The 144,179-nt window shown below is 38.0% G+C and overlaps 8 protein-coding genes across 17 annotated transcripts in view; 4 read left to right on the forward strand and 4 right to left on the reverse strand.

The window, feature by feature from the left end:
* Positions 1–31,538: 31,538 nt before the first annotated feature.
* chrm2a (cholinergic receptor, muscarinic 2a) lies at positions 31,539–33,059 on the forward strand. Its single transcript, XM_020926716.2, has one exon. It carries the CDS (start codon positions 31,548–31,550, stop codon positions 33,057–33,059), a length of 1,512 nt encoding a protein of 503 aa, XP_020782375.1. The 5' UTR covers positions 31,539–31,547.
* Positions 33,060–38,214: 5,155 nt separating this feature from the next.
* On the reverse strand, positions 38,215–91,859 carry ptn (pleiotrophin). 2 transcript variants are annotated; one of them, XM_055153858.1, is made up of 5 exons: positions 91,776–91,859; positions 48,901–48,995; positions 48,069–48,242; positions 45,501–45,662; positions 38,215–38,751 (listed from the first exon to the last, which is right to left on the reverse strand). In XM_055153858.1, exons 2-5 carry the CDS (start codon positions 48,992–48,994, stop codon positions 38,696–38,698), a joined length of 486 nt encoding a protein of 161 aa, XP_055009833.1. In that variant the 5' UTR covers position 48,995; positions 91,776–91,859; the 3' UTR covers positions 38,215–38,695. The 2 variants fall into 2 exon arrangements, with proteins under 2 accessions (XP_055009833.1, XP_020782310.1); XM_020926651.2 differs by lacking the exon at positions 91,776–91,859 and adding an exon at positions 73,531–73,631.
* Positions 91,860–92,805: 946 nt separating this feature from the next.
* LOC110161641 (zinc-binding protein A33-like) lies at positions 92,806–96,045 on the forward strand. 4 transcript variants are annotated; one of them, XM_020926428.2, is made up of 6 exons: positions 92,806–92,862; positions 93,027–93,470; positions 94,086–94,472; positions 94,550–94,572; positions 94,978–95,096; positions 95,296–96,045. In XM_020926428.2, exons 2-6 carry the CDS (start codon positions 93,054–93,056, stop codon positions 95,844–95,846), a joined length of 1,497 nt encoding a protein of 498 aa, XP_020782087.1. In that variant the 5' UTR covers positions 92,806–92,862; positions 93,027–93,053; the 3' UTR covers positions 95,847–96,045. The 4 variants fall into 4 exon arrangements, with proteins under 4 accessions (XP_020782087.1, XP_020782088.1, XP_020782089.1 ...); XM_020926429.2 differs by having other exon boundaries at positions 92,816–93,470; positions 94,086–94,181; positions 94,242–94,472; XM_020926430.2 differs by having other exon boundaries at positions 92,816–93,470; positions 94,086–94,181; positions 94,248–94,472.
* Positions 96,046–98,516: 2,471 nt separating this feature from the next.
* On the reverse strand, positions 98,517–106,544 carry tulp3 (TUB like protein 3). 4 transcript variants are annotated; one of them, XM_020926480.2, is made up of 13 exons: positions 106,446–106,515; positions 104,384–104,477; positions 103,363–103,404; positions 102,544–102,595; positions 101,826–101,988; positions 101,408–101,614; positions 100,708–100,841; positions 100,440–100,631; positions 100,251–100,363; positions 100,037–100,154; positions 99,869–99,967; positions 99,605–99,776; positions 98,517–99,509 (listed from the first exon to the last, which is right to left on the reverse strand). In XM_020926480.2, exons 2-13 carry the CDS (start codon positions 104,437–104,439, stop codon positions 99,376–99,378), a joined length of 1,482 nt encoding a protein of 493 aa, XP_020782139.1. In that variant the 5' UTR covers positions 104,440–104,477; positions 106,446–106,515; the 3' UTR covers positions 98,517–99,375. The 4 variants fall into 4 exon arrangements, with proteins under 4 accessions (XP_020782139.1, XP_055010082.1, XP_020782140.1 ...); XM_055154107.1 differs by having other exon boundaries at positions 104,384–104,638; positions 106,446–106,487; XM_020926481.2 differs by lacking the exon at positions 104,384–104,477 and having other exon boundaries at positions 106,446–106,544.
* A 216-nt stretch (positions 106,545–106,760) lies between these two features.
* On the reverse strand, positions 106,761–108,265 carry rhno1 (RAD9-HUS1-RAD1 interacting nuclear orphan 1). Its single transcript, XM_055154072.1, has 3 exons — positions 108,073–108,265; positions 107,758–107,946; positions 106,761–107,686 (listed from the first exon to the last, which is right to left on the reverse strand). The coding sequence occupies exons 2-3, from the start codon at positions 107,920–107,922 to the stop codon at positions 107,021–107,023; spliced, it is 831 nt and encodes a 276-aa protein (XP_055010047.1). The 5' UTR covers positions 107,923–107,946; positions 108,073–108,265; the 3' UTR covers positions 106,761–107,020.
* Positions 108,266–108,315: 50 nt separating this feature from the next.
* foxm1 (forkhead box M1) lies at positions 108,316–112,140 on the forward strand. 3 transcript variants are annotated; one of them, XM_020926660.2, is made up of 9 exons: positions 108,316–108,977; positions 109,139–109,590; positions 109,663–109,805; positions 109,885–110,079; positions 110,163–110,291; positions 110,402–110,461; positions 110,738–110,789; positions 110,861–111,018; positions 111,087–112,140. In XM_020926660.2, the coding sequence occupies exons 2-9, from the start codon at positions 109,170–109,172 to the stop codon at positions 111,855–111,857; spliced, it is 1,929 nt and encodes a 642-aa protein (XP_020782319.1). In that variant the 5' UTR covers positions 108,316–108,977; positions 109,139–109,169; the 3' UTR covers positions 111,858–112,140. The 3 variants fall into 3 exon arrangements, with proteins under 3 accessions (XP_020782319.1, XP_055010046.1, XP_055010045.1); XM_055154070.1 differs by having other exon boundaries at positions 108,318–108,458; XM_055154071.1 differs by lacking the exon at positions 110,402–110,461.
* A 672-nt stretch (positions 112,141–112,812) lies between these two features.
* On the reverse strand, positions 112,813–116,759 carry si:ch73-352p4.8 (cystine/glutamate transporter). Its single transcript, XM_055154086.1, has 12 exons — positions 116,537–116,759; positions 116,091–116,217; positions 115,206–115,321; positions 114,992–115,117; positions 114,731–114,830; positions 114,615–114,659; positions 114,421–114,544; positions 114,237–114,340; positions 113,564–113,660; positions 113,259–113,408; positions 113,009–113,186; positions 112,813–112,877 (listed from the first exon to the last, which is right to left on the reverse strand). Exons 1-12 carry the CDS (start codon positions 116,757–116,759, stop codon positions 112,813–112,815), a joined length of 1,455 nt encoding a protein of 484 aa, XP_055010061.1.
* An 18,753-nt stretch (positions 116,760–135,512) lies between these two features.
* ppfia2 (PTPRF interacting protein alpha 2) overlaps positions 135,513–144,179 on the forward strand; it is a 64,556-nt gene continuing 55,889 nt past the window's right edge. Inside the window, exon 1 of the mRNA XM_055153522.1 lies at positions 135,513–135,761. Coding sequence (XP_055009497.1) covers positions 135,513–135,761 — 249 coding nt within the window. The remainder of the gene's footprint in view (positions 135,762–144,179) is intronic.

Below are 144,179 nucleotides of genomic sequence, written 5' to 3' on the forward strand. Positions count from 1 at the left end.
GAAATACTAAAGGTTGTTGCTTGTGTTATTGATGGATTGTCCAAAGAATTTAACATTCACCAAATTTACCATGAAACAATTTATAATGTATAGGCCAAACTAATGTATATGCAGCATATAGATAATAATAGAATCCCTGTTGAAGACGGGACATGTTATAGAATCCAATTGCAATGTTTAAGCTGTAAGATCAATGTGTTTAGTTTACTGAATAGGCCTATAATACATTTTTTTTCTCTTGTAGCATACATTTGACCTCATCATTAGATAAGTATTCATAAACCAACAATTACAAAAATCCCACAAACAAGGAAACCTTTAAGTCCAGCCTACACTTGATGATTAACTGTAGTCTTACAAACTGAAACATCAGCGCAGACGTCAGGCTTCGGAGCATATGACCAATGTTATGAGTCAATGCCACGTCATGATGAATGCCAGTGGTTGTCCGTGCATGTTCATTGCCTTATTATCAAACCCTCTTAATCAATCAGCGCATAGGGAAAACATTTACCGGCCCTCGCGCATAAAGATCTATCATGAGCATTGAAAAGCATTGAAAGCTGAGGCCCCATACACAGAAAAGAAATGCTGCGTCGGTGTAAGATTGATGCGTTGGCATGTACAGTAAATAGGCTGACGGGCATCCGCTCAGACAGTTACATAATCAGGGCTTTTTATCCAGACGTGTGCCCCCTCCCTCCACTCCCCAACCCCACCCCACCCACCGGGCCGGGCCGCAGCATCCGAGCACATAATGAAGAGCTTGTGGAGATGTCCATCGAGATCTATGACCAGGATCACACACCGCACAGGCAACCCCTCCCACCCGCAGTCACAATGCTGATAAAGCAATCCCAGCATCCCACTCTTTAAGGACAGCCCCTGCAGTTGCATTCAGAGAACACCAAGTACTAGGAAATTGCATTACAGACTATTTAAAAATGGAAACACTGGAGGATGGTGTTATTGAAAAAGGTCTATCTGAAGCACTTCTGTTCATAGTGCGTGAAATGTTTTTGTTATAAGACAGTTGAAACCACTCTCACACAGACATAAAACAGCTATTTCACCATATTCATATTAACAAGGAACGCAAGTCAGGCAGGCTCTAATGGGCTGCACTTTTAGCCTGTGTGCAGTTTCTATGGCAGCCACAATTACCTGGCTTCTTGGCCTTTAATTTAATGTTGTGACACTTTATTTGACAATTTGTAAATATGTTTTGTGGTGCGATGATGGAAGTTATGATGGGCGATAATTGCATGTTTTATATTAATGGTGAAATATCCAGTGGCAGTTTGGCCTGTTTCCTAAGGGTTGAATACATGGTTTTCAGCTCCCTGTTATATGCCACATTTTTTCATTTAAAAAAGATTTAGAATTTTGTATTAAGTTGATAATTGCTATGGAAATGGTCCTAATTTTTCATCATTCAGAAACCCATGTGCAGGAGGTCTGCAAGTCCTTCATTACAGATTACAGATAGATATAAGTAACTGTGACATAATTGACCCTATATGTTCGTAAAGGTATATGTGCGTGTGTAGCGTACACTACTTTCCCCTTACTTTTCCAATGGCCCCCCAGTCACCTGCATCACAGAAGCTAGACAAATATAAATATAAATTAGTTTTCCACACATATTACATGTTAGAATAGATTTCCCATGATAGAGTGATTGGTGAAAAAAACGAGCAGCTAGATCATTTGAACTGATGGATAACAAACACCAGGAGAGAGTACTAACAGAAATAGGAAAAAATAAACCATAAAAGATAGATGATGGTGAATCATTCCCCTGAGGCTCAGTTTGAGAATACTTTGATGGAGTTTGGATAAGACTGGTTCTAGGACTGCACTGCTCTAATGCACTCCTAAACACTAACTCCAGTTTAAACGCACACAGAAACTTATGTGTGGTCTCTTCATCAGCTCACAGCCAATCAGAGCATGCACTCCCAGGGGAATTAACTGGCCATCAGCAAGAGAAGATTGCCATCAATGTCCAGGGACTGCAAGATATGTTCAAGCCTCATCATCAAGACAATCTCATGAATAATTTCCATTAACTTAAAACAGGACAGCTGGAAGATATTTGAATTCTCTGTCTAGAAAATAAGGGACCAGGCGACATGTTTATGATGGACCTTAAAAACCCTTAATATAATACAATACCTAAATTAAACCATTAAGACAAAAGTAGATCGTTAAATAAAATATAACATTTTGTTATTGCACAACACAACAATCATAAGAGAGGCACTTCATTGTAAAGATATCATCTGTATGCCCAAAATGTATGTATCTTCTAATTCTGAATACATTTACTTTAAATCATTGACAACCTTTCCTGAGATTTTATAACAAAAATAAAATGGTGAAGTTTTGTTTGAGACAGTGCTAAATAGTGGTTGTTATCTCGACAGTGCATCTTCTAAACAGACTTGTGTGTACCAAACAGTACCACCGCAGGGCTTAGACTTTTATCTGCTCTCCTGTCACCTCCTCAACTTTACAACTCAACTCTGCGCTTTCACTTCAAAACCCACTATGGCATTGTGCTTTTTGTGCTTGTAATACTGTAATACATGGAGTCACATATAAAACATTTTATAAGAGTACTTAGGGGAACAATAGTTTAAACATGCATTAAACATGAGGTAGACGTGAGACTTATAATTTGGTCTCTCAAGACTGTGGTTCTCCGACTTCAATGATATAGTTAGTTTATAAGTCATTTACATTGAGAGCAGCTGTTTTTGAATTTCATATAATATTTTACCCAGAGGCTTACATGTCCTTAGAGCTAAAACCCAGGACAATTTGTATGAATATTGGTCCTTAGTGAACTTTAAGATTCCCTTGATAATGTCATATGTGTGGCCCAATAGTGTCAATCTATAGCTTTATTATTATAATGTAAATAATAATTTCACATTACAAAATAGATTCATTTTAGGAATATACAGGCAAACGTCACAAATATAGAGCAAGTTTCTAACTATAGGGAAAAACTAGAAATTCAAGTAATTCAAGTAACAAAAATGATAAATTACTGAATCCCAAGAACTACTCCTTAATAACACACCAGTATAGTCATTTTTTGAAAGACTTAATATACAGATTCCACAATCCATGTTTATTCACTGTTCTGTATTTGTTCTGTTCTGTATTTTTTAGCAGACATGGCAATGGTGCATGAAACTGGAGCCAGACACCGATCTCTCCTCAGTCCAGAGAGCCTCGCTGGTGCTACAGTAAACACACACTCCCAGAATATGTCAAACCTTTGCATCCACAACGCTTGAGAACTTCTCCACTGTTTCTGTAAGTACTAACACACTTTTAGTATGTCGTAATGGAACATTTAATGACAACGTAATTCAAAAAGTTTAATGATGCTGTCTTTTTCTGTGTCAATACTACATTACTTGAGTCAAATATGTTTTTTTTTTGCATTTAATAAATTGGTACTAAATCTTGAGTGCCTTTGGCAATGGTAAAGTAGCATGTATTGAATCCAAACCAAACCCAGATTTTGATCACTAGTTATCAAAAAGTGTTGCCCGTGACTGATAGGGTTAACCGGCCCCACACAAGGTAAGTTCTTGTCATGGTATGCAGACTTTATGGCAACAAAGATAAGCATCCTGTGCAGCCATACCACATGCAATTTGCAAAGTCAAACGCTAACAGTCCAGTGTATATTCTGCAGCTAAGTGCCACTTGAATGTTTAGTTTACTCTGTTTCAGCCCAACAGTCCTCTGCTCTTGGTGTTGTGGCCAGTCTGTAAAGTTTACAGTAGCTGTCCGCTCTCGGGCACAGCCTCTATTGCACTGTCAGTTCTGTATATATTTGTTTTGATGAAGCATGATCGGGTAAAGCGCCTCATCTGACTTTTATATTTGACAAGAACATGTTCCAGAGACTGCTTCCAAAAGCTATCATATCAGGTGTTACACAGGCATGGCACCAAATAGAGACATGAGTGACGACGTGTAGCTCTGTGTACAAGCACTTTAAATCAACAGGCACAGTACTCACACTGGGAACGCAAGCACACTCTATCAGCTGCTATGGCACCTACACACACCACTGTCTGATGATGGTCTATGAGTTCAAAAGTCCTCCTCTTCATCACAGCCCCGCTGCCCACAGGCATATCCCAGATGGAGAGGTAACAAGAATCACTGCTGTTGTAGATGTGTGACTCAGTGTGTAAGGATGTTTCTCTATGGACAATAAAGGTCTCATCATAACTTAAATAAACAAACATATGTGCCCCATCTTTGTACTACTGATGCAGTCACCACCACTACGTTATATCACAAATATACAATTTTAATTTCATCTACTAGTGCCACAAATGTAAAATACTCATAAATAATTACATTCCAATTAACTAAACATTTTACACAATTTTTATGTGTATTCAATTTATAAAGTTAATCCAATGGTAGGAAATATCATAACATCAGCTTACCCTTACCCTACACATTCACTACCATAGTGTCAAAAAGCCAACTCCAGTTTTTGGAAGAAGGAAGACATCTTCCCAATTAGGAAGCTACGGCTTGACCGCACGGCCCCACGTTTACCCCAGCCGTTTATCAGGGCCAGACAAGCTTACACTGATAGGCACTCACAGGAGTGCTCCTACCCACATACCCTCTCATAAGTTAGCAGCTAATACATATGCATTGCAGGGCCAAACACTATCCATTAACTGCAATGGGAGCCTGCGAGTGGTGCTTGGAAGTGTCAAATATGCATGAGGGAATGGAGGTCTATGTCTGATAATCCTCCAGGCAATTAACGCTATCGCTTCCTGCTTGGGCCAAGCACCTCGATGCATGTATCAAGCTGCTATCCAGGGCTGTTTAATTTTTAAGCAGACTAAAGCTAAATTTACAACTGCATTGGCTAGAGGCTGATTTTTATTCAAAATAGATCGAAGGCATTTGCAAGCTAGTGGTAGGCCAAACATTGTCCCACAATGATGTTTCTGAGAAAAAAACAAGCAAACAAACAAAAACACAGTGCATATGTGATAACATGCGATAGGTCGACACATGTACAGCCAGTGGATGAGTACTAAATTGCATGGAAAGTCATCTGAAAAATTATCTATTATACATCAAATTGCAGAACCCAATCACTGTGGCAAAATTAGCAAAGATAAGCCTAAAGAAATGAAGTGGATAAGAAGTGGATAACACTAACACAAATGGCAATATTACATTATGAAGGAACAAAAAATCTTCAAATTTACCAAGTACATTAAATGCTCCTGCTGTGTGTGCTTTTAGTTTTCTCTATTGTGAGCATTTCATTTTCCCTATGAGTTTTGCTCATCTCTGCTGATATTTGGAGCCTGTAGTGGGTTATTGATGAAATTGTTGTGGCTCGTGTGCTAGAGGGCTGTGGCGCGGCTGATATTCAGAGGTGTGTGCCATTGTTGAGGAAGCAAATATTGATTGCACTTAAAGTGACAAGATTGAAGAGACCTATTTTGACACGTTGTCCCTACTGCAGCCAATAGACGAAGTATTGGCCTGCCAAGTGGTGTGCATTGATTTCTACATGAATCATATGTACAGCTTAAAAAATATGTCCACCATTTTTATGGCACTGTCATAATGTATAGATGGACACTTTTGTTGACATAAGACGACAAGTTAATGCTACAGAAATTCATATAAACGCTGCATGTAAACTTGATAGAAAGGCTGTGCTCTTCTAAGGCAGGTTGACTGGCACTTGAGAAATCAGGTGCTACATGGAGGATTTCTTTGTGCATAATTCAGCAGTCAGGCATGAAACCGATATAGCCTCTCAGGGCGTTATGATCATCCATCAGGCGAAATTGCTTTCTTCTAATGTTTGGTTGTCAACGTGAAATAACAAATGTAGCAGCACACAACAATACATGATTACAGGGTAATAATGGCCCAGGGTCAGGGGAATGTGACCTCATTGAGAGAACCTTGTTGAAGGGAGCAAGTGAAAGACTGCTGGCTTTTCTGTAGGGTCAATGGGGACATAAGTATGGTACCGCCAAATGACCAACATTGTGTCTGTGGTGACAGCCACTGTTTACAACTGTAATCCTGTAGGTGTTGTTATAGAATTATATTTATAAATTTTTGTGAATGATCAGAGTATTAAGGCAAAAGTAGGTGACCGCTGACCTCATTTTAATCTATCCAGATCACAGTTTAGGTGCAGTTGGTGTTTCATACAGTAAATTGATTTTTTCGAGTATTCCATTGTAATAGTTTTGCTTGCTAAAAAGCAAATAAGCAATTTAGCTGTTTCTCCAGTGTAAGATATAAAAGACTGTGATTGTGATTGTTGTATGTTTTTGCACTTTTTTTTCAGAGCACTGTTTTCTGATTACCTGTGTTTTTATGTTCTATAAGAAATCATGCTCACCATGGAGGAATTGCTGTAACAAAACATGCTTCACTCTTATCTCTCCCTTTGACCATGGAGACACAAAAACACAGTGTGGCAATTGTGGAACGGCCATTTCAAGCCCCCGCATTTGCTCTGATTGATATTGCATAAATCCATCACTATAATCTTCCAGGAAATTGCACGGGTGTTTCAGGAGGGCTAATCGAGATATGGGGCACTCTTAGAGGCTGCACAGTAGGAACAATGAGACCAAAAATTGTGTCAGGCAAAGGCATCACACTCAACAAAGAAGTAGCCACATAATAACAAATAATGCAGTAATTGGATTAAGGGAAAACAATACATGTGCTTTGCTTCAGTGTTTTTTCATCGACTTTGTGGTTCCACCATGTTACCTACAGGTGGAATGAAAGGTAATTAACATTGCACTGGACAATGGTCATATTCTATACTATACTATTCTTCTATAAAATATGGTGCAAAACTATCAATTGTGTTTGTCCTGAAGAAAAATGTGTTTTTGAAATTTATACATCTTAGTACTGAGAAGATATAAACAGAAAACAACTGCAAAGCTGAGAGAAGAACCAGCATATCTTTCAATAACTTTCCCATCTTCTGTTGCATCAAACACTTCTGAATCATGGATGGAGTTTGGATTTTTCTCTTTTTCTTGACGTGTCAAAACATGTTTCTGTATGTGTCTGAAAGGGAATCAAGTGTAAAATGTGATGTTTTTGTCCCATGTCGTAAAAGATTTAGAGGACATTTGAATATATGCTCTCTGGGAGGATTGAACACTTGATGTGTTTTTCATATAGTTTAAATTTTTGATAGGATAGTCAACTGATAATCTCATCCTTGTTCACAATAACAGCCATTCAGAGATAATTCTAATTTTGGGAATGTATTTTATATCCAAACGGAATTTGTTCCTTCTATACATGGGCTTTGAGCTGGTGAGCTGCAACATGGCTGAGAGGCGTATTCTTAATTGATTAGTTAGATGTGACAGGCGAATGCACGTAGCCTAGGGTAACTGTAAATGCACTGGAAACTACAAGCATAGTGCACATTAACAAGCAAATATATTCCAGCATGAACCTCTTACACTGTTCAACCTTCAATGTGTTAAATTTATTAACTAAATGTTCCTCAGATTGAAAGCTGTACTACATACAGTTGAAATTATCCATGGTGGTGTTATATCTTTATAACATACTAATACTTTCTAATTCTTGTAACTGCTCATTGATTCAGTTGCTAGTAAAATGGGATTATGTGCTAATATGCCGTATGCTACTTGCACAGGTGCAGCATATGTTCTGCACCTGCCTGTAATGAAGATCTGACCCTACAGCAGAGCCCTTCTTGATTGGTTGTATTTAATTAGCTTTTAAATGTCAACATATGAAGCGTGCCTTTCCACCATTAAGTATTTTCTCTTGTCACACAGAGACTCAGACAATTAGTGATACTGAATAAGCCAAAAAGACAGGGGTCAAGAACAACAGCTTGGGGTCTTCCACTTCCTGACCTCCATTTTATTACCCAACATGCATTATAACAGTAGCACTGGATACATGCAACCTGGCAACCACCAATTAAAGCCACATATCCTTCAAACAAGAGGCTTATTGCTTAATCAAAGCTTGGAGAATAATGAGCCAAAGTAAACAGTAATTACTCGAAACAGGTCATTGATTACAGTTCTGTCTTCTGACTAGTCCTGTGGGAATTCGCTGGGGACATTTCCAAATATCAGTTTGATAGCCACATGTGATTCTGAGAATAAAATCTTTATATGGCTGAGCATGTATTAATGGTTATTTACGACCAAATGTTCATAGAGCTATGTCATGCCCTCATTATTTAACCAGTATCCAAATACATTGCCTGTCTGCTTATACATTAATGGGCTGCCCTAAAGATTGAATTATGCATGACTTAAAGATCTATACAGTGGAATTGTGACTGCCAAGCATGCTGGCAACACATCAAAAGATCAGTCTGGAGAAAAGAAATGATTAGTTAGTCACATGTCATTTATATATAGAAAGATTTGAAGTGTAGCATTAGGGAGGGAATCCATCACAGCACTGTGTTTAGCTGATGGTTGGAAATTAGGTCATCATAATTTAATGCTATTCTTTACCTGAAATATTGTACTGTCTGTGATGGGAGGAATACTTTGAAAATGTATTTAGTTATAGAATACTGAATATCTGCAGTAAAATATATTTTGAAATATATTCTGATACATGGACCAATCAGAGTACTGTATTCTGAATTAGGGGTGTAACGATATCCAAGTCTCACGATATGATAACGTCACGGTATGAACCTCACGGTACGATATTTATTGCGATATTGTGGGAAAGCTCACGATATGGTGGGGAGGCTCCCAATAAGGGTTGTAACAATATTCAAATCTCTCGATATGATATTTTCATGATATACATCTCATGGTACGATATTTATTGGACAAGACGTAATACAAATACAAAGAACTAAGAAATAAAAGTGCTTATAACTTATTTTTTCATGTAGTCTACACTGAAATGGAGCAAAGGATCATGGTTTATGTAGTTCCCTTTGTCTTTTTTTAAGCTATTGCTGCACCATAACTCTTAATTTAAGCAAAGAGACTTGTAATTCAATGATGGTCCATGATATTATTGTGAGAACTTTGTTGATACAATATCACAATATTTTGGTTATTGTTACATCCCTGTTCTGAATACTTTGAATACTTTCTCACAGAGGGGGATTTAAATTATAGTATTAAAACACAACATAGGATTAAATTGTAATTGTTGTTTGTTCTTTGTTTGTTTGTTTGTTATGCATTTATTTACTGCTGATCAGAGAAGGAAAAATTACACAACTACAAGAGTAGTTATGAGCAGTCACTAATTCTTTGCAATTTGAAGCCTAAATAGGGTGATCATGTACCGCCATATGTTCCTTTGAATTTAGAAAAGTAACTGTTTTCCTTAAGCCGCCAAATGAAAAGTACTACCAGAATACAGTTACTGAAAATGTGTATTTACATTACAGATTCTCAGTACATGTATGTATTCATGCATGTATTCAACAGTGCCAACTGTGTGGGCCTGGCTGTGAAATACTCAAAAATACACAGAATGAAACAATATTGTAATATTTCACTAATTACAAAAATAAGTGATTTATTGTGATTTATCATACTGTTTTCATGTATGGGCCTTTTTTATGCACAGCTACTAGCTTGTGTGTTAAGTCAAGAAAACAATCAACTAAGGGTCAGGCTGATCAAAAAATTAACCTTGCCTGGTCACTATAACCTAATGCTTATAGCGTAATTTAGTTCATATGATGTTGTTACAAAGCTGGCAATGGCTACATGCAATGGCTTGTACCAGACAATTCTCAGGTCCTGCCTTGAGCGCTGTGTCATAATGTGGAGCTTAGTCCTCAAACGGTTGCCTCCTACCTCATGAACAGATGCTTTTCAGTAATGCAAAATATTTTCATGTATGTAGTTCCTCCCTTCTTTTGTGGTGTACAGCAGGTCAGGTTTGTCAGTATTTTTCCCTGACTTAAAAAGCGCTGTACCAGATTTTTACTGTTTTATAAATTTGCAAAATAGAGCTAGATCATTTTAAACAATTTGCGGTGATCCAATGGTCATGCATTCCAAGTCCAAGTGCTTTTCACAACTCTCATAAACTAGAGTGGAGTTTTGCTCCTTACGATAGGCTAACAACTAACATGCTTCCACACAGTTCCTGATTCTCGGGACAATTAAACACTGTATAATTAGATTTCAACAGTCCACAGGTGACTTATTTTGACCTTAAGAGACACTCATACACTATATATGTATTGGGGCAATTTGTACTGGAAAATGAATCAGGTACAAACCCTCTTGTTGTAGTTCTTGTTATTTATTTTCAAGGCTATCCATTCCAGGCCTTGCCCCAGAATCTACCAGTATTACCTCCTGTTTCTTTACTGCGTTTACATTTTTTTGCCCAAAGTGTCACAGCACACGTCACAGAATTGCAGGCTACAACAAAACTTTTAACTTTTAAATCTGAGTTAAACACAATTTTATTCAGACTGGCCTTCGACACCAACTTAGTTTTGCATTTTATGATTTTGTAGTTTTTTTTTTTCGTTTGTGTTTTTTTTTTTTTTCTTCAGTTTTTAATGCCCCACATAAAACACCCTACATTATGGATTAGACTGTTATCAATAATTCCTAAAACCCAAACACAAAAAATGGTCTGGCAAATCTGGATCAATGCATGTATAGTAAGTTATATTTTAAATATGCCTTTCCTTACTTCAGGAACCAGCTATCTCACTCTAAATGTTGTGTGTATCTCTCCCCATGTCTGAAAGAATGAACTGTCTTCTGTGATCGAGATAATAAACCTAATTTAAGAGATAACTAAACTAATTAACCCATTGTCAGGAGAATACCCAGTTTGCTATCTATTGAGATTAAGTTGTGATCTTAAAACTATGGTGGTTTATCCGTCTTAAACCTGTTTACATGTCTCCTATTGCAGATAGCGCTAAATAAACAGCCATAATTCAGAGTTGAATATACTTTAGTGGCAGTAGGAGAGTGTGAAGGGTAGCACAAGTGTTTACAAGCGACAGGTTTACAACAGTAATGCAGGAAGAAATATTAGTTGGGTTATATAGGACATGGGATCACATGTATTACAGGGTCAACTGTATTTTAATGACACTCCAATGGACTGCATAATTCAGCAGCTGCTACAACATTGTTTGTTAACAACCTGTAAGGGAAAGCAATGTTTAATGTTTTAATGTGCATTTTTCTAGTAGTATTTTGAAGTAGTATTTTGTTGTGTTTCTGTGTGTAGTATTAGGGCTAGTGTCTGCATGGATCACAATAATCTTGCTTTTGATCATTTATGCATACTTGGTAAATTCATAAAATAACAGAGGAAACATTATATCAATAATATTATAATGTACCACTTACAGGCATTCCCTCCAAAAGCAACATGTTATGATCAGTCAGTGAAAGCCAAATGCACTTTTCTGAGTGACTTCCTACTCCTTATGATGACAGCTGCTCTAGACAGAGATGGGGAGCAGGAGTGCACCGAATGTAACTAGTGCTACTAACATTTCTCATGGTGTTGATGATTGGAGTCAAAAAGATTCACAGGCTTTGTTATAGAGCAATGTTGAAAGGAAATATTTTTGCAAGATGTGTCTGGATTGTAGGACTTAATGCAGGTTTTTGGAGTGTGTTTTGTGGTTCAGAGGTGAAGCACCAACTCTTTGCATTATGTTACACAAGTGGAATAAGTTTGAAAGAAGCGTGAAAAAGTTATTCTAGAGTGCTGAAAGGTGTCTCTGCTTCAAATGTAAACTGAATAGAGTTGAGCTGAAAGCACTGCTCTCTATGACTGCTACTGAATTAACAAAGGGACGTGTGCCAAGGTCCCATCTGGCCCTTAATGTTTCTTTATCCAGCTTTTCATGCACCTAAGTAAACAAAGTTCAGAGAAGTGGTTTATTATCAACCACAAGTACTTTTTGTAGCATGACTGAATATGTCATATTATACTCACATGGCTAGCAGTTTATCACATTTACGCCAGTGTTTCGACCAGGGAAATCTCCCAGTGGACGAAGAGATGTTCAACCTTTCTGCCGCACGGCTCTTCACTCAGTACATCAATAGTACTCAGTAAAAAACACAGAACTAAGTGGTCATTGGGGAGTCTGAGAGAGGAGACACAGTGTAGCCTTCTCTTCTGTACTACTGCGCTTTTAATAACAGTATTGACTATTTTACTGCCTTAAACCATTGACGCCACTACACTAAAGTTAGCGATCAATAATAACAAACCATACCAAACATGACAAACTAGGCAAGCAGTAGTACACCAATTTATCAGAAAGTTGGTGGTTTAATCTCCACTCTCTGATGAGCATATTGGTATTGTGTCCTTGAGCAAGACAATTCCGCTGGAGTAAAATGTGGTTTGTATTCCTTCTCACACTCCCTGGGCAGGACAGTGACCGGATATGGGCAGCTCCAAAGGCCACATGTCTCTTTGTGAATGTGAGGTGTCAGCATTTGATTAATGCCCGACATCATTGTGCGCTCGGACTCGGGCAGGCTGATAAACTGGGAGAAATTGCTGATGGATGGCCACTTTCTTTCAGAGATAAGGCTCATTTCTCTCCTCAGAATATATATAGGCAATAGCAGAAGCACTGGTTTCTATTACAACATTAAAGACCTTGTATCACATTGTGACGCTGTAAACTGTTGGTTCGATAATACAGCCTCGACTCACAGGGAACTCAAAAGGACCATTCTCAGCTCCATCGCATGTTTAGTTGGTGTGTAACATCACTGCATTCTTTAAGTGTATCTTTGTGGTGATGATAAAGCAGCTATTGGAGAGTGAGAAAACTTTCTTTTTCACTTCAGGTGATACATTTTACTGTGGTTGCAAACAAGAAAGAACAAATAATAATAAAGTTTGGATTACTTTAGTTTGCATTTTGCATATGACACACTTCATTATGTCTGTGAAAAGTATTGTATAACTTACAATATCACTTACTTACATTGTTTAAAGTACAGTATCACACTCATATCTTTCATTAAAATACTTGTTTTTAGAGTAGGAGGAAGGTCCAAAGAAGGAGCCAAGACCGTAGCTCAGCTGATAGATTGTTTGTCCACTCATCCGAAGTTTGGCATTTTGAATCCCACTCTCAATATAAACAGCACTGGTTGAGTGGTCAGATCCACCAACCCACAGGTTGGCAATGCAATTTCAACTCTTACAGATGAAAACTAACGTTGTGTCCATGGGCAAGACTTTTAACCCACCTTGCCCCCAGTGTTTGTGTACACTGGTGTTTGGATTTGTGTGTGAATGGGTGAGTGATTCAAGGTGGAAAACCACAATAGACAACTGTGATTTTCTATCTTGTGGTGTATGTGACAGTTGGATGATTTTGTGGGAGGAATTGAGAAGAAACCTGGAGGAGACCATGCTACTGAAAAGAAAGACAGTGCAGCAGATTATTCTCATCTTCTCCATAAAGTACAACTTCAATCTGTCCTATGCATTTAAAACTTACAGCAAAAACACAATGCGAAACATATTGTGGATTATTTGTATACTATATTCCATAATGTATGTGAACTCCAGCTGTGAATGCAGATGTTTCTTTGCTTCCAATGTAACACCCTTGACTTATACTCATTCCATTCACCTATTGCAGCTACATAAGTTTTCAGCACCAGACAAGTGGCAGAATCCAGAGCCCTTACCAGCAACATGGAGGAATGCCAGCACAGAACAGGTGATAGCTCATTTAGGTGCCAGGTCCGTGTGCAGAGCCAGTCCTTCAGGTGCCATATGGGCCCATCAAAGATTCATAGCCCTGTTTAAATCGGTGTCTTGGTCATAATCTAAAACACATGGAAGTTTCTAATTTGCACTGTTTTTTTCTCGACATGGGCACGCCACATATCACAGCTGTCAATTCAAAGTAAAAGCAAATCAATACTTGAGATGGATGATGATTAAGACATGCTGGGAAAACTGACTGATAATCAATTACTAATGGTGATCGGGGTGGGGACTTACATTGCTTCGAGTAAATAAATACATCAAATGCTAGCACTTTGACTTGCTTTTGCTGAGATAACAAATAATTCTGCACTAGTAAAACATTGTCATTAATCACAATATAGTGGCAAAAATGTGAAAGAAAATCACTGCTCTGTCATCATAATTGGAGTCATTGTGTTACTAGCTCTGTATTAGAGGTTTTGTATAGTTGGGCCTGGGATGAAGAGCAATCATTTGAGACATTAACACAAACAGAACTAAGATTAGACTGAAGGTGCACTGTTAACCTTTCTGCCTGCTGTTTGTCTGCATGGAAATGTTATTGCTTGTTCCTAGAATGTTCCACAGTATAATAACTGATCTATCTTCATGGAGACAAGCAGATGTCTTCACTAGGTCAAGTTACAGGTCAGATCTGTGATAAGGTCACTTGGCACACTGTAGAAGAGAGAATTTTTGAGCTGTAAAAACACTTCTAATGAAATAAATGTGAGAAAGATTATTGTAGTGTAAACATATTTCCAGAGGATGCAGCATTTCGTTGATTTAGCCTGTGGGCAGCCACTTAGGAAGATTTACCAGGTCGTTCAGGTGCCTGCCATTGATTCAGGGTAATTCTCGGGGGAGTGGGGCAAATGAAATGTCAACTTGTATGTGACATGTGATGAAAATGAATGGAGGCCCACATGGGGAAAAAGACAGCTATAGGGCGTTAAAGTAACTGTGAGGGCCGGGACACTTGTCATTTTTAGAGAGACAGGAGCTCAGTCATTTTAGTCAAACTGGCACCTCCGCACCAGATGTATGGCTGTAGGATCTTCTCACAAACACTGCAAACATTTAGTCCTATATTTCATCAAAATCCAGGGTCCATGTTCTCTCACCGTCTCATGGTGCTCCAATATCTTAGTTGGACAATAGAACTTGAAATCTTTACAAGTTTACACATTTTTACAAGAAAAAACAAAAAAAATTGAAATATTTGAATAAAAGATGGTAATCAGCAAAAGTGGAAAATTACTCTCTTAGGAAACAAGGAGTCCATGTTTTTGTTTTAGTAGCATTTAGCATTGGAAGACAAAGTAGCAAATGAGCAATATTAGCTGATGGAGTTTTTTTATGAGTCTTCTTTAGATGATTAACAATATCTGCGCAAATTGATGCCGCCTCTTCTCATCCTATTGTGTTTGAGTGACAGATCTGGTTAGGCTTACAAAGTTTACACTTGTTAATCTCTGCGTAATACAGCTTGCACATTCTCTTACTGTAATTAAGGCTCATGTTTACATAGTTAATTTTGCCACCCCAATAATGACATTAAGTCATCCCACAACATCCTTTAGCTCACAAGTATGCACTGTCAAAGTACACGATGCACTTCAATTTGTTGTTCAAGTTCATGCACAGTTCAGAACTTCTGACCAGTTTACGATCTTATCAAGTGAATGTTAAAATGCAAGTTCAATAGAATTGATTGATTGCTTAGTGATTGCTGTCCCAGTGTAAGCTGTACAGAATTAATTACTTCTTAAGTTTGCCCCAATTTACATGGGAAATGATTTCAACCTTCTCTTTAAATGTAAGAAAAAAGAAGAGCTCCCAAGTGAGTGCTCTGGATAGGGGGAAACTGTCACTCCTTTGGATCACTGAACGACAATATGACATGTTTTAATATCTGTTAGGTTGTTACATTGGTATCAGAGGCTGTATGTGCCAAGCTCAAACTGGAGATTATGTGCTGTGCATCATAATTGAATGTCAACATCTTGAGATGTGCACTGTTCTGTGATTGACCACTGCAAGATAAAGCCCATAGTGAACAAGCTCCTGTCACCTGTACATTTTCTGTTTTCACACTATTTGTCAATACACACCTTAAGAAAAAGGGTGTCTTGAATATTGAATATTAATTTAATTTATGGTTTTCATTTTAATTAGTATGGACGTCTGACGTGCTGTAACTCTCCAACCTCTTCCTTGTTAGAGGGTCATCAAAAAGAGAGCTGACCACTTGGTTGATTTTTGGCAGGTGTGCATGCACAATAAAACTAGATTATATGACCATGCTCTTGAATGTGATGTCATTTACATTCATCTATTTGCACAACTGACAGTCCAAACAGCTGCTAATCTTGCACTATAAATCAGAATGGCCATGCTTGCACAGTTCTTCAGTCACAAAGGCGGAGTACTTAGCCTTGATCCAGCCTCTGGAGTCCTCTGGAGTTCTCTGGAGTCCTCTGGAGTCCAGCAGCGCCGCTCCAGCTGGACACTGGCCTGGTGCTGCTGTACTTCCTGCCGTCACAGGCGCACGGCGCTTAGCAGTGTTTTATCATGCCCAGTGTGCAGTGGAAGAGAGACAGCGTGAGGCCAGCAGATTAAAACCACTCAGGACTCTGCCACAAAGAACTCTCTCTGACAATATCTCGGACAAAACATAGTCAATTCATATGCTGGATCAGTTACCTTTTCTGTGGAAAAAATAAGAAATAGTATTTACTGATTTATTTTCCCAATATAATTGATTCATGTACAAATCACTGCATTTGTACTGAAATATATGTATTTTCAGTTTCACTTCTTGAATGACTGGACCTTTAAATAATCTTCTTTTTTACTGACTTTCATTTGTGTCCACTTACATCACATTCTCTGTGTCCCACCCTACACATCCAATACTTTACATTGACCCAGACAAATCTATCTGTACTTAGTGCCAGGTGAGTTCCTAAGACACATAAAGTGGTAATTCTTCCCTGTGGAGTGAAGATGTTACTCAACAGCCTTTAGAATAAGACCTGAGCGTTAGCTTTTAGCTCCTAACTCTTAAATCCTGCTCATGAGGGAGTAAACAGATCGATGCTCTCACCTGAGAGATGGACGCGCCTCAGCCCCTGAGCTCCAGTGATCAGACACATTTCACAAAGCTCCTCTTTCAGCTGCACTAATGACTGTAATGGGCTGCAGTGCTCTCCGAGACCCTTTATTACACTGATTAGGCCAACAACCTCAAATATAATCTGATTAGGAGATGGACACAGCTGAGTGGGAGACATGCAAAGTGCGAGGAGAGGAAGGGAATGCCTGATTTTGGAGCATCCGACAGCTATATTACAAAGCAGTGGTCTGGTACGTCTTAAAACACAAGACAGTGGTAAATATTAGCTGGCTCAAAGGGAAATTGACTCAACATCCCACTACATTGGGTTTTATACTCCTGTAAATGAACTGTTAATTGAAATGGGGGCACACAAAATTGTAAATGCTTATAATTTGGTGCAGTGGTTGGACAAATATAACATGCTGAAGGAACATATCACTAATGGAAATGTTTAGAATAAACATTGTGAATTTTTGTGTTGTGATGTTTGATTAAACAGGCATAAAGGAATACAGTCTTTTTAAATATATTAATTATTGAATGTTCATAGTATAATATGTATTCATGCATCTATTTGTTATGACTTTATAAGAATATCTGTACAACATATAGTCAGACTGGTTTGTACATCCTCTTTAACACATACTTTATACCAGTGATTCATGTTTCTAATGCTTTGCTCAGCGCTCCATTGTTCACATACACCCATGCAATTCTATCCATTTTCCTATACGAAAAAGTCTCACTCAAGATGAAGACATAATCACACCCTTTATGTGTGAAATTCAAAATGTAATTTGGGATAAAATGAATCAATTATTTTTTGTGGGGTAGTTTCCGTAGGGACTGAACCAACCCCCACCTTGCGTTTTGAGTGTGCATTTTGTAGTCCACACTTCATTTAGCACAACACAGCAGGGAAGGCTCAAGGAATCACACACAGAGAATAAACAAACCAATCAACGCCTTAAACTAAGAAAACACGGCATAGGAAGCTGTTTTAAGGACCGTTAAACCTCTCCATTTAAATTAAATGCCTTCTTTGGTCTGGTTGCTTTTTTGGTAGAACCCTTTCATTCTCAAGGGAGGTATAAGCATGGTGAGGCTGAGCTAAGAGAATAAACACATTGTCTGCCAATATCTGTGGATAATGACAAGTGGATATTACATCTAATCATAGCAGAATGTTTTAAATCCTCTTTTCAAATTAGGATTAAGCTAACAAAATATAATAACTAACCACTCTCTAGATATTTTATGGACAGTGTTTAAAATGTCAGTGTTTGGTTTCTTTTAAAACTGGTCAAGGTTCAACTGTGGTGAACCAGCAACAAATGAGGCACCTGTTATTTTCACTGAAGTCCCTCATTTAAATGGCAGTGAATTTGACACTTCACTGAAACCTAATGAATGTAACCTATTATTTTCTTTATTATATTATTTTGTATTGTGAATGTCTTTGTGAGCAGTCTTTGAGTAGAGATGATGGACAATATTCCAGGTTGACATTTGGATTGAATAGGTAAAACTGGCTATAGAAATGGTAAAGGTTAGGTTAGGTTATCTAAAAATAGACAAAAATAGACAAATCTTCTAAGCATTCTTTATCAGGTTGTAGAATCAGAAGACTTGATGGTGATTTCTGATACACACACTAGTACAATTACACTTTGCATATAGTGGTCAGTATAAGGACATCTCTTTTTGAGGGAGTATCTAGACCATTTAATGGTGGAAAAGATTTCAAAGCTAGTCAAAGACAGTCTGGTTAATCTAATGAGAACATATATATATATATATATATATATATATATATATATATATATATATATATATATATATATATATATATATATAATTACAATCTATAAACTGGACATTTTGTTGAAGTAAATTGTACGGCACAGGCAGTTTGGTCTATATGATTCTCCATCTCTCTGCATCATAATGGACTCTCTTTGTGCGAACTGTCATTTCTATATGTGGAACCTTTATTACCGGATAATGATGAGTTGAGCAGATGAGACTATATTCTCAAGGGCCTTACCCTTTAACCCTGGTCAATCATTCTCCTCTGTACAACTGCTAGTCATCTGAATCATTTTACGACAAAGAGACTAAAATTGCTTGCAGTAAATTATAGACCATGCCAAAGTTAGACAAGACGAGTTGAAATACTGAAATCATCTGGCTCTTCACTGTCACTTTTGACACTTTGTTCAGTCCCAGTGGTCCCCAAATGGTGGATCATGATCTCAGAGTGGTTTGAATAGTTTCAGTGTTCAACTCTTTAGAAGAAGGGCATTAAACAGTGATGTGCAATAAAGTTTAGGAAAGAAATACACACTTCTATAAAAAAGTTTTCAAAGTATCTTCAGTGGTATTGATTGTTGAAGCAGGTCAATGCTGGGTCAGGGGGTCTAAATTAGGGTGTATTTTGTGTCTCTCCTAAAGCAAGATAAATGGACAATAGTTTTCAGGAAGGACATCTGCCATAAAATATACCATTTCAGTACAATTGCCTCTAACATTGGGTTTTGCTCCCATTTTGTTACAGCATGCCATGATTCATTAACTTAATGTTTTCATTTTTAAAAAGATTCCTCTCACAACCATGAAGAATAGCTTTTTAATTTTGTGCAGAACAGCGTGTTATTCCTTGTTGTTACATAATTTATTGGCGTTAAACCATTTTTGTGGTAGTAAAGCAGAATTAGAGTTAAAGAGAGGCTTGGTTGTAGACCAGATGCTATAGTGTTTCTGATGTCTTTCAGGATCAATTGGAGGCTCTCTCTCAGTCTTTGTTCATATCCTGATCTATCTTCTATTCAGTTACATGTAACTTTTATTTTAAGTAGGAAACAGAAATTTCAATGGAAAATACACATAAATAAAGGATTACAAAGAGCATTTTGGGCAGATCCATTATCAGAGTAACATAGCTCAACATTTGTGAACTGAGTTTGTAATTCTGGACTGCTCTTATCTTGAAAATTACAACAGATTTTTTCTCAAAAAAAACAACAACAAACCCCCCCCCACAAAAAAAAAAATCAAAACAAAAACACACATTTAATTTGAATATTTTGTGAACTGTGAAAACAGGTAAGGCACTGGACCTCATTTACTGTCTTAAAACATGAAAAGCAGAACTAGTTGTTCCTCATTTATGCATTCTGAACATCCCATTTATTCACTACGATTAGTTTATCGGTGCTTTTCACAACAGAGACCAAAGCAGAGTATTGCTGTCACAGTAAAGCTCACAACAACTCAATAATATGAGTCAATAATATGGTGTAAAATTAGATGCAAAAAGTATATAGTGTGCTTATTTAGACCTCAAGAGCTGCTCATGCAATATATCCTTTCTGTATTGTGGCCAAATTTTTCTCAGATAAAGTGGGAGAAAATGGGGTACAGGGCCTTTAAAGCATAAATTTCCATAGTTGTGAGATGTGGTTTAGTTGTTAAATTATAGGACATCCATCATCAGATTGAGGATATCGTTGTGTAAGCTAGCAGATTTCTTTGTGCGTAGCATGTTGCAGCCTGACAGTTAATCAAGATGAGTGACGTGCAGAGAACGTGAGGCCAGACCAAAACACAGGGGGTGTAGTAGATGGGGCTAACCAATCTTCACTGCTGACATAAACTTACAAGTGCTACACTAGCTCTAATGTCACTCCTTTGTAACTGTGGCAATAATTGCAATAAGTCTCCGGACACCCGTGGGTTATGATGTATACCTGGTGTGGTTGCCAGGGTCAGAGATGGGGCTAATGAAAACTGTCTTTTGTCAGTCTCATGCAATCAAACTGATGTAGTGGGATGTTCTCATTCTATTACAAAAAGTGTTTTCATGGGTTGTACTTCAATATTAAAGTTTTTTTGCGAGTCTTTTCCCTTCTGGATTCGCCACATGGGTTGGGTATTTTTGACTCTTTTCTTTTCTCTTTTTTCTTTTTTTTTTTTTACTAATCTAAACTTTTTGCAGGTCGGGGTATGCAGCTTTATTCTCATAAATCAGTACATTATTCCATCCCTCCCATTGAGTATGTTGTAGTGGCAGCACGAAAAGCAGTACTAATGCCAAGTACATGATAAAAAATCCATGCATGTGCATACAAGCTACTGTATATGCGAAAGGGTATTTGAAAACGTTTGCAGTTGGAGTATTGTGTTATGCAACTTTAAACATTAAAGGTGCATTGTGTAACTTTTCTGTTGGAGGGTCTGTCACCTGCTTGTTTCTATGGATATGTTATTGCTGTGTCTTGAATGTTCCACAGTATGGCATTAAGCAGATCTACCTCATATTACAGGTGGTTTTATAGCACAAACATATCTAGAAAACAGGCAATCTGACTGTGAGCAGGGTTGCCTCTCCACAGATCTGAACTGTAACTTGGTCTGGTTTGGTCTCCATAATGATAGAAAGGCGGTTTAATGCCATACTGTGAAACATTCCAGACAAAACAGACAACAGAAAAGCATCGCAAGCTCCTCTCTCTCTCTCTCTCTTTCTCTCTCTCTCTCTCTCTCTCTCTCTCTCTCTCTTTCTCCTCTCTCTCTCTCTCTCTCTCTCTCTCTCTTTCTCTCTTTTCCCCCCTCTCTCTCTCCCTCTCTTTCACTCTGTGTCTCTCAGTTAACCATGTTAACCATGTTAACCCATTCATAGTGCTGTTTAGAAATCCATTAGTATCATCAGCCAGCTACTGCAGTGTTGTGGGACAAATGACATGTTTCATATGATGTGTTAAACATCATAATAATGAGAGAAAAGCAAATGACCAAATGCATACATCTTACATAATCAGATCAAACATAAAAAACACCATTTCTGCATGAGATATAACTGCCAAAGGGCACTCACCACACTAGTGTTTTAAATACACAGTTCGCACTTGAAGGAAAAGGTCAGCAAAGGATTTTGTCAATGGTGGAAGTGGGTCAAAGACTGGCCTTTTCATAATGTTTGCCTATGGGAAGAACAGCATCAAAATTCTCCAATTAACAGAATCAGAGTTGACAGATCATATCCTCTGGCTCCATTTCTTTGCATGCTCGACAAAATATCTGTCATCTGTCAGGTCCACTAATGAATGTGTAGTCCGAGCAATGTGACAGCTTTAGGCGCTATGTTGTGTGCTGGAATGTGAGGCACTATTGTAGCTTCAGATATAATGAAAAATGGCAATTAGCACAATTTTTAATGGCAAGGTTTTGGGTGTAAAAGACCAGTGGTGTGCCTCCAAAAAGTATTATGAAGCTGTCACTCAGACACATGAGATACAGGGACTTTATTACGCAAAGGACACACTTGATACAATAGCACAGAGAATGTATTTGACTTCTGAGAGCTCCGAGACAGTGGAGAGAGTGGAGAGAGGTCTGCAGAGGAGTTCAGGGTGAAGGTGGGACTGAATGAAGACTGTTTTGAGCCCCTCCTGTTTGCTCTGGTGATGGACAGGCTGACAGATGAGGTCAGACAGGAGTCACCTTAGACTATGGTGTTTGCATATGAGACAGTGGTGCCGATAAAAAGACACAAAGCTGTGGAGGTTGCTTTATGTGATTTGGCATGAGAACTTCAAAGCTACTGCTCACATTAAATGTTTTACAAATATAGTCGAGTATGGTGTAACTGTGATTCCTGACGCATTCAGGAGCAGCAGAAGTCTTATGGTGTTTAAAGCACCCCACAGCTGTTTCTTTGCCATTTTTATTCAATAAAATAAACACAGATAATATTATTTAGTGTTTTATCTTTGCAAATATCATTTACCTAAAGATGAGGCATTATGGATAGTTATTCCAGATAGGGACAGGCTCTTGAGGCGATGCAAATAGGAAGAGGGGAGATAGCAAATTACACAACATCTATAATTGATGATCACAGTTAAGAAATATATAGGACAGACCTGGGGATTGCACAGCTCCTGGGCCACATACGACTTTTTGGATGACTCTGACTGGCCCATTTAAGCTCATTTGGAATTACAAAATAAACATATTTTATCATTTTACCTCATGCATGGACTAAAGCTGCATTGCTTTTATTTATTATTATTTATTTTTAATGACATTTTTTGTAAGGCAACCTCACTTTTTCATTGCTTAGTCATAACATATATTCTTACCAGTCTTACCAGCTTGTCAAAAGAATGCTATTTGCTGTGTTTTATAAAAAAGTACAATTAATATTATGCAGAACTGAGTTAAGCAGTTTGGCCCAGCTCTCCATAATATTTTCTGTTTCTCATGTGGCATATGGAAAAAAAGAATGGCCCACCCCTGATATAGGAGGTTCAGAGATCCTTCTGATGCCGAGAACCTTCTCCAAAACATTTTTTTTATGAGTTGTCAGGCTTTATAGGGTAATTCCAACTCAACACCAAAAAATGCAATTTGAACCCTCATACTGTCTAATTGCAAAGAAAATTGGTGTATGGGTAAGTCATAGCCAAGAAAGCCAAAATCTCACATTTTAGCATGATCAGAATAACAGTTTCCAAGATTTCATTTTTTTACTTTTTTGTGTGGTCACCAAATTTCAGATTACATTTACTTAGCAACTACTGGTCTGATATCAAAAGCCAGGGTAACTCTGAAAAGGAGAAATAAGGAATCCAAATGGGGCATTTATATTTGCATTTGAGTACTTTTGAGATGAATTACCTTTTGACCTATATTTTGACCTTGAAATTGACAATAAGGGACATGCCCATCCTCAATGACAAAATGTAGCACTATATGTCTACTACAACATCTAAAATATCTGGAGAGTTTTTCTTTTACCTAGAAGTTGACTTACCCCCATCTTAAGATATGCCAAATATCTGTTCAGTGTATACGGCTGACAATCAAAGGAACATTATGGTACCATTGTTTTGTCTCCCTGACACAGATACATGTTTACAAACGCAGTGAACAGGCAAACTGCTGCAGTTCATAAAGGACATGTGAATTATGAAGACGAACAGGAAGACCCTGCCGATATCCCTCTTGTTGTTAGACCTCAGAACTGATGTATGCTACAGCTATGTTAACCTCCCATGGATTGGTCAGGTGGAGGAGGTCTCAGAAGAATTCGGTGACTATAAGATAAAGTTCATGCACCCTCATGGACCAGCCAAGACCCTTCTACTGGCCAAAGATGATTCTTGTTGGATACCTGATTCAGACATACACTCTGTACTACATACATACACATACACTCCTTTCTTCAAATCATCTTCAACAAGAAACTATAGCATTTCGCATAATATGTCCAGAACCACTGTTTGAATGGGCCTGCAGATAAGGAGTAAATATCCAAATTTCATAAAACAAAGACAGTTGTGAAATTTTCAGTGGCTTTTGGTACTGGGTGATTGACAATTTTTCTTAATATCATATCACCTTGGACTGCGTGTATACTGTAAATGTATAGCCGTATACACTGAATGGATATTTGGCACATCTTAAGATGGGGGTAAGTCAACTTCTAGGTACATTTGTGTGAAAATAAAGAAGAAATCCCTCCAGATTTTGTATATGTTGTAGTAGATGTATAGGGCTACATTTTGTCTATTGGTGTCATTAAGGTCGGGCATGTCCCTCATTGTCAGTTTCAAGGTCAAAATACAGGTCAAAAGGTAATTAATCTCAAAAGTTCTCAAAAAAGTTAAAAAAATTAAATTGCAATATCTCTTGACGAAACAAAAATTTGAAATTTTGGCTTTTCTGGCTATGATTTACCTACATACCAAGTTTCATCATTTGACAAAGTAGGGTTTAACTCATTGGGTGAATTGAGGTGGACTGACCCTATACCTATATTTAGAGCTGGATAATCATGAAACCCTGAGCTGGCCCCAGGCAAATTGTGATATAATTTTTTTGTCATATCGCCCAGCCCTACATTTATAGAAAAAATACACTATACCATCCTTTTGTTAAGGCCAGCCATCAAATGTTACTTTGAGCTTTAATGTTCTAAAGATCATGTCAACACATGATTAGCAAGTGTGCATTTTATGTTAATAACCATAAAGGGTAATTTAAACGCATATCCATGCCATATGGTGTAAACTGCAAAATGATTTGTTATTATAATTAAAGTACGCCCTTGTAATAGAAACAAGAGCAGTTGTGGTGGCATTAGAAAAAATGTAGGAATGGATACTCTTTGTATTGATCAAGTATTTTATTTTTAATGTAGCTCACTTATAGTTTAAAAGTAGATATTCTACCTTTTTTTTGTGTGCCTGTAATTAACTAATGTTAACATTCTTCTCATCTTGCATCCAATGTGAAATTACAGTATGTGCTGTAAATAGAACTACTTGTCCAAGGGCACCATAATTCTGCTGCTTTTTATCACTAAACTCCAAATCTCAGAAGGAATCGTGCAGGGGGCTGGGCGCACAAATCTAGAAACAATGAAGTGGAACAAATCCAAGCACCACATGCTTTATCTCAGTCCCTCTGCCTTCCTCACCTTTTTTCCATTTTTGCTATCTGTCTATCTTAATGAGCCCCACAGCTTTGTATAGAGGGACAGTGCCAGCACGATACATCACAGGAGGACACATACAGGCGCATGAGGACAGGACAGTCAAGGGGTGATGATGATGTTGGCACAGCTATTACAAGAGCTTAGAAAGGTATGCTGATTCACAGAGTGGAAGCCAAAGAGAGCTATTATGTCCTGGAATGTGGCAGTCTCTTATGCCCGCCCTCACTCCACATAACACACGATAGTGTAGCCTTCCTATCACTATTAACACTCTCAGAGCTCGGGCAAGTCTTCTTTACAGTTTCTCCCAGTCATTGAATGCAGATTGAATGCTTGAATGATCATGTAAGTCTTGAGTTAAATACAAACACACCATAGTGGATCCGGTATATGTTTTCGTTATTGATAATGAAGTACCTTGAAAAAATCCACTTATATAGGAACATAATTGTAACATAATAATTCAATCCTGCAGTTAAAGGCCCCATACTGGCTGAAAATCAGTGATGATATGAGCATGGATGCACATTTATGGAGTCATTCGTGATCCACAACACTGAAGGAAAAAAAGCCAGATTACATAACAAATCTAACATCCCGTAAAATTGGTCTTTTTCAGGAGAGCAAGTATGGTCTTTGCACAGTGACTGGTAAGAGCAGGGTTTAATTGAACAAAGCCAGTGAGAACAGGCCCAGAGCAGCACTGTGGGGCTCTCCTTCACCTGCGTGAGGTGATTACTGAGCTTCCACATGAACGGAGAGGATTGGAGAGTGCATCCATGGCCCCGCTTCATGTGAAAACTGTAATGAGCCAGCAGCACACACAGACACTACAGGCCAGCTCATTGCCATGCATAGTATGGGGACGCACGAACAGCAGGGGGGTCCCACAGGCAAAGTGGAAAAAGAAACAGGGTATAGCGTCAATCTCACTGGAGTTACATTAGGAGAATGCTCTTATGATACAACAATAGACTGGAGCTACTTATCTTGTAGTACTATAAGGGCTGCATAATAGGGCAAACAATGTCTGTTTATTGTTTAAGAGTATATCATCCCCAGTAATTGTAATACATGGCATGTACATAGCCTGACAATAGAGACTTAAGGGGAAAAGTTCACCTTGTGATGTCACGTGGTAATAGAAGAAATACTCCACTGTGTTTTTAAACTCTATACACCTTCACTAGAATCATCTGGATAATTCCAGCACAGGAATTGTCAATCTCTACTGAACAAAAGTTAAACACTACTTGATAACATGAAAACTATTGCTTCATGACATCGCAAAGTGGAAAAGAACATTTTGAGCTTTGGAGATGTAAACAATATAAAGTATAATAATAAAGGGTTACTCAAACTTGTGTGAATGACACAAAACACAACTCCAGGTAGAGGCGGAGGAGGTAACAAAATTATACCAGAGCTAAAAATCCATTTTGCGTAATATAGGGCCTTAACCACCAAACAAACACCAATCCTTATAATCTTTGAGTGAAGCACTAAATGCTGTAGTATGAAAGTGGTGTGTGCGTGAGTGTTAGTAGTGGTCGGAGGGACCGATGGCGCTGATTGGCAGCCACACTTCTGTTGTTCTGCCCCAGGCCAGCTGTGGCTACAGTAGTAGCTTACCAACATCGGGTATGGAATTAATGAATAATGCATCTACAAGAATGAATGAATAAGCATCTTTGTGACATATGTTTGTGAAAAGTTCTATATAAATAAAAATCTTACTGTTCATCTGAGGTGAGAGAAGTTTGACTTTGTTCCAAATGATAGGAACTGGATGGCTCTTTCTGAGTTTGGCTTGAGATGCAGAGGAGGTGGTGACCAGAAAGAGAGATCTTCTTTATAGAATCCCAGGCAACCAGACCATGGCCTGTTGCATGAATTTCATTGAGAATTCATTTCATGTGATGTGTGATATTTTCTTGAGCGTTCCTGTCAAGTGTCTGTCTATTGACGTCTGTTGAGAATATGTTGAATAGACTTCTGCATTTATAAAAATAAACATACGCCATGAATTTTATCTTACACAATCTACACTTATGGCCTACAGTTTTGTGTTATGTATATTGGTTTTGAACACACAACAGCAGAAGCCCTGTGTGACATTGCCATTTTTCACGCATGAGGAGGAGGTTGTACTGTAAGAATAGGAAGAATATCAATAGGCTTATCTGAGTCTGCTGTGAGAGACAGTGACGAGGGGGGGGGAGGGGCCACACAATAGAGGACATCTTACACTGACATTCATGTTGTAGAGATAATTTGTGTGAAATCACAAATAAAGTTATTTATATAAAGACACATTTAAAGGTCACTGAGGAACTGATAGCCTGCTGATGCAATTATGAAAAGAAGGCAATATTTCACATTATTGGTTGTTATTATATTATCAGTTGCTACTCACCTAAGCAGGCTTCATCTGCCTGAAATAAAAGCTGAAAAGTCATATCTTTTTTAAATGTGCAGGTTCAAATCTCCTGTTTACTATTCTCACTCCACTCATATTACAGTGATTTAGGAGCACCTGCATCTCTGGAGGTCTTGGTACTTGGTTGTTTGCATGCTGTGATGACATCTTTTTCACTGCTTAACTGAGTTTTTTTTTATTTGGTTGTATGCATATCAATTACCTTATTCTATTCACAAGCACAGTTTTTGCCTTTTCTTATTACAATGATGAGAGGTCTCTGATGCACTTGCATGATGGAGTTTGACATTAAACTGTGATCAGTGAATCCTCCTGCTAAGAATGTCAAAGTTTAGGATTCCCTCAAGGTTTATTTTCAGGGGACCTTTGTGTAGCTTTACACTGAATGACAGGTATGCACACACTGTGATGATTGATCTGTGGATTTGATTGACTGAATAAATACTTACTCCAGAGAAAATTTAAATTGCCAATTCATTTTTTGAGATTTCAGTCCGTTGTGATATGGGCATGTTTCATATACAGCCAGTGTTTCTTTGATAGACATCAGGGTAGATCTCATTTCCTCCTCAGAAATGTGTAATGTTTTATAAACTGAAGACTCACTCAACCATTTTCTACATGACATTATGACAAAATGTAAAAACTGTTAGATAGAACTATCGTTTATTGTTGCTGTCACTATGTGGTATTTGTTCTCAAATAAAGTGGATCATATTGGACCTTATGAAATATACTAGATCTTTTTTTCATACCCATAAGTGTAATGTGGAGTGCTGAAAAGATGTGCACCCCCGGTGGCAGAGCTGTGTGGCTGCAGGTCAGTTTGCATTCAGTTCATGCCCTGGTGCAAATAGCAGTAAACGGAGGTCTAACCCTCACGCTCCTGTGGAGAGGCCAGTGAAGAAATGCATGTAATCATTGAAAGCAGGGGGCCAAGTGCCAGGGGCTTTACCTCAGATCAATGCTCAAAGAGAAGAAGAGTGAGCTGGACACATAGAGGCAGTCAAACGCAAGACCTGAAGTGACCCAGCATGTGACTAAAACTGCATTCACATGGCCTGGACAAGACCAGGACTGCATCAGGACTAAAACAAGAGCAATTAGGACTTAGTTAGGATCAAACCAACTCACTAACCCTTACATGTGTACTTGTATTGAAGCTTTAAATGTAATACTTTTATTATAAATAGGAGCTAAGCTGAGTTGATTTATTATAAAAAAAATCTTCCAAAATTCTTTTGCCTATATATAGTCAGATACCTGACCAAGCAAAGAATTATTTTGATGTAGAGTTTCTAAGGTCAAATTTTTGCCAAACGTTTTACATCATTAATGCTATTTGATGAGCTACTTGTGCAAAATGTCCGTAATAAGCAGCAGAACACAGGCCCATTCTACCACATATGACTACAGTTTTAATGAGCCACACTCGACCTCTATATCCTATATCATCCTTTTTATAAAAAAATATAAATTCCTCTCATAAGAAAGCCACTGCCCTGTGTAGGCATGAATAAAAAGAAACCCATTAAGCAGCTTAAGGATATTTCCTTGTCGCTTGTTTTTGTAAATTTGTATTCTCATGTAATCTTGTTCGGTGGAGGAAACATATGGGATCGGATAAGGGCAAAGTTTGGGGAAAAAGTGATTTTGGCCCCTTTTACTTCCCAAATGGCACAAGCAATTTTCAGCTTGAGTGAGTCAGCTGGTAGAATACATAAGTACAAGTTTAATTTATCCCCGTCTCCTCAGAATCTACTGTCCTATAGCTACACTTCAGAATAAGCACAAGGGTTAATGCACAATTGCCCCTCTCATCTCAGAACAACAGTACAGCTATGGACCGAGCCAAACATGTATATGGAAGTCAGGGGTGTACAGCAGTGTTAATCCTTCTTCATACAAGGTTATCCTCAAAAATCTTTGTTTACCTGGTACTGCTCTTATTCTAATATTGTATCGATGCAGGTGAAAATTGCATGCTTTTTTGTGAGGAAAATATGGTTGTATTAGTTAGCTTTCCCAATTGCAGTTTAAACTACTAAATTATTATTTTATTCGTTAATAAGTGATATTCTTCACTTATTTGCTCAAGGTTTTTCCAGTACTAATTTTGCTTGGCCAGCCAAGACTGCATGCTTTTGCACTAACCACTGTTAATATGAGGTGAGAGCAGTTTGATTTTATTCTAAACCTACCTCCTCTGCTCCTGTTTCCACATGTCTCTGAAACAAGCTAATCTGATTGCACAGCTTTGTCTAACTTTGGCCTGAGACTCAAGGGGTTGGTGACCAGACTGAGAGATCTGAGGAAACAGAGAGAACGTCCAGATCCCAGTCAATCGCCAATAGTGTAATATAACACATTTAGGAAATATTGCTCCTTAGAGATTTAGCTCATTGTAACTTGAATGATTTCATTGCAGTGGATTTTCTATCTTAAAAAAAGCTCAACTCATCCTCAAAAATTTCAGATGTGGATGAAATTTATACATTGGAACAGGGGCAGTGAAGAGACTTAATAGTGTCCATTGACCATCCAATAATCCACTGTACTTTCCGCTGGTCTCAAGTGAGCCACTAGAGTGTCCCATTAGTGATTTTGAACATGAATCGGTCAACTTAGACATTTTATGGGGATTAGCTCAGCTTAGCTCCATGCCTAATGCAATGATTAGGGATTTCTGCACCAGCAGATAAGTCAATATTCACTGGTTACTCAGCAGCACTTGTTCTTTGCAAGCATGAATAAGTGAAACTGCTCAATAAACCACCTCACCTCAACTGACAGGATTGTACTTGACTAATGAACTGATGTCAAGATTATTTTTCTGTTGAGTAGTTGTGTCTGAGCTTTTAATACACATTTGGGCCATGGTGAAAATACAGTGAAATACAATGACAAATTAAGTGTATTGGAAGAATAGTGACCTATCTTAAAAAACAAAGCTATTGTTGTAGTTTATGTCTCAAAATGATTAAGACCCGGATGCAGCAGTGTATTGATCAAAGCTGGTTTTAAGGTTAAAAGTGGTAGGAGGAGAGTCACTGGAGGATGAAACAAACTTATAAAAGCTCCATGAAGAGAATTTTTAAGTACAACTTGGAAATGGACCTTTGAAGATAATATATGTTGGTTTTAGTTTTCAGTAATTCCTTTAATGTTTTCATTGAACTTTGAAGCCACTGTATAATTATAGCATTTCCCACTCTTTTAAGAACAGCAGATACAGATATGACTGTTAAATCTCCTGCCTTGCAAAGCACTTGATATGATATTTTTTTCACCAAGTGCTGTTTTGTGTTTGTAACAGGCCATTTTATTTTGTTTGCATAATGATGAGGTCCAATGGGGTGATTAATTATCTAGGCTTGCATATCTGCCACATACTTTGTCCATGTCTCTAATTAGCTAATTAATTAAAATAGCCATGATTATCAGGTATTATTCCTGCAACAGTAAATGTTTGTATGTGTTGAAAATGAAATGTGTGCTGCACCACCATGTTGAATGCTAAATATTTATCATATGGCTGTTTCTTCACTGACAATAGGACTCAATATAAACTACACTGTATTCTGTTTAAACATGCTTCTTATCTGTTTTTTTTTCTCTTTGCAGGCTGGATCTGTATAGGAGGTGGCATCAAAAGACCAAATGCCATGGATGCACTCAACTTCACTTACTGGAATGCCTCTGAAGGCAATGACACTGAGGTTGTGGAGGAGAATGAGAGCCCATACAAGACCGTGGAGGTGGTATTCATTGTGTTGGTGGCCGGATCTCTTAGTTTGGTGACAATTATTGGGAATATCCTGGTTATGCTCTCCATCAAAGTGAACAGGAATCTACAGACTGTCAACAACTATTTTTTATTCAGTCTTGCATGTGCAGACCTCATCATTGGACTGTGCTCCATGAACTTGTATACAGTCTATATAGTGATAGGATACTGGCCGCTGGGACCAGTAGTGTGTGATCTCTGGCTAGCCTTGGACTATGTGGTCAGCAATGCGTCTGTTATGAATCTCCTCATTATAAGTTTTGATAGATACTTCTGTGTCACGAAGCCCCTGAGCTACCCTGTCAAAAGGACCACTAAGATGGCGGGCATGATGATCGCAGCAGCTTGGGTCCTCTCCTTCATCCTGTGGGCTCCAGCCATTCTCTTCTGGCAGTTTATTGTTGGTGGGCGAACAGTTCCCGAGAAGGAGTGCTACATCCAGTTCTTCTCTAATGCTGCTGTCACGTTTGGTACGGCCATTGCAGCCTTTTACCTGCCTGTCATTATCATGATTCAGCTTTACTGGCAGATTTCCAGAGCCAGCAAAAGCCGTGTAAAAAAAGAGAACCGCAAAACAGCAGGAGCAACCCCTGAGCCCTTGTCACCGGGTCAAAGCAGAAACAATGCCCCCAAACCCACAAATAACAACGTTCCAGGGGAGGACACAGGCCACTGTCAGAGTCAGACCACAGATGATGGGGGCCATCAGCAGGATGGGAAACTGCAGAATGGCAAAGGGCCCTCCAGCACCGCTGAGGGGGAGCAGGCGGAGGGGGACGACTCTGCCCGGGAGAACTGCGCTCCAGGAGAGGAGAAAGAGAGCTCCAATGACTCTACCTCTGGCAGTGCAGCCATGTCCAACCAGAAAGATGAGGAGGTGGCACCCTGTGCGGCTAACTCGTCTGCTGAAGCCACCCAGGCACCCCCACGTCAGCGCGCCAAGGCAGGGGGATCCAAGCTGACATGCATCAAGATCAAAACAAAATCACCTAAGGGTGACTTCTATACTCCAACATCCAACGCCACTGTAGAGATTGTCCCAGCCGCAGAGCGCCAAAACCATGTGGCCCGAAAGATTGTAAAGATGACAAAGCAGCCACCAATCAAGAAGAAAAAAGCAGCACCATCACGGGAGAAGAAAGTGACCCGTACTATCATGGCCATCCTAGTGGCATTTGTAGCCACCTGGACTCCTTACAACGTCATGGTGCTCATCAACACCTTCTGCTCCAGCTGCATCCCCAGCACCGTGTGGACCATCGGTTACTGGCTCTGCTATATCAACAGCACCATCAACCCGGCCTGCTACGCCCTCTGCAATGTCACCTTCAAAAAGACTTTCAAGCATCTTCTGCTCTGCCAATATAAAAACATTCGGTCGGCTAGATAGATATAGGACAATGAGTGGATGGTTTAACTATGGGCCTACGTGTGTCAGCCATGTGTGAGTGCGGAGTGTAAGAAAGAGTGTAAATTCATAATTGTTCCATCATCCTTAGTTTAATATTTCTCAGTTTCTCTCTCAATAACTGGTTGTAGCACTTTACATATATTTAATGATCATGATAATGAAGAGTGTGGTGTTATTTAATGGTCTAGGATCCAACATGCGAGTGAGGACAGAAAGAGGAATGTGCGGGAGACGAGGGTGTAAGGATTAAGAAAAACACACAAAATCTTCAACATGGGAAAATAGGGCTGACTGAATTTTACAAACCTCCTGCGTTTGAAGTTCAGTAAAGATACCTGTATATACTTGTACATATCATATTTGTGTATAATCTATGGGTGCATCCTTACCAATCTGGGCCTATCTTCTTTTCTGTTAGTTTCATTGAACATCAAACCAGCAACATGTAGACTATTTTCACTGAGAGCAGCAGCACTCCAGTACTAGCTGCCAGCAATACATCAAAACAATATGTTGAAATTGTATTACTCCACTCAAGATAACACGACATTGTACTTCACTTACAATAGTTATACACTTGTGTCTCCATCCTAAACCTCAATATAAAAGTACATAATGATAACAACAGAATTGCCAGCATCCTTAAAGTTTGGTCCAAGTCTCACAAAAGATGCACATGAAACAAAAAAAGTTACAGTTGTGTTAATGGAGTCTAATCAACAAATTCACTGAAACAGTCAAATGAGTTTTGATGTATTTTCATCAGCGGTCATGATGATGTTGTAAAAGACATGATTTGAAGACCATTGCCAGTGTACCTTAGAATTTACTATACTTCTCATCAGTCATTGTGTCATAGGCCTGGGAGCTCAGAGCTAAGATCGTGATGATGCTGTGTGGTCAGCCATACCCCTCTCTATACTGTTGCTGTGGACCTGGCACTTGTGCGTTAATGGATGTGTGGAATGCATTTGAGTGACTGGGTTTGTCTGTGCACTCCTGGATTGGAGTTAACTTCAGATCACAGGTTATGGCCTTGTGATTTAAATAAGGGCTATTTATGCACTGTTATGTATTGTCTCTTTAAAGCTGAATTATCTGACTTTTTTCTTAAAAGTTAGTAAATTTAGTTTCCCCCATTGTAAAAGCATAAGTCTTTGCCAAAAATCAGACCACTGCATTCTATCACCATCGTGAAGTTTTTTATAGTCATTAGATCTGCTTCTCCATCTGAAAAAGTTGTGCTAGTGGCCAAAAAAGAAAAACATACATGTGAATACTAGCAATGTGCCAAAGGGTTGGTGAGAGGTGAGAGGAACAGACAGACAGATATAGATTATAGTTTCTTCCTTCATGGTTTGAAAATCAGGTACCGCAGCTTTAACAAATGCTGCCTGATGAAATTTAGTATTTATCTTTATTGTTTGAAACATATGAATTTGTGATGTTGCTATACTTTCCAGGACATCCAGATAATTTTATTCTGTTGTCACCTGCTAGTTCATTATTTGTATGATAAATATATAAGAAAATATTGTGTTGTTTTTGGTGTTCAGTGTTCAAGTAAATTAAAAGTAAAGTAAATTCTGTTACAGTCAACACCCAAAACAACACAATTCACATCAAACATGTATGTAATATAAATGTAATGTAACTTAAAAATCATAAATAATTGCATCAACATACATTGACCTATTTGCAAAATAACCGATACATGTTCAGTGATTTTCAAATCCTTGCTCTAATGTCCCACACTTCAGGTGCACACATTGACATCATAATAATGTAGCTGTTTCTTTGCAGAGATGATTTGTGAGACGTCAGTAACAGAGGGAGATCACACCCCCTTGTCATCAGACATAACCCTGGTTTAGCCTCATTAATAAATACTTGAAAGTGATGAATATGTATCAGAGAGGCAGCGGGAGGTTGCTTTGTACAGAATAATGCTCCTGAAGGCTGTCTACTTAAAGACAGATGTGGGACAGATCGTATAATGAAAACTCACCATGAAGCGGATCAGATTATGGGACACCTACATTCGAGATTAAAGAACACCCAATTACATGCTCATCTCGTGCTAGTGTCTATGTGTGCCCAGCCTCCACCACAGTATTCAGAACCTGCGGCCATCTTTGCCTCATGAAGTCTGGAATCTAAGTCTCACATAGATAGACTTTACTTCAAACATTATCCATTTCATTGTAAGAAGTGAATATTTACATTCAGTCTTAATGAATCACACTTTGGACATTCTTGTGTTTCAAAGTGGTCAAGAATGTTATGGCATTTCTATTTTAGGCAACTCTGAAAGTGGAGAACTTATCAATAGAGGACACTTTTGCATGTGCAGTGAAGTACAGTATGCTCACAGATTGGCCCATGTTTATCTATGGCAGCAGCTTCAGCAGGAACAGAGGCAAGCATCCAAGTTGAACATCCAAGCATCCGTCACAGTGATAAGTGGAGCCATGCCTGTCTGACATCTGTCACACATCTCAGTAGTGGGTAGAGAGCCTTCCTCCAGATCTGATTAATCTTTGCTAAGCTGCTGCCTGACTGATACCAGCAGGGAGTAAGTGGCCTGCTGGTACAGGGGTGGTCCCAGTCAGAGCTGCACATGCATGGGTGTCAGCTGATGGGAGGTGCTGGAAGTTTATCTTCTCAAAGGCCAAGATGTAGCTCACACATTGACATGTTTGTATGTGTTTCTCAACCATTCACAATATGTAGCAAACAAAAAGCAACTGTTGAAAGAAATGCAGTATGCATCCGGTATGCCCACAGTCTTGAGCCTACTGTGAGCATAAATCCAAAACAATCCAAAGTAAGTGAGGCACCTTAAAGTGTAGGGTTCAGACTAGATAAGAATCCCTTTTTAGATGTTGTTGCTGTTGGACAACTGCAGACAAATAGGACAGTTGCCATTGACATAGTCCACAGACAGGGGCCTTGGTGAATGTAGACCATGTTTGGAGAAGTCACTGTGGTTCAGAGCAGGTCAGCCAAAGGTTTGGCTTCTGGAATCAGGATCCCAGATGAAAGCTACATTGTGCTGTAAATATGGTGTATTAAGACTGTTTAGCCTCCCCTGTGAGCTTTTATTACTTCTCATTCTGGCTGTAAAACCATCACCTCCCTTTGCTCTCCATATGGATGTAATAATAACCATCACTTTTATGAGGCTGCTCATCATCACGTTCATCCCCACAGTGTCTCCTCTCATATACATCTGTGTAGTACAGCCACAGTAAACATTGTCAGTGTTGTGATCAACAGATCATAATGTGCCGTCAGAGCTAACGGGCTCGTCTTCATACGGCTAATGTCAAAGGGCTTCACTCCTTCTATGGAGAAGATACACACAGACACTGATCAGAGAGGACTTCCATTCTAAGACTTTTGTGGCTTCACTCTGGAGCCTTTGCAGGAATAATTTCTGTTTAGTTGGAACATGTCACACAGAGGTGAAACAGTGGAATGTTCTCACTATCAGTGTTTTATCTCTCACTAGAACTATATCGCCGGATTGTACAAAGACATTCAAGTGCCTTACTCAGGGTGACATAAACAAATGGCTCTTTTATGTTGGATCCCTGTTGTGTGGGATGAGAGGTGCACTTCCTGTTACATTGTGAGGTCTATTAAGAAGCTTGTCATTCTGCCTTTCTTTCTGTGTGACTGTATGGTGTGCGTGCGTGTGTGTGGATGTGTGTGCACGTGTGGTGTGTGCGTGTCTACACGTGTGTTCAGCTCTGAGCTCCCCTGCCTGTAGCTTTCATTTCACATTCCTCAACTGATTTTGAAGGCAATAAAATGTTGTACATTGAACAATAATTTTCTTTTATTCAACACAAAAATAGAACAAAAATGTCTGCAGTGACAGATTTTTGGACATATATGGAATTAGAGAATCATTTGACCTTATTTCCATCTTATTTAATTCCATGTGTAAATGCATTGAGTAACATTATGGAGGTCACCTGTGCATGTGTGTATGTGTGTATGTGTGTGGTGTGCGTATGCATATGCGTGAGTGTGTGTGTGTGCGCATGTGCGTGTGTGTGTGCTGTCTGCTCTTAGATGACGTCTGAGCATGACATAGCATTAGACTAACATGGCGTACATCAGGGATGACACCATCATGTGGATAGTCTATCACCACTCCTTTAACAGTTTTAGTAACAGGCTTCCAAAGACTTACATGGACAAAATAAAGACACTGTTTATATCACCTTTTATAAAATGTGTTTGATTTATCACTGTACAGTTATAAATGTAATGTTACAAAATATGTGCCATGTACATACAGATGGGTTAAACTTTATCTGAATTTTAGACATCAAAAAGGTTTGAGGAGGTAGTGTTTAACACAAAAGACAAATGAGCATTTTTCAAACATAAAGGCTCTGTTTTTGCTTCATCTCATCTGAAACATCTGAGTTTTGCCATAGACAGAAGTTAGATGACCTAAATGGGCACTTATTAGTATCATATAACATTTAAAACATAACTAAACCTAATTGACTATTAATTTGAGTTAAATGAGATTGTTCATACATGAAGCAGACTGAATCGGCAGTTTGCTGTCGGTGATGTACATACTGACAAGAGATATTTAATTTGCTTTGCTGTATGTAGATGTCTATGTTGTATTCACTTACTGTGGCTTATTGTGGCTTCTCTGGCAATAGCAAAATGAATTTAAAATAACTATTTTGTTTGCATTGTATATATCTATATGAGATAACTTATATGTAATGGAGATGCAAGCCCTTTGTACATACATGTGTTAGATAGCTATATGAATGTGCTCCCTGATTTCCCCCAATGATCCTGCTCCCTCACTCCACTAACTTCTGTACAGAAATTATGATATTGATTTCCCTTACGAGGCATTGATTGATTATCTGTTCTGGACAATAAACCTGAGTGTTAATATCACCACTACACCTACAGCATCATAAAGGAGCTGCATCAAGTGGTTACATGTGCCATAATATCTCCAATAAAATATATCAAGTGTGTTTGAAATAAGATGTGTGTACTATTAAAACAAGAATGACAAGGCTCTGTCTATACCATTTTATTAGATTTAATAGGTATCAGGAACAACAGGTAATGATGAGGGCCACAGTGAAAACAGATCTTAATATTTTACACCCGAGTGTGAGGACTGGGTCAGTACAAATAAACTGAGGTACAAAAATGCAGAGGCAGCAATTATTTAAGACAAGTTATTCCATGCAGACAAATTATTAAACTCCACATAAAATAATTCATTATTATGTGTTTACATATAAAATGTAAGCAGTGAGAGTTTTTTCAGTTTGAACAAACTGCTTAATTAAGTTGTGCTATAGAACAAAGAATTTGTGGACTTAAAGTCAGGCAGTGGTAATACCAGTCTCTTAAGAAAGGGAAAGAAGCACAATTATCAGTGGTTCATGTTCTCTCATGTGCACACTATTGGTATTAAGGATTATATATCTACATAACAAAAGAGCTGCTTTCTGAATATACACACACTACTGACAAATGACTATAAAATTCTACAGTCACTACAGAATATACAAAGATGAGTTGAACATGTTTAACAGGGCTTATCAGAGGCGTTAATCCATTTGAGCACGGTCTCGCTTCTTTCCCTCCTTCTTTTGCTTCTTGGCATCTGTAAAGCAAAACAAAATGTCAAATGTTTCACATCAAATCATATCTCTAACCTGACTAACTATGTTCTGTCACATGTGGTACAATCCAACACTAAAGTTAAGAGATAATAGTAGAAGCCAGGAGTGTGCATTGTGGATGTAGAGAGATGGATCAGATATATTGTTTGGGGAGTTGCCAGCGTCGGGTTACATATTTTGATATATTATATTTTAAACTGTCTTGTTCCAGCTCTCATTTAGCATTAATACCATTGTTTATATCACTTGCAAAGCAATACCTGTGTGATGATAGCTAGACAATACATAACACATTTATTGTTACCACAGAATCAACAATAGCAATATCCACACCCCCAATTGCATCCACTGCAATAACATTATGGTAATCGACTTCCCAGACAATAACACTTTACAAAGATGGACAGTCAGTCTCAGATCCAATTGTTGTGCCACCAAATCTGACAGTAAAGGCAGCTGTGTCCCCAGTGAAAGTGCCAGACATTACACATATTGGAATTTCACCTTTTATAACTTAAAATAAATGTTTTTAAGAACAACTGATTCGCCCCTGAGAGCAAAGCAGCCCCCAAGTGCACGGGGGAAAAAAATATAGCTCAGCAGTAGCTCAGTTGGTAAAGCGTAGTTCGAATCCTGCTCTCAACATAAGAAACATCTTTGATAGAGTGGTCAGATCCACTGACCCACAGGTTGGCGGTGTGATTACACCTACCACAGATGAATGCTGTTGTGTTGTATACTTGGGCAAGACACTCCTCGCCCCCAGTGTCTGTGTACACTGGTGTATAAATGTGTGTGTGAGTTGGTGAGTGGTTTGAAAGTGGAAAAGTGCTATATAAAAATGTGACCATTTGCCATAACTGATTTGTGTGAAACACATCTGTAACATCTACAGTTCAAATATGACAGAATACAAATGTGCTCTGATGACACAAACATGTCATATTCAAATACAATGAAAACACGAGTAAAACACGTAGTTCAAATGGAGCTTAAAAAAAACAAAAAAACTTTTAAGTTGAGATACAGTGTGAAAACTGAGATCTTCAGAATAAGGGGTACTGATGAAGGGGTACTGACATGGAGGGCCACTTCTTGGGTTACTACCTATTTAAATAATTATTTAGAATTATAATAATTATTTAAAAACTTATGAATGAAACCAAAGTGCCATGTAAAGTAGCATAACTAAAGACTCAAAAGATTTAGTAGAACTTATAAAGATTTAGATGTAGCACTTATAAAGTTGACATTTTTGCAGAAAGAGATAAACCACTGAGGTAGAACATATTTTCTAGTGCAGTGCAGCCTTATTTTAAGTTTGTGTATCTTTCAAGAAGCCACTTGGACTTTCCTTTGTCCATGTCTTTCATCTTTCACATCAAATGTTATATTCCCACAATCTCCCTCTCTCTGATGACTAAGCCCAACCTGTGTGAAGAAAACTGATAAAAAACAAACCAAAAATAAATCTACAAAGCAATGTCAAAAGATTTCAAGCCCACTGCAACCTCAGTATATATAAAGGCATTGACTTATAATGTGTGAAAAGCCAGAATGACTTATAGTGTAGACGGATTATCTTAAAAAGACACGTCCACAACTCACAAATCCTTTAATGACATGCTGCTGGGGAGTTCAGAGCCGAAACAAGGTATGCTTAGCGAATGAGATTTCAATTGAGTCCAATCCTTTTAATATTCTGAATGCAAAGGATGGAAATCTCTTCTAAATCAGTTCTTGTTGTCACCTCGGCAGCTCACACTTCCGGAGCGCTCAGATTTTTTGACATGCCGAGTTCTCCCGTCCATGCAAATCTCCCAGACTGCTCTTCCATCCCATTTGTTTGCTTGTATTCATTTGAGTCAGTCGTCTTGGTCTTTTGGTCTTTTGTTATTGTCAGCAGATTCCTCTCACCAGGCCAAAGAAGATACAGTGTGTTTCAGCCGTGTCCCATATGTGAGATTAGGGCAGCTCTGTTGTACTTTCAGCTACAATAGGACAAAACATGGCACACAGTGGTTTCTCCATCATGACTGAAATGTACAATGTAGCAAGCTCAGAAAAAAACATCAATACAAAAATTATACTACAAGCATGTGGTAAAATCTACATTATAAAGAGGACTACTCAGCTCTGGCCTCTGAAAGTTGTGAAAAGCACTTCTAAACTTTGTGAATTATTAGGATGCTAGGATCGTATTTAACCTTGCGCACCAAGATGGATTCTCGCGATATTCGTGAGTTCACAAACTTAGGAGAATCCATCTTGGCATGCCCCCACTGGTGCGATAGGGCCTGTCAGGTGGATCGTGCACCAGTCACAGAGCAACACTGAGGTTTGTGTGGAAGCCAAAGGCAAAGCCACCAAACAAATCAAAGCAAACCTGGTGATGCTGACAGATGTACTTCAGGCTATTTTAGCGTCAATATAGACTATTTTGTTTGTGAAAAATGTGAAGAAGGTAAGAACTTTGTGCTTTTGTGGACAGGGAAGATGACCACGCTTTTCTCTCAACTGGATGTTACAAAAGCTAGATTTTTCAGCTTGTTCCACTGTTGTGAAGCTCATGACATTCCGCGTTTTCCAATTGCTTTCAGCGAGAGCCATCCCAGATTTCTTTCTATTCTGTTTTATTCTGAATTCTAAAGGGCACACCACTTGCTTAGATGTTACTGATTCACCTGGAAAGTTCCACTGTATTACATTAAACATTTCTATGAGTGAACTGAAACAACTGTAGAGAAGGTGGCAGGTTGAGTGAAGATTCTCAGTAAACTAGCAACTGCAACTTGGTAGATACAATATCCACTTCATTACCCTGATAAATGTGGACAAAATACAGTCCATTAACTTTTCTTTATTTCTCCCTTAATTAGTCTTTACCACCAGCATCTCTGTCCATATATCTAAAGCATAAAAACTCACCATTAACTTCCACTCATCATAGAAGTCATACATTACTCAAACTATAAACTTGAAGGAGGTGTCATCATTATCTGTATCCACTGCTAAACTTTGACTGCACTGTAAAAGATGATTGCTTCATAAAAGACTTCCATAAAGCCTTACATTTAATTACAACTGTTGCCCTGGCCAATAAGATATACAGTAAATCACCCTTCTCTCATTTACCAGAAAGAGAGAGAAGCATATGCGACCTGATTGCACGCTTCTGATGGTCAAAAATCAACCTTCTTTAGCCTGAGATAAAGCTGGAATGTCATGAGGACCCAGTGAAGTTGATCTGTGGCCAGAGGAAGTGGGGACTTGGAGGTTTCTACTGAATTTATTATGTTTCATTTCTGTCACTCTCTTGCTCCACAGGGCCTGGGTATAACGTGGTCTTAGACAGCCAAGACATGCAATTCTCCAGTCTTCAGTCACTCTCTCCGGACACCTCTTAGCATTGTCTCCTCTCCTGAATCTACAAATGACAGATGCTAGCTCCACCAGCGCAGCCCACCACACTGTCCGGGGGAAAATCCTATCTAGGTATTCAGAATTGCAGATTAGGTTGCCGATCCTCGCTGCCTGCTGCCTGGGGGTTAGATCACCTCGCATCTCCCATCTCGCTCTCTATATTGCCAACACTTCTTTCTGTATATTTTATAGAAGCCCTGTGATCTGCCATGGACTGTACCTCTGCCATATACTCAAAAGACAATTTTGCCTCCCCGTGCACAATGCGCGTACACACCACCCCGTGTTTGGTTTTCCCAGTAACCCCCGTGCTTTCCAGGGCTTATCTTCCAACTGGCAGACGTGGGAAATAGCACCTAGCTGTGATAGCGATGCTCTCTTTCCCTGGCTGCCTGGCTTCATCTATGCCACTGTCATGCTCGCTCAGCTCCCCTTAGCTTCCCCCTGCCCCACTCAGCTCCCCTCTGCCCCCAGCACTCTCGCCTCTCAGGGTGTCACTCCATATCCATGCTGCTGGCCTTCATTAGAATAGATGCAACACAGGTATATGCACGAGTGACCAAGCGCTTCTTTTGTGTACCATATGATTATGCACTACTGCTCTGTAAAGCCAACAATAAAGATAATGGAATGATAATGGAAATATATTTGTGTCAGAATGCAGAAACTATACTGTGCATTCTAAGATATAGAAGTAAAATAAGTTAAATTAATGCTTGAATTGGTTTATCTCTTGTATTCATTTTGTAAAAGGTGCACTGCACAACTTTTCTGTTACCTACTTGGCTCCATGGAGATGTTATTGCTTTGCCTGAAATGTTCCATAGTATGACATTAAACAAATTGATCTAGCATTTATTCATTACAGGTGTTTCTATTGCTCAAAAATACAATAGTTCTTTCTGTGAATGAGGGCGACTATCCACAGATCTGAATTGTAATGTAGGGTAGTGCTGTAACCTGCTTGTTACCGTTCGTGATAGATAGGTTCAATCTATACTGTGGAACATTTTAGACAAAGCAAAAATATTTCCATGGAGATAAGCAAGTGGTGGACTCTCCACTATAAATGTTATGTAGTGTACCTTTAATCTAAAAACAGAGAATAGATCTGGCCACTATCTTTCAGCTAATATTAGCCATAGTGTTGCTCATACATGATTCTGAACCTTTGAGAAAAAATTGTATTAAGAGTTTTTATTTCACACATCTAATTATTCTGTTTCAACTCAATTTCAGTCATAAAATAGTACACTGTGCAATAGTTTTACATGTTGTATTTAGTAGTATTAGTATGAATAATACAACTGTATATGCTAAATAAACAAATAGATAAAGACATGTAAATAAATCTAACCCTTAAAGCACAGTATTTGGTAAGAAAATATCTCAGGTGGTTGAACACAGTTCCTAAACACTCCCCTGCTGCATTACTTAAGGGTGACACGTCAAAATAAACAATGTTGTCCCTTATCCGTCAGATAGAGTTGAGCTAAAATCTGAAGACAAATATTGGTCCTGACAGAAGCGTTAGAGCTGGGACTATCCAGCTCACATCCTGTTACCGCAGACATCTCATTGTCTTATCGCATCATTGGGTCCTCACCTGCTCCTGTGTGTTTGCTTTGGCCACAGTGAAGTTAGGCAAACTCTATATCGGAATATGGTTTGCACACATGTCATCTGTGGAGCTGGATAAGAGCACTTGTGTGATCATTGGCAGCCGTACGCACTCATAATCCTATTTGAACAGTGCAAAATTCACAGCGGGTCAATAGCCTTTATCAAATTTTCAAAGGTCAATGACTCACTTGACATGAGCAGAGTGCTCCTTCGTCATTTTGTCTATTTAAACCTCTCAGCAAATACCACTATTTCGATTCTTTCTGTTTTTAGGTTGTGTTAAGAGCAAATGGAAAGCTTTTTGATTATTTAGGTAATTGATGATTAAAGACGTGTAATTATCTCTAAATAGTGATTTAACCTCTTCACCTTTACCTCGTCACTGTTAGTAACAGGCTCACCTATCTTTAACAGGTGGATTCGATTGGATTGAGGGTGGCCTAATCTAAATGAGAATCACTGCTGCTCTGCCTCATTTATAATTGTTTGTTTGAAAATACACAGCACAAGATAGAAAGTTCATAGGTGTCATAGTAATAATATTAGAAAAAAGACATTCACAATGATTTGTCAATTCTAACTGTAATGTGTCCAGTCTGTTGTTTTCTTCATTTGTCTTTAGTTATTGGCCTGTCACAAAAACAAACTTTGAAGCATGATATACTGCTACAGAGAAATATTGCAATAAACAATAATACTGAAACTATTATGCCACTGATACAAAGCAGGAGAGTCCCAGTAAACTTATTTTTAAATAGACAGTTTAATTAAAAGACAACAAATAAAAAAGCTGAATAAACCAATAATTAGCCATATAAGTTATGTTATGTTCCAACATTCATATACTGAACAATAAGTTGATATAGTATTTATCATGACAGGTCTAGTTATTGGTCAATTTTACCAGAGCAGAGGTCACTCGTCAGGAACCAAAAAAATTGAGTGACAGGAGGATTAGCCAGTTAGAGAGACACATGCTCCGTTTGCAAAAAAAAAAAAAAAAACTAACTTGGCTGCTTACACATAAAAAAGAAAAATCAACTAAGCACCAAACTATTAGTTATTTCAGGTAAAAGAAGTTATATATTTTGTTCTGAATGTTACGAGAAGTTTTGAATGATGTCTTCTGCTTTTGACGGATGCTTGCTACAAATTAGCAGCTGTGGTTGGATTGTCTCAATTTTGGACGGAGGTTTTTCATGCTCTATGTTCAGATTCCAGTCCCTTCTGGATTCGAACAGAATGTAGAAGGGACTGGCTGGTCAGGCAACTCATCTCCACCAGCTGTGAAATTGGAAAACATTCGAGGAGCCTTGAATTTGGGAAAACTTTTGCAAAACAATCCCAAAGTTATGTGGTCAAGTTTCAACTGGACAACCAACTCTTGTCTTATATCAAGAGAATGCCCCAACCACACAAAAGCATTTCCTTGTGTAACGCAAATTGTCATTCAAATACATTCCCATTTGACTGATATTTTTGCTGAACTTTCTTTCTGACATATCTTTAATTACATTTTGACTCTGTTTCTGTTTCTAAAACAGTAAAATGTCATAACTGTGTTGGTGATCAAAGATTGTGTGTATTTTCCGAGACAGAGTAATCCATCAGTTAGACATTGGCGTATACATTGCTGACAGGCCTAACATGTCGATCTCTATATGATTAATCCCCTTCGGCTTACCTTGCAGCTTGGTCTTGGGGATTTTCCCACAAGGCTTGGTGGCTGTAACTGTGGAAGCGCAGGTTGCATCCATGAGCGCCCTCTTGAGCACCCCTGTTCTGTTCTTCTTCCCCGTTGCCAGATCACACTCCCCCCACGCGTCGAACTCATACTTGCATTCTCCTGTTGAGCAGACAAAACAATCAGATACTTTATTAGATGCTTTTGTGCACTGGAGTAGTACTAAGCAGCCATCATGGTGAAGACGCCGATGCAGAAATGTCTAGTGAAATTACACCTCTCGGTGTCTATATTTGTCTTTTTAAGGGTACCAATTGCAATCATTCAATAAAATAAGCCCCTAGAGTCTGAGGAGGTGTGAGTCATATACTTTGAATAGCCATGATGAGTTTTTTTTTTTTTTTTTTTTCATTTATTTGGCTATTACCTGCTGCTCATCAAAATTTCCTCAATACAACTTAATGTTCAAAGCAAAAATTAAACAACTTTAATGGTTTTGGTGCAAATGGCCTTACATTTAAAACTTCACCTTATACAGCCCTTTCCAGGTGACAAAGCAACATAAACTTGTCTGATCATCCAGAAATCTTGACAACAAAATCTTCAGCAATACCTAAAAAAAAAAGACTAAATTTGACCTCAGAGGGATGCGAATTGAATATGGCTCCAAAAACAAAGCCTCTTGCAGTCCCCAGCAAAGGCAACTAGTTCATTTATCAAATTATATCAGCATTTTATGTTTGTATTGCATTTGCCATTAGCCAAAACAAGAGAGCTAATTAGGGGCAGTTGCTCATTTGCAAGTTCAGTTAAATCAAACCGAGACAACAAAACTAATCTCCACAGATTACAAATATCCATTTGGCCAAAGGAAATACAGATTTATGGATAGTTTGCTTTGTTTACAAAAATGTGAAACTTTAAACACGAAAAGGCATGGCAAAAGCTATTGGAACAAACTTCGATAACACATGATGCATTTGTTATTAGATGCAATCAGGGTTTGCTTGTCTCTATTGGAATATAGTTAAAATTAGGGGTAGGACGAATTACAGTTTGCCTAAAACAAGAGACAAGACATAAGATTGGGTCTACGAGAATGAGACAAAAGAAATACATTTGGATTTGGCATGAATTAAAATAAATAAATAATAAATACTGTTCACAATTTTGGCCACACCATTTTTCTTCAAAGAGGTTCATTTTGGTCCAGTATTATTTCCAAATAAAGGTTCTTTTTAACAGAGCAGTGTGTTATTTAGCATTTGCTCATTTTTCATTTACTTTATTTTATATTTTAGCATTGCTTTTTGGAACTACAGCTCAAGAAATGTAACTCCATGGAACGTAACCTCTTTTTTTGTCCAATGCAAAATAAAAACATGGGGAAAAAATGTGCGCACTCTCTTGTGGCAATTTTGTCTCATGAGATCCTGTGTAACAAGATCTTGTCGCATCCCTAGTTTAAATTATACAATTCTCTGAGTCTTTATACCTTGTATCTGGGACTTATATGTTGCTTCATAAGGGAATACTTTGTTATTATATTGTCCATGTAGTCACACCTCTTCCTCATTTCTCCACTGTGTCACATTGTCTTACACTCCCAGGACACTAATGAAAACAGGGCAAGGTGACGAGACCGGTGAAAAGACAAGCATTGCACAGTGGACACATCAGCTACTGCACTACAGGGACTGCATGAGCATCCAATTTTCAAAATTCTGCACCTTCATACCTATAATTTGTCCTGAAAAAAACATTTCCTTTCATACTCTAGGGAATAAGGCCTTTCTCAAGCATCATATTAAACCGGACAAACAAATGGTTATTTACACCAGGCCCATCGCACATCCTGAAACCCACTTAGACAGACATAACCTAATAATTATCATAATTCCACTGATTTAAATAGCGCTTCACACTGCGTTATTCATTCACTTCGCACACTTTGTGATATTAAGCTACTTTTGTGACTGTTCGTAGCTGCCCCGTGCTTGATGAATGGAAATAAGAATGCCAGTCTGCCCTCTCCAGCCACAGCCAATCCTGCCCTTGGTTCTCCTGTCTCTCTCACTCTCTCTAAAGCACTGTTTACCTCTTTTGTTATGAAGTACACATTTAAACAATACTGTGATGTGGGCTTTTCCCGCTCCTGACAGATGACAACTTTTTTATTCTTAACTGAAAAGGCCCGAGGCTTGTACGGTAGCCACTTGCCCAAAACTTTTTGTGCTGTAATCTATATAAGCAGTTAGTGGGCCCATTATTTGCCGCAGTGTGTTCATCACTCCTGACAGGCTCATTGGCGAGCAGCATGCCGCTGCCTGAAAGCCTTTAGTGGGAAAACAAAAGTCCCCCAGGCCTGTCACTGAGAGACAGTTCAGCATTCAAGACTGCAGTCTCAAACCTGAACAGACAATGGTACAAAATGAGTATTCCTTTTCTTTCCCAGAAATGTTAATTATTTTATAATTAACTCAGCTTGACGGTGTATTACCTGCTGTGATATCATTCATGAGAGACATGATTCAAAAAAGTTGTTCTATTTTTTGGTTTGAAGTTTACCTCCAAACTTCTTCTTCCAGTTGCATGGGATCTTGCAGCGCTGGGTCTTGATGGTCTGCTTGCAGTCAGTGCCAGTGCGGGTGCCCTCTCTGGTGCCCAGTCCACAATCACCCACATTGGCCACACACACGCTCCATTGCCACTCCCCGCAGTCAGACCTGCGCTCCTTCTTCCCTGTCAATAAGAAATACTTGGCTGTCCAAATGCATGTGATTGACTGATTGGGATTGATTGCTTTATTAGCCCTGGTTTTGAGAGGAGATACATGTTAAATCTATACGCAAGAATGACTTGTTACTTGTGTTTTCTTTTTTAAGTTACATTTAGTTGCATTTTTCTCTAGGTGCAATAACATAAAGTCTAAATTAGTTTTCCAAGTCTCCCATGTGGATCTATTAATGAACCTCCAGGCTGAGTGTAATTGTTTGTTCTAATGTTATACTTGTTCTCCCTTAACTCAAATATGTTTTTTTTTTTTTTTGTTGTGTTTTGTTTTTCCCCCAGAAGAGAAGTCAATTAGTATCTTTTGCAAAATGTCTTTGTATTTATTGTATTCTTAAGAGACACTTTTACCCTTGGGGCTTCCATTTGTTGCAAACTAAAGTTGAATCAAACTCTTTTTAACAAAACATTTCAATCAGTGCAGTCTTGCCAAGAAGTTGTGGTACCTCATAATGTAATTACTGAGAGGGAGAACTTTCTTTTTGTAAAGTGAATCAATCTTTTTTTGGCTGTTGTTCAATAGCTTGTGTAAGTTACAGACAAGTGCTCCTATTTACAACAAGAGTCAGGGCCTATACAAAGTTGATGTGGTTGATGATTGTTTAATCACCAGTTTTTTCAGCTTTGCCGCCTTCAGCCGCCATGACTGTTACCACCAGCAGCGCCATAGCTACCAGCAATGTCCACAGCTTCTGTCCACCCATCCTGTAACAAAAAAATAATCGTAAAGGAGAAAGTTTAAAGCCCATTTGTTCAAAACATCACTGATGATTGAGAATTATGTCTTCCTTTAAAAAAAAAAAAAAGTGTTGTGACAATATTCATTGCTATTCTATACTTCTGAGCAAATTCCTCCACTATTCATTCAGACTTGGAGTGGCACAAGGAGTATACTGCCATATAACACTTACTTATTACTCATTAAAAGAAAAAGATGAATGTAACATTATCTTACTGCAATATTCAATGCATATATTGCTATTGTACAGTTAAAACAACTGCCAGCACTAGGCCTGTATCTCTAACCGTCAACTAAGTCTGGTCTATAGTGACGGATAAATAACTGAAAGATAAAACTTGCAGAAAATTGTGTAAAACTAACATAGTGATCTGTTTGGCTGCACAGATGAGGTATGAGGCACACGGCTGTTGTCTTATGGGAACACAGCACTAGCCTCCGGACTTCTCTCTGTGTCACCTCCACTAAGGAAGCTTGATCAGGCTGCAGTTTGTCTCCAGTAAGCTGTCAGAGACTAGCACATGTGTTTGATACTGGATTGAGTGGTCAAAACCCCCAGAAAAGTGACACTTAAAAGTTGAACATATTTGTTCACAGTGATTGATGTGTGGTAAAAAAAAAAAAAGATGTTTTAAAAGTTTGAGATGTGACAGGTTTTCAGAAGTTAACATTTCAACAATTGAAACTATAGTTTCAGCAGGCACAACTTGACAGTTTTGGACATTATTGATTTTTGGCGGATTGACATGAATCATATATATAAAACAAAGCTACAGACCACTCATTCATTTGAAATAAACTCTTATAACAAAGAGCTAATGGAAAGTGTAAAAAGCATGCACAAAAATGTCTCTTGTGATTTTTAAACACCATTTTTCTCACTCAGCTATACTCACCATGGAATGCAGACACTAGGGAGGTCAAGTGTTTGGACCAAGTACCACCAGCCTATAAATCTGACCACTTTATCAACAATGTTTATACCAGGAAAGAGAATCTAACCACAACCTTCAGATCAGAGGACAAGCACTCTTCCAGTTGAGCTATAGAGTTTCTCTTTCATCAAGGAATCTAATGCAGAAACCTCTCAGTGATGCAAATGTTCTTAAAAAGTTGGGCTTGGACAAGCATGAATGTATGTTTAGTCAATATTAATCAAAACGTTATTCAAATAAATAAAATATACATTCCCTGTTTTACTGACTAAACTAATGTCGCTGTAGATGGATGAGAGCTTCTGTGTGTGCACAGGATCTACAAAGTTGTTCACAGGATTGATTTGGTGCACACCAAAATGTGTCAGTTCTGACTCCATTATGATTAAATAACATTTTGCTTCTTTTTAAGTCATTCTCAAGATTAATTTCCTTATCCGAAGGAAAGGTTTAAAATCGCTGCATTCCCACTTTCAGGATGTGCACAATGAGTTCTAAGAGTTTGAGAGAGCAAACCCAATGAAAGCTCTGTGATAAAGATCATTTTCTAAGAAAAACCTATTGTGGCCTTTCAGAAGATAAGACAGCGTTTCCCTCACATACTGTGTGACCGGCTCTTGACGCATAAAGGGAAATAGGGCTGATGACTTTGGACCAAAACTGTGTGGGAATTTAACTGAATTAGCCTTTTCTTCTGTCTGAGGGAGTCCTACAAGATGACTTCTTCTCTAAGGGTCAGTACATTAGAGCAGCATCTTCCCACCGTGCACTCATTTCTGAGGGTGTTTGGCTAGACTGCTGTGTACTCTGATAAGCCGAACTGCTAGGGCTAATGTAAAGCATGTACATCGTTTTGCATAGGCCATCTTTTCGGATTACGATAAAAATATCTCAGGGTTTTCATAAGGGCACATTTTAATTGGTGTAGATTAAAGCAGGGCTTCCTACAGTCCAATGCTAAATATTGGCAGTTGTACTCCTACTCCTCCAGACCAGTTGTCAAAGTGTCCTTTGGCAATTAAATACTTACCTTGTGTATGGTGTTCAAGAGAGAGTCTATATGGAGAAGCTCTATTTATAAATGATGATGCACACACATTTCCACATTTCAACACTTAAGGCACTTGGCAAAGAATTTGTGAGAGGGGTAGAGACAGGCTCTTCTTCTTCCAATATTAATTGGTACAAAGTTATAACACTGTCACTGCAGAGACCTACAGCAGAAGTTCAACAGAAAGCACTTGATATTTGACAGTTTTTAATATTTTATTATAGTTGTACTTCTAGTACAGTGTTTGCAATAAAGAACCTTCAGATTCTTTTTCACATTACACCAATCTACACTGCAGGCTTGTAGTAAATTATCCATTAGTTGAGTGTATTTGGCCAAAGGGACATAAAACAGAATGATGTACTATACTGTGGAGAAAAAAGTTGAATCTCATCCAATTCTTTGGGGCAGCACATCTGTTATTTTGCTGAACAACATTCTTTATCTGAGCCCCTCCAATAAAGACGGAGCATTTTTCCACCAGATCTGTTTTGCTCTGACATGTCTTGTTATCTACATAATTAAGCTGAAGCATTAAAAATGGCAGGCCGCTCCCGGTGGGCTGAGATGGTCGTGGATATGCTCCTTGTGTGAAAGCCTCATTCCACAGGGGTTAGTTCAGCCCAAATGTCATCAACAGTCAAGACCATGAGAATTAGTCGTATCAAACCCTTCATTTTGCTCGATTGATCTTGAACAAAAGTAGGTCACCAAAGAGGAGAAAATGCCAATAGCCACCAGAAATCGGTGGACCTATAGTGACACCGCCTTGTACTACTCTGTTCTCACCATCAAGTACAAAAACACGGAGTCTTTCTTCTTCCTCATTAGGGCTGATGTAATCCCTGTCTAGTACATGAAAGAGAATCGGCTACACTGTCAGAAATGTTGACTGTGTCTCCTCATAGTCACTGTGCTGGAACAATCAGGAAGAGGTTTATGCAAGAGTGAAGCACATTTAGATGTTTCAGGTGGATGGTGAAACTAGATTTATGCAATCAGAAAGCTACACTGTGGAGTTAGTGTGAATATGATTGATTATCAAACAGTAAAAGTTACAATGCTTATAATATAAAAAGGTGCTGCGAGAAAGGTGTAAAAAGCATTTAAAAAGGTCCAAGGCATTCAGTTGGACATGCAGTAAAAGACCTTTACCTGTTACTTGGGTTGATGGATCAAGTCGATGACAATATAGTGTCTTCATTGTGGGATCATCTAGTAAAGAGCAACACTTTGAGTTTATCTGAAACACTTCCTGTAGTTGATTGTAAAATATATAAATATATTGAAAAATATAATAAAATTAACTTAATTAGCTGTTGTTGTTTTTTTTTTTTGTTTTTTTTTGTTTTGTAGGCTCTGACCAGTTAATTAATGTTGGTCAGTCAGTTCATAGTTGAATTTTTCACTATTTTATGTTTAACAACAACAAACGACTGCTGTTGCAATTTTGTGCTATACAAGAATACACTGAAATGAATTAATCTTTGTTCTGACTTCTCCTTTCCTGTTGTTCCTCTCAGTGCCAGAGATATAACCTCATTTCACCCCATCACTGTGTCACCAGTGAAAACCTCATCACTATGGAATTTGTCCTCCACCCTCCACTCAGTCTCCAATCAGCACCACAGCAGCACCGATGCCATCTTCCTCTCTTCCATCTTAAGTTTGAATCAATATCATTCCAATGGATTTCTTTTAGTCTTTCTTGTAATTACATTGATTTGGTCCTTTCAGCAGATGGAGTTTTCCTCCCAAATAACATTGTTGGTCATGGAGTGACCACTTCAAATTGCAGAAAAAGAGAGATGAGCTGTTAAATGTGTTTGGACATCGAGGGAGGAAATGTAATCTCATTGGTGAATTTTAGTTTATAGAATGTGATTATGTCATTCTCTCAGCTGGGGCAAATGCCATATTTCCCTATAGAATGCATTTTGCCATGAAATATCTGACAGGTAAATTCACAAATGTTTAATATGATGAGTTCAATTCGTGATTACACCAATTAACTTGAACAATGAATTATGTTCATTTTAGATGACTTCCATCTGCATTAAATATTACTGGCCTATTGATGGTTTTCAGATTCTAGAATGTGATGATGTCCTACTCCCAGATAGGGGCAAAAGCCAGTTTTTTTTCTACTGATTACATTGTAATTTTCCATGAAATATCCAAAAGGTAAACCCACAAATGCTAAACCTGATCATTTGACTAGACTATAGAACTTACTATACTACAACAAATCTACAATTAAATGATACTAATTTTAGCTGCTCCAATCTGAATGAAATATTACTGGCCTATAGAATGTTGTGATGCCACCAAAAACCCACCAATAAATAATAACTGTAACTGTAACCAAAGGATGTTATTTTTTTTTTTAATCCATTTAGTTTTTTTACAATTCTTAATCAAACTGTGTGGGACGAGGGACAGGGGCTTAAATGTCTATGCAGTGCAACTACAAGAGGGACATGTGGTCACCCTACCAGTTAGTGCATTGTGTTTAAATCACTAAATATACTGGGTCTTGTGCAGTGCAAACCTCTCTATTGTAGCACTGATTTGCATACACGTACATGCTCAGTCAAACACACTCAGTCCGTTCATTTGTTAGATCTGCGGTGATTAATGGAAGCCAGGGTAAACCTGTTAGAGCAGTGGGCATGTAGCCGAGATCACGATAGCGCTCCTGTCTGCTGCTGTGGTACTGGTGGACGAGGCTGAAACGCCACACCACGCTCCACTGGTTTCATTTGCAGAGTAAAAGCAGGGATCATTGCCAACCACACTACACTGTAAAGCATGACTGACGAGAGGTCAATGGGGAGAGAGCATCTTATCATATATAGTACAGCCTCCATGCTACATACAAGGCTGCAAAGGGTCATGGGAAGCCAAACTATACCCAGCTGACTTAATTTCAAACAAAACACTCTGGAATGGTCATATTTATAACTCGTGTTTATCATTCAAGTAGAATAGTGAAATATTTATTAAGATGTTCATGTGTATCAGTGCAACAAAACGTCTACTGTAGCCAGCAGAATAAGCATCATTTGTACAATGTTTTGGTCTCACATGTGAAGCAAGGTTAGTGTGCACTAAATGACCTTGTTTATGGGTTTAGCTATGTATTCTGCTGTGTGGACCAATGAAATATTTATGACACTCACATGCAACATATCTAATATTGTTTACTGTTTTAAATTCTTAGGCTAGAGGACCACAACAACAAGTGCTCAGTGACCCTAATTTTAACTATAAATGACCAGTGGCCACAATACCTCATATTCAAATTAAAATTTGTGGGTTTCAGTTTCCTGTTAGGAAGGCGTAATTTTGGGTAGTTTTCATTTCATTGTTAACTGCTATGGCAATGGTGCTAATTTTTCACTCTGAAACAAACTGATAGATATCTAATGCCACAAGAGTGAATACTTTCAGAACTATGGATCTATCAGTCAGCTGCAAAATTAGTAAATAAATATACATAGCATAAGTGCTATGCATTTATATTTTTTACATCATAAAAGACATGGGTGAAGACACATGTTTTCACATGTCTGCTGGTATTTTTAGTCATGGCACCCTTTCTTCCTTCACTCGTGAACAAGACCCCGAGATACTTGAACTTCTCAAATTGAGGCAAAGACTCCCCACCCACCTGAAGAGCTGAGCCGAAAGGCAAAGCTCTCGATTTACTGGTCAGTCTTCGTTCTTACTCTCACCTATGGTCATGAGCTCTGGGTAATGACCGAAAGGACGAGATCGCGGATACAAGCGCTCGAAATGAGTTTCCTCCGCAGGTTGGCTGGGCGCTCCCTTAGAGATAGGGTGAGGAGCTCAGTCACACGGGAGGAGCTCGGAGTAGAGCCGCTGCTCCTCCACGTCGAGAGGAGCCAGTTGAGGTGGCTCGGGCATCTGTTCCGGATGCCTCCTGGGCGCCTCCCTTGGGAGGTGTTCCGGGCATGTCCCGCCGGGAGGAGGCCCCGGGGAAGACCCAGGACACGCTGGAGGGACTATGTCTCTCGGCTGGCCTGGGAACGCCTTAGAGTCCCTCCGGAGGAGCTGGAGGACGTGTCTGGGGTGAAGGAAGTCTGGGAGTCCCTGCTTAGGCTGCTGCCCCCGCGACCCGGCCCCGGATAAGCGGACGAAAATGGATCAAATTTACATGATGTGCAGGTGTTTGTTTTGTAACACAAGGGAATTTGGTCTGTGTCCTTGAGAAAAGTCAGCCAAAAATGTACTTGAGAGTGCTTTACCAGAGGAGCAGTGCCTCACCGAGGCACAAGACGTATTGAAAGGGATTTATTTGGCTTCTGTTTTCATTGAGCTCAGGTTTTGAGACATACCTGCACAGAAGTGTATTGACTAGAGGACAGACAGGTCTGCAAAGTCAAGCATTTTTCAGGCAGTCACTGAAGCTGCAAACAAGATCACAAAATAAACCGTTCCTGAGCCTTATAGGGCCTTACTAAGGAGGCAAACAGATAAATGTATTGGAAAAAGGCCAGGTTAAGTGCACTATGGTGCGGCACAGTAAATCCAGCTGCTTTGATAACGATTAGACATTGGAGGACAGAGAATCTATCCTCATGGGGCATACAGAGCCTTAATTGAGGCTCAGGACCATTTTTCAAGTGTTTAGGCACCGATGATTAGAGGAAAATGCCACACATTTTCTGACTTGTGTTTTGTAAAGGTCAGACAGTGGGGGAGAGAGAGTGTGGAGAAGGTCCCTGCTATCTCTTAGAACAGCCCTGGAGGATCCCCCAGGGAGTTGCGCACCGGAACAAAACAGCATGTGCGGCACTGCTGCTGCGTGAGTCACTGTGTAGGCCTCTGTGTGTGTGGACAAGAGCTTAGTGGGAAATGCAATGACATTATACTGCTCTATAATAGATAGAACACAATAATAACTGCTCAGCCATTTAAGGTAGTGCTGTGGTAGCCACTCGCCAAATGGAAAACCTTTAAAAAGTAACTAAATGTATGTTGCAGTAACTTCCAACTATATATCACATAGGACATGCTGACCCTTGAAAATGTACGTGTTAATTATTACTTGAAAAATACAGTTTTTGAAGAGCTAATGACTACTACTCGAGACAATTAGGTACTGTGGAGAACAATATTTTTTTCAAACCGTGTCTTGTTTTCAAAAGATACATAAACCCGAATGATTAATGGTTGCTGTGTGAGAATAATTGCTTGAGAAGGCAAATTCTTAAAGCGTTTTGCTTTGTATTAATAGAAATCATTTAGCCGGTAGCTTATTTTTCATCCATGCCATTCCACCATATTGCACAGTTAAATCACTATAGGAGGCCATTACTGCTCCAGGAGACATCTTATCAATGTGCTTTGGCTCTCACGCTCTTTCTGTTTTTCCTCGTGTTCAGAAATAGCCCGGTTTGTTCCCTTCCCCATTGGCGCTGCCTGTCTGTCTGGCTGCAGGACCAGGGCAACGTGATGCACCTGACAGCTCTAAAATACACCTCCATCCTGCCTGCAGCCCGCCATTGTTTAGCTCTGCTCCCATCGTCAGGGCACTTTCTATGGACGCTATGTGAAGGCACGCATTCAGAGCTGTCTGTCTAATTAAATAAGAAGCATTTATCTCTATGTAGCTGAAGTCATGTGGTTGTGTTCGTGCTACTCTTAGCCACTGAGAGCACCTTGAGTTCATTAGTGTGTGCTGGGTGAGAAAAGGCTTTTGCATGCAGCACAGAGTTTTGTCTGCCTTTTGATTAAGCTGTCGTCCCCTCTCTCTACACGTCCTCCTATCTGCTAGACTAACAGCCAGTGTGCGCTGGAATAAGCTTGCACATAATGTGGAGCCCTCTTCGCTTTAACAATCACTGTCACTGTATTATTGTTTAGAATAAAAAGATGTAATTTATTTTGAAGAGAGAATCAACAACAGCTGTGTGTGGTAGATCTGCAAGTCTGGAGATGCCTATTCAACAGAGGAGAGGACTTGTCTTGTGATGTTAGACAAAGACAAAATATCATTGAAAATTTACTGTTCAATTTTGCTAGGGACATTTACACTAGATGATTTGTCTGTACATTCTAATATGAGCTGCAAACCAAATCATAGCAAAAGAGGATATGCATTAATTTAGTGGAATTCCAGACATGTATGTTGTTTGTGCTATAAGGAAATTGTGTTTTTTAAATGGTATAGTATACGGTGAAATCCAAGGTGATCTGTACTGTTTAGTTGGCTTTACTGTAGATAATAATACATTTGGAAGTATGTTGGGGCTCTGAAAATGCTGCTTTTGTGGAATTTAAATTGATATCTTACTATGAAGCTCAACTGCCAGTGGTTGAAGGGAAGTTTAGGCCTGTGGAAAACAATGAAAAATTAGTTGAAAAAAAGAATTGTTGCATGAGAACTTGACATTGAAGTTGGGTGCGGAGGTAAACAAAGCCAAAAGAGAAGTCTCTCAGGTCTAACTGTGCGTCAGGAGGAGAGAACAGACGTTTGACTGCGATCACAATTCACTGAATCAATAAAACTTTAACTATGAATGTGCAGGGGAGAGCTCTTTGAGGAGCCGTACACAGCTTTCTTCTGAAGTCCACACAGCTGTCCACACCAGCTCACACTGTGTGAGGTCTATAGCAGTTTCAAATCCTTTCATCAAAGGTTTTTAGAAAGTAAATTAACGTGTAACTTTCTGTCTTTTATTAGAAGTATTTTTTTTTTATTTGTGAGGTTTATTTTGTCAACAGTTTCAACATTTATGATATCTGCTCAAGGACTACAGGGATATCCATGCTATAACCTAGCACCAGCATCTTTCCTATGACTTCTGTCTTGGTTATTGGTTGTTGTACACTGTTCCTGTACAAATAAAAAACATACCATACCATAAATGTAAAGAAAGAATGATAATAATTTTGCATTTATCACATGTTAATAAATATTATGATGGTGAGTTGTTATTAATACATAGCTCAAGTGCTGTTTCTCCATGAACTGGGAGAGAAGAAAATTCTGAATATACACATTCTTTTTGCAAACTCCCACTTTACAGGCTTTGATTTTATTTGGAGATATTACAAGGCAATTGTGGTCAAAAGAGCAGATTTGCTTCTGAAGCTCTCTGGTGGATGAGAGGCAATAAATGGCCTTAGTGCTCATGGACTGGTGGATTCGATTGATAACAGTAATGAAAATAGGTTAAAGCTATGGTTCATCATATACTCAGTTGAGTCTTTTCTATCGTACAGCAACAGCCCACAGCAGTTACACTCCTCCTCAGGACTAATACATTGATTCTGGTTTTAGATTAACTGCCTACATTTCCCCATAGAGCTGAGGCATTACACTCGACCCAAACTAACTGGTACACAGTCAAACCTAGTTACCCGTAATCCCAAAGGCTTTCCCTATGCATTGTGCATTTCATACCAGATAGATTTCACAATATTCCATGTTCTTGCGCTTCCATCCAGTGCTTCTAAGCTCTCTTGATCTGAAATAGAGATGCACTGATCCAGCTTTTTCAGTTCTGATATTAAAGTATCTGTAGATATCTGGTATCAACCGAAGACTAATATATAATAATAATACATAGAATAGAATAATATTTGAAAGCCAATCCAGTTAATTTGAAACCAGATCCAGTTAATTTTTCAGTGTTGGCACCGATCCAATCGGATTGGTGCCAACACTGATCTGAAATCAAGTATCTGAATTATACTGATGAAAAGATTACAAACCTTTGAAATGGAAACTGATGCCCACACAATTTGTACATTGTTATGGTAAAAAATATTGACAGAAATGTTTGAAAATGCCATACATGCAGATATGTATGAGAGGTCAAAAGATATTCAGCGCTGGACACCCACATGGTTTGAAAATGTGTCAATTTAAGTTTGCCACCAGCGCTCCTCACACAAGAGACTGGCGATGTCAGCCAGTGGAAATGTATAAGACCCAAGAGCTGTGGATGTGAGATATTCGGCTGTACCCTGAGGGGCTTGGCATGAGCTACGTCACAAGAAGTTATTTTTAGCCAAAAGATTATTTTAACTAATAGCAAGACATAAATAAATAGAAAGGTAGAATGGGAACTAGCACTTTGCTTGGATAATAACTGATTGTTATCACTCACAAAGCCCAAAAATTCTAACATTAGCTCTTGAGAAATGCAAAAATATGTTAAGCAAATGCACACCAAGTTTGCAGCACAAGCCAAAAGCATAAAAGCTGATAGCAGAGCCAAATAAAATGTCCAACAATGTGCCATAAAATAAATATTTATTATTTAAACATGCACTAACTTTTCTGGTGGTGGGTCTGTCACCAGTCTGTCTCCATGGGGACAGTACCAGGCCAACTTACAGATCAGATCTGTTGGAGAGGCAACCCTGATCACAGTAACAATGCATGTTTGTCAAAGTATTTTAGCAATAAAAACATCTGTAAAAAGATCTGTTAGGATCATTCCAGGAAAAGCATCAACATCTCCCAGGAGACAAGCAAATAGCGAGCCTTCTACCAAAAAAGTTACATTGTGTACTTTTAAAAGGTGCTATGTTAGCTATTTGATTTTAAATTTCATGGAAATTAAATTTTGATTTATTCTAAAATACAAAATCACAGGACATGATGGCCAAGTTGTTCTGTTTTGGTGATTTGGTGGTATTTTGGTTCTCAGGACAATTATCCAATCAAAAAACATAATGAGCCTCAAGAGTTTCTCATTTGGGTTGCCAATTTCAAATTTGATGCTGAAATCTAGTTGGTTTAAGGCTAAAAGCATTTTCTCTGATCAGAATCTTCAAATTTAAAGTATTAATTCATTGAGGGTAGTGCAGCCTCTGCAGTCCAGTCAGTGAATTCTGGTGGTTGAGAGCTTTCAACTGAGACATGACCTGTCCTTATTGACTGGACTGATAGATAGAAAACTTAATTTCATACTATCCATATACTAATAGTTAGAAAATCTTATAAATCTCCTCTATGTGCAAGTTTAAGCACTGGAAACACAGGTCCAGTTGTCTTTGTAATCATTTTTTTTTAAGTAAGAGCTTTGACTGCAGTTAATTAAGAGATGCTTATTTCAGAGTAATATACCTAAGATGGTCGCAGAATGCAACATCAAAAAGTTGAGAGAAGATAATGAGGTGTCTGATGTCAAAAAGCAAATACAGTTAACTTGCTTAGTTTTACTGGAGCATATTGAACTCCTTCCTCAGGCCAATGAAACATAACTATGGATTACAGCAGCCTCACAAAGGTAAACACAAGCTCACCTCACATTGCAGAAGAAGAATAGCACTAGCGATCTCAAAACCAGCTTTTGAGATGAACCATACTCTGTGAAGTCTAAAATAAATATTGATTTTAAAAATGCAATAATAGTAAGTTGTAGGTTGAATCACTGAGTCGACAAACTCCTGTAGCTTTCGTCCATCTGTAAAGAGTGCCAAATTATCTGTGAAGTGGTTACAATGTTAAAAGTACAAAGAAAATAGTATTGGGTGGATTAATATTCACTGAGTGCTGCTCCAGAGTGGACGGAGCGTAGAGAGACAAGCTTTTTGCTGCAGCTTCCACAACATTGTTCTGTGTCTGCTTTGGATGGGGATTTGTTCTTGCTTCCAGTTATTCTGCTTAAACACTTTGGACACTTTGTCTACAACAGTCTGCACAACAAACAGGGGCTGGGCAAAGGAAAGGAAATCTTCTGGAGTTGTATTTTGTTATATGCTTTGTTTTACCAGAAGACAATGTCAAATCATGTAAGGCTTTGTGAGATTTGAAATATCTGTTGGACATTGATCAAATTAATGTTTTTTCAACTTCAATTAACTTCATGCAATACTGTCTGCAGAACATAGACAACATATAAAATACTGAAACTAAACAACACACAATTTTCTGGAAGATTGATGTGAAATAACATTTGAGTTAGTTGTTTTCATCTTTCAGTTTGACCTCAATCCCTTAGAAAATGTATTTAAAGGGTCTATATTACATTATTTTCTGATATGTTATAATGTTGTTTCCTCATCACATACTGTACATTCCTAGACTTGTTTTTTGTTTCATCCACACATGTTGAACACACAATTCAGAAGAACAGAAAACTGTCTGTTCCACCTCTTGATGTCATGTGTGCTCATGTGTTTTTGAATTTCACCTTCACTATAATCATTTGGATGATTTAAACCTTGGAATTGCTCATCTCTGTTAAACTAGGTAAAGGTAAGACTTAACAGTTGGCTTGGAAACTACCACTACATGACATCACACAGTGGAACAGAGCATTTTGATCTTTTGAGATGTAGTGAATCTAAAAATAAAAGATTACTCAAATGTGTGGATGGAACAAAACACAACTCTGGGTATATTTTTGTTTAGATAACATTTTAACATGGCTTAAAGCTCACAAGAGTCAATTTAGCACATTATAAGACCTTTAAATGTGTTATTTGCATGTCATCAAGACTACTGAATTCTGATGGAGGGCATTAAAATATGTAAAAAGCATGTTAAAGTATTTTGTTTATCATTATAGTAAAGTGATATATACTGAAGCTTTCTGATGTCTTTTATCAGAGGTAATAGACAAATGCCCAGGTTCAGGCTCACCTATAATAGAATGCTTGAAGCCTTCTGCGGTCTGTGCACATAAATGAGTGATGAATGCTCTAGGCTTATATACGCGGGTGTACATGCAGAAAATAACTGAGTTTATCTGAGATTATATTTGCTGGACCTTCCCTTTGATCATTAACTTTATTTCTATACGGCCGCAGGTGGGTATCTGAAATATGGCTTTGCAGCGAAATGATGATTGGAGTTTCTCCCTTCTGCACTAAGAAATACACTGTTTATTTTCCATCCGCAAAACTAATACTGAGGTGCGTTATTCCCCACATGTGGTAAACAAAAACATATTGGTTTATTTGAATCTAACAGCCAGTAGAAGGCTCTCATGATGTCTCCATTATGGCCCGACCTCTTGTATGTGCCTCTGTGCTGCTCTTAATGATACCACTCCTCACTCACGTCACTACTGAACACCCCTTTTCACCCTGCACAATGCTCTTAATGCAGACTTTAGCTCATTGCCAACCAACATGCGTGTCTTTGTTTCATGTGACTCAATGTTGTATTGATTTCCTACACATTCTCCAGCTCCAATGGACAGAATAATATCAATGGTTCCCTCTTTTCACAGTGACCTCCAAATGATGGTGTTTAAAAGCTATTTTTTCCAGTGCAGAGCTGTCATGTTGAATGACTGGCCTCATCAAGCAGCACACTGGCCTCTACTGGGCAAAAGGTGTTATTGCTTGAGGAAAGGGGGAAATAGATGTGGTTTTAGGGCCAACAGATAGAATTTCACATGTTTTTTTCTCTCTGAGAATAAAAGGTGTCTCCAAAATCTGTCCCCTAGCTAAAGGGGCAAGTAGCATGGGGCACAGCGGTGATTTTAAAATGTTATCAAACTAGTGATTTGACATTCATGATGAAACATTTTTTAATGTCTTTGCAGCAATGGTTCGAATCAGATCCTCTTTCCTTTATTTTTAAACATTTTTTTACATACATTTCTCTGAACAAACTTAAGAAACAGCAGGGAAGCAGATTAAGCAGCATGATTGACAGGCTTTTGCACATTAAAATGTATTTGCATAGAAAGTAGTCTGCCTTTTTATTGAAATTCAAAGTTTCATTTAGATGACATGTTATTTCAATGGGTAAATGTGGTCTTCCACAAGTTTGGACAGAAGGATCCTGCTCTTATTAAAAAGCCAAATGTATCACCACTATGTCAAACATAAATGTCTATAACAATGGTTTTATTTGTTTGTTTTTGCAAGACATTACTACTACTACTACAGCTTTGAGGATCAGCTGATAAATAACTTCTTTTAAAACAGTTGGGGTACTAAGACTGTACTTTTGTGCCAGTCCCAAGCTGGGATACAAGAGTGTCTACTGGGAGAAAGAAATAAGTACGCAGGGAAAAGGCAAATATAGATTTGGTTTTAGGGCAGACAGAATAGCTTTAAATGTTTCTCTCTAGATGAAAGGTGTCACCCACATTAGGGACATAACTAAAAATACCATCTATTGTGGAAAATAGTTCTGGGGAAAGCGACAGTGCAACAAAAAGAAATCGCTCTCTTTTTTTTAGCTGCAAAAACTAAGTGTCTTTTCATCTCCCCAAACTGCTCCAGTGACAGCCTTTGAATTACCTGCCCTCATCTCTGCCTAAATTGCTCAAATATGTTTGAAGCTGATCAAACAGAAAGGTTTTTGGAGGCGCACGGCCAGCAGCTTTCCCTGTGGGCTACTGGGGATCAGACATAAAAACAGCCAAAGAACAAAGGCTTGTCAGGACTGTTAAAAGACGCTTGGCCCACAACCGCTCAAAATAAAATTCACTCACTTGAAAAACCCTCCAACGTAAAGCTTCACTCACTCACATGTGTCAAAACACGACTTCAGTCATTGGAAAAATACAGCCAACATGCATCCTCACTGAAAAATATGCCATAACAGACATGAGATTTGACGACTGCGGATGGAAGTGCTGATGGCAAACTTCGTTTGGCTTTTTTACTTTTGACTCGGCTATGCATCGATAAATGATGGGCCATAGCAAGTAAATTAGATATTTTGAAATGAATAACTTTTTGCACAGAAAAAAATCAAACATTATTCAGTCACCTGTGATGCTTCCTTCCTGACACAACCTTCTCCATTTGTCAAGGTTGGTGAAGTGTCTTGCCCAAGGGCACAAAAAATATGGCATGGACATAGAAGCAAGACTCTGCTGTGCCATGTCACACTTTAAATCTCGTATATATAAAATAAATCATTGTCCTTCCCCTATTTCTCTATAACCTGTCCATTTTGGTACAATATACCAAACAAAAGATGCTATTTTTAACTGCCTTTCTGTAGCCTGCAATGATACTGTCACTCAGCAGCACTCTGCCAGGCTCAGCCCTCAATGAATCAAACATTGCTTGTGAAAAGACCAGATGCACTATATGTATTCCCACACTTAGACTGAGCTGCCGCAGAACCGAGTCGCAATTATTTACCAAGATTGGCCGACAGAGGAAGATTGGACACTCCTGAACTGTCAAGGACATGACTTTAGGTCGGAGCAAATCTTTCTCTTTTATTGCATTGTGTTTGAGACCATTTCCTCACAATACACACACATAACAATATATTCCTTTTATTCACTATCTTCAGACATAAATAGCTTCTTGTACATACAGACACAACCAGACTTGACATTTTTTGCAAATTATATATATATATAAAAAACGGCTCTGTAGCTCTATTTGAAGGTTAAATGAACACCTGCTTTCCTGTTGTTTTGGCAGACCATCAAACTCTTCAAACTAACTCAATAAAGCCACAAATTACCCTTGGATGCATTTTGTCACAGATGACCACCACTAAAAAGAATCACACCTCAGCATAAGACTAAAGGCAGCTACTATGCAGCCTGCATAGTGACAGAGCACTCACACCTGACAACGTTCAAGCCAGACAGTCTATACTTTGTACATACTGGACCATTATATTATTTTGGTATGTTCGGGTGCATCTTTGCTGACTGGTGATTGGTGAATTGTACCAAACAAAATTGCCTAGAAAGCTGAGTGGGTGATCCGCACGGGTCGTTGTATGTATGCATGGTGTTCATGCAGCATGGCTTATTTCTTTATTTTTCTTTATTTTTTTTGCATGACTTATGTTGACACTCTTTATGCCATACTGGGAAAGCATTATTATTTTATGTGATTATATTATTAGTGTTGAGTATGCAAATTGCTACTAAGCCCTATATAATATTTTAAATTATTGATAAGAAATATGTTTGTATTTTTGTAAATGTTTACACCTCTCTGGGTAGCATTTGAATTTATACGCAAATTTACCCCCCACCAGGGTACGCACTGTAATGTACATGGTGTTACTCATATCAATTACATGCCTTATTTGACCATAAAATATTAAAGAACATTGGCATACATTTTATAAACCAGTATTGTCTATATGGTCAGAAGAGACTGATTTGCACTACTGTAAATGCCAGGGCCTGATGGCTCAGGGGGTGCTCCGCTGTAGGGTGGGGGATGGTGGGGTCACGGGTGGTGCAGGGGCGGAGGCTGTAACCCCGGGCAGCAAACTTGGCCTTTCAACTTGCCACAGAGCATTAGAGCCACGAGGGGAGACATCAAGGTCTTCATGTGAACAACAGTGTGGATGGTGGAAAACTGACAGAATGTTTTAATGTAATGTGTTAAACTTGAGCAGTGTGGCCAACATACACTGTAAAATCTAATAAGTAGACCTTACTTGAAAAAAATTATGAAACCGATTGCCTTGAAAAATCTGACTAAAGTGGACTGTGAATCTAAAACTGAGCTCACAAGTAATTCCTCAGTGAAGTGTACAGTAGGTGTACAGTTCCTCTTTCATCTAACTAGGCACACCAAGTGAAGTGTACTTTAGTTTTCATTCATACAACTCATTCCTCAAATCTGAAATATGTAGTAACCTTTACTTTAAGAGTAACTTCATCTTACTTGATAAAACCATGGAAACGGATTGCTTTGAACTGAGCAAGTAAATGTTACTTATACACACAAGTAAAAACATGTTCTATTCTACAGTAATACCATTTAGATCTGCAGCAGGTATGCAACGATTTGAATATTTATTAGTCTTAGAAAGAAACATAGCAAAACTTTGTTCAGATTAAGTTCAAAAGACATCGTAACATGTGTAACAGTAAAATAATATAGCTCGGTCATTCCATGTCAATTCAACGAAGACCCCCGCACTTATGTCTCAAAAAATGCTGGAAGAAACAAAACAGGTGTACAGGTGTACTCTAGCACAGACTGAATGAACAGAGGGAGGATATATAGAACAGAGGGAGGATATAGAGACGGTCCTGGGATGATCAGGGAATGAGTGGAAGCTGTAGGAAAAACAGGGAGGTAGCAAAAGGAGGACCAACTGACTGGGAAATGGAGCTGGACTCTTGGCAATAATACATCACTGTTGAAGTTACTTGTTTCATTCAAGTTGACCTTAGTCTAATTGACAAGTAATGTGCTTTTTTTACCCTGAAAGTAACTGTTACTTTACCACAATCACTAAGATCAACAAATTCATAGCTGTGGGTAAAGTAAACTAGCTGAATGCAAGTTAACCCTAGTGTTAGGTTTTACAGTATAGATGCAGACAACTGTGCCAGAGTCGTGCAAGATTTGTTGTCAGCTTATCCAAAACACTCATGTTAGCAAGTTGTCCCTCCATTAAACCTGAAGTTGTATTTTGTTTTAGTCACACACTGAATGACCAGACACTGATCTATTTTGTACTGATAAAGCAGAATAAATTAAAAGATTTGCATTAAAGGGACATCTGACATCACAAGCCAATCAATATGCAACTCAATATGCAATTATGTAAATGACTGCAAATGACCTGCAGTTTGCTAGTTACAAGAGGAAAAAAAGGCAAAGGGGCAAAAGTAGCTCAGTAGGTGGAGAGTTCACTTACAGTAATTCCTGCTTCTGCATGTAAGGAAGGTTGTGAATGCAAACAGGTTTCTTAATCTAAAATCCTTAAGTATAAAACAATGAAACCATTCAAAAAAGCACTTCATCAACTTTGAATTGTATTTTTAATGCTAGAGAGTTAGAAGTAACCCTTGGATCTTCACAGTCTACTCTTTTTTTTATGTTCCATTACAAATATGTCAGTACAAAGCACATGCCGGATATACCTGTATAAATTTACATTGATCTCATCTGTGGAAGTGGGCCTATGCTGTGCAGTCCTCTTGTAGGGAACAGCCTGTGCACTGCTGCTGCACCAACCCTGCTAACCTCTGTGTGCTCAGAGTGCTCCAACTGAGACAAAGGCCGGGCCACAGCTCTGACCTGGTGTTTATGGACACAGGAATGTGATCTCACAGTGAGCAGACACTGGCTCGCAGGCTTCCCCCTCTGCACTTGTTTGTTTGGACAGACCGGCTGTCTCTGCAAACGCTCTATGTGGAATACTAATGTATTTGACTAATCATCCTGGCTCGTCTCTTTTCACTCACACTCTTTTAATCAATTGCACCTCTGCCGCTGAGTGGATAAAATGAAAGATTTTTATCCTTTGTTATAATAATTCCCTGATACTCTGTCAGTGTTTACGCAGAAATTGCATGTTAAATAAAAAGGAAATATGTTGAATTAAATTACTTTTCTGTCACTATTTATTACCACAATCACAGTCATGCCAATCACAATCATGTCTTTACTTATATAAAAAGTATTGAATAATCTTACAAAAACACACATAAAGGTTTAGTGACATGATGGATCTGCCCAAATTACTATCATTTTAATTCAGAGGAAGAATTTAGTCACCAAAATGGAATTATCACTTTGAGGAAATATACGCTTACATTTATTACATTCAGTTGCTACATCAACAACATCAACAGACATGTGGTGGGTTATTATTTGTTTTACATAATAAATACAAAGAAAAGAAACAACAGTGATTGACAGTCTATGAGCCTGACAGCCATTCTGGTATGTGGGCACAAAGCAATCACATCGTCTATCTAATCCTGTCACCACTAATCAGTAACTTTTTTACATTAAGATTTTTTGTCACACCTCGAGGGAAAGACATCCTGGAGCTAAAAAAACTGTGGGCCAGATTAAAACCTGCTGCGATTTACCCAAGGATTAGCTGCCCCCTTTAGCATTAGGAGTCTGTGTGAACTGTGTAAAATAATTTGAATATTAAGCATTAAGAATTATCCTTCACAGCAGCTAGAACCGAGTGTTTACCCTCATGAAAAACAAGTAAAAAGGCTAAGACTAACTGTGGCTAAATATTTTGCATCAGATAAACATGTACTGCTTAAAGATGCCTGGAATGCCTTGAAAACATTGTAACCCGTGGAAACCATTCTCACCATGCAAGTTTATCTTAATTTGTTAACACGACCATTAGCAATCCTATTAGCACTAGGACTGAAAGAGAGACAATGTCCCACAGCAATGGCCACAATCAATGTAACTTTCCATTCAGCATCACCAACCATATCACAGGGGAGTAAGCTAATGGGGAGAGAGGTCAGTATGCAAATAACATGATTTTTCTCTTTGCTGTGCCCACTTTTCATACAAAATGTGATCCATATCCATACTTGAAGAAAATGTATTGCCCTTGTAAGGAAACTGGTTTACAGTGATTAAAAACGCTATTTTCTGATCCATGTTATAATGTTGTTTCTTCATGAAAAACATACCTGGAGTTGTTTTTTGTTTCATTCACACATGTTTAACACAAAACCCCTGCATATTTACAGTGAGTGCTTCTCTCAACAGAAAACACTCTGTTCCAACTTGTGATGCAAAGTGCTCCACTGTGTTTTTTAAACTCCATACAATTTCATGAGAATTATTCAGATAATTTCAACACTGGAATTCCAATCTTTAATGAACAAAAGGTAAAAGTAGCTTTGTTAACCTTAAGACTAACGCTACGTGACATCACAAGGTGCAACAAGGCATTTTGAACTTTGGAGATGTAGACAGATTAATAAACTATGATTACTCAAACATGTGTGGATTAAACAAAAGACAACTGTGTATGTTTTTGAGGAGTTAACAACTTATAACTTAAAGAGTAAATTTAGTGTAATGTACAACATACAGTATAATAGTATAGACCAATGCATCCACAAAGTTCTCTGCATACACTTGATTGTACCTATAGAACATTAGATGGATTGTTAAGAGTACGCTGGCTATAGGAAGTTATTCAAACACCCAAGAACCATCACGCACATCTATCAGGGAAAATTGTGTTTATGGTCACATTTTTATATAATGCTTTTCCACCTTTAAGACACTCGACGCACTTTACATCCAGGAACCCACTCACCCATTACACCATTATCCGTGTACACAGATACTAGGGGCGAGGTAGGTATTCATCTGCCCAACAAATGATGTTTATGTTGTGAACCTACGAAGTGGACAAACACTCTGCCAACTAAACTGTTATCTCACTGAGCTGTTGTAGTATTAATATGATGTGCAGTAAGATGGCTGTTTAAGTGGAGAAATGTTAAACACCTGGGTGTTCTTCCAAACATTGCTCTCATTTATAGGAGCTTGGGACCAGCCTATAAAACTCTGAATTAATTACTAGAGTGTATTGTAAATGGAAAATGCCTCATTTAAACTGTAAAGTCAAGTGGAAAACAATGAAGGTACAAAGTTTATCCAATATGAGACACTACAGTTAGAGGCATTCCCAACTGGTCGATAATTACAATATTCCACATCTTTTCCCCATTGGCCTTTTCAGTACACACAATTAGATTTAGAACCAATGACAACAAGAGACAACAAGCAATTAGTCCAAGTCCAGTCCACGTTAGCGGTTTATGTGGCACAGCTTAATTCACAAAATTTATTCACCAAGCAAAGACGACTTTATTATTTTACAAAACTACCTCTAGACATGCTCCAGCCTTCTAGCATTTTGTCACATCCGCGAGTACAGACTTCTTTATCCAGAAGTGTAACCCACTTTTCTTTCCTTTAATCATTAGCAGGATGCGTTCTCACTCAGCACGGCTCCCCCTGGCTGTTGCTTAGATGACATGTTGTGTGAGCAAGACAACATCATCAGTTCATTAGAGAAATACAAACAGTAGCCTCTCCCCTGCGCCTCTCACTCCAAAGACTGTACACACGCTCCTATTGGCAGGGAGCACCCAAAGGATCCCCATTCCCTCTATGCTATTTGCACAACATGTCGACAGTATCGTGGTACAAATCTCCCGTTAACAGCTGCTAGTAGTAACAAATCAGCAGCACATTAAGACCCATTATGTTTACAAATCCAGCTCTGAGGGTTATGTGTGTGGGAGATGTTGGGTCTAGCTCAGCAGACAGCATTTATAAAATACAGAGATTCATCAAGATAAATCAAAACAATTATAATAATATAAACTGGACCTTCTTCAATCAATCTTCAGAGAGAATGTGAAATTTAGAGGTGATTTATCATTGTAAAGGCACATTATGTTTTTTTCTGATGGGTTTCCCACTTCTCTCCATATGCAACTGCTTTGCTTGGAATGTCCCACAGCATGACTTAAAACATATCTATCTCCTTGGTAACAAGCAAGCAATGACAGCGGGCCAAGTTACTTGTCAAATTTGTAGTGATGTGACAGTAATAATGCACAGCAAGACATTTTTGAGCACTATCTATGAAACCAAATGACTTAAAACCTATAGCTAGTCGAGTTTAATGCCATACTGTGGAACATTCCAGGAAAAGCAATAAGGCTTTATTCTTATTCAGTCAATAAGCACTGGCCAAGCCAGTTTATGCTGCCAAACAAAACACTAAGTTTCCATCCTATAGCATAATGAATACATTAAAAAGGACCAGTACATTGTAAACAGCCATTGGCAACAACAAGAAAATAAAGATACAATAGATATGTATATATTTTCTGGTGCACTATGCATCAGTGGAGGTGAGTAATTCCTGCAGTAGTTCACCATATAATTTAAACTGCATGTTGTTGTTAGTTACTCAGTCTATAAGCATCTCCATATCAGGCAGTTCATGCATCGTGCAGTGCAATACAGTATCTGATGCCCTTTGCCCTCTCCCTTCAGTGACCTCCCTTATGAGGACACATAGCTGCGTGCCTATGAACATGTGTGTGCGCTCGAGTGTGTGTGTGTGTGCGTGTAGGTGCACGTGTGTGTATGTGTCTGTGTGTGTGTGTGCACGTGTGTGTTTGTGTGTGTGCATGTGTGTGGGTGGCTGTGTGACTGAAGGGGACACTAATGAGAGCACTGATTTTCAACCGCAAAGCCTCAGGATATCATTAACTGAGCCACTATATGAAACATCACATCAGGCCATCAGTCAGACGATCAGAGAGGATACTTTTTCACACACAGAATATGTGAGCAAGAAAAAAATAAATAAATAAACAAGCACCTTTGGAGAGTTGGGAAACTAGAAGCAGAGAGATACAGTGTGATCAAAAACATTTTAAAGTGCATATAAAAAATACTGTTAATTTCTGTAAAACCTAGTTCATATCATTATATTTTAAGATTTTATTAAAAATATATTTACCACAGATATTATCCCAACAAACCAAGTAATAATTAGAAAAAACATATCTGCACAATACACAAATGCTGATGTACTAGGTCATACGTGATCCATCCATGGGTTTCTCTCACAGTGAGAGCAAAGGACAAACATGTTCCAGTTGTTGACTTAGCATGGTTTGGTTTTTGGTTCTGTATTGTTTTGCCTTTCCTGCAATGGAATTGGTAGCATGTTCACATCTGCATTATCACTTGGTATTTGTACATGGACTGTGTAGAATGAGGAGAGGACCTGTTTACACTGATGCAGCAAAAGCAATGTTTTTATACAAGTCTGTCATTTTATTGAATAATTATAATTTTATGCTGTAATGGTTTATTTGTCTGTTTTGGCCTGTGGGTTCGGATGTGGTACAAGGTAGTATTTTATGTTATTTTTGGATTTTTCAGTAAACTTTTTTAAAATCTGTATTGATTTTCTTCCTCTTTTTTCTTCTTATAAAAGCTTCAAACACATTAAATAAAATATATTCCTTAAATCAGTATTACTGCACAATCTTTTGAATTGAATGTGAATAATTATCTGGGGGCCCAGGGGAATGTTTCAATCAATAAGGGGATCACAGCACTGCAGACAATGGGAATGGCTGATCTAAAGAGCATGTCTTGGTAAATCTTTTCAACAGGCCAATAAATACATTTTTATAGCCGTTATGACATTTAGACGGTGCAATATTTTCTTCAAGGCATATTTCCTGGCATTCCTTTCTCTATTTTCCCTTCCATTGTTCTCCTTTCTTTAGGACCCCCTGGACCCCAGCCCCACTGATTCTGTTCACTCCACATATGAGGGGTCAGTGCGTAGCCCACAAGAATAAACCGGCCACTCAATGAGAGCCGCACTGATGTCATCCCCCTAGCCCTTCTTTCTCTGCTGCTTCCCTGTGTCCTACAGACCAGGAATGGGTCTATTCACGCACACGTCCCTCCCCCCTTGGAGCTGCACCCCTAACAGGTCAATTCTCTGCCTTATTGCTCCGCTCTGCCTTAAAGAACTGAGGACACACTGGGAAATGAACTAGCTTTGTGCTTGGCCGTGACATATAGAGGTGATCACGTGGTAGAGTCTGTGGGGTAAGTGTTTAACAAGAGAAAAGGGCAGAATGTGTAAAATGTCTCTTAAAGGGCTCCAAGTGGCCATCCTATAATGAAAATGCCTGCACCACCAAGTTTTAAAAGATGTTTTCATGAGTTTGGCCCTAGTGGCAGCCCTCCGGTCTAAACACATTGTGTCCTGTCCATAGCTGCTTTCTCAAGCTCATCTCCACCTCTGTTTAATCTTCACAGACTCTTTCATTAGGACCACACCATGCGCTGATTGTGGACAAATGGAGCGGATACCTCATTTTGAGCGAGAATGAGCGGGGGATGCTTTGTCTGACTGAGGAATGCCCATAAGCCCATAAGACAGAAAGGACCACTGTTTGGACCACGGTGGGCTGCTATACCAGGACGGGACAGAGCCATGGCAACGTAGCAGCAGGTCTACTGGGGTATAGCGCTGGTACAATACGGTGGCCTGGGGTTTGTCATTCCAGTCAGGCCTGACCCAAATCAGCACATCCTGGGAACCACTGGCCTTCAACCACACTCCACACTCACAAACTTAAATGGGCTTGTATTATTTAGCTGATAGCAACAACAAACAAAACATATGGACGTTTGAAGTCTAATTACTGAAAAATGCTTGTGTTTATAATTCCAGACCATAGCCCATTGCCTATGGCTGCTCATGAATAGGATTTTTCACTTGTTTACACAGTATGTCTACAAGCCACCTCCCATCTGCACTGCCTCTATGCATTAAATGCTTAAGTTTACACATTGCTTAATAATCTTTTATGTTTTCAAATGGGTATTATCTACCATCAGCAGCTGCAGGAAAATCTGCTTTAAATGAGAAGAGCAACTAAGAAGTTATTAGGACCATGTCAACAAAAGTGTTTTTGCTGTTGTAACTGTCACCAAAAGCAAAGCATTAAGACAAATGTACTAATGCAAATTAAACTTTGAACTTTCTCAACTTCAGAAAGTACAGTTTTTCTTACAGTGAACCTCAGAAAATGCTTTTTCCACTGGCATTGCAAGTTATAAACATTAATGAACACAAAATACAATCAAATGAACCTTGTAGTCAAACCACCAACCATGCCCTTAGACAGCAATTAAAGCTTGAGACATGTTTGTGCTCACCTGGCCACCCAAGCGTGCCCTTACCACATCTCTACCATGTGAATTATGTGGAGGAAAAACACTTACTTTATTATGGAGGTCTGGTAGTTGTATCAGAGTTTGGAGAAGTAGTTTCTGTGAGCTCTTTTCATCTGCACTTGTGCCCCTCTGCTTCAGCCTCTCCAAAACTATTTGTGTGTGTGCTGTGCAGACAGTGGCTGTGTACTCCCTCCGTGTCAGTGTGTGCGTTGTATTGAGTGTGGGAGAGACTTTGGTTGGCTGTCCAATGCTGTTTCCTGACTCGTGATCAAGAGCTCATTACCCCCAAGGTCACTCCTGGGACGTCCTGCCTAGCACTCAGCCTCACACCAGAGACAACATGTGAGATGACGAATGGAGAAGACGGGGGGAGCAGCACAGTCAAAGTGCCAGAGAGTCTATTGGGACAAACAGAAACATATTAGCCCAAACAAAGAATCCAATACAATTTAATAGTAAGAATAACAGAACACAAACTGACCAATGTATGAGAAATGGCTGTCCATCTTCACAGTTATATAAAGTATGTTGTTGATCCATGGAAAGTGCCTTCACACCATCAATATGGTATTGACACACACCAGCTGGGCACAGTATTTGTTTTCAATGTTTTGCTTGTTGTTTTGCTAACGACAAAAAAACATTTTAAAGATGTGTTTTTCTTCTTTGTCATCTTGATATAAACCATTGCAGGACTATATTGGATTAAAGAGGGCCAATTTATGATTGATATAATTGCTACTACAAAGTAATGCCTAAATTGAATTATGCTGTCTGGAGTTGCAATACAGCTGAATTCACTAAAAAGAAAACAAAGAGGGGACACAGCAGCAGAGCTATTGTTCAAAATGTGTGCAAACGACTCACTCTCTGTCAGTTCTGTGACTACTGTGAAGTGCATACAATGTTTAATAGTGTATGTGCATAATAAGCAATGAAAAGTGTGTATTGGTGTGTCAGGGAAAGCATCTAACATAAAACAAATAAATAAACACATTATACATTAAAAAGTCTCTATTATTGTATCCCAAAACAAACAGCCTTTACTTTTTGTAACATGCAGAAAACGTGAACAATGGAACATATGATGAAATGAAAAGTAAATTTTTTGAACTTTTGGATGCTACAAGGCCTGGCGCCTTCTACCTGTAGAGCTGATGTTTCTTTAGATACATTGTGTTAATAGCCTGTGGATCCTCTCAGTAAGTGAACTAGCAGATGGCTGATAACCCTATAGACTAGCTCTATCCCTGTGCTGCAAAATGGACACATTACAACAGCCACAATCAATAGCATGTACCATTAGGCGAGTCCAGCCGACCCACGCACAATACTGATGTCAGAGGGCCCACGAGCTCCACTGGTCCACACACACACGCAAACAACCCCGCATTTCACCCCTGAGCCCAGCTTTTATGTTTTGGGTTATTGATTCAATGCCTGGCACACAAGCTTTTTCTAAGAGACAAAATGCCTCATTGTAGCTTTAGTTCATTATTATTAGATAAGCTGTTTCACTGCCAGGATCCATTGTGAAGGTGCTATTGAGAGTCAATGGGAATGTGATAACAATGTGCTCTGTCAGAGCTGTAATGGTGATTTACAGGTGGAGCATATTCAAAAGCTGTCGGGGATAGAGGGCCAACAAAATCAGTCATTAATGGTTGTTTTTCAAAAGTAGTATCCCTAAGCCTAAGTATGCTATTAGGATGAGATGAGAATGAGAATTCAATTGAGCCATCAAGAATGTGCTCTAGTCAATTCTGTTGATCTGCAACCTGCTTGTCTCCATGGAGATATTGCTTTGCCACAGTAATGTTCCACAGTCTAGCATTAAACCTATCCATCTCCACAGAGAAAATCAAGTCTCCAGATTGCGGATGAGACCTATGGAGAGACAAGGCCATTCACAATAAGAAAATGTACAAGTATAGATCAAAGTAGTAAAAGTAAAAACTATGTAAAAAAGTAGTAAAAAAAAATATGTAAATTCTGTCATGTTATTTTTTTCTAAACTTACAGCCCACTGGTAATAACCCTTTGTCTCTCCTTTAAATGTGTGTGACAGTGCTATCTGTATCTGGAGCATCACGTTTCACTGATGGGGTGTTGTGCATCAGCTTTAGTGATGGCCAGTAATTAGTATGACTCATACCCCCCACTGATCACATACACCCATATCCCACTGCTGCCATCTTAGATTCAATGCCATTAATAATGGATTTTATCCATTTGCAGCCCTCCTCCCTCTCCCCCAAAGCCTGCATACTGGCAGTAAGTAAGGGCTGTATAATAAGAAGTTGCCAGTTTAAAAATATTACTATATTTGGTAACATTTTATAATAACTAAATGTTAATTTGCCTTAATAAACCATGAAGAAAGAGTTTATACATAATGAACAAATGTGTTACAGTGTAACTGACTTTGAAGGGGAGACTGAACTGGCTCATTTTGTGTCAAAAGTTGTATTCATCTACATCAGTTGTACTTAGTTCCTCAAATAGCTGTGTAGAGCAGACTGAATGAAACATGCTACTTATGAAGCAACACTACAAAAGCAGTATATAACATATATGTGTTATATTGTTATGTAGTATCTATAAATTGAAATTATATATAAATATTTTGAGCACGAATGATGTTAATGTATGATTTGTTCCTAAATGGTCCAGAGTAAAATTTAGAATAATGATAAGATCTTTGTTTAAACTCCAAGATGGCCCAGTTTAACTGTGTGCCGAGGTGCAGAGCTCTATTGGTTGAGAGCGTGTCCATGGGTAAGTGAAAGGAGCAGAGCTATGACTGAGTGTGTCTGCAACAGAGTCTGATGAAACCAAATGAAATCAGGCTGTCCAAAAGAACGCAGGCTGCTTTTAACCACCACATCAGCTTTGCCAACACACAAAAGGAGTTGCCTGGGTGATAGGGCAAGGAAGTCATTTTTCACCACCTATTTCTTTGTTTTATATATTCAGTCGGTGCAACATGTCTCACTGAGATTGAGATTACATTTTACAGCAGAGGGTAATAGTGCTATGTTTCTTTTAACATCCTCACACACCATGTAGTTCTTATACATAAATATAGACACTGTATAAGGGTTGGGCAATTGTAAATACACTTTACATAGGGCAGTCTTTTCATCTGGAGGCACATGCAGGATTTAGAGGGGAAAAAAACTTATAAATTCCAGGAAATCTATAAAAGAATAAACATGAGAAAGTGACTGCATGTTTCTGTATTCAAGAACTGTACTCAAACATATTAAGTTAAGAGGCATAATATGCAAAGTCGATTTATATGACCTTTTGAGCATTTTATAGTTCCCGTCATCACTGACTTAGAGTTGTGTTTGGAGTAATACATGCATGTTTGGGTAATCATGTATTGTCCTGCATTTGAGGCTTGAGAGCTCAGAACATTTCAGTATTTACCTACCCCCATCCAAAGTTCCGAACATAAAGTAAATCCGAACATTTAGACATGTCATTCATGATGATTTCAAAAATGTACAGTAGCCAGTAGTAGTAGACACATCATTAAATGCTACAATGAGGCAATATTGCTCTCAGTTCTGTAGTTTTGAACATGAAGTCAGTGGTCCCATTTCTATTAAGCTGTTTTAGATCAAAATTGCAGTTTACAATGAAAAAAAAAACTAAAATATGACCTATGTGTGACCGACGTATGATATGTCTTATTTAAGATACTACATTATATCTTATTGATCAGTATTACTTAGATGATGGTGGAAAAACATACAAATAAAACCATTGCTACTCCTATAATTAATAGCATAATAAGCACCATGTTGTTTAATCCCACTTCAAACAAGTAAAATTGTCAAGGGCATCTTGACATATGTACTCCTGTGAGATTGTGTGGTGGCTTAAACTGATGTGCAGCCTTTTTAAGATTACAGCTAAAAGGTACTTGAGGAAAAGCTGCACATACTGTTATAATTATGTAAAAGTAACCTTATTTGCAGGTCTGTTGTACATCCTATCGAGTATAACATAAACACTTGACAAACACTTGACTCTCCTGGGTCAACACTCTTATGAAAGCCTAACCTTTATTTCTAGATGAAGTTTAGATATCTCTTTTTTTATTCAACACAAGGGTCGAATGGCATCCGATTATGCCCATTTAATTTCACACGAAGCCCCATTTCATTAATAAAGCATAAGCTCTTTGTTGGATATTAATATTTATATGGCGATGCCCCAGCCAATAAAGTAAAGTGAGTTTTACTTTTCCAAGACCATCCCAGAAATTCCCTGGAGTTAGATTGGAATATTTTCTTCCAATGTTTTTTCTACTTTTTGACAGTGTCGCGACGGGAGAGGCACAATATGAGGCCAAAGTTTACTTGTGTAGCTTGTGATGTGGTTGTGCTTATTATTCAGTCCTTAATGCAGTATTTAATCTCCATTTAAAACTCATTTGAAGCTAATTAGTAATGTTACACTTTTAGCATCAGCAATTAAACTGCAAAATTCTATTGATTAGCAAGCTAATCACTTCGCGTTGAATGAATACTGATTTTTTAAGGCTGACACTTTGCTATGAGGATGTGGAAACCGGTGCCCCCAAGGGAGTAAAGACAAGTTTCAGGTGAGCCTTTCTGCCAGCTGCTAGAAGACAGCAAATGGAAATACGATACAGTGCTGAAGTTTATTTTGGTTTTGTTTCAGAGGTTTCTGGGCTGAATTTGAATGCAACAAGAGACAGACAAATACAATGTTACACTGTGCTCATGACTAGCTTGTCATTGTATTCCGTCCTGTTTCAACACTGACCAAAGCTAATTTATGAATGACAATTAATGAGAAAGAGCCCAAACAGTAGAAGTGTGGTTGCTGGAGCGTGACAGCGTATGTGAATAACAGCGCTGGCTCCATCCGTCTCCCTGTTGCCGACAGTCTCAGGCTCACAGTCATCTGCTCCCCCAAAAAACTCATTAATCTCTAATAGCTTAATTCTGTGTTCCCTCTATGGACTGCATATGTCCTGTTAATAGCTTTTCAGTCTTTCTGCTACACAGCAAAAGCAAAGATTATTAAACGTCTTGTTCTTTAAAAAATGATTAGATTAGAAAGAGAATTATATGAATTTGCTTGTAGTTATTTGAAAGATGAAGGCTGAAAGATAATGAATCATTAGATTGCATGGACAAAAAATAATACAGGCCTGAGGAATTTATAATGCATTATTTTATGCACAACAATTTGATGCATTATTCCAGTGCCTTCCCAAGTCAAACTTAGTGGTAGATATAAGCCACATGCTGCCACAGCATGCCTTATATATGCCTAAATATAATGGCTGCCATTCTGTGCCTACTCTAATACAGACACAGTGGACAAAGAGTCTGGCCCAAGGACAGTATACAGTATATACAATATCGGGCATCGTGCTTGCAACCTTAATGAGCAAATGTCTAATGAGTGTCAGGTATTCAGTTTTCCACATGGACACGGAGTATTGGGATAAATGTAGATTCTATCATCAAGAAATGTTGTCTTTATATTTATTCATCTTTAATATTTTAGCAATATTTTAATATTAAGTGTTTACAATGAAGTACATGATTTGTGACAAAGTAACAGACTACCAGAAATTGTGGTTTGCCCCTGATTTCAACAACTGTGAGGAAAAATTGTCAAAACTTGAGGCTCTTTGCCCAGCTCACTCCTCCACAGTCTCCAATGAGACAGAATCAGGGCTGTAGTCAAAGAAGTGCGAGGAAGACCAATTAAATCCTGTCTGGCTGCAAAGGTAGTCAGCAGTTTTTTACAGATCTCTCCACAATTCTACATGTTTTCTGAGTCTGCAGGATACAGCTGTAGCATTTATATTTATTTATTTTTGTTTGTCCACAAATATAAGTTTTTGCTCCATTCTATGAGTAAATAAAAAAATAAACTACTCAAATAAAGTAAATAAATAAAAAATATTTAGGCCTCTAAGTGCCATAGTTATCAAATGTCAGAAGATGTAAGTGGTAACTTCTTCTTGGGAACGCAATTCAACATGGTTACTGACTGATGTGTCAACCAAGAGCCATGAAAAAAATAAATCAACAAGACATGATCCTGAAACAAATGACAGGGAAGAAGTTTGGCATGAGGAGAGACCCAGCACATCTAATTCAAATGAAAGTAGAGTTTTGTGTTAATTATAATAGAAATAGAAATATGTTGTGAATGGAGCAATAAGGCAGGATAGTGTTACCGCAATACTGAAATGTTAGACTTGTAATTATTCTTGTGTCATATGTGTCATATCTATGTATATGTGTGCATGTAAGCAGATGACAGCACACATATGGTGCCACAGTGGAGAGGAAAAACATCAGGTTAGCGCAGACTGAAAAATGTTTGGGATCGGTGGCATCCCTGATGGAGATGGAGCCCTGAGGGAGGATTCGTCTCTGTTTGATTTGTCATCTGGTCGGTAGCAGCAAGCTCAGGGCTGTTTGCGCCGCACAGTTCTTTTATCTGTCAATTGAAATGAAAGGATACATTTAATAAATGCATTGTGAGGCCGTTGTTGTGATTTAGACACTGAAGTTGAATTTACTGTACTATTTGAGTTTAGTCTATATAGCAAAATGTATTTCCTAATATGAGTTTGGAAATGAAGGTCCTGTTTTAAACAAAATTGACTCTTGTGACCTTTAAGTCATGTTATAATGTTGTTACTTTCTCAAAAACCTGGATTTGTGTTTTGTTTCATTCATGCGTGTTTGAGTAACCTTTAATTATTAGTCTATCTACATCTCCAATTTTCAGGTTAACAGCTGCCTTTTATCTTTAGTTCAGTAGAGATTAGCAATTCCAGGGCTGAAATTATCCAAATGATTCTACTGAAGGCATATGGAGTTTAAAAACACAATGGAGAACCTCCTGTATTATCACATGACACTACAAAGTGTGGTTTCTGTTAGAGAGAAGCCTAAATAAGCAAGGTTTGTATGTTAAACGTGTGAATGAAACAAAAACACAACTATTTTTGTGATGAGGAAACAACAATATAACTTGTTTTTATTATTTAGTGTGTGTTCTTTAAATAGAACTAATAGTTACATTTTCCTCCTCCTCCACATCCTGTATAATTGCTGGATTTCAGATGATGTTCCAGGGATGAGACACCAATAGAAAAGATGAGGTTCAACATTTATGAGAATACAATATAATCAATACAGGGAAAACGCTCCCATTCCCCATCTGGGAGAATGACTTCATCACATAATCTAAAAACCACCATCTCATACAACATACACTGCCTATGGTTTAAATACAACACTTTGTACAAAGATGGTCCACCTGATGGTACTTAAGTGAATTTAGATGGAAGTCAATATCCCCATAATAAAACATCTCTATGTCTCACTTCACTAGTCATTCGGGTTTGGTAGAGCCTACAGCACCAATCGATGAGAAAACAATTTATCACAAGCAACCTCTGTATAGGGCCAAAGAAAAGGGCTCCATTTTAGCAGCTGATGAGCTACTCTGTTAGCTTCTTCATATCAATCAAAAGTGGAGATGGGAGCATCTGGTAGGGACCATATGCAGAAGTGACTGATTCCTCATGATTCTTGCCTGTCTTGTGTATGATTTGAGACAGACAGACAAAATGCAGGTGATTGGCACAAGGCACTGCAGCCTCATTACTCCAGTTGAGGGCTTCTCTACTAGTCGACCAACCGTGTAAACACACATCAGCTTAGTGGGCACTCGTCCTGGCCTTTGCAGGTGCTTACTGTCAATCCAGGAGACACTAAAGTAAATACAAGTCTATCTGACAACAGAGCATCTACAGTCTCTGTCTGAGGTTATGCTCCTCTATAGCCCAATAAGAGCCAGCTCAGCACATGGAGTCCTGAAGCAGCACATGTGTTTAATTAAATCTGGGGATTGGCTTCACATTACCTCCAGTATTTGATTTCCAAAAGTCAATTCATTAGCTTGGTTTGAGAAGATTGAATCAATCTTGATTAAATGTGACTGACTTGTTGGTATATTAGAACTATACAAAGGCCCTCCTGGCAATGGAGGGAAAGCTTATAAACTCAGAATTTATATTGAGGTCCAACTAAAAAAAAACAGAAGAACCTGTATAAAGACTTACGTTAATTACACTCCTCTGCTCATTTTTATTAACATTCATCTTTAATGAAGCCACATGTGGCCATCCTAAATGGGCTTCTGCAGTGAACAGTTTGTCCTGGTGAGCCCCCATGAAAAACTGTGAAAATGATCACTGCATTGCAGAGCGTTATGTTTAATGTTTGGTTCAGCTATTACCAAAGGTCCAACAGTGCTGGGTTTTATAACCAAGCAAAATGTAATACAGACAGACCTAAGGGTCTATTCTCAAAGACCACATGCAAAAAATACAATATCTATGTATTCACAATTGATCATAACTTAAAAACACCAAATAAGATTTCTCTATAATAATCATAATTTTTTTTAATGGCCTACACTAACCCAAAAGTGTCTTTAGTTCCCCTCTGATCCTGAACTACATCCATGTAAACATTAAAGTGAATAACAGGAGAGTATAGCTAGAAATAACAGTGATGGTCGCAAGGGCCTCAAACCCTCACTACTGCTTCACCTTGAATGCCTCTGCTATATTATGGTCACCAAGGAAGTCCAACAAAACAATTATCTGAGCTTGTTACCCCAGGTCTAACCTACCATACATCATTGTTTTATCAAAACGGAGAGGCCTTGGCGCTGCCCATTTTTCCCTAACACATGAATCAATGGTCGATTACAGCCCCTGCTGCGTCTTAAGGACCTCTCATTGCAGACCAACCAGAGAGCTCCACAGGTCAATAATACAAACGATGGTTCTTGTACAGCGGAGCACAAAATAGACACCTGAAGGGGTGCAGCTTAGAGTAAAATGCAATGCTTGTATCCTTTCATGAACTCATGTCATTTTTTCAGAGCTGATGCCAATACACATTTTTTGAATTCTGCACAGCAGACGACCGTTAAATTCTCAATGTTTTTAGGATGATATGCAGGGCCCATTTTGGTCATTTTCCAATATATAATAATATTTAAAAAAAATACTATAAACTCAGTTACCACCTTAACAGAAAGTTTCGGTGGCCAACCTATATAACATCAAGAAGGAATAGATAGTAACCACAACATTGGCCTATTTCTAATTAGGGTAATGGAAAAAACATGTTTTTCATTAGACACATCAGACCCTGTACTCTGCATCACATTCATCACAATATGAATAGAATTTAAAGACAAAAAGCATTAGTCACAATGTAGTAGTGTAGTGAAAACCTGTGTGACACTTTGAGGTCCAATGTGATACTGCGGTTTGTGCCTCCTTCACAGTACACATCTAAAAAAGCTGTAGGATTCTCCAGCCAGTGTCTGGATGGTAGTTAGATGAGTTTATAAATATAGATGATTGTGTTTATATTTTAACCAAAGTGTAATTTTTACAGTAGTTGTTTTTTTGTTTTTTTTTGTTTGTTTGTTTGTTCACTAAGTTATTTTTCAAACATTCTGAATTGTTTTGTGTATTGTATTAACTGTGATTTGTTAAAGGTCCATACACTATTTTCTGATCTAAGTTATAATGTTGTTTTCTCAAAAATATACTGGAGTTATGTTTTGTTTCATTCCCACACAAACCCTGCATATTTCGACTGAATTCTTCTGTCAAAAAACACTCCACCTTGTCATGTGGTAATAGAGGAAGCGCCCCCACTGTGTTTTTAAACTCCATACATCTTCACTAAAATAATCTGGATATTTTAATCGCGTAATTGCCAATCTCTACATAACAAAAGTTAAACAGTAGCTGTTAACTTGAAAATTACTATTAAATCACATCACAAAGTGGAAAAGAGCATTTATGTACACAGACTAACAATAAATGGTTACTCAAACATGTGAATGAGACAAAACACATGAGGTAACAACATTCTAGTATGTCTAAAATCTAACAATAGTCAATTTTGTGTCATATAGGACCTTTAAATGTTTGACAAAATGTGACAAAGCAATAAAAAAAACTGTAATGACATTAGTAAGAATGGCATTCTAAAATAATATTAGAAACAAAATGACTTCAAACATGATATTGTTCAGCTTCGCCCACATGCAACCTGTGATTTCAAGTTGAGAACTCAGCCAAGCTTCAGGATAGTCTCATTATGCAATTGTTGTTATCAATATTGAGTGGAGGCTGGCTGCACTTGAGTTTTCTGTGAAAGAAACTGCAAAGATAAAACAGTCTCTTATCAGCTTCTCCACTTGTTTCACAAGCTACCATTTTTCTGCCTAAGCATTTTTGCTTTCAAGCACATAATAATGCACAAAAATCATTAGCACTTGTAATATGACATTTAAATGCACTCTATCGCTAAGTCATCTAAACACACTATTCTAGTCTATATAAATGTCATAAAAAATTAGGCACAAATAGTGTCATAAACCATTTCTGTGTATGTGTTTAAGTGTGAGATGCAATCAACGTATTCATCCCTGCAGTCTCCCAGCAACATGGCCAATAGTGAAATCCTCTAAATCTTTTCAGCTAACCTATACATAAGAGAGAAGGAGGAGAGACCGCCTGGTTACCGCATGGAATGTAGGCTCATTTCCACCAAGCAGCAGCTTTGGTAAACATTGTGGAAATGAAAAGAGCAGCACATTTAAAATCTGTCATTTTAGCTGGTCATGCCTTGAGAATATGTCACTGTGAATCTCTGTTCAAATTAAAAATACTTAGGCAACAGGCTCAATAAGGTTTCTAAGGACTTAGAGTAGAATGGTGCATATGGAGCAGATCATTTTATAATACTTCTCCTGCCAAGAATAATTTTAGGCTTTATCATACAGATAAAATGACTAACGATGCCTTGTTAGGTTTTTATTATTATTATTATTATTATTATTATTATTATTATTATTATTATTATTATTACCTTTTTAATTAAAGTAGGTGAGTGAACAGAACAGAATGAACAGTTTGTAGAGATATAATGCAAAATACAACGTAAGGTATTTTGGAGTATAGACCACAACATTTAGATATATATATATATATAGATACAAATAAACTGTATTGTTACACAAAGCTGTGACATAGTAACCAAATGTTAAATTGAATATTAATCGAGATTCAGTGATTTCTGAATGTCAGTTTAGATGTTTGTGTATATTTAATCTAGAGATCAGTCTGACCAGACACGTCACAGCAACATCACGTGACCACTCTGAGGAAGACGCTAGTGAGCAGTCGAAACTGTATGTTTCATTACCGGCATTAAAAAAATCTGCAGCGCATAAGAACCTAATATAATATTTTCATTTATTGATATCTAAATTTGTTTGCTCAGCACAAATTAATGTGTGGTTGTATTTTCAATTTAATGCTATCACGACTTAAAAGTAATAGTGTCTATAATGTTGCTTGGGGAGATGAAGTTCGATTAGTTTCGTTCCGCTGTCACGTGACGCTCATAAGGGAGGCCAAGACAAGACGGCAAGTCCGCCTGCGAGCAAGTTGGTCCCCCCCAAAAATACTAGTATTTCTGCAATTTGGCAGCATTTTGGCTTCAGGCACACATTTCTTTAAGTTTTACAGAAACAAAACTTAAAACTGCGTGGCTAATTTGCATGAACTGTAAGCGCTGATAAAAACAGCTCGCTTCTTGTGCTGCTGATGTGGTTCATCTTTTGTCGGACTAAAGGACACGACTCAGTGGAATATATGTATTTTCTGCAACAGAGGATGTTGCGGCTGATGGTGAGTCTGTCCTGTGCGTGTGTCGCATTGTAGATGATCCGTGTTTAACTTTTTAGAGATTATAAGTCTGCATAGACTGTACAGTGGTGCGGCTCCGTAGCTTACCAAAGTTGAACTAAAACATTTTGGTAATACAGTAATAACGTATACCCCTGTAAAATCCTGAGACAGTTTAAGAGTATCAAAATTTGGATACCGCCCAACCCTAACTAGAATACCCCATAGAAGTACAATACCCCTCTTTAAATAGTACTAATTAAAGGGGCTGTACACACATTGTTACATTAAATACAATAAAATTATTTTTTCCCCAGTTCAGGTGTATTATAAAACCTGCTCTTAAGCTGAAAATGAGACCACTTTGCTTTCTGCATTTAATTATATAGTGTTTTATTCTCAGCAAAATAATTATAGAAATGTTTTTTTGTTTTTTTTCTAATGTCTGTTTATTGTTTTTGCTTTACTTTGGCGGTTAACTGTGCTCTGGCCTCTGAAAGTTGTGAAAAGTGCTTATAAAGTACTTAATAATATTTATAATTAGGATGCTAGGAATGTATCACAGGTAAGTGAGGAATAAGGACCACTAAAGACATTAACATTATACACAAAGTATAAATCAGGTACAGCAACTTCAAATGTAAGCACTGTTTATGTTCAAGAAATTAACATTAAAAGTCAAATCAAAACCTGAATGAAGTGTGTTTGTCATACTGCCCATCCTTAGAGGTACTGTTTACAAGCTGGTTGAGGTAATTATGATTAAGAAACATAATAAAGCTCAAATGTAAAATAACGTCCCAAAACACACTGTCTGTGTGTGAGGTAGAGGATGACGCATGATGTGGGTGGTGGTGGTAATGTTGCTGGTGGCAGCTGTGGCCCTAATGTGGTGATAGAATTCTCTGCATGTGTTTAGATAGTTTCAGACAGGGTATGTGTTTCATAGTGCACAGAGTGCACTGACTGCCCAGATGATAGGATTACACCAGTCACATACTCCTTGGACACCTTTAACTCAGGCCAAAGCTCCAATCCCTTTCTCTAGCAACTGGGATTTATATCATTCAAAACATCCCTGCAGGCAAGATAAGAAATATTAATATAATCTTTCAGAATTGTTACTGAGATGTGCCCCAGGAATGCTAATTAGCCATGAGGTCAAAAAAGAGTCCTGTCAGGAAGTGCAATATTTGAACCAGTGGAGTGTGTGGGATATATAGACACAAAACCCCACCTGACAAAACGACATCCTTTGAGTATTCGCAAAACAAAACCTCATGTCTGGGTCATGGCTATATCAGGTCTGTTATCAAGCACATTATATGCCTCTGGTACCAGTGAGTATGTTATACGCTGCTAGAACACATATTATGTGAATGCAAACCCACAAGGGTCAACAAGGGATTGTGAAGCATCACGCACAAAACCACATCTCATTTTTTCACCCCAACAAGGAGCCAGCAGGACAGGAGCTGTCTCCACATCTGACTCTAATAGGCACAATGATATGGCAGAGGGTCCTGTGAGGGTTGTGATCTATAAAGACACTGTTCTGGTATTTGAGGTAATAATTATCCCATCATATTAACGTATTCACTTAAAATCCTAATGACATATCTTATAATGTATGCACTGTATGTTTTAAATCTTTATCAGTACAAACACCAGCATTGCAGATTTCGCTCTGCACTTATTCAATTTGGTAAATAATATATTGCTGCCCTCTCCAAGGAGTTCGTATCTCTTTGTAATGACAAAATTCTGTGTGACACTCATCACATTCCATATAGATAAAACTATACACTAAAATGATTGAAAAATTTAAATGACAGAAAACATTAGTTAGAGTTCAGTCCTTTAAAAAGACAATAATCTCAGAGTACAGATAAACAATTATTTGCATATAATAATGTGCAAAAATGAAGACCGGCTGTGCTAAACCAATAAGATTTGAGCCTAATAAAGTGACTTTGAAAGTGAGATCCCAGGCTCCTGCCCGAAGCCCCTCGTGTCACGTCATTGCAAATTTGACACATAGCCAGTGACAGGCCACTCTGGCATTAACTCAATCAAATGACCCACATAGGGCTAGTCAATGCATGGTCATCCTGGTCCTACAGCCTCCTATTCTCTGCTTTGATCTAATCTTAATGAGAATCCCAGTTCACCACTCTTTTGATACATCAGTCTCTCAGGAATGTCAAGATAACCCGACAAACTCAAAAAAGAGAAATTCATTTGAGAAATCGCCTGACATTGACACTATTTCTACACTTTCTTTTATTGCATTTTTCTTGATAGAGCAGCAGTCGAGAGAAAAAACGTTATAAAAATTTGGGTCATCAAAGACAGCAGATTCATCCGGCTAAAACAAAATTGTCATCACTCTGGTTTGCTGAGCTTGGGTGTACAGAGGAGAGAGGAGGAAGCCAGGAGGGGAAATGAGTTAACAGAGAGATAGAGTGTGCAGCTGTGTGGGGCTGTATTGCCGTGTCCCTGTCAGCTTCAGCTTATTGAATTGATGTCACTCCTTTAAACTATGTTGGGTTGTGACGCAGAGCCCAGGCATGTGTGTACAAGTAAGCAGGTGCATTGCTGATATAACTGTGTTTTTGTGTGAATGAGGAGAGTCTGGGAACCTTATACTAAGCCTCAGGCCTTTTCACCAATAATAAAAAACAAAAACATATCTATTCAAAAAATGCAAACCCACTGAATATGCCAACACCTTTCTCTGACCTTTCAGAGATGTATATGTTGCTCAAATATTGATTCACACTTGAGTCATTAAATAAATTATTGACATAAGTAATTATTGACTTGAATATGTAGACAAAAACATTGCAGAGTAAGTAACTTTACAACTACTACTACAATTTTAAACTCCATTTCGATACTAACAAAAGAGTTCGATACTCAGTTTTAATATTAGAGACTGCCTTCCTGATTTCTGAGAATCCAGTGCAGCCAGTGGTTTTATTGCTTTCCCCAGAATATATGATTTATGATATGATAACTGTCTAGGCATTGCATTGTTCTACATAATAATAGTATTACAAGAAAAAATCTTTGGCAACAATTTTTGGACAGCCACAGCCCTTCCTCACTTCAAACCCGTAAGACAGCATGACAATTAAAAACTCTCTTTCATACAAAATAAATAGAATGTAAAGTGTTCATGTCACTTTGCAGGCTCTTGTCTTCTTATGACGTTCACACAAGAATTAGGAAGTCAAATATGATGCATTATTCTTATAACACAATTCCGTATTTCACATGTTACTAGCTTAGACAATTTCAGTATATGATCATGCTAATAAATGTAATTTTAATATTGATACATATAAGGATATACATTTTGACACAAAACAAACTAGAAAAGCACTCAGAGAGCGCAGATTATGATTATGATTATATTTCTAATTATGAAGAAATCATCATTACAATTGTTATCACAAAAAGTTATAGTTAGCTATATTTACTTATTTATATATTTATCTGGGGAAATAGACAGATCAACCTTATGAACTTTAAAATCTATATCTTACATACATACTATCTCTTTAATGGCTGAAACTCATGTGAAAAAGCACATGACTCAAGCCTGAGAACTTGGACAGAAAAAGGTTGCACACAGATTTGATATTCACTTTGACCAGTCTACGGCAATTTGCACTTAACGCACTCCGAGTGAGTTGGACTAACTTCTGCCATAACTTTGACATATCCATGAGCATGTGATGGGGAAAAAAGATGGCAAGAAAGTAAACTCTGAAATCAAATTGTTGAACCATTACTAAACCTTTACATACACACAACCAAAAAAGCATCTGCCTCATCTCAAGCAACAATCTTTTGCAAGCGCCGTTGAAAACTCTGCAATAATCCAATTTACATGGAGCAGTCAAGTCATGTGTGAACGACTAAAAAATGAAAGCCTCCCTGCACTAGAATTTGACAACAGTGGAGCCCGCCGCTTATGAGTCATGTTGTGAAGAGCATGAAAGTGATTTGGTGAGGTGTCAGAATTATTTTAATCTGCAAAAGATCAAAAAGATGATGCTGCAACATTTAATACAGCTCTGATGTTCCTGTCACTGTTTTCTTTGTATCATGGGCAGCAATTACCACTAAACAAGGAGGTTAATACTAGCGTCTTCTCCACGCTACATGCTACCTACTGATTGTAATCTTTTTGTTCCTTATTTTCATTTGATTGTAATTATTTCATGCATAAATTTCAACGGAGATTGCACCCTTATTACCATACAGAACAAGAATAATTAAAATCAAATTGTGATGCAGCTATAGCATGTAACAGTTTTCTGAATATTTTAGCATGCTTTCCTCCAAGCTAAATTTGTGCATATGAAAATACTGCATTTAGGCAAAGTTAGTGTATGTATTAATTATCAATCACACTCAAATCACCTCATCAAAAGAAAATGGATATGAAAAGTTGCTGCCCATAAAAAAGCAGACTTGTACTTTCCTGAGTTACATCATTGGTTACTTACTTGCTGAAATATAAACGGTATTAATAATGTATTATTACAACAAATACTGCAAAAGGGATACAATTTCAATGTTTTAAATCAAGGTTAAGTTCAGATGTGTTATATGAGCATCTTAAAGTCTGACATAACTGCTAAACTAATACATCCCTTATAATTCACTAATTGTAATCATTCTAATTTAAATTTTACTTGGATATTAAAACTTTATCATATTGAAACAGTTAGCTGACATATAGGCCTTTGTTAGGTACCACGCCCGAGGCTCTTGTTCGCACGGATTTGCTAAAACCTAACAGAAATAGAACTGAATTATTTTCTCCAGCCTCCAGCAGTCTAATCACGGCAAAGGTAAAACGCTTCATTTCTCATTATACACACGAGTCGTACAAGAAATCTGTGTAGATAAGATAAAGATAAGACGCAATAAACCAAACGCACATGTTTTTAAAAGTAATGGGGGAAAAGTTAGCTGTAAGAACATGCAACATCTCCCTTCTGGAATCAAACCCACGATCTTTTGGCTAACCACTGCTGCCAATTAATAGTTTACTACTTTATGATAAGTTCCCTGTTCTACCAAGTTTCCATACATTTGTTGGCATATCGCTAAATTTGGTCAGTTTTACAAATACATTGACATTGTTATTGTCATCAGTACCTCCCTCAAACTTAATGTGCTCCATCTGCGAACACTCCTCACAGCTGAACTCTGGAGAAAGTGATGCTGATGCCCTATGTGAAGTATAAGGCAGTGAGACAGCTCTGACTGGGGTTGTCTCTGCTCTGTGTTAGGCTGCCCGCACTCATTAGTTTGGGGAGATTGACACAGACCATCCACCCCCCCATTCACTTCACCCCCTGCTCCATCCCCTTTCAGATGAACCTCCGAGAGCACGAGAAGGGTGTGAGCAATAATGAATCACTATTAGCCCTGGTCACACCGGCTGACAACCAATTTACAAGGGGCTGCAGACTCTGACAGGCAGGTAAATGTGTTTAACCACTTCAGGTTTCAAGTTGCTATATTTGTGAGGCACTTCAAATAAAAGCATGTACAAATAATATGAGATTATGTGGGAATGACTTAAAAACAATAAATGGACTAAACAAGAACTTTCCTTATCAGTGCTGCAGTGCCAGTGTAGTATGAAAATGAGGTAAAGCTGACCAAGCTGTACTTGGGTACACAGTGACATCTAGTGGCAACATTATATAGTGCTCGATACAATAGTTGGTTCCCATTACACCATTAGACATGACTCTTTTTGGTAACTATGCTGTTGTTGTCAAACTTATAATGAATAGATAAATACGCAGATTAATAGATCATATATCATATTCACATTGATAAAAGTATCAACTGATTAATCCATTATAATAATAATGGAATAGGATATTTTGTAGCTGTCTATGGCAACAAAACTGAAATGATGAATATGTATGTAGGAAAGGGAACCCCAAGAAGACCTTCTATTTGTTTTATAGGGCAATACATTGGCCTGAACTACCTGATTCTATAAAGTAGGCAAAAAATTGATGAAATGAGGACGTGACATATAGGCCTAAGTGATGGAAGTGATTGTTACATGGTATAGACTCTATACTCTATACTATAGAGTTTAACATAGAAAACCAGAACAGAGGAGCGAGGCTCAGTGGAAAAAGGGAACTGCCAAAGAGGTACAAGAAGATCTTTTATACAAAAAAAAACATTGTAATGTCAATTGTAATGGCTTGTTTTTGTAGTAATATTGTCTTTAATACACTTAAGTGACTAATGATGACTCAAAGAAACAATGCCTCTGCAAACACATCCCTAAATGGCAGGTCAAAAAATTTAAATGACAAACAATACTGTCCTCCAACATGCTTTTGTTTGACTCCGCATTTTAAACAAAGAACAAAGGCACAAGATTCATCAGTTCTTCACAAATGAATTAAACCGTAGCCTGAGTAATTTTTGTTCTGACCTGCGATGGAGGAGAGGGCTCTAATCAGAACTGCAAGAGGCTCCGATGATTCAGAGCAGCATGTTATCTGCCTTCATTGATGACTGAGCTCCTACAGAGTGACCCTCCTCCAATCAAAAGTTTCTGCGAGTTTCAGTTCATCAGAAAATGTTGGCAGTGAATTGGGACAGCTGCGGTGTGAAGACAGAATAAAAAATAAATATTCCACACTTGAATAGCTGCACAGGCATTGCACAATACATTTACCAAAGTGGGGTAACTCAAGTGAAGAGTTTCAGTTTGTCTACTTTTTGTTTTACGGAGTACAACACTTGGAGACAGTTTAAAATGATGTACTGCTTCTGATAAAATACCGGCATTAACAAATAAAGTCATATATAGGCCTGTCATGATAAACACTATATCGACTTATCTTCCAACATGACAGATGGAACAATAATTTTTGGGGGTCAGTATTTATCATGTGTACTTTTTCTTTGTACCTTATAGGACATTTTTGGTTATTTTTCTGCCATATGATAAGAGTTGAGCTGTAGAAGGTTGAATAAATAACTTCTATGACTAATTACAGATACAAACTAATTATTAAAGTTTTGTATTTTGTGTTCATGGCAGCGCATGTCTTTTTAACAAGCCTGTACATTTAGAATTGTTTTGGGGATAATTATGCTTTATGGTTTAGTTTCAACATTATTGTTTATTGTCTGTATTTACTTATTGTTTATCGCCTGTAATAGTCTGTATTTAAACATTTCAAAATTTGTTATTGTGACAAGCCCAGTCATAAACTCTATATCCCCACACATTATCCTTGAACTTCCCCATTGTGGCATGAGTGGGGTTGATTATCTTAGAAAATCTATCTGAAAATATGAGTTGTAAGTTATTAACAACTATGAACATACAAGAATATCCTGGTGTTCTGTGACTGTGTAAAACTCACTGACAGACACTGGCTTCTGGGCATTTATGTAATTAAAGGGTTAAAATTCCCTGTCTAGTAACTCCGCCCCCTTCTGTGACAACACAAACCAGGAAGTGCACAACGTAAACAGCTTTATCAAGTCAAAGATCATTCCAGCACCAGGTTGGTCTCATTCACTGCATAATTATCCTATGACAACCCAACAAAATATGATATAAGTCCATTATTTATCCAAATATTAAAAGTGATTCTAACAGTGAACAAGTAATAAATTAATGAATGACATTGTTTGCTCTTTTGATCCTTTCCTATACTTTCATTTTCAGTAGAACTGAAAGTCCTAGACAGGAGCAATGGCGGGTAGATTTTCTTTTTCTGACGCTGATATTTCGTGTCCAATCTGCTGTGACATCTTTAACAACCCTGTAGTGCTCAAGTGCAGCCATAGTTTTTGTAAGTTATGCCTGGAGCAGTATTGGACCCGCAACAGGCCCAGAAGAGACTGTCCCTTATGCCGAAATGAGAGCACAGACGACCCTGTGCCCAGTCTGACCCTCAGAAACCTGTGTGAGTCCTACATCCAGGACAGTGATGATGCAGAGGGAGGACAACTGCAATGTGACCCAGGGGAGATGTGTCCTTATCATGGAGAGAAGTTTAAACTATTTTGTCTCGTGGATAAAGTGCCTATTTGTGTGGTTTGTCACACCTCAAGGAAGCACAAGCAACATGACTGCTGCCCTGTGAGCGAGGCCATTGTCGATGTCAAGGTAAATTCACCATTGCCTCTCAATCTACTCACTCCAACTACTTAAGGTATATGGTTACTGTTTTTTACACTCTTTTCAGTCTTATGTTGCTAATATTGTGACTTTAGAGAAAATTTGTAAATGTGCATTAGGTACACATTCAACAAGGAGCCGTACGTTATTCAGTTTTAACACATGATACGGAGTTGTAGAACACCACAGCGTGAAACATAACTGAAATGGCTCATTTATGAGTCTGATAAGTCTGTTCACTGTCTGCAAATGTCTAAAATATCAGTTATTTTAGTGTTTTAAATAAAAGTAGTTCATACAGTCTACTCACAGCAGTTAAGCAGTTGTTTACCCATCACAATGGTGGTGTCACGGTGATGGCAGCACAACAGTGATACAGAATATGATTTAGCTGTTGCCAGATTACTTGTGCATTATGCAGTATTAGCTTCAGAATTAAGTCAAAATTAAGTCAGAATTAAGAAAGAATTAAATCTACACATTTTGAATAAGCAATGATCTAAGCTCAACAAATATAGTGACAAATACTGCCATTGGAGAAACAGAAGACATTGTCAATAATTTAAAAAGGCTTTTCATATAAATTCTTATTTCCATACAAAGGACAAAGTGAAGTCAACCTTAGAGTCCCTGCTGGAGAAGAGAATTACTTTTGAAAACATGAAGAAAGTCTATGAGGACAGTGAGTCACACATACGGGTAAGGTGTTTTTGTACTGTGGGCTATTTACAGTCAACAACCTACCATATGATGCTTCAGTTTCAGGCACAACTGGTGGAGAGGAAGACACATGAGGAGTTTCAAATCCTGCACAGTTTTCTGGAAGCGGAGGAGGCAGCCAGGGTGGAATCTCTGAGGAGAGAGCAGGAGCACAAGGCACAAGCAATGAGAGAAAAGGCAGAAGAAATGTCTAGAAACATACAGGCTGTGTCTGACAGTGTCAATGCCCTGGAGGAGCAGATGGCTTTGGACGGTGTATCTATACTTTATGTATGTATAACAACATACCTCACCTACTGTTGTATTTATGACAAGGTTTTGATACTTGTATTTTGAATGTCTTTCAGAAGAGCCAAAGCACACTGGACAGGTACTTACTTTGAGGATTATGTTCATTATTTTTTACAGTAAAGATTCATTGATTTACCTTTGACAGAGTACACCCACGCACAACAACGGTCAGTTAGTCATAGGGCACACCTACTATACATACAGTATATTTTGGTATTTGAGATACTACATGTATTAATTATAATACTGTTTCCTTACTTATTTAATTACGTTATCCTTCATTGTAATGCGCACCTATTAATACATGTTATTACAGTTTAAAATGTTTATTACTTATTGTAAGTTTACAACTGATACAAGTACTGACAAACTGTGCATTCCTAATTTGTTGTGAGTTTTGTTCACTGACAGTTAAGCTTTTCTGATGACCTGTTACAATATTTGAACCATTATTGTTTAGATTTTTTGTTGTTGTTGTTTGCAGAGCCACTGTTCATTCTGAAGATGTATTAATGGCCCCAGGTGCCCTCATAGATGTGGCAAAATATTTGGGATCCCTTAAATATCATGTGTGGAAGAACATGAGTAAAATCATTACATACAGTATGTATAATGATGATATTTTAAGCTTAGTAACATAGCCACAAAATAGTTGACAATTGAATTTTAAAGTAAATTCAGTAATTGTAACTTTTTGATTGGCCACTCTAAGGAGATGTCTTGATGTTGATAAGAGGTGATGTTGAATGAGAGGTGGTCATATCGTGTTACCTCAGAGTCCTGACTTTCTGTCGTGTTTCAGCCCCAGTCACTCTGGACCCCAACACAGCGGCCCCCTGGCTCGTGCTGTCAGATGACCTCAGAACTGTTCATGACAGTGACAACAAGAAGAATCTTCCTGACAATCCGGAGCGCTTCGACCCTGACACGGGGGTCCTGGGCTCAGAGGGATTCACCTCAGGCAAACACGCTTGGGATGTCAGCGTGGACGGTAACACAGCCTGGGTGGTGGGCGTCGCCAAACAATCTGTTCAAAGGAAAGAGAAGGTGTCATCTGTGCTTAAGAATGGTTACCTGTCCGTGTACTTTTATCATAAGATGTACTTTGCTGGGACATCTCCTTTAACACGCCTGAACCTGAAGAGAAATCTGGAGAAGATTAGAGTGCTGCTGGATTGTGACAGAGGGAGAGTGTCTTTCCATGACCCACATGATAACACGCACATCTACACATTCAAGCATGCCATCACTGAAACAGTTTTTCCATATTTTTGGGTGGGCTGCCAGCAATGTCCTTTAAAGATTGAACCTCTTAATGTTTCTGTCAAAGTTCAAGAACTAATGCCTTTCTAATCATGCACAAAGTTCCACTATTTCACCTTCTACCACAGCTTGGTTGTCAAATTCTTTATTACTTTTGATGTGTTTTGATGTTGTTATCCACCATTAGGTTGGACAATGACAACCTACTTATTTAACACGTACCTGATTTAAGTATTGTCACATTTAATTGGGTTTGTTATGATCATCAGAATAAATAAATTTTTGCAGAGATCGAGCCTATTATTCAACCTTACCTGACCCAAGAAAAATATGCTTCAGGCACGCTGGTGTGCTGTGTGTGTGTGTGTTATTTTATTTATGTATTTATTTATTTATGTTTTATACATTCTATGACTGTGGCTCATCTGAGACTAAGATTAAATATTTTGGGTTATATTTTTGGCCACAGTTACGGTGGGTTATGTTGACATTATGAAGATCAGTCACATACTTACATGAGTCCCACAGAGTTTTGTTTTGCCACAAGTCAACCAAACTGTATGAGAGTCATATGAGAGTGGCTGAACTCCTTGACACATAACTTAAATATACGGGCTGAGGAAAGCTGACATTCTGGCCCAGTAAAACCAAATAAATTAATCTGAATAAATTAGACTAGTGTAATAAATTAGACTAGTGTAATATAGGATATAACAGCCTTAACTTACCTTGACGTTTTCAACATAAAACAAAACAAAAGCAAAGTGAAATGGCGCCCGAATCATGATCCTCACTGACACCATGGAAATAAGACTGACACCCGCAGACGTGCAAATGTGCAGTACTTGTCGTTTCCAGCAGACGGCGCCTGGTCGTCGTAACGTTCTGTAGCATATTGGCAATAGGCCCGCTTTTTTCCTCGCTATTGTTGTTCAAGTTTAGATTCGTAAAGTAGATGAGCTTTGCTCCTAGTCATCATTTATCTACATTTGTCAACGACTCACGGTTAGTAAGCAAGAATAGGCCTATTCATTGTAATCATATAAGCTGACCATTTTTATTTACAATACTTGATATATTGCTCCATAGCTCTTCTCCGCACTAGAAACAATCATGTTGAAATCTGTGATCCCTTCCTTATCAAGAAATGTTATACTAGAATTGTCAGATGCAGCACACTGTATCCATTTCACTGGCAGTTTTGGAGCACCACAAGTCCAACCTCTCGCTCAAATACTGCTGGAAAAAAGTACTGTGATATTAGCCAACAAGGTGCACGGATCAAAGATGGGAAAGAACTGTTTAAATGGACAAAAGGATATAGCCTGGTTTGCTTTTAGATATATATAAGAGTACAGTTTAATTGGCCATAAAAGATAACAGCAAAATATTACAACAACTGTGTGACATGTAGTATCCTGCACCATCCCTCAAGTATGAACAATAGCAAAAGCAATATTCAGTTCTGCCAACTGGTCACATTTTGTCTTTTGTTATATTTACTATTGTGAAAAATGTTGCCTTATCCACTGATATTAATATTAACTTTCTGGTAGGAGAGTGTTCATGGTTCTGAGCCTGTGGGGGCGAGCTTCAGTGTAGATGCCCTCCTGTGCAGTGCCCATAGATCCATGGCAGTGCCCTGCAGAGTATCACCACGACTACACAGTGGTGAATTTACCAAAAGGCAGCAGTCTACAAGACTACGTGTTTGAGATCATGTCCAAAACCAGCACTGACATCATCAAAGTCTAGCAAGTGCAGAATGTTTTTCAGTGGAGAAGTCTTAAAGGTGGTGATCTTTAAGTGAATCTATATTAATCAAAATATTTATATTGATTACAAGTTTACATTTAATTACAGACTGTACATGATGAAATCGCATCTAAACTGTGGAGTCTCTGGAGAGACATTTGTTTCATAGGACAACCATGAAACAGATCAACTTTGATCTGCATTTGGCTGGCAGGGAATACGGGGCAACCACAGGTCAGGGCACCCACTTTGCTGTTGATGCATGAGAGTCTCACACCTTTTCGATGAAGTCATAAAATGCAAATGTCCGCACCATGTTTCTCTGAAAAATCTTGGTGGGAAAGTCTTATGAGGAATTAAGCAGCTACAAATGCCCTCCATTAAACATGGAAACATGCACCAACCTTATGACTCTTGTGTGGACAGCCTGCTCAGTCTCACCTCAATAAATGTTTTTCATGGCTGCCAGTGCTACCCCTACTATGTTATCAAATACAAATATGTCCCTAATATTGTTGAACTTTAAAGAGACTGCAAGCGTTTCATGTAAATTCAAAGTCAAACGGTGTCAATGTTACGCTTATGGCAATTGCTCAACTCCATTGCTTTTTGTTTTCATTTTCAAGTGAAAAGCTTCTGTTACAATGATTTTAAATAGACATTTGTATAGCCATTTTGTTGCCTATAGTTCCATGGTCTGAAAATTTCCAATAAAGTTTTTTGATATGTAAACAAATATTTTCTTTCATATCATTAACTTAAAGATGTTTACAAAGCAATATAATATTATCTTGGACAATCTGTACAAATAATCCTCATTTGTAGTTTTTGGTAGTTGCCAAAGCTATATCCTTGGATCAAATATACATATTTGCAGGTACACTTGATGTATGGCATATCTTTTTCAGTTAGTTCCAGTTAGTTAACGGTTATTTGATAGATTACACTACCATATACAATATTATTTACAATATTGGACACATTTGATTATGAAAATGTATTTATTTGTTCTTCCTGTTTTTCTTCAATTGTGGCAGTGTACAAACATTCTGGTGGTATATTTGATGTTTTTCTCAAATTTAAAACCGATGTAAAATGACACAATTTCTGTTTAAATTAAACATATTTAGCTTGCTTATTCAGTTACATAAACATGAACTTAGAGTACTTCCCTATATATCAGATAAAATACATATCTTTGTACATATACATATCTATACAGCATCTGTGCAAATCTGCATTTTCCCCACAATAGCAAAGTGAAATTAAAAAACACATTCACAGACATTAAATCATTTTCAGGTTATCCACATCACACATAAGACAAAAAAGGCAGCAATGTCAAATTTAGACAAATAAATGGCAAATTAAGTAACAATAAGGCAATATTAATACAATGTTGACTTTTGGTTTCTATTACAAAATGAAAAAGAAGATGATATTTTTACTTGTGTATAGTTTCTGTAGCTATGAGGATCCATACCAAATACGTATGGTTTAAACCACACACTGCCTACACTAGAGTTGATCTTAGTGTTATATTTTTTATGTATCTATTTAAGGCAGAAACATCAGATACTACCAGACCAGAAATAACTTTTTTTGTTTCTCTTGTGTGTATTTATACATTTACAATGTATGCCCTGAATACTGCACATAGCTCAAGAAAAATTATTTTGAAATCAGTGGCCCCTACAGGTCTGATATAAATTATCTAAATGCCTGATTTTAAAAAATGATTTAAAAAACTTTGTTTTTGTTTTTGTTTTTTATGTGTATGTGTGTGTTCTTTTGTTGTCCTTGTTTCAGGCTCATTCCAAACGTTCTACCACTGGACCCTGGATGTGAAGTTGAGTTCATTCATTCATTCACATGCTAACTTGCTGTCAAAGCTGGACAGGCCAATAGCAAAGGCTTGAAGAGCACACATAGGATAATTGTAGTCCAGGGTGAAAATGTCTTCAGCTACTCTGCCAAACTGCATGACGATGTAGTCCGCTACATGGAGACAGGCATAATTTATGGATCACAGTCTAAAACCATGTAAACATCATGAATATACTATAACATGCTGAATAAATGGTGGCACTTACGGTCATTATCATGGACAATTTGGAAGTTCTTAACTGAAGCTTGAGTGACGCGCCCATGAAAGTTTAACACATAAGACTGGGTGTCATCATTCCACACTGGGGCCTTGTTGTGCAGCTCTATGAGATTTTCTGTTGAGTGGTTTTGCCATCGGCTCAGTAGGCTCTCCTGCTCCTATTGTGTCAAAATGTTTGATATATTACAGATGTGAATTTTTACAAAAGTACACATTCCCTCTAAATTCAAATGTGGGAGTTAATTCTTACACTTTGAGGTCTCACTGGCTTTCTTTCAAAGTTCATATTCATGCCCGGTATTATAACAGTCATCTTGCGTGGTCCTTTGAATCCTAGTACATTGGTTTCCTGTCAAACAAAGGATATCATGAATATCTGACTAAAAAATATATAAATTCAGAACATTTATTCACTCACATAACATATGGCAGCCAGTTCTTGTCGTTTGTTGCTCTCTTCGAGCAGTGCTCCAGGAGTTTTGCAAGGGTTTGTGCCATTGTCATACACTGTAAATTTGGTGCCCATAAGGTTTGACCTGATACATGAAAACAGTCAGTTACATATTCCAATTTTTTCATATGTCAGCTTTGCGTTAAATTGCAGATAATGTGCCATTAGCCAAGACATGTACCTCAGTTTACCAATGAAGCTCTCTCCCTCACGAGACAAGTCTGTGGCATCTACAGAGATAAGGTAGTTGGACGTCTTACTCTTCTTCCTCTTCCTTCCAGCTAGAAGAAAAATCTGAAAAGGGTAGATGTTATGAAATAATGTCTAAAAGTAAATTTAAGTTGTAAATACATTTCAATAGTCAACATACTTTTTTACCATCCTCTCTCTCCATGTGCATGAAGTAAGTGGGGTACAGGCCGCGGTCCATGCCTTTCTTGTCTCGTGAGATTCTGCATTTCACAGTGGTCCCCCGAGGTGCAGGGCGCAACACAAACTCCTCTAGATTAGCCACATCCATTGCAGAGCTTTCTGATAAAGGGGACCCAGGGCTTCCAAGCTCCTGTGTAAATAGGCAAAAATAGACTAAACAATTGGTTGCATAAAAAATAGAAAATGTGCAGTACTATTCTACTCACTGGAATGTCTTTCCCACTAGCTGCAGATGCAGGCCTGTTGCTGTCTGCCTGGGGCGACAGAGAATGTGTCTGTCCATCTTCTAAATCGTCCTCATGCTCACTAGCTTCATCAAAGTTCATAGTGTCAGACAGACCTAGGAGGGGAAAAAACATGTTGGAAGGTTTTTGGAAGCCAGAGAACTGATCTTGATGGAGGGGTTTCAGCGTGGTTAATGCCAGAAATAGTGAGCTAAAAAGGGAATAAAATATTTTGTTTTAAATTGTGAATCGTTAAGGCAACAGTTATCATTCTGAAACCATGATGCTAAAAGGAATTAAAGGTGCTAAGATATGATTTTTCTGTAATTGTATTGGGGAAAACAGATAATATTGTTGCAATTCTTGTTGTGAAGATTGACAATTGAAAAATATATATATATTAGAAGGTAGAGTATATTGTCTATATTAAAAACTAAAACCTAAAAAAAAACTGACTGAAAACTGAACTGGAGTGTAATCTCTGAAATGGTATAAAGTGAAATTTCTTATTAATCTTACAGTCCATTCTCTTTTTCTGCCTCAATCATCATTTTCAGGTACATTTTAGCACATGTCCACTCTCATATGAGATATTCATATGAGTATGTCACTTTTGACACTAAGAAGGCCAAAGCCATAATTAGACATATTTCACAACACTTTGCTTGGACTTTGAACAGACCTTGTTTCTGCAGAAGTTCTTGGATATTGGTCTTGGGCTCCAGTAGTGATTCTGTGTCTCCATCTCTGTCGGGCTCATTTGTTGAAGGGGACTGAGGCTGACACTGAGGCTCAGGCTGGTGCTGAGAATGGCCCACTGACACAATCTGAAGCGTTCTTCCAACTTCAGTGTTTTCTGAACCCAAAATGGCAGCAGGCCCGTCTATACCTAAAATAGCAGAGACTGTCAGCTGAAAGATTTTGACCATCAGCCTCCCAATAAAATTTGATATAAAACGTAAAACAGTTAATGAAATTTTGCCAATAACATATGTGTAAAATATTATTTTATACATTTTTAACACTTCTTATTCTTTACAGTTTGCAAAAAATGTAATTTTTTTTACATAAAATCCAGAGCTCTATAGTTTGTATATTACCGTCCATGATGGCATCACTGGTTATACTCTGGTGGGACTCGACCAAAGGAGCCTGCTCCTCCCCGCGGCGCGTCCTTGTTCGCCGGGGCCTGGCTTCTGTGTTGGGCTGAACCATGAGGGGCTCTTGACGCTTCCGACGTTGCTTCTGTTCCAGTAGGGCCCTCTGTGGACAAAAGAGAATAGAAAACACTTTACACATAAGTGATAATAGAAGGGATGATTGTAATTATTAATAATAAGATATAAGTAACCATAGATGTATGTAACAGATGACTTCTTTCTTGTACAATCCAACTTATAATTCCAAACTTGTGCCATGTATAACTAACAGTGGTGTATTACATTTTAATACTTCTCTTTAACCTCCCACTTCCTGTAAGCTATTTATGGAGAGCCTATTGTATTATTCTGTTCATTTGTAAAGAGACATTAGCTTGGCATTTCAAGATCAGGATATGACTCTGCACTGGGTCTACAGCACATCCTGCCTCAGCAAGAGCAAAATAGGAGGTTGACAAATGTATGAGCCATTACATTTTGACCATTTTAAATTCACAAAAAATATTTGAAATTACGTAATCATCTCCACTCCAGAGCTTTGCTGCAGATAATAAAAAATATGAAAATATGAGATAATGTCAAAAATTTAAGCAGAAACAAATAAGTCTTATTTGATCTACAAAAAAATAATAATGTAACTAAATAAAGTGTATCTTACTTGTTTTTCCAGTTTCTGTTGCATAAGACTGGCACTGTCATCTTCAACTCCACTGTAGAAAGAAGTCAGACACTTACAGAAGTCAGTCATCAAACTTTTGGTTTTACTGTGTCCTACCAGTAGATGGCAGGCATTTATCGTGACATGTGTGACTCTATATATGTGTGTACTGTACTGTACTGTACTGTACTGAATGAATGTATGCACCAATTACAACTACCAACTGCTCTAAAATTGCTATTTATATATCACAGATTACTAATATAAGATTAAATAGGACTTTATATTATAGCCAATCTCTCAAAGGCTAACCTTATCTGATCAGAATGGCTAATCCTTGGTTACACCCTACTTTGTTCTCAATTTTCCATCTATTTAGAGCTTGAGTGTGCAGTGCAGGTAATGACATGCTTGTTAAGGACCTCAACAAATTGCTGTTATGGAGCATTTAAGGGCAGCTGGGGACCGCCTCGGATTACAAATGTACCACTGGAATATGTTTTGTCAGAGGCAGGTCTGTACACCCACGTCACACCAATTGTATAATTCTTAGTTATAATGTGTGTAAACAGACGGTCCTTAGGGGGAATATCACCTCTACCTGAGAGCATCTGCTTGTGACAGAGACAAGGAGTGAAGAGGTAGTACTGCACATCCAATATTGTGGTTTGAAAACATGTAATTGTGTTGAAAGAACTAGCTTTCATAATAATACTACCAAGGGAAAATATTGCTCAATTAACTTTTACCAAAAATATTGAGGTCACACTTTATGTAATAACGCTGTATAGAATTGCATAATAAAGTGTTTCTCTTTACCTTGCCAATGAATTAGAAGAGAAGCTGGCTGAGCTGGAGGGTCTTTACGGAACATGGCAAATCATTGCAACCGCAGGAACAACACATGTAAAACACAAAACAAGTGAAGATTAGATACAAGCTCTACAAGTACTCTTGTAGGTATGTCTGGTACTTACAAGAGTACACTTTTAAATGTGAAACTTTTGCTGTTGTTCTATGATAAAGTATTCCAGAAAAACACACGTAAATGCCTCTCTCATCACAGCTGTCAATGATCAATGTTTCATTAGTCCATCACAGCTTGGGTGACAAGAGGAGGACACGGCGCCGTTGTCCTTTCCTTGTTTGTCAGACAGAGTATCCATGGAGACTTCAACAGCTCACCTCCAGCAGCATTGATTAAAAGCTTTAACCAGCTTCATTGTAATTGGACGCCTTAGCACTGTGATGTGAAGATTTATGCTCTTGACTAACTTTAGTTCAAACACATACTGGAATCAATCATTAGAACCTAAATAAAGCATTATTATGATAACGGTAATTTAACCCTTATGGACATTTTAGAGCATGTTAAATTATTTAGAAATGCCCACATTTCTGAAAGCATTCCAAGTATTTCCCCTCTAATATAGTGATAATAATATCAGTGTCTGCTTCAAAATAAAGGACACAAATGCTTTTAGTTTTTGGCATTTTCAATGTATTCAATTATTATTCATAATAATGTCCTCCAACAGCTCCAAATAACTTCTGAGAACACTAATTCTATAACAAAAACAGTAAGAAACATGACTTCTAAAAGTGAACAAAATAAAACCACATGGACAACTCTGGTTACAACTCGGTCTGGTGCTCTGAATAAGTAACGACAGGAGCCAGAAACAAGAGCAAGAGGCACAGAATGTTCACTTGTTTCGTCGAACGTCTTTATCAACATTAACACAAGTATCACCGAACATTTATGAATGTACTAACACCACAAAGAAGGCAAAAGACAGTTTTCAATGGCAATGATAAGTGTGTGCTGGTGCAGCTCTACCTGTATGACCAGCGACTGTAGACAGGCTGACATCCTCCATTCTTTACAGTATCCATGGTGTCTGCTCCAGAAATGCTACTGTCCAGTCTCAACACTGTTATAACAAAATGAAACTCTTGAATCCCTGACTCAGCCTAACCTGACACAGACCTGGTTGCTTCAAAGATATCAGCTTCTAAGTGACTGCGAAAGAGTAGCTCTGTCCCACCCGGGGGAGTGACATAAGGCAGGCTGAGGTCTGGAGCGAACTGTGTGCTGTCACAAGGGAGAACGGCCAAAGTATTAGGAATTAATGAAGACACATTTGAATTAGCTAAGGAGGAATAAACAACAAAAAATATGGCAAACACTATACAATTAAATTATACTGGCACAAATAAATACTACAATAAATAATTACATTTTTTCTTCTTATTATTATGATTATTATTATGGTCAGTCACTAAATTCATGATATGGAATTCACCATGTGGAATTTATTTAAGTTAAAATAAATATAAATCTTTTTGCCCAAGCATTTGAGACACATATCGTACCCCCCTTTCTGATCATTACATATACAGGTTGGCAGAGAATTAAGAAGTCAATAGAAAATCTCTGTCATAAATGTGACGTGTTGCAAGGACCGTCCTCCTGTTGCTAAGAGACTGTAGGATTGTACTTCTTTTCCTTCAGAGAGGGAAAAAAATCAAGGCAAAAACTGAAGAGAGAATTGCTTTGCATTTGTTCTGCGCAACAGATTTGAAATGGTATGTCGTCAACTGATAAGCTAGGGAAATGCTCACCAGTGGGAGTAATTACTGAGCTGAAAACAAAACATGGAAATTAGCTACAAGAGTTGATAATAACACATTCCCCAGTGATCACGGATATGTTATGGCTCCGATCATGTCAGGCATTGGATAACTTAAAAAAAAAAAAAACCAAGAGAATATATGATTCTCAAATCACAGAGAATCATCTGTTCTATTTGGCTGTTATGATGAATATCAGTCTGATCTATCACTGTTAAAATTACAATTGATCTTCCTTTCTTCATTTGCAAAATTAAAAGTAAATCATTGCATATTGCCAAGTAACTTGACAGGCTGCTGGTTAATTGTCTCTGAAGCTTGCTGCTAGAAACTAAAGGAGCGAATATTTTTTGACTTGCAATATTTTTTTTTTCTTTCTTTTTTCTTTTTTTTTTTATTGTACAATAAAACGGAATTTTGACACAATCACAAAGAAAACCCAATATTCTACTTTCTAAACTTTGCAGCCAAATATCTTTTCCACAAACATATGATAAAATGGAAGTGAACAGGAAAGGCTGGGCACTACTCTGATTTTATCTCACTGCAAAGTAAAAGACGACCTCTGCTCCCTGTTCCTCTGGCTCATCAAATGGTGCAGCCGCATCATACACCCACAGTACTCTCGCATCTGTGTATGATCCAGTGAGTGAGGATCACAAGGAAAAGGAAAACAAACAAGTCTGGCAGCGGGTTCTGTAAGCTCAGATGTCTATCAGATCAGGACTGAGGAGGACTGAGCTGTCTTCCGACTAATGTAACACAGTTAACTAGCTAAAGTTAGCTGTTAGTTAATAATAATATTACTACGTACACGTATAACGAGTGCTAGGACTTAATGCACACACAAAGCAATGCACAAAACTCAACAAGAAAAAGGCATGGTGTATTCTTCCATGTGTATCTCAGAAATTATCATTATTTGTGTGTTGAAATGGTAACGCAACCGTTCCTATCTCTTATCATAACATTTTGGTCCTTTTATTTAGCACTGAATATACAAACAATGATCTCCTGTTCACAGTAACCGATGTATACGCCTAAATCGCAGTAAATGTTGTCGCTAGCGTATTACATAGGAGCTAACATTAACATTAACGCTAGCTCATTCGTGCACAGCGTTTTCTATTCACAGTGGCCCCTCTAAAAGTTGTGGGCGTCCCCCAAGTTTTTGACAAAAAGACGATAGTCGCATAATCTGTACATTTTCCCATTCAGATATGCCATCAGTATAATCCAATGTCAAATGCGAATGTGTATTTTCTTACCTTATACTGTAGTAACTCATGTTTGACCGGTTGCTAAGGACGTTTCGTGTGCATATGGTTCACTTCAGACGCCGTTAAAGGAACTCGAGCCTTTCCCCTTAGTTACCAAACGCTTGAATAACGAGAGATGCCAGTGGATGCTACATTAGTAAGGTCTACGGTGATTGGCTTAACTAACATGGATGAAAAGTGAGCGAGGGCTGTGAACGTGGAGTAGTTAGGGGGCAGTTTTTTATGGCATGCATGGCTGCTGAAGTGGAGAACAGGGATATTGTGACTTTAACCAGCAAAACGTATGTGTTAATGTTGCAAAAGATAAATTTTCATCAGAATGCATTTATTAGAGCAATTTCTTTCTTGTTTTACAATATGTACATATAGCAGCATTATTTTCGTTTTTTCTTATGATATTCATTTTCATAACCCGATTTGTTTATTATTTTAAATGTCTATATTTTGCATTTCAAGGCATGCAGTCCAATAGTATAAAAAAATACATAAATTTTTGTTGACATCGTTTAATTAAGTATATACGCAACATCAAAACAGAGAGGTGATGCTTCCCCATAACTTGATCAGATGTGAATCATTGAATCTGAGTCCGATAAATGACCTTTCTCTTTCAACAAAAGCATCAATCTTCTCCTGCGTCGCCATGTCACCTTGACCCCATAATCTCTTTCTGGCGTGTCAGGAACCAAAATATCCAGAATTCTGCTCCCTGATGGAGTACATGGTGGTGGAGAGCAAAGTAGATGTGAGTAGGCACAATATTCCTCTGTTATCTTTGGTGTGATTGTATTTAGTAGCACCGGTGCAATATCAGCATTGGTACAGTCCTTGGAGTGATGTGATGAAGGATTTTCAGGTAAAATACTTTCACTTGCAATAAAAGACTGGATTTGATTCAAAGTGGTCTTCTTCTTTAAACCATTATCTTTGTGTGCTTTAACAATATTAGGTTGATGTAATGTTTGCGCATTGCACACTGTTTTTGTACTCTGGCAGTACTCTTGGTGACGTGAGTCATTAGAAGCTGAAGAACAGTCATCTGAATCTTTCTTTTTTTCTTTTTGATTGCGTTGTTCTCTTTTCTCAAATAATAAAGTTGGGAACCTGCTGCTGCACACACTGCCTTTTCTGGCGAGCTGAGAGAAGTTGCTTATGCTTGTGGAGGACTGGCATTTTCTTCTTTTTTTTGTTTTAAGTGCAGCACAAGACGTATCAAACTGTGGGTTTACCTATAAAGTAAAAAGAAAAGTAACCATACGTCCACCATGATGAATTTGTAAAAAGCAAAAATTACACTTGCCCATGAATTTAGAGTTGATCCGTTATACTCTTGTGCCTCTCCGAAAAAATCTTTGGGACTGAGTGCAGCCCGCACTTCAGGTACGTGTTGGATTTTGGCTTCTCCTGCTGGTCGCTCCAGGAACCGCAGGGGTTGTTTGTCCGTCTTTATTTTCTTTCGGGGCATTAACGCGAAGCATGCCTGAAGAATCTGTGAAAATTTAAGAAAATGTTCTTTTTGTTTAATTTAATCTATCTTTAAATACATCCTAATGTATTGGGGTTGCTATCAGGCTTCATTTGAAAGTCGCTACCCCCTGTATATTTGTACACTTACCACATAATGCACCGTCAAAACAAACGTGATGAAGCTGTGGAACGAACATACGGACTTTTGTCAAAAAAGCGTGGTATTATTATTCACTATCTAGTCGTGCCGATTGTCTACTTTTCTCCCCTTTTGTTTAGTATTCTCCATTTCCCGGTATGCACTGTCACCAAAACTGATTGGTGGAGGGCTAATGCTGACACGCCTTTCTATTGGCGTATGTAAACCACGTGGGTAAATGAGGAAACGCTACACCCACAGCGCCAAAATTCAAAAATCACTCAAGATGGCTAGAACGGCGTGTAAATAATCATGATAGCGTAATTTTTATAATAATCAAGTGACAATAGACGCCACATCGAGATGCCTACACGAAAGCAAACGATAATATGAAGGTTTGGACTAAATACTTAAAATAGTTAGGTGTAAGACGCTTGTTATAAAATATACACAGCAAAGCCATTCGTCGACATGCTAACGTTTACAAAGCTTTAGCTACATACATTGATCGCTCACGCATGAAGATGTTACAAATAATGTAGTGGATCATTTTCATTTTGCATACAATATTTCAGAGTAAACAATATTCAACTCTATTTTCTTTTTGAAAGCTCGCGAATGCATAGTACAAGCGAATGCTGCGCAAATACGCACTGCCCGGGCCGACCATAGTCCTAGTGTGTTTGTCTGGTTGAACTAGTGAGCCACGCGCACATCTCTACTGTTGTAAATGTGCCGTTAGCCATAACAACTATAGTTCTGAAAGCACGGAAGTTGCCAGGGAAACACAGATAGTTGCGATAGTTGGTACGGTTTGTGCGGAAAATGTAAACTCGGGAAAAGTGATCCTGTTTAAATTTTGGTTAAAGCTTAATTTCATAGATGACCAAGCATCAAGACCAATAGTCTGTCAGGTAAACACGATGTAATGTTCCGTATAAACAGTATTTTCCTTTATTACATGTACTAACTAGCTTGGACAATTGCTTAACCGATGTTGGCTAACGTTACATTCAAGTTTTTCTTTGTCAGTTCAGAAGCTATAATAGTCTTTTCCTTTGTCATCGTTACACAGAATTACTTGAATATCAAGGAGGAGTAATCTGATGACAATGAGACGGAGCCCGAGGAGACCCTTGATACTAAAAAGGCGAAGGCTACCTTTTCAACAGAGTGACCCAGGCCCCGATTTGCATAAAGCAGCAACTGAAGATGCTTCACAGGCAAATTCCAGTCGGTGCATTCCTGATGGTGTCTGCATTATGGATCACCCCTCCATGGCCTCTACACAGGTGGTGGTTGTCCCAAAGACTGCAGATATTCAGAATGTAATTGGAGTGCTCACTGCCAAAGGCAAAGAGTGTGGTGCACAGGGTCCAAATAAGTTTATTCTTTTAAGTGGGGACAATAGCAACAGCAGTGGATCTTTTTCTAATATTATCTCACGGAAAAATAATTCATCTTCAGAAACTACAAATGGACAGATAAACATCCAGAATATTAAACTCTTCAATGCCATTAAACAATGTAAGCGCATACATTTTCCCTAAATCTGTTACTTTTTAATAGACTTATATTTTTTTCATTGTACAATTGTAGGCAAAGATATGGAGTGTGGCCCACTAGATAACAGTCTTACAAATATTCAGTGGTTGGGACGAATGAGCACACATTTTGTGGAACAGTTTCCAACCAAACCTCTTCCTGACAAGGAAAAGCTGCAGGTCTCCCAGATGTTACAGGTGAGTTTTTCTTATTTTATTTTACAAGTCACGGTTTGTGATATATAATACATTTACTTTTTATTTACACCTGTTACAGAGTTGTAATACACAAGCTGATTCAGAAGTGTCTCTTAAGCAGTCACTGCCTGAGAGGCCACCATACTCTTATATGGCTATGATCCAGTTTGCAATCAACAGCAAACAGAGCAGGAAAATGACCCTTAAAGAGATTTATATGTGGATTGAGGACCATTTCCCTTACTTTAAAGAGGGGGCGAAACCTGGTTGGAAGGTATTTGCACTATTATTATTTTTTTTATGTTAATACATTAAACCCAGTTTGAACAGTTTATGTCATTATTTTCTTTCACACAGAACTCTATTCGACACAATCTATCATTGCATGACATGTTTATTCGTGAAACATCAACTGATGGCAAAGTTTCTTTTTGGACAATCCGGCCCGAGGCAAACAGATGTCTTACTCTTGATCAAGTGTACAAGGTAAGCACAACCATAATTAACAAACTATACTATACAACTGTACCAATTGTACCAGTGAGGCAATTGTTGAAAAGTTTTTGTCTTTTTTGTTATGATATTTTTCTCCACAGCCCGATTTTGACCCTTTGAAAGTTCCTGGTCCACCAACAATGCTTTTCTTTCTTAATCAAGTAAGAATCATCAAGATTTGTTTCAGTTTATCTTCTCTCCCCACACAGGAACATAACGTCAGACAAGGGACAGAAAGTCAGGATGTTTTTGCTACTGGCTGGCTAATAACTGAATGTACAAACAGGATTTATTTATTAAGTCTATTACAGGTGGAGATGAAGAAGGAAGCATTTTCAGTCATTTCTTCAGTACAGAATTGTACAAAGTTGTAGATGTGTTTTAATTCAACACTGTTCTTAAGACAACATTATTTATGCTAATTTATCTTTTACTAGAAAAGAATGATGAATGAATGTCAGAGTATCAAGAAAACATCGTTTGGCAGTGGTGAGTTGGAAATAATTGTGTATAAAGCATCTATATTCTGTCTAATCTAATTTTAAATTCTTTGTTTTTAGAGAGGAAAATGAAGCCTCTTCTTCCCAGAACAGACTCATACCTGGTGCCTATCCAGCTTCCTGCTTCTTCGTCAGTGTACATGCCACCGTCATCATCTAGTTCTCAGCATAAACGTAGCATTGTTCGAGGGGGGAAAAAAGTCCGGATAGCTCCAAAGGTAAGCAATAACATTAAAAGTTTAAAACTGACAGAAAATTTAATTGTCTTTATGTGTATCTATGAAAGGTGTCAATGGATGATGTATCTGGAATGGACATAAAAGAAGAAGCAGTAGAAATTCCAGTTAATAGTGCTTCTACAAAAGCGACTTCTAAGCAGTCTACCAGCAGCTCTCGTCGCAAGCAGCGCCTCGTGCACTCTCTGCATGAGGAGCCTCTTCTGTTGTGTCATGGTAACACTTTTTTTGACTCTGGGGTGGTGTCAGACACTTCCACTTTCCATGACATGCCAGATACCGTGTTGAACGATGAAGAGAATCTAAGCCCTAACAGAGAACTGTCTTTTAAAACGCCAATTAAAAGTAGCAACCACATGACCTCTTCAACCCCAAGTAAACCGCCTTGTAATATGTTCCCTGAGCAGTGGAAGGTGACCCCAGTCGGCAAACATCGTGAAACTGTTCTGGACTTTAGTCCCATTCGAACGCCTGGAGGTCCTGCAGTCACCCCACGACATGATTACACCACATTTAGCTTTAGCAGCACGCCGTTTAAAGATCTGCCCTTGTTCAACTCCCCCAGAGAGCTCCTCACTGCTTCAACATCCAGAGCATCAGACTTCCCGGGGGACTGCCACCCCAGTGGCTGCTCTAGAGAACTGCTGCAGACAACAGGAGTCACGCCCACGAAGCACTCCGTCACAGAAGGGCTGGTCCTCGACACCATGAATGACAGCCTCAGCAAGATCCTCGTGGACATTAGTTTCTCTGGTTTGGATGATGAGGACATGGGAATGGCCAACATAAGCTGGTCAGAATTCATTCCACAATTAAAATAATTACATGTTTATGTGTGGGACAGTCATATATAATTCTGAGATGCAAAACTGAAAGTTTGTGACTGGCCAGTGGTCTTCAGATTTATTTAAAGCTGATATTATGCAGCTTCTGTGTTTATTTGAGTCACAAAACTTTTGCACTTCCAACTAAAGGTTTTATTTGTAATTTGATTTTAATCTCTTGTGTCACCTTAACCTCTGTCTGTATTGTTTTTTGCAGCATTTTCTTATGTCCTAGTTCAGTCTGTAATTTTGACCTTACTGAAGAAAATGCTAGCTCTGATGTATGCTTACTTGTATGTAATTTGATTTGCACATTATATCATAACTTTATTTTAATCTTTTTAATGTCAAACAATATAATTGTCTTTTGTTGTCCAGTATATAGTGTTTAGCCTTTATGGAATATTTTAGGAATTTTTAAGATAATAATTAAATAAAAAGACAACACAACAAAAAGCACTAGAAGCAATAGGGTGTACTTAGACTTAGATCTTAGTAATGCCAAAAACGTCTGTTATTGTAGTAAAACTATTTTGGGAGGACTGTACTTTCAGGGCTTTGTCTCCATAGGGATAACACATGCAGTATCACATGCCAGTCTTTCATTTACCTTATTTTGTTGTCTCAGTAACACCCATACAGTCTTCAAGAAAAGCTTTATTCTGTATAAGGTTGTTTACAGTGTAGCATTATCAATATGTGTGGTTCTTTCCAGGAGCCAGTTGTGGTAGGGATATATTAAAGTCTTTCATGGGTGCCTTGTTTCAGGTTGGTTTTATTTCTGTCTGCAATAAATCCTAGTGCTACTGACTTTACTTGGGTGCAGCTTGATTTACTTTACTACCAGACTCATCAAAATTTGGAAACAAATTTAGACTTTTATTACAATGTAAGAAAGAATATTCATGTATAGGACTAATAAGATGTTTGCAGCTCAATGTCTCTGGGATCCTCAATATGTCTGGATGTCCTGTTGAACAACTTCTAGGAGAATTTGCAGCTGCTTGCTACACAGATCTATAAAATAAACAAACTATTAATTTAAGCAAGACATCTTTAAAATATGAAATAACTAAAAGTACAGAACAGTACCCATTTATTCCCACCTTTCATATTTTAGGAAACTAAACAAAGTTCTTGTAACTTACTAAAGATGCGCCTGAATCTCAGAGGCACCCGAGAGCGGTGTACAGTTAAATAATAGACTGGCACTCCGCTCAGTGTGAGGGCACAGCTACAGCCTGTATTCCAGGGGTCCGAGTACAGAGAGAAACCCACAATAAAGAAGGACACAACAGTGAAGATGACCACGATCACCACTGGCACCTGTAGGATCAAAGCATCATATCTTACATTAAGCAGTTCCTACACTCTTTTCTGAGTTAACCATGCACTCACCTTGAACGGTCTTGGCTTTAGAGGGAAGCGGTATCGATGTATGAGCATTCCTAGAGTGGCAGAGGCAAGGAAGAACCAGCGAGGGAAGGAGGCAAAGTTGATAAGCCGGTAGATCTCTCCACAGATCATCATTGGCACAACCAACGGATACTAGTGGAGACACATGTCTATGTTGTTCCTCAACTATACCAAAGATATGCATATAGTGTACATCATATATATATATATATATATATATATATATATATATATATATATATATATATATATTTTTTTTTTTTTTTTTTTTTTTTTTTTTTTTGTACCAGAAAGAGTACAGCTGGTAATGGTGTGTGCCTGCGGATATGAATCATAGAAAATATCGGTGGCCAGTGACCATCTCGGGCTCCCACAAAAAACATTCTGCAACACAAAGATTTTAATTTTTTTTTACATCAAAGTGCATTAGACAGGTTATACTACAATTTTCATTAAAATATAATTAACACAGCTATCTTTAAATAAAATTTTACTAATAATGTTGAATAGTTTTCCCTAGTTCAACCAATTTAATGAAGTTTATAATAGGCAGCTATTGCATGACAATATAATTCTTTTACCTAGCAACCATACCATAGACAAGGGCCAAAGCTTGTCTTATTTAATACTTAATTCAATAGTTATTATTTGACAAAAAAATGTATTTTGCCTTGTGAATGTTGGATGGAATTTTGTGTGACATAGAGAGATTCTGTTTTAGAACTCAATTACTTCTTAGTATTTTTCTATTTGAATTTTCCTACTTCATCACAAGCTGACACTTGACTGATGTGTGATGAAATATTTCCCAAAGGTACTATGACTATCCCACTAAACCAAGTTCTAAGATGAGAACCTGCCCTTTGCACTTTAAGGAATTTGTAACTGTTGTTTCAGTACATAAACATAACACACAGTGAGTTTCTGTATTTTGTCTTTGTCCTCTGAATATAGTCATACCTGGGTACTCCAAAGAAGCTTCCATTAAGTGTTCCAAGGCATGATACAGACACAAGAATAGGGATAATAGAAGACAAACCCTGTAGAGCCCGATTGGCAAATGTCTGAAAAAGGCAGAGAGGAAAGCTATGGGAACTCAGTTCATATCTGATCATGATAATACAAGAAAAAAAGAAATACTGACGACAGCTACAGCATCCGACTGCAGTAACTCTGCTGGACTCAGCATGGTGTAGTACGCTACATTTACCAGCACATAGAAGATTGTCACTATCACCATGGAGCAGGTGATGGCCAGAGGGATATTTCTATCAAAACACAAACAATGATCATTAGTTCAAGTTCAAGTTTCATGAGTGGGGAAAAACTTCTGAATACCTGTTTGGATTGATAACTTCTTCTGTGATATAGTTGAGATAAAACCTACAAAATAAACATAAAATCACCACAGAAATGATGTGTATATGGTATTTCCATAAATGGTACTCTATTACCAGCCTCCATAGGCATATAAACCGTTATAAAATGCCAAAGGCAGTCTGTCCAGTGTTAAAGATTCAGCTTCAAATGAATTCTGAAAATTGTCAGTCTTTCCTGAAAATAAAAGGTTTATTAACATATTACATCAGTATATTACTGGTTTTATGTTTATTTATTTATTTTTTTTATTTTTTATTTTTTTGTAATACACACAAGCCATCATCATCAGTACAAATATATAAATTACATCTGAATAGAGTAGTGTTAATCTGTACCTTTAGCCAGTGCGATGATACCAGGAATGATAATAAGGACTAGAGCAAACATCTTAATAAAGGTCAGGGTCACTTGTGTTCGAGAAGCCCCTGACACACTCCAGCAGTTTACAGCCACAACAAATGCTGTAAAAGATTCAGAACACATTCTGTACACTGGTTTGTATGTAACACACAATTACACAGTAGTATACACACTCAATAATGCACTCACTCACTCCCAGGATGCCGACTACTTTGATGAGTGCAGAGGGAGCAGCACATGGAGTAAAGAAAGGCTCAACCACATAACGTCCAAATGCCAATGCCACATAGGATGCAACAGCTGGCCTGAAAATGTATATTTCATTATACATTTAAACATTTCTGTCTTATTCCCAGTTACAATTATGATCTGGCCAACACTGCATCTCAGTTATACACCCTTCAGGGTCTACAACATTTATTGTGAAAGTTACTCAAATTGGATATTGAAAATGTGTTTTTTTTCGCACATGTTTATCACACAAACCCTCCATATTTAGGCTGAGTTCTTCTCTCAGGCAGAAAGTACTCTGTTCCACCTTGTGATGACATGTGGTAATATAGAAAGTGCTCTTGTATAACTTTAATTATGTAAACTCTTTACACTTTCACTAGAGTCATTTGGATAATTTCACCACTGGCATTGCTAATATCTGCTCAGCTAAATTTAAAAGGTAGCTTGTTTATATTAAAAATACTGCTTAATGACATCACAAGGTGGAACAGAGCATTTTGAGCTTTGGAGATGTAGACAGAGTAAAAACAAAGGATTACTCAAACATGTGTGAATGAAACAAAACACAACTCCAGATATTTTTTGAGGAGCTAAAAATGTTCCAACATGGCTAAAAACTCACAGGAGTCAATTTTGCATAATATAGGACCTTCAAAGAAAGCAGGTTGTCTGCATGGTCAAAACTTTGAGACATATTTGATGTTTTGCAATTTGCAAATTCTATTTAATTTCCTTTCTTTTTGACACAAACAATTATTTATATTTCAGCTGTCACTGCGTTTTATCAGGAATCAAAAGAATGGGTAAAATAATAGAAATGTGTATTAAATATGATCAAACCTGATGAATAAAAACTCAGACCAGATTCTTAGGAAAGCAGGCAGTGGCCCAAGTGTCTCCAGTAAATAAGTGTAATGGCCTCCTGACTTTGAGAAAGTGGTGCCCAACTCAGCATAGCACAGTGCCCCTAGGAGACAGGCAAGAATAAAGAATTCTGCAACTAGATGTTGCCCATTTACTGTTAGAATATTTATATTTATATAGTGGACAGGAATAACAAACCCTGATAATTTTTTATTATATTATTATATTATATTATTATTTATTATTTATTATTATTTATTTTATTTTTTTTTTTTTTTGTATGAATAAGTAAAAAATAAAAACTGAAAAAAAAAAATAGACACAAAAATCACAGCAACTTGTACTACATGCTGAGCTTAACTCACTAATACATAGCAATTTTGGTATTTCAGTTTTAAAGATTAGCGTTAAGTGCCTCTTACCAAGCAAGGAGAGGACTCCACAAAGACCCCAGACTACCAGAGACAGCCCGACTGTGCCGCTGTTCATCAGGACACCCTTAGGAGCAATGAAAATCCCACTGCCCACAACTGTCCCAACGATGAAGCACACAGCAGGCAGCAAGCCAATCTGCCGATGAAGCTGCACTATATCTTTGTTCTCTTTTGCCTCACCACTTTGTTTCTTGTTATGATCTGCTCCCATTTTTGTGATTCTTTAGAACAGACTGCGATATAAACAACTTTAGAATGATTTTGATAGTATTTGATTAATTACTTAATCTCTGCATCTTACCTTTTTAATGGCACTTAAATATACCAGGCTTGCTTTTCTTAACAGATGGATGTCTTCTCTGGGATTCTTTGCATGCTTCTTGCTGCACAAATATCCGCTCAAGTATATGGTACTAACATGAGACCCTGAGCCCCATGAGTCCCCCTTGGCCCAAACTTTCTCTTTTACTCTCCTCTTCTGATTGGTCCACGCATGACCCGCCCACCAGCAACAAAAAATAAATCCTATTATTTTGGGGTTCACACAAGAAATCCAGGCCTTTTTGCCCCGTGCATGCTTTTAGGTGTCTTTTCATGTGTATACAGCTTGAAACCTTTTGAGACTAAGGTCACAGGGTTTTGTAGAAGCAGCTGCAAAGACAGTAGGAAGCCTCTTTTTTATGCTAAAAAAATACATTTCCTGTGTTTCCGTTCAGCCATAAATAACTTTAAGAATAAAGAAAAGTTGTAGCAAAAGCATCTTACAACACAAGGCTGCCAGCAAGTGAAGTAATGGACTTGTTTTCCTTCACACTTGACTGCACACTATATTGATGTCACTTTCATTCAGTCGCTGACAATACAGCTTGTTAACATTCCTTTGCGCACTGTAGTTTCTTTTGTGTAAATTTACAAATATATGTTGACAGGACTGTAAAACTTACAATTTGTGAAAAGATGTGTTTGAAAAGTTTCGTTTAATATTTAGTTAAATGTTTAAAGGGGAAGGTGACGTTCAACTTTAGACTTATTGGCTGAAGCTCAGCTCTGTTTGTTTTTTGTCCCCACAGTTTGCTCTAGTCTGCAATTTGTTCAATTTCCTGTAGATGGCAGTAACTTATAAAGTAAAGAAAGAAATATCAGACCTCCAGTTTAACAAGAAGGCTATTTTCAAAAGACAATGCTTAAAGGTCCTATATTACACAAAACTGACTCTTGAGAGCTTTAAGCCATGTTATAATGCAGCTGCCTACTCAAAAACATACTGGAGTACCTGGGGTTGTGTTTTGTTGAGTTCACACATGAGTAATCCTTTATTAACCCTGTCTACATCTCCAAAGCTCAGATGTTCTGTTCCACCTCATGATTTAATGAAGTACTAGTTTTCAAGTTAATACAGCTACCTTATTTCTTTTATTCAGTAGAGATTGGCAATTCCAGGGCTGAAATTATCCAAATAATTCTAGTGAAGATGTATGGAGTTTAAAACAACAGTGGAGCAGTGGCTTTCCTGTATTACAACATGACATCACAAAGTAGAACAGACTGTTTGCCTTTGAGAAAAAAAAAGCAAAAAAAGCAGTGTTTGTGTGTTGATCATGTGTGAATGAAACAAAACACAACTCCAGGTATGTTTTTGATGAGGAAACAACATTATAATGAATGAAAAACTAGTGTAAGATGGGCTCTTTAAGTTGACATGTTCACATGTGCCTCTCTCAGTGAACCTCTAGGCTCACAGAACAGCCTGTGGAGAAAGGACAGTAACAGTCCTGCCATTTTCCTCCTGACCTTCTCACATCCAAGAGGGTCAGAGCAGTCAGGCCTGATCCAGGTCAATGATGTGATAGTTTCCATCTTTTGTTCAAGTGTTAACAGAATACAAAACTGTGTTATGGACTGTTAATTAATATACAGCCAGCTGAGGTCCTGTATCCAAGGAGCAGGTGTTGTGAACACCCTCAGTGCAGGCCCTGTTGTCACGTGTATTCTCTATGGGAGTACATGGAGCCTTACAAACACAGACCGATGCAGTATAGTAAAATAAAGTAAGATATAATAAGATGACATCACATGAAAAATGAATTTCACTGGGGACCCTGCATTTTAGTTAGCGATTATGACAATGACAGATCCAATGTTTAAGTCAACACTAAAATGTGTAACTGTGTAGATTTATAGATAGTTCTATAGATTCTTTCAATTGCTCTTATCCTATAAAGAGAGTGAGTTGGAATTGACGTCTAGTCATAACATGGGTGGCCTCTTTTATTACTTTTTGGAATTTTTGAATGCACATTCAGAATACTGAGTTATATAACTAGTGTTCTCTACATGAATTTGATTCATTCAAGTCAAAAAGCCCAGCCCCTCTGCTCCTAGTCTTCACCTCTACTCCTAAGCCCATTCACTTCTCCTTTCCTTCCCCCCTTATTAGTGTATTAGTTTATTCCTAGTCTGGCCAGTAGAGGGTGCCAAAAATACAGTTGAGCCGGTGGTGTCTGTTGCGCTCATTTCATGATTGGCCCAGGGGCGCAGGCAGGAAAACCAAACCCAGGGATGTGAAGGGAAAACACAGACACTACCGGTGAGGAAATCTACCTGCAAAGTTAGTTTTTCAGTATAGTTAAAGCAGTGAAAATGGTGTTAGGACCCAAAGAACACCATAGTGTAAAAATAATCTGTCAGTGAATATTCTGTTTAATTTAAGTAGTACAATGAGAAGCCTTTGTTAGATTGTAAATGCAATTGCCTGATTTATTTTTATTTAAGTTTTTAAAATGTTAGAAACAACATTGAATAATTTAGTGTATGTATGCTTGTTTGAGCTGTTGCTGTGATGGTCTTGTAATGGCTGATCAACTTTATTATCTGAAGGGGTGTCTCCAAATCAGATGAGGATGCTCAGTCAATGTAAGTCAGTCTAGAGTGACAGTGGAGATTTATGCTCTATATCAAGTGTATCTTTACTCTCCTGGAGTTATAGGGAATTTATTATTAAAAAAAAAAAAAAAAAAAAAAGAAAAAAAAGTGGCTTCTTATCTCAAGACTGAGAAACAAAGTTCTTTGTAAAAGACAATATACTTTGTTTGTATCGTCTGTTTGTTTAATATGACGTAAATAAAGTAAACAATCAAAGAATGTTATTTACATTTTATCAACATTATTTCAATTAGGAACATAATCAAGTATAAGTAAGTATAATAATATAATAAGAATTTCAAACTGTTAATATCATATAAAGAAGGTATCCTTGAGCTTAACAGACCCACCCCAGTGCAGTTTAGACCTGTGTATGATACTTGACCACTGCTTTAACACAGAGGCAGTTGCTAGGAGACACCTCCTCCCTGCCCAGAGGATGTGTGCATGTTGAGGTGTGTATGTGCTCAGTTCACACTGAAAATTCTCTCTGACATCTGGAAAAATGGGCCTTGAATGGAGCGAATGCTTTTGGTATTATTGTGTATTTTTGAAGTTGCATTGCAGCTTGTTGAAAGAATGCACCTGAAATACTGGATATGTGAAATTCTGTGATTAATTGTCTTAATAGTTTCCATATCTCTTTCATTTATTATTTGTGGTACCCACATATTAATATTAAAATATCAATGGAAACAATGAATGCTAAAACAACTAACAACTACTGCTTACCCATGATATCTCACATCAGTGTAACATTTTTACTGACCTTTCTTAGACCTTGGACAGCCAACAGCTCGAGCAATGACATTGTTTGTTATGTGCCCTGCTCAAGGATACAAGGACAATATGCACTGGTCAGAGAGGGATTGAACTGCCAATCTTCTGACTTGTCATCAAATCCTTTTTAACCTCTCTTTAACCTCCAGGTTCGATGCCCGGGTCACCTGGGCCTTTCTGTGTGCAGTTTGCCTGATCTTCCTGTGTCTGGGTGAGTTTTCTCCAGGCACTCTGGTTTCCCCCATCAACCCAAAATATGCACCATAGGTTAAATCCTCCAGCTAAGGTCCTGACCCGGCCTAGCAACAAGATCACTGAGATAGGTCCCCGGGCGCCCCATGTGCCACCCACATACAATTTCAATTAACTGAACTAATACTCTAATACCAAAGAACCCATTCAAACCTGCCATCCATTCTTTTACAGACCCTTTGTATGTTGTTCCTACCTTACAATAGTACAAGGTCAACAATAGTTTTTACAGTTTTCTAGCATACACTTTTCCTCAGTCTACCTGTACTAAGATTCAGTGTCTCATTCTATGTTTATCCATCTTTTGGGACACAGTGGGGCAGTTTTGCTGCCATAGTGTGGTTCATACACATTTAAAAACAATTAGAATAACACTGGTGGTTACTGTGGTGTCTTATAATGCTATTTTATAAATTTCTCTGAGTTCAAACTCAAAGGTATTTCTGCTGAACACCTATAATCCACAGTCTAGATCAAATAATGTCCAATGTAAAACAAGACCAACCATTGATCTGCCAGTTGCAATCTGTCTCTGATTTATTCCCACTATATTTCAGCACATACCTAGATAACAGTAGCCCCCACAAAGATTAGAGTATCACAGTTTATACAATATACACTGTTTATGAACACAACAGCAAAAACAGCAAACAAGCCAATTTCATCATATAGATTAAATCAAGACAGCTGCACAGCACAGATCCCACATAGTGTGTTCCCTGGAGATTGTGGATCACTGAATTTATTATTGAAATAAATATTGTGACATCACTTACTAAGATACTTCACAACCCACAGCCCTCCCTACTTCATCAGACTTTGTCATTATATTCTTTGTGGAAAACTTCACTTAGCACAGTCACAGTATTTAGAACAGTATTCTTGGAGTAGTATAAACACACTGGACATAAGTTACTCTGTCCAAAATAAAAACTTAATTTAGCTCTACTTAAAAAAAAAAAAAGGTCTTGTTATTGTCTTAAAAATGTTATTGTCTAAATTCCACACAATATCTTGCACTGATTTTGCAGTAAAGTAATACAAATTATATTGTACATTTAACTTGGAAATCAAATAGTATCCGTTAACATGCAGGACATCCAGATAAAACATGAATGAATGAACACACACTTTTAGAGCTCTCAGCACAAAGGGTGCTTAACTTTCAAACTGCCTGTATTGGCATACAAATACAAATTATTTTTATGGCACTTTTTGAATATTACACCCTAATAGATGAATAGGCCTTGGCTCTTGTCTATAGTCTTCCATAGTAAGTAGTTATGGTCTGGGATCAATAGCATCAAGTGCATGTGTGAAGTCTCCTCCCATAGCTCCACGTGATGGACTCCTGCCGTCTGTCTCTCTGTCCAGCTTCACTTGGTCTGTGTCAATACAGAAAATAAAGACCACAAACTGTGGAGCAGCAGACTTATGTGAGAGGCCAAGGCAATCAATATGATTCAGTGGTACTGTTGTGACAGGGAGACAAACACAAGACAAATACGAGACCTTATTTCGTCATCAGTAACTATAGCTACACAGAACCACAAACAAATAAACTGTTGTGGTGACACCATGTTATTAATGGGTTCTTCCAGTCATTAGCATTTCAGGAAATATCTTTATCTTCTTTCATTTTGTATTTGTCTGGTAGAGTCACAACAAATCATCTTTTTGTTAAGGAATTGGGAAACTAAAGGAGTGAGTAAGTAAACATTGTTTGATAGCTGGTCTTCCATCTCCTCTCGTCTCTCCATTTATCTATTCAAGGTCAAGGTCCACTTTGTCAGGAGCAGTGGGCATCACAGTGCTCAAACCTCATTTTGCACCAAATCCTATTTACAGTGTACATCCAAATATTAGAGAAATAAAAGACTTTCCTAAGTGAACATCTTGTTCTTGTTAATCTGTTCCACACACCTTCATTCTCTTTCTCTCTCGATTGCTGTGTACGATTACAGCACAGCTTCAGTGTAGAGACAAACCCTGCATTGATGTTCCTCTTGGCTTCAGCAGTTGACCTTTGCTTCCACATGTAGTCTTTGGTTGCTAATGAGTAACAATTGCAGTCTCTTCCCAAACCTGTATGTCTTTTTTATTCAGGTTTGTATTTATCTTTTCTTTTTTTTTAAGTAACCAGAATGCCTTATTGTTTTTGTTGTTGTTGTTGTTGTTTGTTTGCTTGTCTGTTTATTTTTGTTTTTTTGTTTTTTTTTTTCTTCCATTTTGCAAAAAATATTACCCCAGTTCAGATGCATTTGTACTTATCTTTTGGTATTAAACTTCCTGTTTGAGAGGGAAATTGTGAAGTGGTTTCATATTTATGTTTATATATATATTCATATTTATGTATATATATTCATATTTGAACAGAAGAAATGGTCTGGTCTTTTGTTTGGAATACAGAGTTTACATGAGCTTACAAGAACAATACAAAATGGAAGGTGAATATGTCCTCAAAAGTGTACTTATATCTCTCTTGTATGCATTGCATTTTTCTCAACCATTAATATTCATTATCATGCACAGTAAAAACTGTGTGTTTAATATTTGCTACTTTTTACAAATTTCATGAACCAAAAATTTTCATCTGGTCCCCTTATCTTTTGTTCCTGTGCCTGTGTCATGTGGATCTATCACGAGGCAGACATCTTTGGGACAGTGGGGCCAGCACTGGCAGATGACTGATGCAGAGAGTCCCAGACAGGGATCGGAGCTCTTTGTCTCTGTCACATTCTGGCACAAACTGCAGAGATAGGAAAAATCACATTCTAAAAGAAAACTACTAGCAACTTTAGACAGCTCACAAACAAGCATTTACAAAATTAACTGTGTTTAATAAAATAAAATATATAATAACAGACAAAAACATAAAAATATATATATATATATATATATATATATATATATATATATATATATATATATATATATATATATATATACAGTCCCTGACAAAAGTCTTGTCGCTTATCCATTTTGTAGAAACAAAAGCTTATAACCTGACTTTAAATTAATCGATTGGTTTTAGAAATGTCTCATATGAAAGCTAAAACCCTCCCAAATTATGCTCAATAAACTAAAATAAATTTGTTTCACTGAAAAAAGATTGATCATTTAATGAACACAGAAAGGTCAGATTTTGGCAAGACAAAAGTTTTGTCGCCTACAGAAAATTGAACAAATAATTTACTTCAAATACAAAAATATGTTGCATAACGTCAGTGAATGAAGTAGTGGTGCTGTGAGATCCATATTTAATATCTTGTATGACTTCCATGAGCTTCAAGGACTACATCCATGTGGTTCGACAATGATTCATACAATTTGTTGATGAAGTCATCAGGAATAGCAAAGAAAGCATCTTACATGCCTCCCAGAGTTCATCAAGATTCTTTGGTTTTGCCTTCCATGCTTCCTCTTTCATTCTACCCCAGACATGCTCAATGATGTTCATGTCTGGTGACTGGGCTGGCCACTCCTGGACCACCTTGATCTTCTTCGCTTTGAGAAACTTTGATATTGAGATAGAATTATGCGATGGAGCACCATCCTGCTGCAAAATTTGAACCCTTTTATGGTTGGGAATGTAAGCGGTAGCTAATACTTCTTGATATTTTAGGCTATTGATATTGCCTTCCACCCTGCAAATGTCTCGCACACCCCCATACTGGATGGAACCCCAGACCAGGATTTTTCCGCCACCAAACTTAACTGTTTTCTGGGTGAATCTTGGATCCATGTAGGCTCCAGTAGGTCTCCTGCAATATTTGTGGCAGCTGTGATGTAATTCAACCGAGGATTCATCTGAGAAATCCACCTTCTGCCACTTTTCCAGTGTCCATCCTTTTAGCAGGCTGTGGGCCTTGCAAATGCCACACAGTTTTTTAATTGCCTTTTGTTTAGTGCTGGTTTCTGTGCACTGATTCGACCATGGAGGCCATTTCGAGACAGAATTCTACAAACTGTTGTGGTTGACACAGGGACTTGAGGTGACCAGGCCTGGTGGAGTCTGCTGCAGTGGAAAAGGGGTTGGCCGTGGATTTTCGAATCAACAAACGGTCCTCCCGAGCAGTTGTCTGTCGTCTGCCGGACCTGGGCTTGTCAAAAACATCTCCAGTCATTTCAGATCTTTTTCTTATTCTTTGTACTTGACGCTGAGACACATTGAAGGTGTCAGCCACCTCAGCAGTGGATCTGGTCTTCAGCCTCTTGATAATTAATGCTTTGGTCTCAGGGTGGATCTTAGGCATGTTGTCAGAGGTCAAGTTGCAGTTGATGTGAAGGTCTGGTGTGCTGGGGTTCTTTTTATACACACCCACTAACTGATTGATCAGTAACTGATCACAGGTGAGGCTGTAATCTAGGATTGGGTGCATCATATGACAAGGCGACAAGACTTTTGTCTTGCCAAAATCTGACCTTTCTGTGTTCATTAAATGATCAATCTTTTCTTCAGTGAAGCAAATTTATTTTAGTATATTGATCATAATTTGGGAGGGTTTTAGCTTTCATATGAGACATTTCTAAAACCAATCGATTAATTTAAAGTCAGGTTATAAGCTTTTGTTTCTACAAAATGGATAAGCGACAAGACTTTTGTCAGGGACTGTATATATATATATATATATATATATATATATATATATATATATATATATATAGTGAGTAACCTATTATTTCTGAACCATTTTGCTGAAGTTTAAGGTCATGTACACTTGCATGGCAAATCCAGAATGATATCTTTCTCAATTTTTTTAATACAGTTTGATATCAGTCTGGTCCCCATGCCCTCCAATGCATCTCAAGCCCAGTCAGTCAAGCATGATCATGCTCATCATCATCAGATTTGTCTTTTTTCAGTGACACATGAGAAAGGAAGCAGCTCATTGGTCGCTTATGATTTATAAATACAATCAAATGTGTCCCTCCTTGTTATCATGCTGTACTCCAGAAAAGATCCTGATCTCTGTGAGGGGAAGACAACAGGACCTTGCATTTCCCTGAATCCACATGGCAATCACACCCATCTGAAAACATGGAGATTCAGCGGTGACTAGACTCACGTCTTTGTAAAGTACTGAAGAAGAGTCTGGATCCAAGGCAACATATAAGCACAAATAGTTGTGGATAATGGTGGTATGGATGATAATTAAATAGAAGAACCTTGAAGACTTGTGTGTTCTACTTGGAAAAAAAAATAAATTAGGTGATTTTTCAAACCCAAGGGGCTGTGTGCTTCTGCATTAAAGTTTGCAAGGTATAATGTGCTTCATAGAAAAATTTATTTGTGATTATGACTTGATACCTTTTTTCACAACATCCAGCCCCCTTAAAATGGTTTTCATACATTGGCAAAAACTTACAATGTTTTCTCTAAATATTTAATTATACCACATAGCCATGAGTCCATTGATAAACTTGAGAGATTCTATTTTTGCTGTGAGTGCATCTCAAAGGGGAAATAGAATCTGCACCAGTCTAAATAACCAGTCTGATGCCATTTGCTGGTTTCTGGTCTCTTGGGATGCTCTGTGTATCCTGCTCCTGCCTCTCTTTGAATTATTTATATACACTGTCTATGGAGTTTTCTTTAGGACCAAGTAAAACCCAGCACCTTTAAAATCTAAATATATGGGGATACTGAAACTTGCACTGGTGTTTAGGTTAAGTAAATGACACACAAATAAATAAAACTAATAACTATTGGTTGTATTTGTTTAATCCGGGGTCACCACTGCAAAATACTGCATATGCATCATAATATACTTCATTATATACTTCAAAATACTCCATAACTAAGTCTTCATATTATTGTGTGTTTATTCTATAGTGAGTAGATGTCCAGACCTTCTCCATTTATCCATCTTACGAACTTAAGGACAAAGAACACAGGTTTGTTGTGGCCGTATGTTTTGCCTTATGTATATTTGTCCATTGCTGTGTTGTAGTCTCCCTTGGGATCTGACAGGTGGTTCATCACAGTCCTGTTGCATTGACATCTCTGCAGGTCACAATACAAGGCTCTCTGACGGTGCCCTCATAAAACCTTTATGGAAGAGCATCAGTCAGGAGCTGTCAGAAAGTCCACAGACCTTCAGGGAAAGCCTATGTCTGTGGTATGAACTGTGGTCCTGTTAGGGTTGAGCAACTACATTCATTGTATCATCTACAAAAGATTTTGTTGTATTTAGGGGTTAGGAAACATACAAATTTCACATAGAAATGACCCACACTCAGGACCTTGTCCCAGTGCTGCTCAAAAAGTAAAAAGACCTGATGTAACAGAGAAAGGTAACTCAAACTGCAACACAAATGTTCCCCTCCAGTACAATGGCTGTCATGCTGAAAATGTTGACAAAGAAATCTACTGACTACATAATATCATAAAATAGACTTTCATATACCATAGCCTTGGTGAGTTTGCTGTGTGTCCAAGCAGCAGCAGTGTGCACTCTGACTGTGCAGAGTGTGACCTGAGTATGACTCATGTTTGTGAGGACACCATCTGTGTCTTTACGCCTTTGCATCCTCTATTTCTGAAACCTACGACACAGATATGAAGATGCAGGGCTTATGTAGATTACTGATGGTCCAGAGATGACAGGATGGGGCAGTGTGCAGGAAGTGGATGGGTTGAGGTGGAGCTCTTACCTCTGGATGATAGTGTTTGTATTTGGACTGTGCACTTGTTTGACCAGGATCACTGAGAGCATGTGAGGCATGAGGAAGCAGCACCTACCGGCTTCATTAGCAGCTGTCTGTCAGATAGGCCCACACACCGCTGGATGGTTGCTTGGCAACTGGGACCTTTCTTGGCCAATCAGGGCCGGATACAGGAGCTCTCTCCTTGACATATGAAAGAGACACAGCAAGTTCTCCTTTAACTCATTATGCTTCAGAACCATCCACTTCAGAGGTGAGCATGTAAAGTAAGTCACCAACTGCAGTGAGTTGCACTGCACTGAGATCTCCAACTTCTCCCACTACGCCTGAGGATCCTTTCACATTTATGTTTTTTGTTGTTGTTGTATTTTTTTTTTTTTTTTTTTATGTGAATCTGGACATCTTACATTACAATTTACAACAAGCACAGATGAAGCAATTTTTTAATTGGTAAAGTAAAACTTGTTCGATAGATGAACTGTTTTGTTTGTTTGTATTTTACAATTTTGCAGTATCATAATCTCATTTACCCTTTAACACTTGGCTGTAAAATACATTTCATTTATAATATTATCGTATTTACACTGGAATTTCCGAAATAGTAAATATGTATTATACAGCTGGAGAAAAGCATTCACAAGTGTCAACTTCTTACTCAGATTTAGCCCATTTTAATAATTTTACTGTTTAGCTTTCAAAGGAAACTCTCAGACAGGGCTCATTGTGTTATCACAGTATATCAGGCAGCAAGAGGTTGGCATCCACATAAGGCCTTAAAACAGAGGTTCTAGACAGTCGTAAAGATAGCAAGCTTCAGGCAGCCCAGGATCTATGCACGCCTCCTGATATATGGTGATGTGCTTTGTGAATAACTTGGGGAAGGGAACCAGCATTTGAAAGAAGACCACAATGGATCTGGCATATTCTAAGAAAGACAGAGTGATGGTCTTTGGGACAAGGAGGGCTTGAAGAAGACATGATAACAGATGTAGGAAATGTCAGGCTTGATAATGCACAGTGCCTTTGATCTGGTACAAGCGACCTGGTGAATCAGGGCACTGTGCCAGCCAAAGCGCCCACATGTCTACCTCTCTACTGTTGATCACAGCCCTATCAAGCTGTCTCCTAATACATATGGCTGTTTATATTACCATCTAATCAGAGATAAAGTCCAGCCATAATTAAAATCTCACAGACCAATAGACATGACAACAGAAATGGAGAGAGCTGGCTTCATTTAGCACGTTTAGAGTGTAAAACTATGATGAGGAGGACAAACTGAGCAGCATAAGCATCACAGACAACTGATCTTTTTATAGATGTCTTTTAATAGCATCCTTGCCATGTCTGGCACTTTGATCATTACCTTTAACCACTATCTATTTTAGCACAAGACTTAAGCACTCCAGACAGAGCAGTTACACAAGCATGGTACAAATATGGCTCAGGAAAAATAAAATAATGAATCTGATTAACTAAGAAGCATGAACATGATTATTATACTATTCAATTGGTTGTTTCATATGCAAGAAAAGTTTCAAAGTTTTCATTTATCCTATCTAAGAAACATGCTTAAGTCGTATGTTGTGGAGAAATTTATAGTGTGAACAGTAGAAATAAAATGGCAGATGTTATCCATGATATGGTAAAGTTTCTATTTTCATTGTCTATTCAATATTTTCACTTTTTCAGACATTCAAAAGCAGTGCTGCCTTTGGTTTAGGTCATTTATCAGACTAGTGGAAAAGAACTAAGAGACCTTAACTGGGGCTGCTACAGAGAGGAACACCTGAGAGCATTCCCAGGTGGGGCAAAGTGTCACTGAAACACAGAAAACCACACGGACCACTAAACTAAAATATTATGCAGGCTAATTAAATATGTGAGGTGGTGATATGCGCTGGCAAGATAAACTCCAAGATGGATGTTCTTCCAAACGTTAAGATTAGTAAAGTCCCGAGTGAAGAAAACAAGCTATATCGCGATCAACATAATGAAAAGTCACTGCTTTACCAATTGGTCTATAGGAAATATACAAGAGACGCTTTTAATAGTTTCAGCACCATGGACAGAGACATGTGTGCCCTCTCCACTAGCCACAATGCACAATGACATACGTGTACGAGACAAAGGTAAAAGGATTTGGTTGACGTTCTACAAATAAAGAAACATTATTATTATTATTATTATTATTATTATTATTATTATTATTATTATTATTATTACGCAAAAAGTAACATCCATATTTTCTAGGTGGGTAGTGGAATTTTGCGCATATCTATAGGTGCTCGCTGCACACACGCTACTGTAACATGGTCGTGGTTCGTACTAATGAATGAAAAATCATGACCTTCCCATTTTCCAAACCAAAGGTGAATTCACAGGGAGTTTACATGTTGGACGTCATATGTTATTTGTATGCTCCCTGTACATATATTTAACTCAGCAAGATACATTTACAATCACATTAGCGCCACCAAATGCTAATCATAATATGTATGTTATTAGCCTCTTGTGTGCGTCTTATAAGGCATTATAGAGACATAATCTTTATATTTCCCGTGGTCTTCTCCAAGAGAGGAAAGAATTGCACAACTGCAACTTTAAGAGTCCACACGCCTCCCCTCCGTCATCTCGTACAATGGTCTTTACCAGCTCCGCTTATCACAGCACAATTTGGAACATGCGATAATATTTTACCCGGTGTGTGTGCGTGCGTGTGCGTGTAGCCCCGGAAATCCAATGTCATTGACTCGACGCGGCTAATTTAGCGTACATTGAGGGTTTTTTCTGTCTTTTTGACCATGCCAGCGGTTTGGATTGGCCGCTGCTCTCGGATCGGATTCTCGGCGTCGCTGCTCCTTTGCACTGAGACCTCCTAGGATTGTTCGCTTGATGGTATAGCTCGTACAGACACTGCAGTTGTCATTGATCCGCTGCCAGAGCCACGACTGAAGGAATAGAAAGTGAGTATGCACACTGTTGCCTCCGGTATCGAAATGACCTACATTGCCCTTATGCCTTTAGGCTCAAGGTGAATTTCTACCCCGTGCCCTCTTCACATCCTCAACCCTTGAACCAGACGCTTGGGTTAGCTTGGCGGGGTTTTGGTAATTGAAGTGGGCGCACGTAAAAACGGCTTCATTTGGTTGACATTGTAGTATTGTGCACACAAAATCATACCGAAAAAAAAAAACCCACCGGCTGTCATAGTGAAATCAAAGGGGGGTGGGATGCAGACGGACTAGAGAGGCATGGCATGATGTAATGCACTTGAGACAATAGCCAAGGATTCTCCTCAATTATCATTTCAGAGGAACGCGCTGGAGACGGGTGTGCGTTCAAGACACAGCCGCAGCAGTCAGACCACTGCTGCCTTCCAGTGTGGGTGTATGTGAGCCTAATAGCGTTAAAATGAGGAGTTGTCATGGGGAAACCAGTTGCCCCTTCTATAAACAATATTATTACAGGCAGTTATGCAGATGTAATGGGGGAGACAGTGTGACAGGTGCCCAGTCAGTGTCATCCATCTGCTATTGTAAAAGCTAAATTACGGGGATATAAGATGGACAAAATGAAAGGCTAATTGAGACGTTGGCTTGCAAGAGAGGTTAATAGCTCTTGGGGAAGCAATGACTTTATTATGAAGATAAATTAAAATTGACAGTAAGAAAATATTTTCTGCAGAGATGGTAGCCCAATGATGCAGGGGCACCTTTAGAGAAGAAGAGCTACCTGTAGCAGCAGTGTAGTTCAATATAACAGTTTAGACAAAGGCATTTTGCACCTTGGCCTTAAAAATAATTGTGATAATATAGTATATATATTAATATTTTACTGTATTGCTAAAATCCTGAACAGAATTTGGATTTGTTAGGGTTTATTGCTTTTTGTTAATCTCAATCAATGTTCTTATTCAATTCCTATCGATTGATGGTTCCTGTGACCTTGCTGTGGGGGACTGTGGTTGATGTTAAAGCGGTTCTTTCATGTGCACATACACAGACTTATTTTCAGATGAACTCACAACCGATGACCACACACTGGCTCACATCATGCCTGGCCCCTCCTTCTTCTGCTGCCACAGATGCTCACAGCAGCACCACATAAATGCACTCACACACACATTATGAAAAGGGACTTGATGCACAGGCTTTCTGGAGCACTAATGGACGCTGGCGTGAGAAAACCATACACTAGACCTTCCATTCAGTACATGAGACTTTCTTGGTTTCATCTTGTTGCAGTATCAATGAAAAGAGCAAACCCACTATGATATACTCCAACATTTTGTGGTGGAGGTTCCACCATCTACATGCCTACTGCTTTCTTTGGAATGTTCTAGCATTATCTATCTCCTTCAAGACTAGCAGATAATATCATTATGCCAATTAACCAAGTTACTGGTCAGACCTGTAGAGAGACATTATCGCTCACTGTCTGAATGCATGCTTTTTTAAAGGTATTTTTAGCAATTTAGCAATAAAAATTCCAAAGCATTAACAATAACAGCAGAATAACATCCATTGAAAAGTTACACAGTGCACATTAAACACTAATTGAACTATACCATTTATTCAGTTGCTATACTCATTATGACATTCAGGTTAGGACTTTTCACACAGCAGAAGCCTGGAGTTGTGAGATTAAGATGAACAGTTGGGGATCAGGGATCTTTTAGGACACCAGAACTACCATTCAATGGCATCAGAAGTTTGTGGGACAGGAGCACATATGAATGAGATTTGTGTGTAGTAGCAGTACATTATTCCATCTGGTCTACTCCATTCAGAAAAACAAAACAAAAACAAAACAAAAAAACGCTGTGTCACGCTTTACCACCTGTCAGTTTGATGTAGATCCTAGTGTGCAAAGAGCTGTTGTTTCCATTATGATTTAAGTGTAGTCTGTAGATGCACTCAGCTACATGTCAAGACATCAAACCTAGACATTATTTAAAAGGCTGTATAGTTGGCTACCTGGGCCATTACTCTATTCTTCTTGTAGTATTAAAGTATTAAGTATTAAAACTATTAACAACCTTACGCATGTTGTTCTGCCAACCTATGCTAACCTATGTGTAATGTGTAGTGTAGATTTCTATGGACAGCAATAATGATAGACCTTATATAAAACAGTAGATTCATAATGAGCTTTTCATTTAAAGGTCTTATATGCAACATTTACTCTTGTGAGCTTTAAGCCATGTTATAACTTTGTTACCTCATCAAAAACACACCTGGAGTTGTGTTTTATTTCATTCACACATGTTTGAGTAACTCTTCATTATTAGTCTATCTACATCTCCAAAGCTCAAAATGCTCTTTCCTTCTTGTCATCCACCTCGAAATTATTCTAGTGAAGGCGTATGGAGTTTGAGAGTACTCTCTGTTTGAGAGTACTGTACTCAGCCTAAATGTGCAGACTTTGTGTGTTAAACACATGAATGAAACAAAACACAACTCCAGGTTTATTTTAAGGAGGAAACAACATTATAGCATAGATCTGAAATTAGCGTAATATGGGACTTTATTACACATTTGACAAACCCAATAAACTTACAAATCTCATGCTTGCAATAAGAAAAAGCTTTAAACATGCCATTAAATGTGTTGTGTGTCTTTAAAAGCCACTCAACAAGCACAGCTTATCTCCAAAGGCACAGTGTTGTACTCTGTGCTCTGCCTGCTCCACACTTTTCTGGTGCTGCAGATTTTTGATGTTTCCAGGTGGAGAATCGTGCTGAATATGCCCCTTACGCATGCCACAAACTGCTCAAGTGTGCGCTGACGTTTTGTTTGGTTGGCTGGTTCTTATCTCTTTCTGCTAATGACATGAGAGACATTGAGTGAATTGTATTAGCATTAGAAAGAACATTGTAAAATTAAAATTTTAAAACAGACGAGTCTTATTCACGATTTTCCTTATTTATACGAATTAGCCTTGAATTAGTCTTGGTTTTGCCTCTGTGAAGCTTTTGAGTTTTAGTTTTAAGTTTGACAAATGCATTATTACATATTACATTTTTTTATTGTAACTGAGATTACTTTGTGAGGGAAAAAAAGTATATTCAAATATTATGTTGCTATTATTTCCAATATTGTGCAGCCCTAATCAGCATGCACTTAAATTATTTGACAGATATACTCTTCATCATGAGATTAGCATGCTGAATATCTTTCCTGTCATATTTATTGTTATTTATTGAAAAACAGAAACTTTTGGGGGTTTCCTTAGGCTCTAATTATGAACTGAAAAAGTTGGTTCCAGTATTGAATTGGGGAAATGTACGGGTATTTATAATCGGTATTCATTGGATGCAGCTAGACAACAGTAAAAGTCAAGTGTCTGTGAATAAGCTCATGAGGCAGAAAAAGGCAGGATTTTCTCTACTGATTAGGGAAACTTTCACTTCTTTAGCTGAATAATTTATTGATTGGCATATGGCATGGGGAGAAAAGCCCAATGATCCCTGCTTGTCTGCATCTGTGGCCCTGTGTTTAACTGAGCATCTCTTGCACTGGTGTTAGCATAATTTCATCTTCACATTTAACATCACAACCAGCTGCACTACATTCTGTTGTTTAGGAAATAATATTCTTATTTAGATGGATACTGGTTTTGTTTTGACAGAAAATGGTTATGTGCACAGATTCATTTTATGGCTGAAGTAGAATGTGTTTGGTGGGGTTCAGAGTTCCCTTTATTGCTATGTTGTTGCATAAAAGCATTATTTTGCTTTTTCGCTTGATCTATTGGTCTTTGGTGTAGTACACGGTTGTAAATGCGTGGTGCATTTTGGTCTCCTGTGTAAGGTGATCTGAAATAAATGACAGAAACAACATTCAAAACCCTGAAACTGAAAAAAGGCATTTTTTTAGAAATATAGTTTTTTATCCAGCGAGCTTTCCTTTGTACGCATCCTTACAATTGATCTAGTGGGGTCAAACGGCCAGTTCCTTGTTAGAATGCTTCCCTGATCCTCGATTCTGTGGATAAGCCTTTTCTCCAGGCTAACATAGTCTTGTGACATAAGCATGTGTTGATCCAGGCTGCAGGCTGCCGGCCCGGTCTCTCAGGTCTAAATGGCAGCGGATGGAGGCTGAATGCTGAATGGGGGGAGTCTGGCCAAATGCCTGGGCACGATATGGGAGACCCCAGAGCACCGCCAGTACACGCTGTGACTCACAGACCTGCCATTATACCACAGAGTCTGCCTATGGGGAATGTCTATGTCCAGGGTCAGATATTCCAATATGGATGGGTAAAAGCTAGCACACTCACCTCTTTGTAAGGGGCTGATTTTCCAACATCAATGGATATGATGGTGACATGGAATTTCAATTATTATCATTTAGGCTTTTATTTAAATTTTTTAAAATTTTTATTTTAACAATTTATTTTGTTGAAAAAATCATTTTATATATATATGTATATATATATATATATATATATATATATATATATATATATATATATATATATATATATATATATATATATATATATATATATATATATGTATATATATATATATAGAGAGAGAGAGAGAGAGAGATGTGTATAAAAATATAAATACAAACAAATAATAACACACACACACATTTTCTATATACACATCCTCAATACTAATTATTTTTGCAGTGGTTGTCTAAGCCTCAATCTCAATGACAGTGGTTAGGATGACTGGATGACTCTCACTCCTAGACTCTTGCTGCTCTACTCGGGAGACTAGGTAGTATGTCTCCACATAACCTCTATGTATAGTATAAATACGGTGTATTATGCAACTGGATCTGGGCCGGCCCATTAACCAGCACAAGCGTGAAATGTAGGGCAGAACGGCCAGCCTCCAAGACGTCTCTGCAGCTTTGAAATGCTGGGTAATGCAGCAGCCGCGGCGGTCATTAGCTCTGTCACCAGTGTTCACATAATACAAACAATAATAATGCTATCGCCACAGCACATGAGTAAGCTTATTATAGATAGACTGATTCACAGGCTCTTTTTTATACTATACTACGCTGTATATGCAGTACAGTGACATATTTTATAGTCGTTGACTGTTGGTAAAAGCTGTGTAAAAGTGATAACGTTATGATACTAAAGCAAAAGCAGTAGTGTTTGTAGTGTCAGGGAGGCATTTTGCCAAGGATTCATCTTGCAAAGCTGATTCAGTTTTAGAATAAGGACAACAGCAATAATACAAATGCTTATAATGAACATTCCATATTTGAAGGGTTGTTCACAAGTTTACTCTGATATGTATAAATTGTCACTAGACCCTCCTTTCTAAACACATGCATTTGATTTGCTTTGTTTCCTTCCTTTCAGAGCCAAGATGATGTGTGAGGTGATGCCCACCATCAGTGAGGACACTGCCCTGAGCCAGCGCGGCTCTCAGAGCAGTGCGTCTGATCCGGACTCTCACTTTGAACAGCTGATGGTCAACATGCTGGACGAGAGGGACCGGCTGCTGGACACTCTGAGAGAGACACAGGAGAGTCTGGGCCTCGCTCAGCAGCACCTGCAGGATGTTATGTATGACAGGGACTCCCTGCAGCGCCAGCTCAGCTCGGCCCTGCCACAGGTAATACACACCTACCACAGCAAGAACTGATGAAATGACGATCGGGGTGTGACTGCTTTTGTGCCCTACTTCTGAGCTTTATAACATTCAACAACTCCAACAACAAAGTGTCATACATTTTTTACTTATTTATTTAGTTTAGTCTATTATCTACATCACATTGTTCACATAACCTTCAGCATGTTTTAGTTTTTTTCTTGTATACAAATTATACATAGAATTGTGTATATTAAGTCACATCATAAAAGCTGTATACGGAGCACTTCTTCAAGATTTAGATGAACAACAAAGTGAATGCATTCTTTATTTAACTCTATATCATTATTTAGTTGCTTTTCAATAATACAGATAATAATGTGAGATACACAAATGAAACGGTGTGTGGATAATAGAAGCCTTCTGCAGTGTAATTTCTACTGTAAATGGAGATTAGCACTTTCTGAAAGTGTGTCAGTAATTCTAATCACATGCTCTGTTTCCAGAAGACTCTGGAGGTTTGCTGTGGAGACTAAAGACTTTGTAGGCAACACACTGTGTTCTATTAGCCATGGTGTGATCTCACATTCAAACTTTAATCAAGCTCTGCTGCTAATCATAAAATCTGTATTTTTTCAATAAGACATTTTCATTTAGATTGTTTTGGATTGCAGTTGTAGTCATACACACAGCAGTGAAATGGCACAGCTCTGCTGCAAAGTGAACAGCTATCGTATGTATGCTAATAGTATGTACTATTTGAACATAAGCATTGGTACTTTGGGTATGTGCTTTGTATTGCCTGCAGAAGGCTAGAACTTTCTTGGAATGTTACTGTGTTTAGTGAGAAGACTAAATGACAAACAAGAGGCTTGATCATATACACCTTTTGCGTAATTTTGCGAACAATTTAGAAATTCAGCTTTTCTGTGCTGTGTATTTAGATAAATCGGTAAGTGGATTCTTGATATAAAGAGCCTTAAGTGTCCAGTGATGGAAAAGGCCCATATAAATATACATAGGGTGTAATGGACTGTAGGGGTTACATAGCATATTATGTGAGGACTTGGGGTAATTTCTCATTTTTTTATTGTAGACAATGAAATTGAAACATCAAATGGTTAGACTTACACAGTGGATATTTAAACACATACTTACAGCAGAATATATGTGAATTTAAAGATAGAATCAAAGAGCGTGTCAGGGATAAAAGATAAGTCAGTGATTGTTGAATATTGCCTGAACACTCTCACAGTGTCTCTGTGTGAAGAAAAGGCAGCCTGTGGGCTCCAGGAGCAGTCATCCAGTCAGCTGGTCCTCTGCACCAGAGCAGCACATGATTCTCCATCATTACCATTATTGTCTGTGCTCCAGTTCACACTAACTGCAGGCTACAGGCCAGTTTGTGTGTCAATGAGGAGGAAAAGAGGAAGGAAGCAAGCTTATCTGACACGGCAAAAAAGAACTGTCCGTCACCTGGGCCTGTCACTCTTCATTACGCCAAACCTCACACAAATAGACTGAAACATTAGTCATAATGTTGAAAAAAACAATTGTTGTACCTTGCATTAAATAAAATGCACGTATCCTTGAACTCTTTTAATCAGCCATTTTTATAGATAATTCATTCTCATAGTATTTATTATCAGTGCTACTGATGTAAAATGAAAATGCCTCAAAGCAACTTTGTACAGTCTCACCTTTTAGTAACCAATAGCACTGTGTCTTATTTGGCTGTCCCTTTGTTTCTTGTGTAGTTTTGTGTACTACACTGAATGACTTTTTTTTTGTGTGTGTTCACATCATGCCTGGAGTTTGTGTATTTGGCTGTTAAGTAAATTGGCAATTTTCAAACAGGGAACTGGTCTTTGGAAAGTGGAGAGGAGTCTAGTAAAGTGCAGTGGTTATGTGGAGACAGCTAAGGTGAGTAGACGAGTAGTGAGTGAATCTTGCGCAGATGTAATTATGTCTCTAATGAACAGCACAGTAGGGCACCTGAGTGCTGTAAATTCAGGAAGTTGTGGGAACTCTAGATCACTCTAACAAGGAGACAAGAGCTGGGCCTGGCAATCACATTCTTCACACTGGGTTCTTCTCATTATTGGCTGTTATTTAGACTAATAATTACTAATACTAGTATTTAGCCTAATAATACAGATTATAGTCATAAAAAAAACATGACAAAATTTACCATTTACCATTCACATACTTTTACAGTGATTTATCCCTTATTTTGTCATGTATTTTTAAAAAGTCATCCCCTGATGTATATGGATTTTTAAGGGAGGGGAAAGGGTTGGAGATTTTGCATCACTTATGTGGGCATGACTCAACCCCTGTGGCAAAAATGCAGAAAATCCTCAAATCTCAGTCCACAGCCCATCTCCACTTCCTTATTCAATCTGCTTCTGCCCCACTGGATTAAATGTCTGGTGCTTCTTGTGTGAGGTGCTTAAGGCCATATACTACTACACATTTTGTGTACTTTAAGTTTGTTATGAGGTATTTTAACTACACTTAAGAGTACCATTTTGTGCACTAATAAGCGCATACTGTATTGGTCCTGGAGAAGTTTCACAGATGTGGAAAATATGAAACTAAGTGTTAGCAGATAGGTCAAATGAGGTAATAATCACTACTAATCTTTGCCTCCTATCATACAGCTTTCGATCATCAATCTTTAATCCAATCTGAACAGGTTAATAAGAAAATACTCAATTGACATTTTGTTAGCATCCCAAAGAACTACAGAGACTATGACATCATCACTAATTGACATCTATAGCAGGACTGTGATGAACCAGCTGGTTTCTGTTAATGGATACCTTTTAGCTTCTCAATGATCTACTCCAGAGTCAGAAATAGAGCGTGATGTCACTGGCTTTGGTCAACTCCAGAAATCCTTCTACAATGACCACTGTGTAAAAGGCGCTCATATTACTCTATACATGATGCAGTCTTTGATTGACATTATATCTTCACATTATATTTACTCGTAAGGATGTCTCAATATCAAATTTTACTGTTACAATTACAGCTAGAATACACATTGCGGTTCAACTCTAACAAATGTCCCCATTGGGACATACTTATCTCTTAATGTAGCACCTACACACACCAAACTTTCCAGGCTTGTACTTCACAAGATTTTCCTGGACTGTACAGAAAAATGTGTCCAAATCCAAAAAATTTGACCAAAAAATTTGACTAAAAAAATTTGCCAAATTTGAAATTTTATGCCTTTAATTTCTAGTCAGATCTATTTTACGAAACTACTAAATAATTTTACTTTTTTCTTCTTAAGATTATATTTATTACTTAGTTCCTGTAGTGGTAAGTTTTGTCATTTTAAATAATGTGTATCTCTGTCTGCCTAAGCTTAATAAACTGAGTAAATTATTATTTTGCCCCAACCATAAGTTAAATATAATTACAAACCCTAAATGCAAAACATCTTACTGTAACACTGGATGTGCAGGAATCTAGTATAGCTTTAAAGCAGCTTATGCCACTGAACAACATAAATTATTTTTCTTCTTTGATTGTGACAATCTCAAAAAGAAGGTTAAATACTGAAGGACAAATATAACAGCTCTCTTCAGGACCCCACATAATAACATTCTCCAGTCTGTCTGATGGCATATTCCCATGGTTCTCTGCAGGAGGTCTTTAACTTACTGATGTGACTGAGGCATGATGCACAAAGATGCGTCTGCACAGACTGTTCAATGACGTGCAGCTTTGGTAAAAAGTTGGAAAGCCATGTTTTGTAGCATTGTAGCCATGGCAATGTGACTTCAATACGTTCATTTACTAAAGAAAACAAAGTCCTTAATTAAAATTAAACCATTTGATGGATATTAATAATTATTTTTTACTTATATATCTATGATGTGGCTGAATATTTTTAAATGTGTTTTATACTATGGAGGGTACTACTGTAATTAAGCCACAGTGTAAGAAGATAATATACTTTATTATTTGTCATAATTGGGGGTGTCAAGTTTATTTGTTTAAAGGGACAGTTAGGAATTTTGGCCATAGGACCTCATTTCCTAGTGAGTCAGAGTGTTGGAGATGTGTGGAGACCATTTTTAAAATATTCCATCCAGTTGTTGTATTTGCAGAGGTTGCTGGTGCTAGGCTAGCGCTTATGAATGGCCATAGTTAGCCTGCCACTAAAAACAGTCTTACCCACTCCACAAAGCACCCGAAGCAAATCTATTATTATTAAATAACACTAACCTTGCATCACATGAATTGTTGCATGTTGAGGGACTATTTTCTCATATATCAGTCCGCCGCTGCCAAGCTTTCTATCAGGAAATACAACTCACTGCTGCTGCCGCTGCTCAGACATAAATCCTTCAAATGCAAAGTTGGTTTTACTTCTAAAATTACTCTATCGACAGACATTTATGTCGATAGTCTGGTGTAATAATAGATTTGCTTCGGGTGCTTTGTGGAGTGGGTAAGACTGTTTTAATGGCCATTGGCATGTGCTAGCCTAGCACCAGCAACCTCTGCAAATACAAGGACTGGATGGAATATTTAAAAATTGTTTTTTGGGTTTTTTTATAGACACTATCATTGCTTCTGAATGTCACTTTTAAATCAAACAAATGAAGACAAATAAATGAATAAGTAAATATTGAAAGTAGATGATTTTCTGTAAAACTGACGAGACGAAATGTAAAAGAAGCCTATAAAAAGCCACATAAATCAGCGTTTTAAAATAAACCTTAATATGTGAAAATGACCCCTTTGAACTGTAATAAGCACATGTCCAAATCAGTACAGAGTGATGGGTTTGAGCTAGAGACACTGTGGTCTGCAGGTGGCACCACTTCATTTACGTGTTAAGTGTTAGTTAGCCGCTCTGGATTTGTTAACAGCATTGTGTGGCTTTCTGCTACTCTGTAATGATAGTGTGCATTTGTATGACAGGACCAGCACTCCCTCTTCTCCCACAGCTGTGAGTTTGAGAACGCAGTCAGTGTACTCATCCTCCCCCTTCCTCTGCTCACCACTCAGCATATAGCATCAGTATCTATGTCATGGAGTGTGACTACTCACAGATTTAGATCATCACCGGTAAATGATAATATGACAATTAGACATGTCTTATTTCTACTCAAGGTGTATTTATTCCAGAGTGATTTTATTTTATTTTTTCAATTCAGCATCCTGCTCTCTAGAAGTATACTACAATAAAAAATATTTCAAACTTGATTTTGAGACTAAAGAATAGGCTTGATACACCATTTAATTTTAATACCACAATGATATTCTTCCATATTTTCTTTAATGTAAACATGATTCATATAAAGATCAAATTAATTTAAATTTTAATTGTTCTGGAAAGGTAAATTTTTCTCCATTTTGTGTCACTTTTTTCAACATCTATACAAATTATATAGTATATAGTTTCATCACTATTGATTAGTATCTGATCTTTGAAACTTTTGACAGTCAGCTGTCAAGTAGATAGTATTGCTTTAAAGCATATCATTTTCCTAGTCACTGAAATGCTATTACTGATTACTGATATTACAATATTTAAACGTTTGGTAGAATTTGAGTTTGCAACATTTTTGGATTGCTTTGTAATAGAGTATGGACAGAGAGCACTTTATTATTCCTTATGTTCTTGGTGAATGAATTTCTTTTTGCCTCTTTCTGAAAATCCCACAGGAGAACAGTCACTTTAATCCTGTGTAGAGAGCAACTCTGTGCTGGTTTCGACTCCATCGTTTGGACTGCCTTCTTGCAGAAAATGAAATCATTCACACAGAGTGGGTGCATTACTCAGTGGCTGCCTCGCTGTATCAGTAAATGACGTCAGTGGATGTAACAATGAGGTGTTTGAGTGGGACTCCTGTCTCTGAGTCTGTGACAGTCGCTGCAGCAGCATGTGAGCATCACAGGTTTACTACTTTAAATAGGACACAAGCTCCAGGCCACTGTGATCTTAGTACACTACAAATCCTTATAAGTATCACTGTTTATCTAATATGAATATAAATTAGCAACAGACCTGGCTAATCTGCTCCCCTTGGCAGTTACACACTGCTAAATGACTAATGTAACTAGAATTAGCATTTTGATGACCAAGACACTTATGCTTGTTCATAATGCACATTACTTTGGCATACATATTGAATTACTACAGCTATTAAGAGAAAGTAGCAGTGTAAAGTCCCCTTAATTGACATTGAACCAAAAAGGTCATTTATTTATATAGTCTAGATCTCAGGCAATGTACACTGAGTACACATATCAAAAATATCTCCTTGGTTATGTAGTCTTATGAGGTGAATGTGTGAGATTTGGCAGTAATCATTTAAAAACTGAACAAAATAAACAGATATGAGAGAGCAGTCTAAATGACTAATTGTTTGTGTGCTTGTCAGTGAACATGTCTGAGTATGAGGCCGTTGCTATGACACATTTATCTGTCTGACATGCATGCACTATATTTAGACATCACATCATAGACAGAACTATTGGGCTAAATCATTACAAAACTAGCAAACTTAACAAACTTTGTCTTTGATGAGGAATGAATAAGCACAACCTGACTTATGTACGCTTATGAAGAATACATTCATATCCTACAGCATAGCCGTAGGCCTACATGTTTGACACTGGCAAAACTCTTTTGTATTTTATTTTTATGGCTTTTTGGGATTAATATTTTGGTGGTATGTAATATATATATATATATATATATATATATATATATATATATATATATATATATATATATATATATATATATATATATATATATATACACACACACACACACACACACATACTAATACATGTAGATTAACCAAGCAGAGAGATAGATAGAGAGAGAGAACGAGAGAGCTACTAAACAGAAAACAAATCAATCAAGATCACATCTGTATATGACAATGACATCAACAACATAAAGAGATCAGATCACAACTGTATTTGTATCGCTCAGCCCTAATCAATACGCTGTAATAGTTGATGAACTGTTATGAATATTTCTCACTCACTTTTGGTACTGGATATTATGCAAAGGTGTTGGCTTTTCAGTAACAGCCCAGAGGCATGGGTCTATATCTAAAATGGTGGTAAAGTAAGGAAAACAGACAGGGCTGAGGCAATAACAACCTTAAATCTTACATTTAGAAGAGAGGCTGACACACAGCTCCATGATTGACAGCTAAAGTCCTAAAATGAAAGTAGGTCGCAGCAAACCACCCCCTCATGTGAGGAGATGACAAGTCTGCTTTGAATACTAGACAGAGATTTTCTGCATCATATTTACCCACATGACAAGACGATGACTCCATAGTTTGTGGGGGCATCTCAGGGCAGAACAATAAAGGTGGTAATATATTCAGAGAGAAGACGTCTCTCATCAAACGTGTTAATGTCAATGTGTAAAAATACCATTCTTTCAATTCATCTGGCATTATCATATTATTTGTTTATCTCTATTTAAGTAACACAGATTCCTAGAAAGCAGCTGAATGATAATAGCCCTCTAAAAGCTAAGGTACTTTTTAGAAAGAGCTATGTCTGCATTAATGCTGATTTCCTGTACAACATATACATTTAATTTAAAATGAGGTTTCAAAGAAGGGCTAAGTGGTATGACAATAAAAAGCAAAACCTGATCTGATCCCAAGGATTATGCTAATTTGGCAACAGTATCATGTCATCGTACATTTTTTATTTTACATGCAGTTAAATACAGATTTCCCGTTTCCAGTTTAAAGAAATGTGTTGTGTTGATGAATTGCCATTAAATAAAAAAAGTTATTGTAGTCAAGGCTATGGAATTCTAAACTGCCTCACAGCAGATTGATATGTGTGTCCCTCTGAATTGAGTTCTACACATTATCAATCTGAAATGGCTCTCGGAAAACATGGAACACCATGACGTCTATTTGAATTTAATTGGTCGAAGTTTCACAACAGCAGAACAAGCAGAAATATCTAACTTTTGTCAAATCCAGTTTAGAGAGAAGTCCAGTCATCTTCCTTGTCCACAAATGCATGGAGCACTTTTCTTTTCTTTTTATTATAATTGTAATTTTAACCTTATTTTTTGGTAACACTTTATTATTAAGCTACATTCTGTCTGCTTGGCATCCTGAAGCAGAGATATTCTGGGTTTGTTGTTATTGTTGTCTTTGTCTCACCCTGGGAACCGTGGCCCAACCAGCACCTAAAGGTTACCACAGAGATAAGGCCAAGGTGAGGAGAGAACAGTTTCTGTGGAGATGAAAGCCAACAGGGAGATGTGGATAATTAAAGAGAGATGCTGTACAATTCTCCAAGGCATACTTCTACATGTGAAGAGCTGCAGATAAAAAAGACACTTATAACTATAATGTCATTCAGTTTAACAAATTAGATTCAAGATCATATGAGTTATGTTCTTATGTTTTGGATAAA

Source organism: Boleophthalmus pectinirostris, unplaced genomic scaffold (assembly GCF_026225935.1).
Source record: "Boleophthalmus pectinirostris isolate CB_2022bp ecotype Guang Dong unplaced genomic scaffold, ASM2622593v1 HiC_scaffold_18, whole genome shotgun sequence".
NCBI lineage: Eukaryota > Metazoa > Chordata > Actinopteri > Gobiiformes > Gobiidae > Boleophthalmus > Boleophthalmus pectinirostris.

Bases quoted from the DNA above. Each gene is read 5' to 3' on its own strand.
- chrm2a (XM_020926716.2), top strand. From the start codon at position 31,548: ATGGATGCACTCAACTTCACTTACTGGAATGCCTCTGAAGGCAATGAC.
- ptn (XM_055153858.1), bottom strand. From the start codon at position 48,994: ATGGGTGGACAGAAGCTGTGGACATTGCTGGTAGCTATGGCGCTGCTG. The intron at 48,243-48,900 runs GTGATTAAACAA...TCTTATTGACAG, and splicing joins CGGCAAAGCTGAAAAAACTG to GGAAGAAGGAGCGCAGGTCT. The intron at 38,752-45,500 runs GTAAGCCGAAGG...TTTGCTTTACAG, and splicing joins CCCCAAGACCAAGCTGCAAG to ATGCCAAGAAGCAAAAGAAG.
- LOC110161641 (XM_020926428.2), top strand. From the start codon at position 93,054: ATGGCGGGTAGATTTTCTTTTTCTGACGCTGATATTTCGTGTCCAATC. The intron at 93,471-94,085 runs GTAAATTCACCA...TTCCATACAAAG, and splicing joins AGGCCATTGTCGATGTCAAG to GACAAAGTGAAGTCAACCTT. The intron at 94,573-94,977 runs GTACTTACTTTG...TGTTGTTTGCAG, and splicing joins AGCCAAAGCACACTGGACAG to AGCCACTGTTCATTCTGAAG.
- tulp3 (XM_020926480.2), bottom strand. From the start codon at position 104,439: ATGGATACTGTAAAGAATGGAGGATGTCAGCCTGTCTACAGTCGCTGG. The intron at 100,842-101,407 runs GTCTGTTCAAAG...TTCCCCTCCTAG, and splicing joins AGAACTTCTGCAGAAACAAG to GTCTGTCTGACACTATGAAC. The intron at 99,510-99,604 runs GTAAGTGCCACC...GTCTCCATGTAG, and splicing joins AATTGTCCATGATAATGACC to CGGACTACATCGTCATGCAG.
- rhno1 (XM_055154072.1), bottom strand. From the start codon at position 107,922: ATGCCCCGAAAGAAAATAAAGACGGACAAACAACCCCTGCGGTTCCTG. The intron at 107,687-107,757 runs GCAAGTGTAATT...TTTACTTTATAG, and splicing joins GATCAACTCTAAATTCATGG to GTAAACCCACAGTTTGATAC.
- foxm1 (XM_020926660.2), top strand. From the start codon at position 109,170: ATGACAATGAGACGGAGCCCGAGGAGACCCTTGATACTAAAAAGGCGA. The intron at 109,806-109,884 runs GTGAGTTTTTCT...CACCTGTTACAG, and splicing joins AGGTCTCCCAGATGTTACAG to AGTTGTAATACACAAGCTGA. The intron at 110,462-110,737 runs GTAAGAATCATC...ATCTTTTACTAG, and splicing joins TGCTTTTCTTTCTTAATCAA to AAAAGAATGATGAATGAATG.
- si:ch73-352p4.8 (XM_055154086.1), bottom strand. From the start codon at position 116,759: ATGGGAGCAGATCATAACAAGAAACAAAGTGGTGAGGCAAAAGAGAAC. The intron at 116,218-116,536 runs GTAAGAGGCACT...CCTGTCTCCTAG, and splicing joins TGGAGTCCTCTCCTTGCTTG to GGGCACTGTGCTATGCTGAG. The intron at 115,322-116,090 runs GTTTGATCATAT...ATACATTTTCAG, and splicing joins TCTGAGTTTTTATTCATCAG to GCCAGCTGTTGCATCCTATG.